Here is a 143,842-nt window from a genome sequence, read left to right on the forward strand (position 1 = left end):
AGACTATCAATCAACGGGGTCTGCTCGCTATTCATAAAGACCGCTATTTATAAAAGACCACTATTCATTTAGTCACGCATTATGAACAGTGGTCCTTATGAACAGTGGTCCTTATGAACAGTGGTCCTTATGAATAGGGGTCCTTATGAATAGAGAGCTTGACCCTAATCAACAAAAAAGGATCCATCTTCTATAAGAAGCGATCTCCTCGTTAAAATGACAACAAATTCATGTCTCATAATCGGCTAGTGTAAATATATCTGCATTCCATTCATCAAGACCTACAGGTAGGTTGTAAATAATTTCAAACATTCTTCGTTGATATACAAAAATATCTTGACAATCTGTACAGGAATCTAGACTGCGATATTAAAAACAACTTTACACCTACAGGCATCTACAGGACATTTTAAAATTCTGGCTAAAAATGCAAGTGAATGCAGAATATATCTTATTGACTGAGACAATAGCAACAGTGTTTTCTTTGTACAATAAAATGAGTACAGATATGTCTTTTTTTAAATATGAAAAGGCAACAGTTTGCAAATATTTTGTATTTGTAGAGATACATGAACATCGAAACATCAGACAATATTACTGTTTGCTCAAGATCAAAAACGTAATAAGAAAAGAAAAAATTACATCACATCATGCATTATTTTATTTCATTAAAGCTATCTCTTCATTTCATATATACCTTACAATTTCATTCTTCCTTTTTCAATGCTAAACATAATATTCAGAACCCCAGAGTTACATAATCAATACATTAACTCATCAACATGTTTGTTCATTTACATGAAATAAAATCACTGCTTGTCTTCTGGTTCGGTTCAGAGATCGCAGAAAAATCTCTTAATTGCTTAACAATCATTTTAAAATATAAATACTGTAGTTATAAGTAGATTTGACCACAGAAAAAGCTCTTAAAATAAATGTTATGTGACCAATTTGAATGATATGGAGTGACTCCTCGTCTTTTAGTGCACTTTTGACTCGGAGTGAATACTTTTGGGGGGAAAATCACCCTGAAGAGACTCTTTTATACTGGCCTATTTACTAAAAAAAAATTGGTGGTGTTAATTTTATAAAGTAATCATTAAGAGAATGACGGCCTTGGATCTCAACACTGGTAGGCTACATTTAGTGAGAAATTCTATAATCAAACCATTCCAGACATTAACATAAATTCCACTAAATGAAGAAAATTCCAAAGACGATCAATTGGTCCCAATATTTCACCCTTTCTGATCTTCGGAATTTCATCACACAACCTGAGCTCTCTCCTTAACTAGATTTTTGTAATAAAAAAAAGAATAAATAATAAAAAAAAGCATCATTTTTGTATATAAGATTTTACACATAATATACATAAATCATCACTACTATTTGAATATCACTGTCATAATATCTCTTGATTTAAAAAAAAAGAAAAAAACAGAACAAAAAAACTCTTGGCAGTAATTTTGGTGAATATTGTGCTCATTTTTAGAATTATTTACAACAATTTCATGATATCTGTCCTCCAGTAGTCACACGACAGGCAGTTTCATTGACAAAAGTATGATTTCTGTGTATATATATTTTTTTCATAATCTTCCTTTTTCTGAGAGAATCCACATCTATCAAAATCATCCAGCAATTATCTTGCGCTCTCCGTCGAGAGGCCATCATTGTAAACCTTTGATATCAATACAAAATTCTTCGGGTTCATATGATAGCATTTTCAATCAAATCTAGTCTTTAAAAAGTTGGTTAAAATCTTTAAAAAGTTAAAATTATCAATCCAAGAAAAAAGAGGATTAAAATCGCATGTTGATAAAATCAGAACACCTTTGTAATTATGGGCGAACACACATGTTGGTTTCTGTCTTGTCCAAGTGTCTTCTAACGTCACTGCATTACTTATCACACAGAGGTTTATCTCCTTCGCTGTTGAGTTCTCAGTATCTCTGCTAAGTTACGGCGAAGCAAGACGGGCATGAGCCAATCACCGGGACTGTTTCCGACATTCATAGCTCAATGGCTTCGTTTCGACCAATCACAAAGCTTGTAAGGTATTGATGGCTTCATGGTGACGAGTTTCAACCTCTGGCAATCTCCATTAAAAAATCAAGGTCCCGTTAAAATCAGTGTCCATTTCACGGCGGGCGAGACGTCAAGGCATCACAGTAAACCTTGCATGAACTTCTCTCTAATCTGTTTCAAATCAAAATGGGGTAAAAACATGAAATTATGAGTACATGTAATTAGACTACCACATCTAAGGGTTGCAAAATGGCAGAGAGTATCGCAGCCTCTTAGATTTATAAAATAATATAACAATTAAACAGAAAACTTCAAAGCTCACGAGTCACAACAATATTGAACGTGCAGCACAAAAGAAGACAAACAGCAAATACAGACTGCACAAAATGCTACATTTGGCTTTCCATTGCAAAACTTTCTTGTGCAAATAATAGCCTTAATTGTGCAAATTAAATCTGAAGAAATTAAGAAGAAATATTACAAAATATCATCTCTTTTTAAAATATAAAAAGACTAAACAAAGTTTTCAAAATGCACATGAAAGATTTATTGCATTAACATTATTTCCTAATGAAGTATTTCATTTTGCCTGTATGAGAGGCTAATTTGTACGGTGAAAAAAGACTTTTGGTAAATATACGTCAATACATTACGGTACTATATTTGTTACTTTACTTAGAATACAAAGTGTCTGTAAAAAAACCATGGCATTGATTTATTCCAGGCCAAAACGAGTTTAATCTTTGCATGCAAGGTGGGAATATTCTAGCACTGGGAATTCCTTTGCCTACAAATCTACAAAATCTACAGCTTTCTTTTCATAACTAGTTTGGGTTCATTGTATAATCAAATTTTCAGGTTAATTTCCTGTAAGATGACAAAATTCTTTTCACTTTCATCCCATTTTTCAAAAAAAACATTTTTCTCGTCATTGAAACAGCCCAGAGGACTTGGTTTTCAACGGAAATATAAAAAATCATAAAACATTGAAAAGAAAAGAGGAAACATATTTCCATTTCCTTTTTGAAAAAACGATCACACATAAAACTTAACAAAAAATAACACCATGCAAGAAATGGAGACAGATCTGAAAAGAAAAATCTGAACAATTTTTGTGTCCAGATCGTGCAAAATGACACGGGTGTATCAAAACATGCATCATCGGCATCCATTAGAATTTATACCGGACCAGCTCCCAAGAGTGACGGGACTTGGTTGTTAAACGACAGATGCAAGCAAAATGCAGGACTTCTTTGTTCCAATTTGGATTGGCAAATCAGAGGGGTACTGGGGAGTTAGTAAACAAAAAGCTAAAAAAGAGGGGTAAAAAATGTGAGTGGGGTTGCCGGGTGGGCGGGCGGGCGGGGTGGCCTGGATCAAATCCACGTCATGGTTTCTACGTACACACAGCTGTACCTTCGTCGCCCTCATCCATAAACTGGATCTCGTCAAGGCTATTGAGACCATCGGATGATATCTGTGATTGAGGGAGGGAGGGTGGTAGGAGAAGACTTTAAGGTCGGAGGTCAATTGGTTATTGACTAGAGCAAATAAAAAGCTCCAGCGAGGTGTTAGTGGTAGTGATATTGATGGCAGTGGTGTAGTTAATGCTGATGGTGGTGACTTGTGGTTAGTGAAGAAACTTTTGAATGATAATCATAATTTTACATCCTGTTCTAGTCTGAATGAAATCATGGTCAGTTGGTTTGTTAATACTAAGATAGACTCAGAGGTAGAGATAGAAGAAATGATAGTGTATACGGGGAAGTATTGTTAGTGGTGGCTTCGCTGTTGGGAGAAAGCTTTGGTCTTAGATTTCCAGTACTTGAATTTGATGGTCTGTGAGGAAATCTACTTTAGAGGTCAAAGAACTTTTTCCATGAAAGTAGCTACTGGTATATGTACTGTACATACATGTATATGTAGTCTGCTTTGAGTGCTTAAGGGGAACAATTTTAGCTTTACTCAGCCTTTGCTTGCTCTAAAACTCATCATGATCAAAAGCATTGTTCGTTTTTATTTTCCAGGAGGGAGCAGGTCATGATGAGAATTTAGTTCCCAGTGTTTTTTTCGTTTTTTTTGATTTTTTTTTTCCATGATGGGTGCAAAACATGGACATAAGGTGACAAGGGAAAAGTAAATTTAGCAAATTCAAATAGGCAGTTCAAAATGAAAAGATAAAAAAAGACAGAAGTTTATCGAGTCCGGCAGAAAGGTAGATGAAAATCATAAATTTGCAAATTCTTTCAAAGAATTTAGCAAGCCTTGGCTACATCGAGCATGCTTAATATAAGAATGTAGAAATAATTTAAAAGCTTTGAAAGAAATGAGGCTACATTTAGAATTGAAGTTATGTGACAGTGGAAAGTTTTACATCAAATAAAAAGAAGTAAAAGTGAGCATGCAAAATGAAAGAGATGTAAACATTTATTTCAAAGGTGAACCAACAGTGCTTGAATAATGATGACATAAAGTCAGATTCTTGCCATCTACGAGTGGTTGTTATTATAATGTTAAATAATACCTCAAGTAGTCATAACTCCAACATACATAGATGAATACATGCAAGTACATCTTCATACTATGTGTAGGTCCATGAAAGTGGATTTTTTTTTTTTTTTTTTTTTTTTGCCAAAAAGCAGAAGTAACAGATAAGAACAGGGTATTTTTAATTTTGGAATTTGTAAAAGAAAGAATCTTCAAATTTTCAAACACTGTTGGGCTGCATTAATATTCGTTGAAATATTAGCTATAAGAAAAAGGCAGCAATAGTTGGCACATAACATATTATACAAGATACAATAATACAAAATATACAACATTTGTGAGTGGCAGTAATATTCCTGGAAATCCTAGAATAACAGCAATTTTCGACACAAAATAAAATCACAACAAAGTTTTGAATGTTTTACTACTAGGTAATCACGTTTTTAAAAAAGACTGACTGACAAATTTCAAGATTACAACAAATAACTTCTCAAACAAACAAAAAACAATAAAAATATTATTAAATGAAAGTCTCTGTTCACTCTGACTTATTAAATAATCCCTTAATTTATAATGCTATCTTTGAATTCTGCTCAGCTCACATGGTATCATTGGTATTTATAGACAAGATTTCTTATATCTTATTCAATGAAGACAACATTTTATCAACAGTGCATTTTTCATACCGTTAACCCTGACTTGTTTTCACCATTTTCCTTGGGTTTTGATTCTGCAAGATGAAGAGAGAGATAGGAGACAAAGTTAATTACTTCATAATGCAAAATATGAGAGAGAAAGAGAGAGATAAACCCTCATTCGCGCGCACAATGGGGTAAAATGTCTATTAAAAAAACTGAGTAAAATATAGCCAATTTGAATACGGTATAGCAAGTTTGAATATACTGTAGATGCACAACAAAAATTCAGGATTGTGGGGTGGGGTAAATATAGGGGCAACCATTTTCCCCTATAAATTCTCACTGATCTATCTATGAAATATAATATACAAATATGTGACTTGCACTACATAACTGTATCTCATTTACTCATTTTGTTTTTCTTCTTTCTTTAACTGCTTTGTGTAAATGAAGATTAAAGATGAATAGGTCTCTATATTTGGTCACCAAATTATTCGTATTTACCACACCTATTGGCATAAAATTGTAAATGACAAACCTGTTTCTGGTGATTTTAGTTTGTTGATTTCTTGTGTTTTATGGATCGCCCTTTCAGCTTGTAATGCATCGTCTTCTAGAGATTGCATCCTGAAAGAAGAAAAAACATCAACCACAATGATATACAGTGATATCTGTAGATAAAGACTGCTCGAGGGAGACAGAAAAAGTGGTCTTTATAGGCAGGTGGTCTTTATGTACAGGTTCTGTAAATTTAGGTTTCAATGAGAAACCATTTTCAAGGGAAATTTTTAAAAAAGTGGTCTTTATAGACAGGTGGTCTCTCCATGCAGGTAGTCGCTATGGCAGGTTTAACTGTATTTGGTATATGATATAAGATAAGGTGAAATTAAGAAACATGCAGCATTCCTTGAGAGGTCAATTTCATATAATCAGGTCTCAGATAGTACATTGTGGCAACTAAATAGTAACAATTTGATAACTCAGTCACACTGAAGAACTGTTTCAAAACTAAACACCACTCTACAAATTCATTGCCATTCAGGGTAATGTAATTATTCATTTGGTCTATCTTTGGTCTGGTGTGGGTCTTGTTCGTGTGATCGGGTGCTGAGTATGTGTATTACTACGAGGAATAGACAGATGAATAAAGAAGAAAAATGATGTGGGAAATGGAAAAAACAGGACCAAATAATTTGGAAAAGAAGAGGAAGGAGAGTATAAGTATTTGGAAGACTTCATGGGAGAAAGAGAGAGGGAGAGAAAAAAGTAAAACGAGATTCAAAGATGATGTAAATCTTATACTAACCTTGCAGCTCTTAAAATGGCTTTCTCATCAGCTTCTCTTGACCTGAGCTCTGATGCTGATAACTCGGAGTGGTTGGAACCATCTTTCTTTGCACCAATGGGACTAATTGATATACTGTAAAGGAAAAATATACCAAATGATTCATCTCGTTATTACCACCACCACTACCCTTTATCTTTATTGTCATTGTAATCATTAACATCATCATTATCACCTTCATCATCATCATCATAACTCTCCTCCTCCTTCTACACCCGTGGGTTCCCTCAAGGCGGATTGACTCTTCTTGATACGTCTGTTCATCATCTCTTTAATAACTGTATCCTCGAGACCAATTGTTGGCCTTCAGTCTTGTATAAACACATGTTATCGTAAGCACCAACTAAATCTCTCCTAATTGAAAATCTTGATAGACTGCATATGTATTTTTTGAACAAATGACGTCTAGACAAAATGGGTCGAGGCAACTTCTTTTTGGATAGTAGAGAAACTAGGCATTGACATGAGATTAGAAAAGCAACATAAGAGACCTATTGGACTTACATAAAACGGCCACAGGAAACACCACATGACACAACACAGGACACACCACAGGATACACCACATGACAAAACAGAGGACACACCCATGGGCACACCACAGGACACACCACAGGACACACCCATGGACACACCACAAGACACACCACAGGACACACCACAGGACACACCACAGGAAACACCACATGACACAACAGAGGACACAACCATGGACACACCACAGGACACACCACAGGACACACCACAGGACACACCACAGGAAACACCACATGACACAACAGAGGACACACCCATGGACACACCACAGGACACACCACAGGACACACCACAGGACACACCACAGGAAACACCACATGACACAACAGAGGACACACCCATGGGCACACCACAGGACACACCACAGGACACACCCCAGGACACACCCATGGAAACAATCATGGACACACCAGAAGACACACAACAGAGGACACACCACAGGACACAATCATGGACACACCCATGGACACAATCATGAACACACTCATGGATACACCAGAAGACACACAACAGAGGACACACCCATGGACACACCACAGGACACACCCCAGGACACACTTATGGAAACAATCATGGACACACCAGAAGACATACAACAGAGGACACACCACAGGACACAATCACGGACACACCCATGGACACAATAATGGACACACTCATGGATACACCAGAAGACACACAACAGAGTACACACGACAGGACACAATAGAGGACACACCCCATGACCACACCCCAGGACACAATCATGGACACACCTGAAGATACACAACAAGACACAACAGAGGACACACCCACCTGGCATTGAATGTATTATTTGCATCAAGCCCGCCCTGTGAGTAGTTGAGAAGGTCATCTGGGGTCATCACTGATACCTTCTTATCTTCATCCTCTTTGATCTTCTGAAGGTCTTGATCGCTGACCAGAGATACTTTCTTGGTATCTGGATAAGAGATACAAACAATTTTTCAGGTCACAGAAGGCAACAGAATTAATTAACAAAATAATTATTTATTCTAAGCTTTCTTATTCATGACTAATAACAGATTTAAAAAGGTCATAGGGGACAGAAGAGCTATGGAAGTCAGATGAGAAAATGGCACATATGCTCTCATTGAAGCATACCAGGATTTATAATTAGAACACCAAAATCTACATTTTTTTTTGTCGAAACAGTTCATTGGTAAAAGCAGTGAGTTTAAAATCAGAAGGTACAGAGTTAAACCTTTGTCGACTTCCAGGACATGAGTTTCATGTCCAAACAGGTTCATCCCTAGTAATAACTTGAGCCTTGTCCATTGACAGCCAGAGGGTCTCTAATTCCATACATGTACAACAGGACAGAGCCATCTATACACAGAGATCGGCCAACCCGGTTCAAGCTAGACACAATATGGCAACTACTGCTTTGTTGGGCAAGCACAAAACAACAGAATATATGCCATGTTGTGACCCAGGGAGATCAAGTTGGCCAAACTCTGTATATAGATGGCTCTTCACAGGATATAGGTAACTGTCCTCATGGCCTTGAAAGTACAATATATATTTGCATACCCTCTGAGCAACCTTGGTACGGAATTGCTGATCTACCAAAGGCTGGAGGACGTGTTTCTTGACTTACTTGTTTTAGGTGTAGAATGTGCCTGCTCGTCGATCTGTTGTTCAAAGCGTTTCCACTTGTCTTTGAAGGCTAGCTTGGAGGGTTCCGAACCATCCGTGGCAGGCTTTAGAGAGAAAATGATCCATGAAACGTGTTACAAAGCGTGATTAACAACATGCATTACGCACAGTAGGAACATGGTTTGTATCCTATTTTGGTGAATTTAGCATGCATGGGTCCCACCTCTCAATAGCTAACATCACTTGTAATGTACCAGCCAATGGAAGTTTGAAAGCCAGTGTTGTTAACAATAATTGTCTAGAAACTTAAAATGGAAAATCCAAATACACATGAAAATACTCATAAATGTACTCATAAATACTCAAAAACAAGTTTTTATGCACAGTGCCTTTCCATTACAAAACCACAAGCTTACATGTGTTTGTGTTTTTGTAATGCTTATTTGTGATTTTCCTTCATAACTACCAAGTAAAACTTAGCTAGATGGGTCTCTGTAGCTCCCTTTACTCTGTCATTTTCATCAAAAATACAAAATAACAAATTTATGCAAAACCATGGCATGTGATGCAATAAAGCTGCTGCTGCTCTGCATATGCAGGCCATACACGTGTAAAAAAGCATTTTTATAGCACTTGTAATAATGCACTATTCATATGTGAACGGAATCATTGTGAAGATTGCGTTGGCAAGCACTTCATGGTGCAAGTGTCAAGTGGTACATATAAATATATATATATAGGTGATGACATTTTGCTGCTTTGTGAGACATTCTGAATTCTTGATGCACTTAGTGGTGAAAATCTTATTCAAATTAACAAAATGGTAGCAGCATATAACATTGAACAATGTTTTATTTCAAATAAATGGACACACCATGTTCACATAGATCATGAAAAGCTAAAAATACAGGTACTCAAATATGTCACACAGATAATAGATTTTCAAAAAGTATCAATTCATCAGGCTTCCGACAGTAGGGATCTAAAAACTGACCCCCCCCCCCCCTCCCCCATTCCCTTCTTCAAAACTCTGGATACATATTCCAATGGTCGAGGTTTTTGGCTTCACAATACCCCTTTCCCTCATACATGTTATAATGACCGGAGAATATTTGTTTACTATCTACTTGGTAATAGTACCTTTGGATCTTCAGGAGATGTAGGCTTGGAAATCAAATTTTCGACAAAGAAAGACAACTTCATTTTACATGAATATAAAGAAAAGAATACACATGCTATGAAGTAGCATAAACATGTATCAATGATGTGAATATTGCACACACACACACTAAAAAAAAGAATCATAATGCTAAAAATAAAGATGAACTAATACATACAATCAAATTTCATAAAGATATCAATTTAATCTATTAACTCATGTGTTACACTAGGCTTCTGACAGTAGGGATCTCAAAATGGAATCCCCCCCCCCCCCCCCCCTCATACCCTAAGGACTACAAAGCTCTAGAACCATATTCCAATCTCTGAGGTTTTTGGCATCACAACACCCCTTTCCCACATACATTTAATAAAAAATACTTCAGGATATTTTTTTTTACTATCTACTTGGCAATAGTACCTTTGGATCTTCGGGAGGTGTAGGCTTGAAATCAAATTTTTGGACAAAGAAAGACAAGATCATTTCACATTACAACAAAATACACATGCTATGAAGTAGCATACCGGTATACATGTACCAATGATGTAAATATCGAAAAATAATTATAATGCTAAAATCAAAGTTGAACTATAACACACAGTCAAAGTCATTTACAAACTTAAAATTAAAGACGTTTAAGCAACAATTAAATTAATATTCTTAACTTTATGAAAAGATGAAACTAAACATTTTGAGTAGAACAAAATTATAATGTTACACTAAAATCATTTAATCAATTTCAAGAGAGAAGAAAGATTTCTACATATTTACAGTGCGTAAATGTCGCAATATACAATGATACACAAGATATCATGCTTTGAAATATATCATAAAATTTTCATTTACTAAATGAATGCAAGTGAAGGGCACAGTAACTCAGAAAAATGAACTTGAAAGTAGAGAATTTTAATACAAATACTTAAGGATAATCAAAGTGTCTAAAAAAAATTAAAGACATTACAACTTGCTATAAATGATCACAATAGTTAATAATTAAAGAAAAGGCTTTGAAAAGTAAAATACAAAACTAAGTTATAGAAAAAGTTTGAAAGTAGGGAATAGGCCAAGTTTGCACAAAAGAGTAATAATTGAATGCCACAGTTAAATGCAATCAACTGCATCTTACAATCAACTGAAGCTATGATTTGATTGCAACCTGCAACCATATACACTGTAACAGACAATCTATTGCAAATTTCTGTTATCCAATTGGGATGTAAATTTTGGCTGTATCAAAAGTGACCCAATAAATCAAGCCCATTCTCTTTGATAAATTCTGGCTCTTTGTGCAAACGGGCCCTATTTCGAAACAAAATTAAATAAATAGCATAAAGAGGAAGAAATCTAGAATACTGATTCATCACAAATTCACTAGGTATACTTAATGAGTGAATGAAATGTCCCATCAATGATGGTAGAACACAATGACATATGTCTGGGAGGCATTGGCTCTGATGACAATTACTCCAGGCTTTATTTCATCACAGACTTAGGGTTAGAGGTTGGGTTATGATAGGGTTTAAGGTTATGTTTTAAGGACAGGGTTGGGGTTGGGTGTTATCATGCATTCTGGATTAAAAAGTTAGGAATCTTGTTTAATGGTAGATATCAACTGTGGAGCGATTGTCAGCAGAGCACAAGTTGTACGATCCCTGATAGTACATGTTACTGTAGTGGTGCAGTACCTTAAGGGGAATTCTGTGAAATGTGTCCTGTACAACATGTATCTTTATTCATTAATTTCATCCCAAAATGAAAAACAAATTAATGACAAAAGCACTGGATAAGGGTGGTGGTACCACAAAGAACCATTGGTCAATGGTCATATGGTCATACCTTGAGATTTTTTATTTTCGGATCAAATACATGGATAAAGACCGATGTCTTACAGCTCATGTTTCATAGAATTGCCCCTCAGCAACAAACAGATGTCATACAGCAAGGAAGGGATGTAAAGGTAATGATGGATGATGATGATGGGTGACAATGATAGAGGATTATGATGATACACTGAATGATGACAAGGGTTATCATGATCAAATGGAAAAGTATGTAAAAAATGATCTAATGAAATGAAGATAACTATGATAATAAACTAAAAAGAGAGATATCAGGCTAAAACTTGATTTGCTGAAAGCTTGGCATCTCTGATAATCAGTAACTACACGCACAGATATAGAACAATTCTGGCAACCTATTAGTGGTTTTGAGTTGATGTGTCACCAAGGGTAGAAGAATGACAACTCGATTCTGAAATTGTCATTGGGTTACAGAGGATACCACACAAATCATTAGAAATTATACACTCAAAATGCAAGGTTAAAAGAAATCTGTATCGATGAAGCCTTTAAATAGCGAGGTTTCTTTGGCTTCCTCTCACTTCTGATAAAATGATGGGGAATTTCATTACAAAATATCAGATTGAGAAAATAAAAGTATGAAATATTCTGTTAGAACAGGTAGGGAGGTAATCATATAAAAGGGGGTGTAGACAGGTATGGGAGATAACTAAAGGTCAATGCAAAAGAAAAGGTATCCCAGATACAGCCAAATACACCACAGGCTTCTTGGATTGACTATGAAAAGGCTCCATGGGGGTGTTTCACAAAGATCCTAAGTAGAACTTAACACTAAGTTGGACTTAAAAGTTATGGACAGCCATTGGAGCCTTAAAACGAAATATATTCAAAAGCAGAAATTCAAGTATTTTAGACTTTTTATAAATTCCACATCCAGAACATGAACTCTCCTTGATGATAGAAAATATGAATGATTTGAATCAACATTTTATGCCTTTCAAAATAACTTTTACAAAATATTTTCAAAGATGCTAATGGCTTTCCATAATTTTTAAGTCCAACTTAGAGATAAGTTCAACTTAGAATCTTTGTGAAACACCCCCCATGTCTGGTACATTAAAATAAATACATCGAGTGCAAGCTATTGTAATACAGAAAGATGTCAAATCAAAGACAGTGTGCCGATATTATTTAGAAGGATACTACATATGGGAGGTGAAGGGGTAGAACTACAGGAAAGAGTGTGCTCCAAGTACAGATATAACATAATGTGCCATCAAATAATAGGCTTAATACTGATATTCACTCAAGATAATGTCATCTGTTTGGAGCCAGAAGGGCATCTAGTCGTATCATTTTAGACAGCGTTAATGCCCTCCTGGCTCCACAAAGACGATATTACAGATAATTGTAGAATCATATCCAAATGAAAATGAAAAAAGAAAGTGTTTTCGTGGAACCAATGGCCAAAGGCAGAATTCAGAATAGAAAATACAAAGTGATTTGTGCCAAGGAAAGTTTGTGTAATTTCATAATATTTGTAATTATCTTTGTAAAATCACATTCAGTGTAAGTAATATTGATGTTTCCCCTTATTTTAAGATTTTACATTCAGGCAAGCTGGTTATCCACGAGAACAGAAAATAGAAATAATTGAGCATACTCAGAAAGGAGTAGGTGTTGTTCACAAGGTAAAAAAATCAAATCAATTACATTTACACATCACTGCTAGGTAGAAGGAAAAGAAATCATATGATTCTTGAACAAACTATGTGGTTCTACAGAAAGATGAAATCAAATGACATCTGTGTACGGGTGAACTGAAGATGTGGTAGACCTGAAATACTGGTTGGACTTGTGGCTACAGCACGACAGCTACAACACTCTGGATGATCATATTAAGGCAAGCAAATACGGAGGATGATAATATAAGAGTCTGAATGAAGGGTTGCACAGAGAGGACAGGCATGATGCTGGTGAGACAAGAGAAAGAGACACTGACGATGCCAATACTGTTCTTTGGACTAAAATAGGATACCTCAGGCTCTGGTGAGAGGGGAGACTTTACAGGGCTGAAGGAAGGCGGTGAGCTCGAGACAGGTGGTGGAGGCGACACAACTTTCTGTACAGACTTGGCCTTTGATACAACCTTCTGAGAAGACAGCAGCTGGGTCAGGGTTTTTGTCTTCACTTCAGGTGCAGCCGGCTTTTGTTGCTGCTGTTGTTGTTGAAAGAATGGATTGGACTGGAAGCGGCTTGTGTCGCGACCCTTAATCCTGTTAAATTTTAGGACTTCCGATCGAGCTTCTAAAAGTGCTTTAGCTCTTGCTATTTCTTCATCATCTGAAGAAGAAGGGTCTTCACTAGGGGATTTTGGTGAAAGTGGTTGGAACTTTGGTGAAAGTGGTTGGCTCTTAGGAGGAATGTCTGGGTAGTGTTTCGGCTTTGGAGGAGTAACTGGACTTTTAATTGGTGAAATAATAACTTTGTGTTTAGGCCTTATGTCTGTATAAGTGACAGGACTTGTAGTTTCCTTGAAAGGATTAGGCTTTGCAGCAGGATTTCGGAATGGGTTGGGCTTGTCAGAGGGCTCTGGGGATGTCACACGATGAGGACTTGAAGGATTGTCTGATGGAGAAGGATTTGGTTGAATACCCTGTGAGTGAGGATTGGAACTTGCTTGTGCCCCCTCTTCCTTTGGATGGGGTTCTATGGGATTCCCAGGATTGTGGTCTTTAGGGTTTCCCGGATTGTGGTCTTTAGGGTTTCCCGGATTGTGGTCTTTTGGGCTTCCAGGATTGCTGACTTTGGGGTTCCCAGGATTGTGGCCACTGGGATTTCCAGGATTGTGGCCACTGGGATTCCCAGGATTGTGGCCAATTGGATTGTCAATGTTGTGATCTTTGGGATTTCCAGGATTGTGGCCACTGGGATTTCCGAGATTGTGGCCACTGGGATTCCCAGGATTGTGGCCAATTGGATTTCCGGGATTGTGGCCCCCGGGATTTCCAGGATTGTGACCACTGAGATTACCAGGATTGTGGCCACTGGGATTTCCAGGATTGTGGCCACTTGGATCTCCAGGATTGTGGCCCCCGGGATTTCCAGGATTGTGGCCGCTTGGATTTCCAGGATTATGGCCACTGGGATTGTGGCCACTGGGATTGTGGCCACTGGGATTACCAGGATTGTGGCCAGCGGGATTGTGGCCACTGGGATTTCCGGGATTGTGGCCCCCGGGATTTCCAGGATTGTGGCCACTTGGATTTCCAGGATTGTGGCCACTGGGATTTCCGGGATTGCATTCTTCAGGACTAACCGGATTATGTTGCTCATGGGACAAAGGGTTCTGTTGCGGATGAGGATTTTCTCTTCCTGTAAAAGAACATGCCCCTTGCAGGGGATATCCCGGATTGTGCCCACCTGGATTATGCGGATTATGCTCTACGGTTTCAGGGCAGTGCTCAGGGGTACCAGGGTTGTGTCCACTGGGATTACGATGTCTAGGATTTTCATGAGAAGGCCCAGGATTGTGATAGGAAGGGTGTGGGTTTCCTCCTATCTCTAGAGGGGTAACGCTTTCCTCCTTCTTCCCCTCTTGATGCAACTTTTCCCCAAATGGATCTGGAGCAAAAATTTCTACAGATGAAGGGTCGTCAGTACGTTCTGTTACGTGAGGACTACAGCTTACACCCTCTGTTAGTGATTGGGAAATTCGAAAGCCACTTGTTGCATAAGTACTGGGCTCCATCTATAGTTTTACCATAGTTGCAGAGAGTACCGTATAAACGCCACACCAATATTGATGAACAATGGAGATTTGTTCATGATACATCCCATAGGATATATGTTTTTATAAGTAGTTGTTTACATTTTAGGGCGAAGAGTTAGATGTTGACCAGGGAAAATGGAAGAAAAAACAAAGCCATAGAGGAATGAAGAAAGGGAAGGAATGGGAGAGAGCAATTAGTCCATGAAATGTATTAGTGATAGTCAATAAAAAGGAGAACATGGGAACTGGTGACTCTAATATGGATACTGTATTAAAAGGTATGACAATATTATTTGAAAATCTTAAGTTAAAAGTACTGAGATACAAATGGTTTATAGAAATTTCAATTCAGTATCAGACAATTTCAAAATACAACACCCAACATTTCGCTCTGAAGCTGTCCATGTTTAGAGATATCAAAAATGGAAAGACAGATTCTCATCAACCTGCTTTAATATCACTTAGGACTTTTCACATGAGTTCTTCAAAGTACTAAAAGTATATTTGCCCCTAAGTTCTCAATATCTAGGGCTAAACACTTTGATGACAAATACATGTACTTTGCTATTACACTTTATTACCTGTGATATGTGTATTTCTATCTTTGGTATTTAATATGAATGACTTTCATTGTAAGAAAAAGGTGGAAAATTACACAAAAATTACACTTGCAAAAACATAAACCATCACTGATGGACAAATACACATTGCATGAGTGCATAAAAGGTACGATGCATAATAAGGCACTTTACAGCTGAAGTTCAATTTCATAAATAATTTCGTAAGTGTGTTATGTTAATCATAAATCGTCTGCAGAAAGGTACAAGGGCTTAAATCATTCAATACCCTTCTAACTCTTAGAAGACAATCCAGTGATCATAACGGTGTAGATCCCTTCAAATGCAGTTTGTTCAAACATTTTCTTACAGATAGGCATATTGCTGATCATTCAAGGTGATATCAACAGCCTCAAACCAGTTTAAAGTATGTGTGTGCAGAACACCCTCACAAAAAATAAATAATAAAAATAATAATAATATATATATATATTTTTTTAAATCAATTAATGAGACTGGAAAAGTCTCATTGATTATAAAGAACAAAAGTACAGATCATTCCTGCAAATTCTAAGTCATGTCTTTTTAATTTTTTTTTTACTGTAACAGATATAGGAAACAAGCTATAACAAGAGCCTGGTGGCAAAAAATACTCCTTTAACACATCAAATACTGCTTATTCTCTGATGGGCATTGTTTTCCAATATTATCTCTTTTCAAGATAGCCATGGCAATGATGCAATGAGGCACTGAATGAATGTGTATGGATGGATACCTACAATCTACCTCAAGATCAAATGTGCAATTATGCAAACCCATGGAATGAATGATTTAAAGAGAATATATGTCACCAGATTGAACATGGGTTCAGATTTCAGAAAAGATAATGCTGTTCTTTCTTTGTTCATTATAACAGAAATAACTCATATTAATATTATTCTGTAACTAGGCATCCAATTCCAACACAGAGGGTATACATGTAGGTTGGGCTTGTTGGCAAAACTGTTAGGGAAACACACAACTTTCCCTGGTCATTTTCACAATTCTGAGTGGAAATTCCCCCATCCTAAATTTCTGAAAGGGTAAGGATCTGGATATTATTAGGACCTACATGTATTGAACAGAGCTCTTCTAACCTGTATTGGGAGGCTACGCAAAAGCCCCCCCCCCCCCCCACTCGGTGTTATTTAGGGTACGCATATGCATGTTCCAAGCAACCCCCCACCCCACCCCCCTTTCAGCAAAAGTCCGGTGTGTAAAGTCAATACGGGTAGACCTTTTTCTTTTGTTACGAGCCGGAGGTTTTGGGAACATGCATGGTATCCCTCCGTTAGATGGAGTAGGGGGCCCGGGCGCTAAAGTACCCAAGGCTGTTATTAGAATGTAAAAGCAATATTGAAAAACAGCTGTCTATTTAAAGGGAGTGATAGATTAAGGAACATCGATTATCATCTAACTGGGTATGAGCTTAGAGAAAAGGATAAATGTATTTCACTCTGTAACTGAACAAACTTCAGAATGAGAATGAAAAAGGTGAATCATTACACCATGAAATAAATGACAGCTGGCATACAAATGTGGCAAGCCCTCCTTAAGAATAACTGAGAATAACGTAATAATGTATAGCAGAGTATGCAGGAAGAAATAAAGCCTCTAAATCATCAAGCATTTTCATGAAAGTCATAGGCAAAGTACATCATAGTGATGCCCAGTGTACATGTGTGTATGTAAACATGCAAATCCCTTTCTCAAACTTATAACCATCTACAAACCAAGTAATTATGGAGTGTGAGTGATGTGAAAATAAATATAGAGAATATATATGTTTTCTTGCAACATTCCAAAATGCAGCATGCAACTTCACAAGTGTGTCCTATTCTTTGGCTTGACCAATCCCGGTATTAAACTGAAACTGCACAAATGCTGTGAAAATATGTTACCCTGTCATTACAAAGGATTTTACTTCATTTATTAAATGGGAAGCATTTAATCCATGGTTTTTCTAATCTGAATTATGTGCCTGTTTGCAAAGACCAAACCAAAAACTGTGAGTATAATCATGAATAACCTGCTGTTTCAACATGTAGTATATTACTGCATCATTAGCATCATATTGTTTCTGAAATCATTTTAAAAAAATGTAATTTCAATTCTGATTTTTTTAAATATTTTTATAGCTATCGCTGTTACTGGAACTATGGGTGAAATAATCAACATTAGACTTTCATTTGTATTTTGAAATCATTGTAATTTCCTTTGTTGAAAAAATGAATAATTATTATAGACTTCATAAACTATAAGTCAGTCATTATTGTTAGATAAATCCTGATTTAAAACTACTAGGAACATCAAACATATCAGTTAAAATTGTAACTTTACTATTGAAAGACAGAGTTTAATATCTATTATTAGCACTACTACAAATGTTAAACATATCTTTTAAAACTAGACCTTACAATATTAAAACAGAGTTTATATGTTTATCTTTAGAGTTGCTAGAAACATCAAACATTTCTGTTGAAATAAAACTAAACAGTTCTAAAAGTTATTTAGAATTAATTTAATAATTAGACCTTTTAGGGGATCACATATTTGTTAAGACAAAAAATTATTATTTAAAATACATTTTAGGATTAATCTTGTATCATCAAAACTGCTAAGAACGTCAAACTATCAGATGAAAGCAACACTAAATACTTCTTAACAGGGTCAATGTTTGCAAGTACATAGTCATCACTCGGAAGGTTAAATGCTAAAACAAGTGCAAGCACATGCAACAGACAGTCCACGTTGAATTAATGATACAAGCCTTTTTAAATACACCACACAAAACAAAATACATGGGACCATGCCATTCAAACGGTGGTGGTAGGGAGGGTGAACTCAAGCTGCAATTTTAGAGGAGGGTGTGGGGGGTACTCTACCTCTGGAGACCCGGGTGGGGTCGAAACGCTTGAGGAACGGGAGGTCGTGCTGCTCGTACTCAAGTTTCGTAGGCCACGGGGCCGGGGGGCCACCGGGGGCGGTGCCTTTTTCCTTGGCTGCTTTGGAAATTTGTGGCAATTAAGTGAGGAGGTCGTTAGGGAGGTACAATTCAGCAGTTGGACAAGGGGTAATCGGACGATCTATTTGACTATTTTCTACGCATGACTACATTTTTGTTCTTATTTCATGGAAATATCATAAGTCAAGTTTATGTACAATACGATATCAAAGGATTCATTTATATATTCATTTAGAATTATACTCAGTAATTATGCAGGATGGCCTTATCAATGGTGCAAAGGGGGATTTTTTCAATTTCTTCAAAAGTTACATCATACATGATTGCTTTTGGTCATGAGTCATGACATTGGTTTTGCATTGGACTCTTTTTAATTTGACTTTCATTTTGCTTCAAAGATTAATTTCATTACTTTGTACTCATCAGTTTCAGGGTTCCGTTTTTCTTATTTTCTTTTTTCTGTTCTGTTTTCCAGAATGGTGACTTTTGTGTTTACCATTTTGATTAAAAGTATATTTCCTCCTTTCAAAGGCTATCTACAGCACAGAGCTTGAGAGCTGTCTTGTTGGGAACAGTTAACATTTGCCTCATGCAAATACAGCTGGTTTAGAAAAAAGAAACATTTGTTTATAATTAAACAATATCCATGCAAATAATAGTAGAATACAGCAAGTATGTGTAAGTGTAAGATTATATCATAATGTCTCGCAGTTACTTAACAGCACAGCAAAAAGTAAAGAGATGGGAGCAAAATAATGGCTAATGGCTAATTTTCATTCAAACAGCTGCTCATGCATAAAATAATACTGAACATGCAAAAATACTATGAAAATATGAAAAATTTCACTATGCAAAATACTACTTTTTGCCCAAATTTGCTATTTGCTACCCTAAACCCAACCCCAAATTCAAGTCAGTTCATTATAATACACCTTTCACCAACATTTGGTTCAATTAATCAAATTGATTTCAAAGGATGAAGAAAAGAACAAATGTGCTATCTCTAACAAAGAAATATCTTGATCTGCAGAAAAACAAACGATGTAAAATTCTACACTGGAAAAAATATGGCAGCCATAAAGAAAAGTAGCTTAAAATTTGCTATTTGAAATGTGCTTGAAATAAAAGGCAAAGTATTTGCAAAGGTCATGGGAGACAGATTTTTAGGAAGGAACACTCTTTCTGTTATTCCACAATTTTGAACCTCACTTTGATGTAAGTTCAATTCCCATAATTGTTATAATCACTGGGTGTTTGTTTTTCTTTTCCTTATTCTTACTTATAAAATAAAGATGGAACTAATGTTGTGATATGCTAAATGATAATTCAGCTAAAATGAGTTCAGTGGAATATCTAAATGATTTGAAAGACTGCCAGAGCGCAAACTCTATGAACAGCTTAACATTTTCAGTCCAAATAAAACGGCTGAAGTAGTTAATTTATTGGAAAAAATTTGTACCATATTGTACATGTTTCAAACTGTCTCAATTACATAATACTTAAAGGACACCATACACTGGTGGTTGTATATTCAATTACATCATCATCAATGTCCATTAGATAAAGTATACATCCATGTTCATATAAGTAGTTATGTGTACCTACACCTAGGCACACATACATATACATTTTATGAATTATATATGCATCAGTTACATATTACATCTTACTTTTACACATCAGGAATAGTTGAAGAAAAAACCTCAATTTTCCTCTCAATTGTTATACATGTTCTATTATATTTCTTTCTTTTGGCGTTGAGGGGGGTAAAACTGGACGGAAAATCTCACCTTTGCTTGTGGAAGGGGTAGATCATCATCATCATCATCTGCCGTTCCATTCTCTGTTGTTACAGCCTGCTGTTTGGACTATAATAATAATGCATTGCAAATATAAACAAGACAAATGAATGCAAGAAAAAAACGTGCAGAGAGATCAGTAGAAACATCAATATCAGACGTAGATTGGAAGTAATAGTAGGGAGAAGAAGATATCACAGGTTAACATTGGTTCACGTAGCTAAGGGAGAATATAAATAAAAGTTAATCATAAATTCAAGAAATTTTGTCATTTCTTGTGTCATACACATGCTTTTCCACGAATTGTCGTATTATGAATATAGACTTACACTTTGGAAGTATCATATCACCTGATATTTAGTTTGATCCAAGCTTTTGTACGAGTAAAATAATCGGATATACTCAATTTCAAAATGGCTAGTAACCTATGGGTCAAGATAGATTGGACTTTCCAAGATATGTATGTTTATATTTGAAGAGAATGCAAATATAATACACAGTGGATTACTTTTCCCCTGTTAATACAAAAACATGTACCAACAATTAAAATAAATTGTAATACACAAAGTTGTTATAATTCAAAATTCTAGGCTAGCGTGTTAATAGCAAAACTATTCAAATCAAACAAATGACGAGCTAAAAAGAAAAATACAACACAACATCTGACTATAGTTTAGCTTGAAAATGTGTTAAAGATGTGAGTGAGTGTCAGTCCACATGCCTTCTATCATCTAGATTCTACAAGACCATTCCACTATATGAAAATGAGTTTGTTAGAGAGGGAGTAATAGTTGTTAGTCATATAACATGTGTGGGTATGTAAAAGAATATTAGTTGCGATAATACACCAGGGAAAGATTTAAATTCTTATATTTCACCCTTGTTATGACCATACCCCTCCACCTAATAAATACTATGATATACCCCTTAAGAGCTTGATATAAGCTCTACTGCAGTATTCAAAATGCATTGGAAACTTCCCTGCCACCAAAATTAATTTTCATGGTTAGCAACAAAAAGATACAAATCAATTAAAGATTCATGTCAAATAGCATTGAGGAACTGTTTTCCCACTTCAAAAACCTCAAAGTTTGTTAAAGTTTCAAAGTCAATCTGTTAAAGGAAAAATAGCCCGTACCAAAAGCATCATTGGAAAACAAGGGGGTTAAAAAGGAGAAAGGGCACTGCACAGCAAACTGATGGTGTCTTCAATGGAACAGACTGTTTTTCCTCCTCTTTTTTTTTTTTTTTTTTTGCTATCTTTTTTTTCAAACTCACATTGATTTCAATCTCTGTGTCAACCCTCAGTGGGATCAACTCTTCTTCCATCTGAAAATCTTCATTTATCAAATCTTCTTCAGACGGACTCCTGAGGCGGGGCAACGGGGCATCCAGCTCGTCATCATCGGTCTCAACCTCCTGCTCCTGGGCGTGCATCATTTCTTGCCTAACCAGGGGAGGGGAGCGGCTACTAACGTTTCTCGTTATGATTTTTTGGAAGTTTTCCTGATCGCCGCGGGGGAAGGGAGGGGAGGGAGAGAGATGAAAGGAAGATCTAGAGAGAGCAGGCGACATGCAATGTGATTGCTAGTGTGATTTATGCTATCTGCTTTTTTAACTCCCTCATTTGATTTTTTATCTGTCCATTTTTCTCAAAGTTAAATTCAAGGTATTGACCAGCTTTTTAATTGCTTGCACATTCTATGAATGCCTTCGAAAAAGTATCATTAAACGAATGAAGGTCTTGTATACTGTACATTAGTCACACAGCCAAACAGACTCTTAACTGACCGACTCAAAACTGACCGATCCTTGACCTTTGGATGGAATCTAATATTTGTCCAGTCTGCTGTTGGTCTGGTGTTAGTTTCATCGGTCTGAAAGGGGAACCTTAGGAGGTGTCAATTGATAGTATCAAACTGACCGACTTTTGGATTGTTTTCAATAATCAAAAGCAGATTGCATGGTGTATCACACTGGCATGGTGATCATAATTGTGCATGACTTCCACAAAGACCAGGACCCGATTCACACTTGAGTAATCACAACTGTCATTCCAGTGTGATGGTTACTGTACCTTCAAACTTTCCCTCCACACTTTGCTGCGTTCAAACTTTGCTGCAAATCATTTCACTTCAAACCGAACTTCAAATTGAAATACAAAATGTACTTTATCTCGCTGTGGCAAAGTTAAAGCATCAAAGAGCATTATCACAGTGTTGATTTGGTATTGAGCTAAATTTTTGTGTTCTGGAAATAAATTGTGCCTGTTTGAAACAAAGGCCTAGTTTCTCTTGAGATGCAGTTCCGTCATCACAACTCAAGATGGGCTTTCTGCTGCTATTCCGCAAGACTACCTACTAGAGGTGGACCAGCAGAAGGCACCCTGACGCGGTAGTGTTTCCTTACTTTATAGAGAGATTGCTCTCATGAGGGACAATCAAGATACAAGTGCTCTCATTTGGCAAGTGTGAATTGGGTCTGTGTCAAATTACTCTTATACATTCCAAGATAAACCCATTAAACCCAAACTTATACATTTAATTAATAAATCCATTAAAACGATATGCATCATATAAATAATTCTCTTAATCATCATTAAAATTAAGTGATAGTCCAACCCAATTTATTCATGAATAATTTCTCAAACTGTCATTTTTTTTCTCAATTATATCGAGGGATTCAAAAGGAGATATACATGTATGCGGTTCAATTGGGTTATAGACATGGGTGTATTACATATGAAATATGGATGATGGCATATCAAAAATTCATTCTTCAATGAAATATAATATATGATGTTAGTTACTCCCCTATAGAATTCCATATAAATGCACCAAAAAAAAATTGAGTTGTCATGAAATAAATAACAAAACATCAGCATTGCATTCAATCCCCTTTTTTATATGAATAAATAAAACTTCATTTAAAACCCACTTCTCAACAATGAAAATATGATAGATGGCATGTATATGCTACTGTGCATAAACAATGAGCTCCACTGGAATACACATGCTCAGTAGTGTGTTAGTACACAGGCTATGAATACAGGCACATACATGTAACATGAAAACATACAGCAATTTGTACGTTTTCCATAAATATCTTTTAATGTAATGCAATGTAAATGTTCGAGAACTTTTAATTATATAATAGCTATATGACTTATATTTTTAAGGTCTTCCGCCAGTCTTCTTCTTACCAAGTAATTCTGCAATGGATAGCAAAAACATTTTAATCGGTACTACCGTATTTATCACTACACTTGCTTTGAAAAGATTTGCTGACGACTGATTTCTTACCTCGTTTTCCTCTGTTAATCTTCTTGTTTCTTCCTCTCGTTGTCTCCTCATCTCTTCCTAATAATATCAATTTCAATACAGAAGAAGAAAAATATAAGGGGGATCGGGGAAAGGGCAAAAATAGAAGAAACAAACAAGAAAGAGATAATTAAAATAAGGTCGTAGAAATATGGATATTGGTAGGTCACTTGGTTAGACAGAAAACAACAAATATACTAAAGTGTATCAACATTCAACACACACGTGGAGAAAACAAAGTAGCACAATGATATTATTACAATACACACAACAACTTTTTCTCATATATATTCTTAACTCTCTTCCTTCCATTTCTTTCTTTCATTTCTAATTTAATTTATCAATTGATCCATTCTTCCCCTCTTTCTTTATTCTGATCTCCATGGATTTATTTCTCATCTTCACCATGGGCCATTTCTTTTCCATTTACCTATATTCATCATTATGAAAACTTCCCACTTTCACAAGATATGAAAAATTACCATTATCTAAATATCAACCATTAGTCACCTGACATAGTGTATTAATTGTACTTACAGTATACTCAATAACCATAATACCATACAACTGTTAAAATAGTGAACAATTTGTTTTCCTTTTTTTCTTTGTGTCAACAAAGATGAAATGTGACAGTAAAAATATAATTATACACAGTGAGTGCTCCAAAAAATAGTGAAATATATAGGTTGTGATTGGAAATACTGGTAGTTGTTTGGAAAGAGTAGTGAGAAAAAAATAATGAAGCATGAGAAGAGAGTGAATAACAATAAGGAATGGGTGTGGTCAAATAATAAACCAATCACAAAACAACGTCAAAGTGAAATCATAACAAACCAACAAAATAAATAAATAAATAAACAAATAAAAAGTTATGGATATTCATTAGAGGCTGTTTTCATACTATCAGTTTGTAGAATGAATATATGCAAGAGTACATGTACATGTATGTATGTTTGATGGTGCATGTAGATGGAAGGAAATCAAATTGGAACTTGTGTATACAAATATGAATATGCATGAGAATTATGTAAATTATATCAGGTGCAGGTGGCATCATGAATATGCATGACAGTTACGAGGATCAACTTGAGAGATTTTGACTTTGGAAATTGATATTATCATGAATATCACACAGAGTGTGAAATGGGTGTCCTTATTAACTTCAGAAATTAATTTAATGCACACAATGAACTTTCACTTACCATTGTTTTGTAATAAATATGATTGCAAATGATTTGCTGGCAAATTTATAAAGTGAAAAATAGAATATACAGTTGATTAATGTACATTTGGCATAACCTCACGATATCAATCGATTTTCAGAGTTTGCAGAATATATGACAATTTTGACTTGGTTATGCAATGCAGGAATAGCACTGGTATTAAATCACAATGATAGTTCCTTACGAGGGTTACCCCTTTTTTTCTCTCTCTTTTTATCCCTCCCAGTATATTTTCACCAAGAATTAGAGACTCCCAAATGAGCGATGAAATGTGTTTTCATCTGAAATGCTATTTCATACTGTAGGGTCAGAAAAAGTGTTTTGATTATTTTGTCATTTGAGCCAGTAAGAAGTTCATCCTGCGTAAAATGATGTGAGCTGCATGTAATGCCCTTCATGCTCTCAACAGACGATTAATGTTAATGGAATGATTGTAACACAGAATACTAATTGTTCTGAATTAAATAATCAATATTTATCCTTACTGGCCTACAGATGTGCAATGTGCCATTTCTACAAGAGTAAGAAACTTCAAAAATATTTCTACTTGTGTACTCTTATGACTAAACAAAAAGATCGGTGAGAAGACAGTATATGTTCTGTTTTTTTAGTGATATTTTTCAAAGATATTACTTGCACAGAATATTGCACTATTGTACACGTGAAGAACATTTGGTGTATGATCCATATGTTTATCATGGTTTCAGCAGAAAACATAATTCAACTACCCAGTAGTTTAAAATGACATCACAATAATGATCTAAGCTGATCTACGTGTGTGTGCTTTTTGGTGCCACTTCTACAAACATAAGCTTTGCATGTATTTCAATTATATTTTATACTCTTACAAACAAGCTCTTACCCCCCCCCCCCCAAAAAAAAAAAGTTTTAAACTTGGCTGAGCATTTACTTAATATCTTTTAACTAATATTTTATCACGGTTTATATTTGTTCACGTAAATATATAAAAATCATATCTTTAAATTTGCATAATTCGCATGATTCTGACGCATGTATTATGAATACATTTACGTAATCAATATATATATGTATTTGATAATGAAAATATACTGTTAAAATAAGGGAGTTTAAGTGTTAAAACTTTGATGTACACTGTATGAGCAATGAATAGAATGGTTTTAGTAAAACAAAATAATTAACCAGTGAATAACATGACAATGTAAATCCAAGCTAATCTATGTGCTTTGATCGTGTATTACCTCTCTCCCGTCCTACAGTGGTGAGGGATGTAAAATGAAAATAAAACGGACATCAAGATATAAATAAAATGAATATAAATGAATGCTAACACACTAAGATGCTATGGGGAGGAGGAAAGGAAGGGTTACACACAACATGGAGGAGGGGGAGGGGAGAATGGGAATGCATTGTTGGCTGACTTTGCGGAAATGCTACAGACAATGATTTTTTTTTCTTTCTGAAACTCTATTGGTTTTTCTTTAACAAAACTTCTTGCACCTTGTTAAATTTATACCTGCAATAATCTGATCAATACCCTATCAAATTCAAATCTTATAAAATACTTTAGATAGAATAGATGACCATTTTTAATTTTTGTCGGTGTGCGTGGATGAAATGAATTCATGGTTGGCCATACTTTCCACAGACAAAAATGAAAGGGATACTAATATGAGTCATCTTCTAGTGAACAATTAAAATTAATTAATAATGTTTTGGTTTAAGCAAATATGGAATCTGTCAGACCCTCCAAGCACAAAGTGAAAAAGTCTCAGATCCTTGAATAATGTTTCTTCTGAGTTACTGTCTTTAAAAAAATAGCCAATCAAATTGAACTCTATTGCCCAAAAGGAAATGCACATTTATACAAATACAATATACACAGGCATACATAAACTTCTGCCTGTACCGGTAATTGTATATGTACACGTTAAAGCCATCCTATGAAGGAAAATTGACATGAAAAGCTGCACACATTATGCCTCATGTTGGAATGGAACATATGAAATGTAGGGAACATGTGACAGCCCACACATCATCTAGTGTTGGAATGGAACATACAGCTAACGAATGAATTATTCATACGCCTTGTTAATTTGATGTTTTTGTGTTTTGGGTAACTCAAGAACGAAAAGTGGAGTGGTTTAGTCAGTCCCTTTGTTGAATAGATTTCAGATTTAATATGTCATATTCTCAAGAAACATCAATTGGAACAACTCATTTTTTAACACACTTAAAAAATATTTAAAATTTGGCAAGGGTATGTATGAATAATTTAGTCGTTAACTGTATGAAGTGTAGGGAACACCATGGAACTGTACATAAAGCAGTCAGTTTTCTCTGTACAGGGTGCACAAATGCTCATGCTCCAAATGCTGCTCAAAAGACAGAATGCATCAAATGTCATTTTATCTCTCACTTTTTTGTCAAAGACATGCAATAATTCATGCGTACAATTACTCAAGAAAGAGATGCATAAACACTTTCAAGAATTGCAGGATAAAATAGTACATCTGTGTGAAACATTGTGGGTATATAACATCCATGCACTCACTAAATTCAACATGGTATGATAAACAGTACAATGTGACTTACTATACAAGAACATAAGATCTATTTTGCAGCCTATTAAACAAAATATCACATAAAAGTGACTTCAGAAAGTAAGAGATATCATATTTCTCTCTCTTCATCTCATTTGATATCCTAATCTTAAATGTCATCATTGTCTTTTTCTTCTTTCCTTTTTTTTTCTCTTTTTGGCCAAGTACCCTACCACGTCCCATCTTCCAAACGGTTGCTACTCACTCATATAGACTGATACTTGAAATCAATCACAACTTTGTACTACAGTAAAATAGTCTATAAGTTTACGATTGATTTGGGGACTTGCGACCAATCTGGATCAACCAATCACAAATCTTTATAACGCAGCCCACAGACTTTACACTAAAACAACACCCATACTATGCTGAGATGCATAATGATCGGATGAATGGGCACTGCAACTCTACAAGCCAGAAACATGATCTCTTTTTTTTTTAAAGACACACTGTACATGTGTAGCAAAGCCTTCTATGTTATGCATTTTATCACGTTGAGGAAAGACAATTTGTATTCTTTTTTTCTAACAATATGCCACAAATATACAAGTAGACAAACACACCAGTTGACAATGTATCAGGGATTTTCTAGTAGTAGCGTGTGGATAGATATTATACAGGGTGCTCAAAAAAAGTACCCCAGCTTCAAAGATTTAGTGTGGAAATACTATACTTTTTCACATTAAAAGGATATCATCTGAAAGCATAAAATGAATTGTATCTATGATATCACATTTTAATTACTAGGGTCATGCATCTATAAGTTTGATTGTCTTGAAAATGGTTCAAAAATGGCAGTAAGTTCATCTTTGATGTGGGATACATTTCTTTCTTGACACACCCTGTACCGGGTGAAGGTTATATTGGAATGGCATAGGGCTCACCAGTTTAGCTAATTCTTCTTCTTCAAATTCCTGGGCTTCTAACTGAAATTCAGCGTCCTAGACCCCCAGTGGAGGAAGAAGATAGAACGCAGACGGGAGGAGAGGAGAGGAGAGGAAGGGAAAGAAAAAGGGTGAAAACATGCCAGGAGAAAAGAAAAAGAGGTGTTAATCTTGTTATCGCTCTAGAGGGAAAAGATTTCTGGCACTGCCTGCACCTCGCATTCACAAGAAGTCTTAAACGTGTCAGAGAGAATTGAGCAGAGACAAGTATCATCTGGACATTGCTTTAAAACCCTTTAGCAACTAAACCGCCCAAAACCACCCCTCCTTTTACTCACTCAACCGCCCGTCCGTTTTCGGCCGTTATCAACGTGCTGTAGCATCCTTCTATGGGGCAGATCAATACTTTGACAATGTCACTTGCAAACATTTTTGTTACATTTTCTTTCAACCTTCAAGTCTTTCTATAGTTTTTTTTAATTATAATTTAAATAAACATAAGACTTGCTTCTGTCGTCCCAAGTGTACCAAATACATGTATACTACTGTGAACTTTATTTCCAAAACATTCATTCTCTATTATTTAGTATTTGAATATTTAGCACTATAAACTAAACTCATTCAAATAATTTACAACTAATTTAGATCATGGTTAGCTCTTTGAAAATCTAGTCAAAAATACATGTTATTTGTAAATAAGAGTGCCTAATATTTTTCTTTCCGTCTGTTCTTTTTAAAAGACGGTTCAAGCAAACAGTACAAAAGAAAACATAAAAGGGTGCCTCTACAAACTCAAACAATTTTCCTTAACCTACACATTTTTCCACAAACAATCTTGTCCTCTTTTCACTATAACTAGTGTTCATGCAACTCTATTAATTTATTTATTTTTCATTTCATTGGTTTTTAGGCAACTGATTACTTAACATCTTCCTTAGATGAAGGCAAAGAAGAACTGTAATTTTACGCCTTAGAAGCATTTCCTTCATTGACAATGAATGCTAATTGATAGAAAACATGTTAAACATGAAGTGTTATCAGTGCATCTTCAAATAAAAGACAATGTGCTCCATACATGTAGGTTCGGTTAAAATTCCCACACTATTCCTCAAACTACACATCACAATCAAAATATATAATCATCATCATTATTATCCGTTAAAATTGATTTCAAAGACTTTCAACAAATCAACCTCAGGCAATTTTTCAAAAACCTTGAGCCATCATCTTATGAATTTTGCAAACGATACAATGGCATCCACTACAAGTACATAATCCTGACATGATTTATGTAGGCAACACAATCGGTATTGAAACTACCTAAGACGTGATTTCTTGAAAGCCTTTGCGATTATGGAATTATCACATGAGTGATGATCAATGGACAAACCAACAAAACATATCGAGGGGTCAGTCACGCAAAGACGTAACTCCATTTTGGCCATTTTGAGGAAAAGTGGTTTATGTGTCACTAGCCATTGACTTCAATGGGGTGGTTGGGTGGAGTTAAGTCTTTGTGTTTTCTGGAAAGCCCACATTTTTCTGAACATTATGATATCAAATACTCATTTTGGCAAAATATGGAGTTACGTCTTTGTGTCACTGAACCCTCGATATCTACAATCCTTAGATGAGGGCGTGCACGATGAGGCTCTTACCTGGTTTAATCGATTGAGTTCCTCGGTGGTCATGTCCCTGTCGATGGAGGAGATGCTCTCCTGGCTGTTCCTCTTGCTGAGGTCCACCTGAGAGAGGGGGTTGCCAGCGCATCCCGGCCTGGACTGCCAGTAATCTACCTCACTGGGGTCAAAGCCATCACATACAAGGATGCCGAGCATGTCTCCGCATCCCCGGAGGGCCATGACAGCCTCTCGGTGCCGGGAACCTAACATGCTCTGGCTGTTCACCTGGTGGTAGTGGTGTGGTGGTGGTAGTGGTGGTGGTAGAGGTGGTGGTGATGGTGGTAAAGGTGGTGGTGGTGGTGGTGGTGGTGGTACAGAAGACAGAATCATAGATGTTGCAGGAAGGATGGAAATGGAGATGGAGGTGGAGGGGGGACAAACAAAGAGAAGAGGAGGTTTGAAAAGCAGATTGAATATTTAGGGTGGGGCGGGAGGAATGCAAATTGATGAAAGCAAAGCAGAACAGTGATAGAGGAAGGAACAGAGGATGAGAGGAGAGGTTTCAAGAGTAGATTTAGAGAGGTCAGGTTGTGGTTGGGTGGGGTAAGAGATGGATGTAGGAGAAGCAAAATTTTGAAAAGGGAACAGTGAAAATCAAGGAAGAAGTTGAGAGATGTAAGGAGAAGCCGAGTGGTGTAAAGAGTGTGCAGATAAAGAGAGATAAAAGGCAAATATCATTGGTTTATGAAGGGGAAGAGACGGAATGTTAGGATCAGAAAAAGTTCAAATATAGAAGGGTATTATTGTGAGAGGGACACAATATAAGAGGTTCATAATGGTGAGTGATATGAAAAATTATAAGGACATAAACGAGAAGTTGAGAGAAGTAAAAGGAAGGAATAAGTGTGATGTATCAGAATATTTGAAATTATTATAGGGAAAAGAGGATAGGAAAGAGGAAATAAGTCAGTATAATAAACAAATACATTCAAACAAAGACAAAAAGAAACAGGAAGGATAAGAAAAGACCACAACAAAACAAATAAACAAAGAAGAGGAGAAAATCAAAAAGAGAACAAAAAATAAGATTGATAAATAAAATATGAAATAGATGAAGAAACAAATTAAATTTAAGCTGTTTATTTCAATTTGGGTTGTGTTGACAAAGTATTGATAGTTTTTTTTCACATTTCAGACAAATAATAGATCATCTAAATTCAGGAAACCAAAGCTCGTTCAGATTTCAAACAAGACAACTTGGACAATTTGAATTTTCCAAATATGATTTTAGTCAACACAAACCACTTGAAAATACCATGTGAAGAGAAGGAAGTCGATAAAAATCATGAATACAATCTTTAACAGTGTTTAACATGCAAGAAGAAGCCAGTAAAATGTCTGCCTTGTCATGCTCTAATTGCTTCAAATCCTAGTTTCTCTCCTTATAAGCGATTCAAATTTCCTGCAAGATATCTCAGCCATTTCTAATCAGGCAATAGTTGGAAATTAAATTCAATTTAATTTAAGCACAAAAAACAGGAGAGGAAAAAAATTGTTTCTTTCGAAGCATCAAGTGCAACAAGCACATAATATCCAAGATGCCCATTCACTAAAGGTACTGAAATGGTTGGGTTGAAATGTATCGTCATGACAATGAAGTAGGGTCATGGACATCAATGGCCTTTGGATGATTAATCAATGAATATGAAGGATTCTGAAGGTCAAAGGTCATACCCTGATCAATGAATTCTAGTGATGCTACTCTAAGTTTTGGATAATGTACGAATGAGAAGTGTTTGATGTAATGATAATGAAGAAACTTAACCAAAATGACATTTACTCTTTTGAATCATATCATTACAAATCTGTAAAGTAAATAAACATACTGTTATCAAGTAGACGTTTGATTACTATAAACAATGATATAGAAAGAGAATATCAATGGTCGGCAAGTCATGGTTGAAAAAAGATGAGGACTTTTCTCACATATTTCCCAGATATCTACTGACGTAAGACCGATTACTAAAGAAAAATTAAGCCAAACCAATACAATTCATCCTAGGATTCTTTGTGTTACTTCTTCATCTACAAAAAAAATTCCATTATACACAGAAAGGCAATAATATCTAATAAGTGTTTATGATAAAGTGACAGTGTCCATAATTGTATTCATCTTCCAACATTGGGCTTGATTATGCTAAATAGATATTGGGACGGAATGAAAGATGTCTTCTTTCTTACCTCCAGGATTCTCTGGCCTACTCTTAACCTCCCATCACGGGCTGCAGCACCAACCTCATTGACCTGTGCAAGGAAGAGAGAAGGGGGATGAGGGTTGAAACAATTGGATAATGCTAAGAAATGTGGAATCTCTACAAAATCACACTCTTGTACCCTTCAGTTCTTTGCCACAATAATATAACTATCACTAATAAAACATCATTGACCTTTTATCCATTCACGTCCACAATCATAACCATCATTATATCATTACTATTGTTATCATCATCTTCATCATCATCACCCTCATTACTATGAATACCATCAATGTTATCAATATTACCATCACCATCATCACCGCTATAATTATCATCCTCATCATCACATAATCATCATCATCATCATCACCATCATCATTACTATAAACACCATCATCATCACTTTTACCATTAACATCATCACATAATCATCATCATCATCACCATCATTACTATAAACACCATCATCATCACTGTTCCCATTAACATCATCACCGCTATCATCATCATTCACATTATCATATAATCATCATCATCCTCACCATCTTTTCATCATGATCATCATCAAATCACCAACATTTTCATCATCATCATCACCATCATCATAAATCATTACTATCATCAACCCCATCATCACAAGCATCATAATCATTATCATCATCATCAACATCAATAACAACATCATCATAAGATGCAAGTAATATTTACCTTTGAGATGAATATTCCCTCATCACCTCGATCCAGGGGATTCCCCGGGTGACCTTTGTTCCCGCCCCTAATGCTGATACCTAACTTTTCGCCAGGAGCCTTGGGTACTTTGATTTCCTGAAGGGGATTAAAACAAAACTTAAGTTAGTACATTTCGTCAGTATTCAACCAGTACAATACCCCCTCTGGCAAACTGCTACAGATCTTTCACAAGACGATACCAAACTCAAATCAGGAGGAAATATAATTTGAACATGGTAATCACATCATCATTGCTGCATTGTGGGCCACAATTAGTGTCATAGATGATTCGCCCAAACAGTGACGACTCATTTTTGTTATTGCCTCGATTCTACACAAACTTGTTTTAGAAATACCTGAATACATACGACTTCAAACCATACATATGAAAGGTGAACAGAAGTGGATGGTAAATGGTGTAAATACTGGAGAAAGAAATTAAAGAAGGGTACACTGTACATACAGGAAGGGTTGACAACTACAGGCACATGTAGTCAAGTGGTTTAAGCACTTGACTTTTAATTTGAAGGTCGTGGTTCGATGTCCGGCAGGGCACTAATGTCTTTTGGCAAGGTAATTAATCTACATTTGCCACACTTGACCCTGGTGAGGGAAATGGGTACCTGGCAGGAATTAACTCCTTCAAATGCTAGAGTGTTGTAATTGCAGCTACGCTAAAGCTGGGGCAATAATTAACAAGTGCGCCTCGGAATAGAATTGTCTAGATAGATAGCGCTATATATATATAAATACCAATTATTATTATTATTAAGCAATGATGCAAGAAGTACTTACAATGAGTCCCTTAGGTGGAGGGTCATGCCTGACGACTAGCTGTATGTGTTCTGAGTTGGATAGGAGTGTGTTGACGGCAAACTGGTGGGTAGCACCCTTCATCTCCTTGTTGTTCACCACGAGAAGACGATCACCTACCCTCAGGTTGGTGCTGGCCGCTGAACCGTTGGGGACAATCTGCAAGACAGCGGGTTGGGTGTACGTGTTTTAAGATGGGTGTTTAGCATTTATGTTTTCAAAGGTCCCATGACACTAAACACTGTAGTTCATTATGAGTTAGTACATCAACAAATCATCAACTACACACACACACTCAAGAAAGAAAGATTACCGACAGTCCTTTTCAGGACTCCCCAATCCTCCCCCCTCTCACATGGTGCAACTGTAAGCCTACTGTAAATCATCAACTGTTTAATCTAAATAGGTATAATGACATATTTAAAAAATTCCCCCTATTTGTATGCAACATGCTTTATTCTACCCCATAATAAACCTCCTTCAACCATACTGTGCCTCTTGTGATATTAAAGCCTGCTAAAATAAACATAACAATTCACAGTTTTATGCATTTTACCATACCTTGGAACACTCACAAATCATAGCAATCTAAAAACCTTTCAAAAGACAACAGCCATTGCTATGTCAGACATAATATACTTTTACCTATAAAGATAGATGGTTTGAAAATGTTATAACACCATATTTAGTAAGAATGTCTTCTTGAGCAATATAAGAAGATGACTTAAAGCCTGTCCGTACTAGTTTGGCCAGGGGGGATTAGACCACCTGCAAGGTCACTGACAGGTGGTTATCCCATCAAATCAGCTCTCAATTAACATAACAAAAAGGGATCATTGGGAACCAACAGGCATCGATTAGGCATTGTTTGCTATATAGAGGGCGCAAGTACATGTAGCTATAAGTAATGCAGTGGAGCTTTAAAGAAGACCATTCTGACAATTTTTTTTTTTTTGTGAAGTCAAAATTCCATCTCACCTTTGAGATGAAGATGCCCGGCTCGTCACCTCCAAACGGATGACTGGAGTGATCTATGCCTCCGACTATACTCAGACCTAATGGACCTCGCGTTCTCTTCAGGAAGACTTCCTCGATCTCAAGCTCCTCGGGTGGTCCATTAGAGTTTGGCCCGTTCATCCGATACCGGAATTCTGGTGGGTCGTGTTCTATGAAGAGATGGGTACAGAAATAACTTAAATGTTATGGGGGACATGGTTAAAGGTAAAGACCAGTTTTGAAAACGCCCCCCTCTCAAAAATGAAATGGAAGCTCTTATTACCAATCATGTGAAAGAATATGTTTTGACTAATACGTGATGATAAAAATTGTGCTGAGAAACCGCCTACTAATTGATATATTTGGTAAATTATTATATCTATTTGGACCTGATAGATATCGCGCATGTGTCGCGAAGTCCCATATACATCTTTCTGTGCACAGTGCTTGTAACTTTACCAAGACTGGGGCAAATTTCTTATTATTTTGATGATTCCAGAACCTTGCAGTACACACCAATACTTATATGCTAGATGATCAACTTTTTCAGTCGATTCCACGTTCCTTTCACAATGCAATCGCACGACCGGAACTCAGCTTTATCTTTAAGAATGTGACTCTCTTCCTTTAACTGCAGACTCATCATCAGGGCTCTTGAAATGAAAAGTGTGATTTTGACTTACTGACTAATGGTTCATGGTGTTCAATCTCCATGGTTTCCCTCATAATGACCAGATCAATCTCTTTGCTCTTTGTCAACAGCGCCACCGCTGTCTCGTGCCTTGCCTCTGCCATCTCCACATTGTTGATCTGTTGACAAAAACATAACATAGGAATGAGCACGATTCAGGTCTGTACAGGGGCAGGGTTTGTGATGATCTTTAGAATGAATGGAAATACATCTTGAAAAAGTTATTAGTTTTTTTTAATACTTTAATTTCAAGTATAGGTTTACTGCCGGTAATGAAATCATTTGACGACAGAAATTCATCTTCACATTTTGCAGTGATTTATACCAGGGCCCCGTCTTACATAGAGTCGCGATTGTTCCAAATTAATCCCAATTCCTCCAATCAATTGCAAGTTTGCTGTCTCCTATTACTTATACTGTATACTTAGTTGGAATTGATATCAACTATTTGTAAGACAGGGCCCTGATACACATCATTTAAAGCATTTTCAGTGATTTTCAGTTAATTATTACAGATTTACTTTTGTGGTTTTTTTCTTCAATGTATCAGTATCAACCTTTGTTGTATAGGTACATTTGCATAAGCATTTACCACAGTCACACAGGCACACACATGGCAGAAATTAATCAACAAACAGAGGCAATAATCTCCCCTTGATATACTAAATGATCATTTTTGGCTAAAAAACTTACTCCAGTTTTTCCTAACATTGATATAAGACTTTCAATCAATCGAGATGTTGTCTAATATATATCTGTAAAGCACTTTGAGACGGCCTGCGGTCCTGAAAAGGGCTATATAAAAAAGAACTATTATTTTAATTATTAGTACCTTCAAGACCTTGTCACCAACTGACAGGGCCCCTGTCCTGTCAGCAGCACCACCTTCTGATATCCTGGAGATGAATATCGACTGGATAGAGAAAGAGGAAGAGGGTAAAATATGTGTTAAACATTCACTCACTTCATTCTGGATGGTACTACGACAGCTCATCCGTACCAAGGCATCTTTTCTGGAAACCATCATAATCTTAAGTTTGCCAACATCTCATTGAAATGCATTCCTTTTAAATATGCCAATTTCAATGGGATGTCGGCGGACTTGTATTTACGTCAGTTTGGCGAAACGCTGCCAAGGTGATCTAGAGCTTCCAATCCTATCCGAGGGGCTAGGTAGCAGAGGGTGAATCCCTTACTACCTCACGTCAAGGAATTAAAAGCAATTATAGTTCCCTTCTGAACCTGGAGGCCCTTGGTGAGGAGACCACTGCTCACAAACAAACGTTTCAGTTTACTGTCTATCTCAATATGAATACAGGTAAGTTAGAGACAATTGATGAGAAGGTATAAATGCTTAGGGAAAGCTTGGGGAATTCTGTTCTCTTGATATATGATGTATGAGAAGAATATAATATATAGAGGAAAAGCTGAGGCAAACTTTACAATTTCTGAAATTTGTCGATAAATATTTGTATGGCCAAGGAGGAAAGACAGTACCCGACATGGTTTCCAGGAATAAGTTAAGCAACCTTTTTTTTCCAATATATGGATGAAAACAATGGCTGCAGATTAATCATAGACACAAGCATTGGACAATACAGGGGTATATGCAGATGAATATTGATGGATATACCAGCAATTCAATTGAACTTGTTGTAATACCTACAAGTACATTGAAAATGGTAGACTGTAATATATATATATATATATATATATATATATATATATATATATGCTGTGATAATATCTGTAAAAGAATGCAACCTGAACATGAAATAGTCTTTAAAATCTTTAAATCTTTAAAGTCTCAACCTACATGGATGAATGAATAAATGACCTCAATAGATATGAAGGGAATCTCCCTTGTTTGTAATCATGTTTAAAACAAAAAAAAGTATGATAACAATCCTCAAATTTCACGTTTTCTTTCTCCTCTTTCATCATTTTTTTAATCTTTCTTTCTTGTTTTATATTCATTTTGAAACATTTTCTACAACTTACATCGTCTGTTCCCTTGAATGGAGGCGATCCTTTACCCCCAGCGATGCTGAAACCAAGGCCATTGCTATCCTTGACTAACTTTAGGGTTATCTTCTGCAGATTAAATAATCACAATAATAATAATAAAGTTGTTATGGTTTGTACTTCTCATATTGTAGACACTGTACATAGCTTGCAACTCAGAGAGTGAACAGATGTGAGAAAATTATAATTACCGGTACAGAGAAAAATGATTGAGCAATCTTTGGAGAAACTTCTAAATTTATGAATTTAAATGAGTAATAGTTAACTTGAAGTTTTAGAATAAGATTAGCAGTATTTAAAGTTATCTCCATCAGAATTATGGTTGCTACATGAACCAAACGAGGGTTGTTGTTTGGTGGTTGTATCATAGGGCTGAGCCCTGCTTCATTATCTTTTCACTTTTAAATTGGCAACAATATTTGTCATTTTCAAAGAGTAGTCACCTATAGAAATGAAAGTACTGGAATAGGAGAAAAAATGGACTATTGTGAAGAAACACTAATCAGTGTGAATATCAACAATAGATAATTAAAAAAAAAAAAATTCCTGAATTCCAAGCATAGAAAATGGGCCAAGTTATGCAGAAATATTTGCCTTTTTCTGCTCATGCATCTAGTTACTTTGAAACTGCTTTGTTATTCTTTCTTTCTTTGATGGAACTATTGCTTCTTAGTTTAAGCATACATGTACAAGACGTGCAGTGCAATATGCCATGATGACCCAGAACAAATTACACCACTAACGACAAGCAAACAAAGAAACTAGTTATTGCAATTTAGCAGGCACTTATACCAGATGGGTGAAATGTGAAGAGTAATCGATAGACGATTAAGATCCCTGAAATGAGATCAATCAATCTGTATTTCTCCTTCCTCATTTAACACGATCTTGTGATTTAAAGTTCAAGCAAAATGCAATTAATGCTGTTCTTATTTCTTAATACAACTTCATGCCTCATTTTACATGATGGAATACAGTACACATGATAGAGAAGACTAAAACTGCATGCAACATCATTAGCAAAACATTTAGGCTTCTCACATGCACAACTGTCAACACATTTTGTTTTTCTTTAGGAACACCCCAGTTGCACAGACATGAACAATTTGTAACAAGGCACTTAACAAAAATTTGTGCATTAAATTTGATTATGTTGCGAAAATGGCCTGTTCAAGGTTATATCTCTATCACTCAAGAGAATGATATTCGGACCAGTATAGCAGGCAATCTGTATTCCAAGAGGATCTTCCTTCATCGTAACAACCCCATAATTACTTTCACATTGTGACCACATGATCATTGAAGTTTAAGGACGATCTACAGTAATGTTGGTGTGCAAATTAGCTGAGTAGGGCAAGCTGATCATGTACATGTATTCACACCATGCACAATACCAGGAACTCCAGGTATTTTGCCTGGTGAATTCATAACCAGCTGGCCCTGCACAGCCAAGGTGTGCCTGAACATTACTGTGGAACATCCTTAAGTTGTTTGTTGATGAACAGATGAATCAATAAGCAGATGAATAGTTAATTATGTTGTTACATGAAAATGAAGATTAGTCTCATGAAAGGCTTATGATACAGATTTTATGTAAATATTGTTTTTAAGGATTAGCCTAAGATTGGTTTCTTCAACACTGAAATTCACCATTGGTATACCAACAATGTATTATGGAATCATACTTAACAATCCTTTTACAGATAATTGTATGAGAAAACACATGAGAATTGTGTACGTCTTTATGACAAGAAGGGAAAAGCTTTTAAATGAAATGTCATACATATGAAATCCATCTTTGAACATTTTTGGATGACTTATGAAGTTGTTTTGTAGCAGGCTTGATTCAAAAGTAGGACCGATAATGAATTTTAATGAAGAGGCATAGAGACACTAATCTGAATTCAAATGATACAGGATATACAGGATCTACATGTATATATATGTACATACGGTATTACTTTCACATAATCGATTAAAGAACTACATTATAAAATCCAGTCTGTAACATCAATTTTATACTAGACAAACGGCACATGCAAAGATCTACTAGTAACACATACTTATTAAGTAGAATCTGTAGTTTTGTGGACTAAACGTGAGACACAAGAACAGAAAACCCTCTTTAAATACTTCTTTGAAGAAAATTTATAAGGAGATAGTGGAGAAAGTAAAACATAAAAAGAGAGCGAGGAAACACATGGGATAAGAATGACATAGATGAAAGAGAGAGGGAAGAGAAATGAAGAAAGATGAAAAGGAGAACAAATGGAACGAGAGACTGAATACAAAGAGAGTGACAAAGAAAACTAAACATGAAGAAGAAACAAAAAAGAGATACATGAAGGGAGGAAGAGAAGAGAAATAAGAAATGAGCAAACATTTGTTGAAATAGGGAGCAAAGAGAAAGAGACAGAGAGCAATAGAGAAGGAAATGCAAGACTAAGAGACACACAATACAAATTGGAGAACCTACTGTAAGTGAAAGGCTTCAAAAAAAATGAAAGAGATGTATGTTCTACAACAGAAGAGAGATTGAGAGAGGGAGAGAGAGAGAGAGAGAGAGAGCTGGGTGCATACATTGTATGGACACCAGTATGTGGTACAATACACTGTTCTTGAACGAACCACAACTACAGAAGTACAGAAAATTATAGCACAATTAGATCTGACTTTCTACTACTGACAACAAAGATGCACACAACATTAGACTAGACATACAACAAAATCACACACAACAGATTAAAAACAAGCAGTGCAGGAGCAGTGTAGATGCACAGTGCGTTCCTTTTTTTTCTTCACAAAAATACAACTAGGTGTACTGACAGCACAATTTTGCAGACTTGTGATTAAATTTCCTAGGGTGCCAAATGGATAATAAGATACTTGTAAAATACAGTCAAATCTGCTCTAATTGCATGTCCTTGAACTACCATTACCTTGTGGTGTAAGTCTACACATATTATTGTAGATAACTCAAATAATCAGATTCAGACTATTTCATGGGATAGAATACTGGAACTGCATATTGAAACCGAAATGCAATTTTCAAGACTTAACACTAACAAAATAAGGCCCAATTTTGTTAGCATTTGAACTCAACACAATTCACTTAATTTGGGGCTTTCTCTTTATATCAGAGTATTGTATCATTGGTAAACTATACCTACTTATGTTTAAAACTAAGTCGTTGCTGTAAGAATTGACTGTATTTTACATGTACCCGATGATCATGGAAGCAGAGGCGCAATGAAAGCACAGAGAAACAGAGATCAGGAGACACAAACATGATGGCAAAACACCGAAGAGACAAAGAGAGAGACGACAGAAATGAGAAGAAGAAGAATGTTGACTTGGCATCCAACGGCCAACTGACCTCTGTTAGGTGGTGGAATTTAGGTTCGGGGGCAAACTTGACGCCTGATCGCTCAGCAGTGGTGTCAGCGGTGGGATTGTCCTGGGTCAAGAGCGGCTGTGTTGATGTATTCAGCTGATGATGATGATGCAGGGGGAGAGGGCAATGGATAGATAGGAACCACTCATTATTAAAACCTCCTGACTTCCAGAGTTACCTTGCAGAATTTGTAGAATTTTATTGACACTTTGACCCCCCTCTCAGGGTATGATCTATTGGCTTATGATTGTATAGTCGACTCGTTCATAAGATAAAAGTAGATTTCCTGTTCAATACACATCACTGCAAGTTATGCCTATTGGTTATTTACTTTCTACAGTAAATACTGACTTCAAGAGTAACTGTTATTTGAATTATATGGACAATAGTTCATAACATTGATAAAACTATATTCATTGAAAAAATTACTGTACAGTTTTGTTTTGTAAGATCAAAGAGGATAAGAGTGAAAAGGTAAAGATAAAATTTCTTTACCAACAATGATTTCTACTAAAGTTATTTCATCATACATGATCCTAAAACATGGAAGTACATTAATCTTTGTTATTCATCAAATGAAAGGTTAATCCTGGCCTGGGTAAATACAGGAGTCACAAAGTTCAAATCTGCATACTTCTTAAATCCTGCCTGTCCACATAGTAGCAAAAACCCCAGTTTCTGCGCCCCAAATTTGTTTTGTTATTCAGCGATTAGGAAAACCAATCATTACATGATTATTAAATGCCATTATATCAGGTGATGGGATATATATATGGAATTAACAACATAAACTGGAACACACATGAATGATCTACATGAACAGTGTATATACTTGATGAGTATTAAACGTAGGTTAGAATGTACAATATACCATACTGTATGAAATGACGACTATGTAATGAATGATGAGATGTACATGAAATGAACTTTATCTATTATCTATATTTATAAAGTTCTAACTTATATTCACATTTAATTCACTAACAATTACATTTGTTTTTTAATTCAGAGAGAATCATATCATGATCAACCGAAAATCGATAGTTTCTTTTTCTTCCCCCCCCCCCCCCCCCCAACTGTACTGTAGGCCCCTATTGAAAAATTAATTTCTCTTCTTTTAAACAAGCATTCAAAGCAACTGTATTCTTGTTTTAATGACATCAGTGACACTTAGGTATCATTTTCTTGAGAGCACCTAGGGTGCTGAAAAGAGGAAAGGGAAACTAGTACGACACAGAGATGAACACACTAAACTTACACAGGAATTACACCACACACAACACAACGTGCTACATTTACAACATCAGCACTAAATTTGCATGTTTTCACTATAACAAGCCAGAGAGGTGTTTTATTTGCTCCCATGCAATGTGACCTGGCTAGAAAGACTGAGAAATTGTTTAAACCCCTTTTTGGAATGTAGATTAGCTTTCCACTTTTAAAAATATAATATAGCACCATAATTTTTTGTTTTCTCGATACTTTTATAAGGTTTTAAGGGGCGAAAACTAAGAAAGACCCAGAATGAAAGATAAATCCATTGTTCCTTTTTATATATGCACACGATTTCATAGCTTACTGCTATTCAAATTAGCTGGTGAATTTCAAGATAATAATAACCAATGGAAATACTCAATAGATATTCAGTCACATGGCACCAAACAGCCAATCAGAATCGTTGAATCAATTCAATTCAATTGATTCTTTCCTTGACAGAAGATCCCTTTGCAAGGAATGGCTGTTGGTGGATTTGACAGCCATTGTAGGGACCGTTGACCCGCAAGTTTTAAAGCAATAGGAGCTAGAAATTGATAATGCATCAAGTCAACGTGGAGCCCTAGAATCCATGCACATAGCAATTAGTTACAACACCAAAGCAGGCATTTGATCGAAGTAGCGTATACACAGTTTCTTGTTCTAAACATACAAGTAACATGGGGATACATGGTTATCCTATGATCTTTGCTCTTTTTTTTTTATATTCAATTTTTTTGTTCAAATTTATTGTCAAAACTCTGCCTTGCTGTTGCAAGAAACAGATAATGCTCTTCAATAAACCAGAATATAGTGTAAAATAAAGAATTGTTTACTGACAATTAAACTCAGGTATCAAACAGTTCTTCTCGAACCATCTTTGTTTATCTACAGAATTAACTAATCAAAACTAGACTGCACATACAGACCGTTCATCGTGCCAATGCAATAGAGACTTTTCCATGACTTTGAGTGAGAGCAAGCACTAATAATGTTGCACATGCAGAAAGAATATCCATTCAGAATTTTCACAATTGGCTATTCCCTTTTTGTAATAGCTCCTGAAAGAATTTCCATCATAGTTATTATTTTTCCCATCTATTCAATTTCCTGTTAACATCAAATCCTAGCTGAAAGGAATGGGTTATGCAGTGATTAATCTCTTTACCCAGCTTTGATATTTAAAAAAATAACAAGAATATGTGCTTTCAATCACCCCCCTTTTCAGCCAAATACACTACATTTCCTCTGGATCACGAAAAAAAAAAACCATTTCACTTACAAAAATTAATTAGATTGCCCGAGGGGATCAATATATTCCCGGCAGCAAGCAAGCATACTTGGTTCACCCCCTTTTTGCACAATGCACCATCCCATGCCCATACTCACCCCAGGTTCATCTGCGGACACTTCCACTTTCGGAGAGGGGGGTTCCTGAAACATGGTTTCGGAGGAGACTAATACCTCTCTGGTCACTACCATGTGAATGTTGTTGCCCGCGGCTTTCAATGCTTCCACGGCTTCTAAATGATCTGCGTTTTCCAAGTTGGCGCTATTTACCTGAAATTGAAAAGATATGTATCATCTGACATTAGTTTTAGAATTATTAAATTCATAGCCAACTGATATCTATCTTGAGAAGCAATGAAAAAGAATTGGGTGAATTTTTAAAGTTTCTTTATTTCCTTCAACAAAAAAATTAAACATCTTTTCTTTTCATGGTACAAGACATATGATGAAAAGCATATGTTAAAAGATACCTTCCATTCTTAAAGTAGACAAGAACATTCCTGTATGGGCAAAGGAAAAATGGCTTTAATAATTAAAGAGGAAAGTTTCTTACTGCTAGAATTTTGTCGCCTAGTGTGAGACCATTTTTAGCTGCTACTCCTCCTTCTACTACCCTTGAGATGAAGATTCCCTGCACAAAGAGAAAAAATTATAGCAATAATTTTTTTTTTAAATAACAGAATTACATCCATATTTACACACTGTTATTCATAATAATCATTTGCAGCTTGTGATCCAAATTGCAGATGTTTTACAAAGTATATCATAAAATTAATCATATATCAAAAGACAGATATGATTTCATAAAGAGATGAAGAATGTATATTAGATATATCAGAGGCAATCATGAATTCCGGTCGAGAGATACCAAGATCTTTATATACAGGTTTAGCATTCTATCCTTACCTCATCATTTCCCTTGTATGGGGTGGACCCCTTTCCACCAGCTATACTGATACCAAGACCACTGCCATCACGACTGAAGTTGATCACCATCTAAAATTAAGCAATTGAAATTGAATTCCAATTAAACACACATTTCATGCATTCTGCCTTCTTTTACAAGAAAGAAAACAATTTGGAAAATTCAACACTGCATACTTTGAATGCAAGCCTATGTCAAATCTCGAGAAAATCAATTAACATAATCTTGAGGCCGAAAGATACATGTATTCACTCTCTTCCTAAGCTACTTGAAGATAATAACAACCAAACCAATATTGGCATTTGTATGACACGTCAGTCACTCCACGATTTAATAACAATCTCAAAGCCTTTTTTTTTCCCTTCAAATGTGAAATATTATTTGAAGTTGCAAGGGAAAAGTGATATCTTTGGAAACCCTGTCTACTGAATATACCATAACATTACAATTTTGCAATGCTCATATAGCAGTGACTACAAAAGTATCGTCAAATCATACAGAACAAGATCCTTGATAAATATCTGTTCATCAAATACGAGAGGAGATAATATGTAAGAAAATGGTTCAATATAAACTATTGAATTATCTAGCCCTAAAGAAACAAACAGTCCCAAACATAATTTTAAAAAGCTATTTTACAAGAAGATAGAAGTACAAATGGATAAAGAGTGTAAATGCAGGAAATAAATTAAAACATTCAATTGAATTCATCTTATTACTGCAACTTCATCTTATTACTGCAACTTTAGAACAGATTCTTACCAGTATTTTGTTTAATTCTTCTGCTACAAAGTAATTTCAAAATACACTAATGAAAGAAAAAATTAATGATTTAATAAACATTTAGTTTATACAAATCTACACACTTTATATAGCGTAAAAGCTTATATATTATCAATAGTCCATTAGGTGTTTTTTTTATGCACAAACATAAAATCAGCAGTTATTTTAGTGTGTGCATTTTCTTCAGAATTATAAGGTGCTTTTTACTCCATGCAATCCACATTTCTAATACCATTCATAACAATTGATCACTTGTGCGAAATGCCCTACATAAAAATCCAGTCCTGGAATATTATTCCTTTCAGATTTATTAAATGTCAAGATACTATAATAGTGATACAGAGAGTAGATGTAAAGAAAATCTGAGCCACAAATAGCCATGCAATCATTTTGAGTGTCCAATGTACGTGTACGTGCGTGCCTAGTAAAATTCATAAAGTTGATGAACAGAGCACTTTATGGTGCAAATATTTGAGGAATTACAATGCCTTAAAAGCAAGACTTTTTTTTGCATTATTGCTTTGGTAGGGAGTCAAAGCTATTGGTTTTGTCAATAAAAATAAAAGCATGCTTGGAAGTAGCTTGGATAACATTGTTGTGGTCATGCATGCAATAATAAACCCATCAAGTTCTAATATTCCTCATAAGAATGTGAAACTTCTTCCATGACTGTGTCAAAATGTTAATGTTAATGATTAAAAATTCTACTTGAAATTTTTTACGGTCCCACCACAAGTTTGCTTGTTTTCTTTCCAAAATTGATTTAAGAACTGTGAGCATGCTTGTGAGTTTTTAACAATCAACAAAACAAAAAAGGAAATACAACGGTTCAAAACCTTCAGGGCATGACATAGTTTTACAGAAGTATAGCAATTCCAAAACCCTTTCAAAACTTGAAGTCTATGTCTCTGGTTCATTCAAACACACCCATAATGTCAAAGTTGAAATTAAAACTAAATTTGAGGTATTTTCTTTTTCCACATAGGGAGCTCAATACAATTCAGTTTCCTCAAAGATATGGAATTGTTATAGTTATGTAAAGCCCTTAAAATTTAGCGCCCTCTGGGTGCTGAACCTTGAACATAAATCTACCTCTTTCATGCTACCAAACTTTAATCTGGTTCTGTTGGAACTGTGAGCGGCTATGTATCTTTTGGAATGTTTTAAAATAGAGATTGGCTAGGGTAGGGGACATATAGAAAGAAAAAGCAAACAAAAATCATAAAGCACACATAGTCAGCAAGCACTGAAATAATAACAGTGAAATGCTTAACATACATACATACATACATGTACATGGGAAAGCAAACTGAAATAAGCATATAAAGCAGACACTGTTGAATAGAGATGCATGCATAAATTATATCACATTGTTAGTAACGTTTTTACTCAGAAACTATATATGTATAATCAAGGCTCCACATACTCTTCCTGAGGTCCAAAGCGTAATTAGGCCACTGATTCAATTTTGACATTTTAGTCATCTAAAAATACTGATAGTAACAGTTTGTTCTTATTTGGACCTTTTAGGACCAAAGGCCCTCTGAATGAAAATTTCAACTTATATGCAACTGGAAGCATTTGGTTTATCAAAGAGGAAGTTTTTTTAATTTAAGAAAAAAAAAATCTTCCTCTCCCTTTTCTCATCTTCCATTCGATCCATCCTTTCTTTCATCTTCAATTTCATCTCTCCTTTCTCTCAATTATCTTCATTCCATCTTTTCATCGTCCTCCTATCTTCTCACCTTTTCTTCCTTGGTATCCATGCCCACTAAGCTGACTGAATTCTCATCTATCACCTTCTAAAGCACTACCATTTTCTCTCTATCTCTTTCTCTCATTTTCCACTCTATCTTTCCATCATCCTCCCCCTATCTTCTCACCTTTTCTTCCTTGGTATCCATGCCCACTGAGCTGACTGAATTCTCATCTATCACCTTCTAAAGCACTACCCTTTTCTCTCTATCTCTTTCTCTCATTTTCCATTCTATCTTTCCATCCTCCTCCTATCTTTCCATCCTCCTCCTATCTTCTCACCTTTTCTTCCTTGGTGTCCATGCCCACTGAGCTGACTGAACTCTTAGCTATCACCTTCTAAAGCACTACCCTTTTCTCTCTATCTCTTTCTCTCATTTTCCATTCTATCTTTCCATCCTCCTCCTATCTTCTCACCTTTTCTTCCTTGGTGTCCATGCCCACTGAGCTGACTGAACTCTTAGCTATCACCTTCTAAAGCACTACCCTTTTCTCTCTATCTCGTTCTCTCATTTTCCATCCCATCTTTCCATCCTCCTATCTTCCTATCTTTCCATCCTCCTCCTATCTTTCCATCCTCCTCCTATCTTCTCACCTTTTCTTCCTTGGTGTCCATGCCCACTGAGCTGACTGAACTCTTAGCTATCACCTTCTAAAGCACTACCCTTTTCTCTCTATCTCTTTCTCTCATTTTCCATTCTATCTTTCCATCCTCCTCCTATCTTTCCATCCTCCTCCTATCTTTCCATCCTCCTCCTATCTTCTCACCTTTTCTTCCTTGGTGTCCATTCCTACTGAGCTGACTGAATTCCTAGCTATTACCTTCTCCAGCAGGGCGGCTGTCTCAGGGTCCGGCTCCCCGATCATGTCGACCCGTTTGTTCTTGAGATAGTGAGGCGTGTCTCTCCTGTGTAACCTGATGTCTTCCGACGTCAGCACGTCCTCTACGTCACTGGCGAACCCAACATGCCTGTCTATGTCGTTCTATATACAAGATGGAGAAAATTTCAATAATGTCTTGACACTTGGAACTCTACCTAACCCAAGATCTACATGTTCATCATAAGATTATCAAGTACTAATCAATGTCTGTATGAAATTTCATGAAATTCTTCCTTTCAAGTACCGATATATACATTCAAGAGGGACAAATGCAGATAAAATACCTTTGATTTGAACCCTCAACATCTTGACAGAAAGTCAGGTAACAATACCACAATAGCAATGAGCTCTCAAATTTTGAATTAAATCTGAGCCTTGGTGAATAAGACTTTAAAGCAATCAAATAACATTGTGTTGCATCAATTTCATTTGACCTATGAATTGATCTAAAGCTGTTTTTAGAAATAAAGACAATCTATATGAACATAATGTTTTTGAAGTGGTATAACATACAATTCTGTTGAGATAACTACAAGTAGTGTATTTGTAATAGTCCATGGACCCGTTTCACAAAGCCTTTTTCAATGAAAAATGACAAAAATCAGTGACAAATCTGCTGATAACCAATCAGAAGCAAGGATTTCAGTAGCTTATAACAAAAACTGTCATTTGTCACTGATTACAAGTTTGGTGAAACAGGGCCCAGAATGATGGATTTTTAACTTTTGAGTCTGGCATGACACGATTACTTACATCCGAGTCTTCTGGCGTGAGTCCTCCTGTCCTACCATCAACAGACAGCTTATCCTCCAATCCATCCACCAGATCAGTCCTTCCCACCGCCTCACCATCAGGGGCGGAGCATGTCGTCACGGCGATGGTGGGTGCAACGTTGGTCTCAAAGGACACTCCCCTGCCCTCACCAACGGGCGAGACGAACTGCTGCTGGACCTCTCCGTGGGGGCTCACCGTGTGCCCATTTTCAACAACTAGTCCACCGTTCTGTCCCAATGAATTTAGGAAGAAAGCACAGATGCATTAAGTAAATCTGACAGTGCATTACTGAATTGTTGTGGACCAAAGGCGATCTTGCATAAACCCTCACAAGAGTTGATACAATTTTGTGATTTCATTTTATGAAATGAGTAGTATCATACACTCTGGTTGTATAACATTTACTCTGGTTGTATAACATTTACTCTGGTTGTATAACATTTACTCTGGTTGTATAACATTTACTCTGGTTGTATAACATTTACTCTGGTTGTATAACATTTACTCTGGCAACAGTTTTGCTCAGCGGTCAAATCTTCTTATTAATTGAATTGCTGAGATCAACCCTTGACCCCACATCTAACCCGACCACAACTGTTAATCCTAAATAAAACCCAATCCCAACCCCCAACTCTAACCCTTTATCTCTAATAGAGCCTAAAGCAAATGTTGCCAGAGCAAAATGGATGCACAGTTAAGAACTGAACTGTTCATACCCCTTGTAAATTTCATGTTTTTTTGTGTTTTCGTAACTCAAGAATGAAAGTTGGACTGGTTGAATAAGGGCCTTTGATGGATACTTTCAGATGTAAGCTCTACCATGCCACATTCTAAAGAAACTAAACTAAATTTCTTATATTTAGTCATTTTCAATTGAAACTTTCATCAGAAACTTTCATCAGTTTGCTTCTGTTATTTTTCTGCTTTCTTTTTAGAGTAGTTGTCTATTTGGGTTGGATTTCCCTTTAATGAACGGTCACCATACCTCCATCTCTGCTTCATCTTCCGATTTGCCGCCCTCTTTGGCCTTTAAGTACTTGGGATGTCTGGACTTGAGATCCTTGGGGTGGGGTGTGTCTTGTCTCGAGAACGGCGTCTGAAGGGGAGGGAAAATGAAATGAATGTCACTGATTACATTACAACAGTAATGACCACAAAAAATCTGATCCATCTATAAAATAACATTCTTGCGGTTCCTTTAATAGTCTCATAAAACGTATACTACATTTGTTTATTGTTTTAATGAAATTAGAATGTTAGTTGCTATAATGACTTTTAAGTTATATTTTCATTGCATTATTCATACATGTACCACATAATTTCTATCACCGGGGTAACAAAGTATTAGGCGCGTTATAAATGTGATTTATTATTATTAATCAAAAAGATTTGACGATGTAATAACAATTCATTTTACAGTATTACTCTAACCACTGTTGGTTGCGAGACAATACAAAACAAATGGTATTAATTATTTTTCATTCCATACTTGTTCATACCCATGTTGTTTGCTTAGGCAAATGTATGCAATTTGTTCCTTTTTTTTTTCAACTGCAAAAATCATATGTGTTAGGTATGCAGAAAGTTTAAATAATTTGCAAAGTGGCCTGTTAAGAAACATCCTTTTATTCTATATTACAGGACTGATGTCTTTATTTGTTTTATAAAATTTATTCTGGTTTAACATAGTAATATTGGTACAACTAGGAATATAATAGACATATCTATAAACTACATGTATATATATATGTACATAAACAAAGATAAAAATAATTACATCTATGACATCACCACTAAAAATACAACAATATTTATTCACTTTACATCAGCAGATTTACTAAACCTGTTTGCACAAGCAAGACAGAGTAAATAATGACTTTCTTTGGCGTAAGATCTCTGCGAGGGTTTACCGTTTCCTCTCTGTCAAACAACAACTTGTTGCTTGGAAGTTTTACGAGGCATGTGGCGGACATCGTCAATCAACATCCTATGAGTCACATGTGATCGTCATGTGCGTACAGGAACGATTCGTCTGTCTGCTGATCAATTTCTCTCTCTCTCTCTCTCTCTCTCTCCCTCTCTTTCCCCTCGTCCTCAGCTGTACTCCCTACATGCAAACAGGATTGCTATAATGCTCTCTCTCTCTCTCTCTCTCACACACACTCTCACTCACACACACACTCTCACCCACATACTCTCACCCACATACTCTCTCACTCACACTCTCACTCACTCCCTCTCTCTCTTTCTCTTTCTCTCCCTTTCTTACCTTTCCCTATCATAACACTCTCTTTCTCTCTCTCTCTTTCTCTCTATCTCTCTCTCTCCCTGTTTTACCTTTCCCTATCATACCCCCCCCCCCTTTTCCCCTCTCTCTCTCTCTCTCTCTCTCTCTCTCTCTCTCTCTCTCTCTCTCTCTCTCCTGTTTGTTCTGTTCACTCTCCTTTCAATCTTTCTTTCGTCATGACTCATCACAGTCAAGGGTGTGCGTCTGTGTATGCGCTCCTACACTTGATACCGCAACAAAACATGGCATCTAAATATAGATTCTCATGCCGGTATCCGGATGAACCTGCTTGAGGACTTTGCCAAGACCCATCTTACTGTACAGAATCATTTCAATATTCTTTATCTTTATAGTCTAGGTGTTGCAAATCAGAGACACAGATGTAAAAAAAAAAAAAAAAAAAAAAGCAAAGCTGTGCATATAAAATATCATTTTTTTAAAGCCATTTGTAGACAGGCTGGGCATTTTGGAACCGTCTGGTAAAGGACTGATGAACAAGAAAACCTGCACAGATCAAATTGCATACAAAGAATACCCTGTTCGTGGACCTTGTACTGGGGGGGGGGTCCAAAATTCTCTCCCCCCCCCCCCCCCCCCCCTAATTCCTTAAAAAAAGAATTCATAATGCACAAGGAAAGAATTTCATACATTTCATATATTTCAAACATCAATGTTAATTACTGGGTTAATGAATCCATCACAAAGAAAAAATGGTGGTACTACTCTTTCTGTATTTTCAATGTTGACATTAACTCACAGATTTGCCTTCGTTGTCGACGACTCCATCAGCAAACATGGCCCTCGCCCTGCCCTCGAAGTTAACTGCATCTGTATCCAGGGCACCAATGTTCAGATTGTCTTGGAAGTTGTCATAGTCTGAGAGAATATCAACAGTTATAGATAAATGTTAAGTGACTAGGCATGAGGATGCAATATGATGCTTGGAAATCACTTACAATCTCACTCTACTATTCAAGTCTTTACTCAGCGCCACAAATATGTGTGGGTTCCTTATGAAAGTGGGACACCAAAAATGTCACAAAGTAGGTCCCTAATTTATGGAATTACCCAAATCACAATGCGTATGAACACCCCTGGGTAAAGAGAGACAAGTGCAGATAAATGCTTATCCGTTCCTTCTTATGGTCCCATTCCTTCTGATGGTCCCTCCTGTGGTATTAGGAAGTATTTTAAGACTTTAATTCCCTACCAAATGCTAATCAAGGTTAAAAAAACACCCCCTGGGTTAATAGAGGCAAATGCAGATAAAATGCTTACCTATTCCTTCTGATGGTCCCTTCTGCGGTAGTAGGAAGCATGTTAAGACCTTCAGTCTCTGTGGTCCTATCTCTTCAGTCTGGAAATTCAGCATGGGTTGTGACTGAAATTGAAAAAGGGGTGGGGGTGATAAAGAAAATCAATGTTCATTAAAACAATCAGAATCCATTTCTACACACTGGATAAAAGGTAAAATCAGGTTTTATTCAATCAAGTGAAAGAAATTTTGGAGAGGTTGAGTATGTGATACATATGAGCAATTGTGTATTGTAAGAGTTTTGTATCATAAAAATAATTTATTTTTAAAATTGACTATATGGGACTACACAAACACTTGCCATCAAAAGTGAATCCAGAAATTTTAACTATTTCTGATCAATTATAGAATAAGAACATATCCTTTTCATGTGACATTAGAAAATAGTAAAGGAATGGAAAAGAAGGGGCAAAAAGGAAGAGAGGTTAAAAAAGAAGAAAGTGATAAACAAACAATCGACAACATGGCAACAAGGAATTTATAGAAATACATTTTAAAAAGGTACAAATCAAAACAGAAAACACACTAAATAGAAACAGAGTAAAAACAGGAAGAACAGACAAAGTGTCAACAAAGGTTGGCCGAAGGCTTGCATTGCCACAACAGCCATTATATGCCGTCATCGTAGACTAATAATGATGGCAATTAATCTTGGGTCATTCGACAGTGGCACCACAGGAAATGAAAGTTAATTAAAAGGATTTACATTTCACAGCATGTAATGGTAGTGGCATTACAATACCTTGCCCACACGCAGTCAGGCAGGCAGGTACAATGTACATGTTGTGTTTATCTTGAGGTCACGCGAATGCACTTTACATGACCCTGTGAGCAATTAGCGTAGCTAGTGCAGCAATGAACTAATGTATGTCACACATACATAAACATATGTACATGTACAGTTTAACAACTAAGTTATTCATACCCCTTGTAAATTTGATGGGGTTTTTTGTTTGTTTGTTTTTCGTAATTCACAGTGGACTGGTTGAATTAGGGCCTTTGTTGAATACTTTTAGACGTAAGCCCTAATACGTAACATCCTCAAGAAACATAATTTTGGAAAAATCAATTTTCACAAAACTTGGTTTGTGTATGAATAATTGATTTGTTTACTGTAATTGCTTGCTGTGTCTTCAAAACTGTATTTCATTTGAACGGATTACTGGAAGTCCACCCGGCAATTCCAAAGATTTACCCTTTGCAAACTAGAATACTTCCATATACAGAACCATATTCAGAATAACAGATTGGTCAGCATATTACTGTTGTTTATGGCTTTTGAAAATGATTAACAGATTAGTACATTAATGCCATATGCACATATACACATGTAAACACTTACAGTAATGTTGAGTACACAGTTTATACCAAGTTATACAGTATGTATAGCACTAGAATGTTACTGTGTATATGAAATCTTGTGAAACTGTATGACCATGCAATATCACTTATAGGAACAATTTGCCAAGCAGTGTTTAGTTCGGATAACTTGCAAGAGCGTAGCAGCTCTTTGCTAATTATGGGATCATGAAGGACAATTGTGAGTTTAGGGTCATAATTACATCTTGAGAAACCTTTTTGACTATATATTTGCTCCAATGTCTTGGGACAATGAAATTATGAGCCTAGTATAATGATTTGTAGGTACAATTAACTGTTAAACCTTATACTTAGTTACAATTACATGTACATATCTTGTGAAACTACATGAGGATTCAGTGACACAAAGACGTGACTCCATATTTTGACAAAATGAGTACTTGATATCAAAATGTTCAGGAAAATGTGGGCTTTCCAGGAAACACAAAGACTTATCTACACCCAAGTCAATGGCTAGTGAAACATAGACTTAACTCCTGAAAGCCCAAGTGCTCCGTGACACATAAACCACTTTTTCTCAAAATGGCCAAAATGGAGTTACGTCTTTGTGTCACTGACCCCTCAACATTACGAAGCATGGATGATTGATTGCTCGAGGGATGATCAATTGGTTGATGCTGTGCACAAGAAGAGATAACAAATGACATCAAGGGACATACCTGGTTTTCTGAGAGCCACAGAGCTTTGAGGTTGCAGTTAGCCAGCTGGATGGGCAACCAGTCCAGCCGATTACCGCAGACATCCAGAACATGAAGCTCTCGCAGCTGACCGAGCTCTGGCGGGAGACGGAGAAGTCTGTTATCACGGAGGGAGAGGACACCAAGACGTGTGCATTTGCCGATCTGGGGATATCAAAGATATAGAATTAGTAGATATTGTTTATTTATTATTTCTCTTTATTCATTATATACTTTACTACATCTATTCATCTTTTAAAATTCAAATTAATATTCATTTTCTTCCATTCAATTTGACAACATATTTGACATCTTTAAATCTATATGTATTACTCATTCATTTATGGTTCTATCCATTTATTTATTCATTTATCAACCCATCAATTTATCCAAACACATAGGCCTTAGCCATCCATTCATACTTCTGCTTATCCATCCATCCACTTCACTATAAATCCATCCGTCCTTAGAAAATCTTCCTTTTCTTTCATTAACAAAGCAAGACTTACTGCGAATTGGATCGTGACGCGAATCGCGAGGATTAGTGAAATTTTAAAATCTTTTTTCTGTAGGTGTGAACGCTCCTAAAGTTTATACCACATCCTTGCAACACTCGCAGCATTGTTTATGGAATGAAAGTGGGGTTATCTGTCATAGGGATCCAATTCTAATCTAAAAATTGGATATTGCATTGTAAGTCCCAAATGAGATCCATTTGTATGAAATTTCCTCTCTGGAAGTCACTTTGGGTCATTCCTTCCTCTTGTGTAGGTGGCAGCACGTCACAATCGAAGGAAGCTACTTCTAAAAGTCAATTACAGCAACTTAAAGGGAATCTTAAGTTGAAGTAAGCCCAAATTATTGCGTTTTGATGAAAAATTGTTCAAATAAAGGTCATTCTGATTTGGCAACCTTGCATTCAATATTTTGGGGGGTTGTTATTAGCAAAAAAATAAAGAAGAAGACTATCTGAAAATCATATATGGACATATGGGATTACATATTCTGTTGATCAACCCTGATTTCCACATTTTTACGTTGTTACCACTTATCACTTAAAGGTAAAGACCAGTATTGGAAATGCCCCAATTTCAAAAAATGAAATGGAAGCTCTTATTACCAATCATGTGAAAGAATATGTTTTGACTAATACATGATGATAAAAATTTTGTAGGGAAACCGCCTACTAATTGATATATTTGGTAAATTAGTTTATCTATTGGTGTGTGAGAGATAAACGCACGTGTCGCGCACGTGTGCGTAGTCCCATATACATCTTTCTGTGTACAGTGCTTGTAACGAAAACTGGGCCAAATTTCTTATCATTTTGATGATTCCAGAACCTTGCAGTACACACCAATACATATACTAGATGATCAACCTTTTCTGATCGATTCCACACAGTTTCTTTCAACTGTATCTTTAACCCCCTTCTGAACTCATGAAGACAACCTTTAAGTACTACTAACCTGAGCTGGGAGCTGGGTTAATCTGTTTCGGTCCACGTTGAAGTTGTTGAGGTGCCTCAAGGAGCCTATTGTTGGTGGTATTTCCTGCGGACGGAATTCACACAAGGTCAGAGAAAGACAAATGAAATGACAGGACCTGACAATCATTTAAAGGGACAAAACAACAGTCTTTTGGATATAAATATTACAATATCTATTTAATCCTTGGATTCTGTTTCAGATTCAAAAGTTAATATTCAATATTTCTCTTCGGTTTATAGATTGCACACACAAGAAAAAACTGAAAAAACTGAAGCTCAAAGCATGAGAGCAGAGATCATGAACAATTTCCTGCTTCAAAATATATTATTATTATTCCAAAGATTTTTTTGTCTAGGTAGGCTAGGTGGCTTGAATGGAATTTACATTCAAATAAACATTTTTTAAAGTTTTGTATGAACACAGTAAAGTGATGAAGGAGGTCAGCCCGTCCCAAGACAATGCAAAGGTAGATTTTAAGGTGTGTATGAACACAGCCAGGTGATGATGGAATGTTACCCCCACCCAAGACAATGCAGAGGTAAATTTCGCTCTGAATGAAGAAGATTTACGGCACAGACAAGACGTGAAGGATCTCATAAAACTGCAATAAAGTTCAATTCCAGACAGTGAGAAATAAATGAGACTTTCAAATGCCATAGTTTAAGGCAGGACCCCTGAAGGCAATGTTCAGCCTTGAAATCTTTCATCAATGTTTTAACGATGAAAGAGATGGTTTATAAACCAATTCGGATCAACACTTTGATTGCCTCTTCCAGAAGTGGTTTGCTGGCGATTGATTTCTAGATTCACCCTCATGTTTGTACGTGAACATAGTATGCAGTTACAATCATCCTGATAAGAATGTCACCACCCTCGCCTTCATCCCACATTATCTTTTTTTTAATACAATATATTTAATTGGTGAAATTATGAAGCAAAACAATTCTTCCCTCTATTATTATCATCATCATCATTTGAAAAATATGACTTTTATGACAAATCCCAAACAACAAACAAAGAAAATTTCCATCCAACATGTATTGAATATTAATTTCCCAGGTCATCTGCTTTATATAATTTCTAAAAAATCAGTTTATTGGTGTCATATTTGACATACAATACAGATAACAACAAACATAAAAGACATATTGTTTCATAATTAAAACAAAATGACTATATAGTAATTGACAGAGTAACAGATTACAAAGTTACATATCATCAAATTTGTTCGACAACTATTATCATGTTAAAGGAAACCCTGACAAGAAAAGCACAAAACTGTGAAATGTCTCTCTCTCTCTCTCTCTCTCTCTCTCTCTCTCTCTCTCTCTCTCTCTCTCTTTCCCTTTCCCTCCCTCCTTCATTTTTGATATGAGCCATCTAACCACTAGTTCTCATTCCTGTACTGGTAATTGTGATGATGATAGCAATCGTATGGCTTTCTGATTGTCCTATCGGCCTAGACACTCTTTCCTGTGTTGAGCAAAGTATCGCAGAAGACACAAAAGTCGCTGCAAAAGCAGAAACAGCTGCTCTTTGTTTTTGGCCTCCTGATGCAAAATGTCACGACCCTCAATACAGACTTTGGACCCTCTTAAAAAACTTCAATTCAAGTCTGTATGGTCATATTGGGAGTACTTATGGTTAATAGATTGACATTCTATTGCAATACCTGGTAAAGCCTAGGTATTAAACCCCATTCTGTTATGAATATGATGCCTGCCATAAATTTACATTGACATGTACCTGTGAGAGAACACAGCTCTATAAGTATCAGCTTTTGTTTCAAATTGAGTTTTATGACAGCAATGTCTTGTGATGCTACATGCCTATCACAATGCTACCTCACAATAGTGTCTAACAATACAGCAACACAACAATATCAGGAAACTTTTTGTTGCAACTCCGTTTTACAACCATTGTCGTACAACTTTGTGATTTTCCAATGTCTGCCTTGCAACAATGATCATCTAAGATTTGTTTAATACAAAAATCGTCTGTCATCAACTGTCTTTATAACAACAAAGTCTTGCCACACTGTGTCAAGCCATTATTAAAGGAAGTTATATCATCAAATCAACTCACCTGTAACAAGTTTTCTGTCAGAATGAGTTCTTGCATGTTCTCACAACTGAAAAGGAAAACAAAAAAGAATACTTAATTATGTTTCAACTGATCATTACATTAACAGGGGACGGATCAAATTCCATTTAACAACATTATTAGTAAGGCTAGTTTTAGAACACAGTGCAAACAATGAAGGGAATCAGCATATATTATACATCTTCCAATATTATTTCAAATCATTTACAAGGCAATAGTAGAGCAACCATACCCTATTTTTCTATTTGCAGTAAAATATGCTGCAAATTGAAAGTTATTGCAAGGATTTCAAAAAACAAGTCACGTTGGAAAAGATTACAAAGAAGATTACATTCTACAATAGCTGATTGCGTCTATTAAACAAAAAATAAATGACTGAATGAATAAACACACAAACAAAATAAAATAAGTTTTAGAATTAAATTTTCTTAAATGCAACATTTAATCCTAAATAGAAATATTTTTGAAAAGATCAATGATCATCTTTTTTTCTTTTCTTGCAACATTCATGCACAATACTGTTTTACATATAATATGAGACTTACCTCCCAATAGCAGGCGTGAGGGTAATTAGTCTGTTCTGATCGATCTTAAGGATACTCAGATCTTTCAGTTTACCTGGAAATATAACAAAAATAATGTTAAAAGAGAGATATGAAATAACAGGTCAATGTACTATCCCCATGTCAAAATATTGTACATTTAAGCCATTCCAAATGTGGTTTATCAATAAAATGAAATATATATGTGTACATGTTGATACAGAAAGAGCCATATCAAATTTGACAAATTGATTAAATGAAGAAAATTGTATATACCTCCCCCCCCCCCCCAAAAAAAAAGAACATCATTAAAAAATGAAGAAATAACATTTAATTGACTATACAATAAGCAAAAGAGGAAGGGTGACCTAGTCATTAGAAAACAGTTCACTTGAGATAATAAGATCATATCAACTCAACAAGTAAATGAATTTACAACCATGCTAATATTGTGTACAGTCAATGACCTGTAAATATTTCTTTTCTTTTCTCACAAATTAGCACAGCAATATGGTATGAGAGTGAATTTCGATTGAAATATAACCATTTAAATTACATTTATTCAATTCAGTGTCGTGTTCATTAATACATCTATTGTACTCAATCTAGAGCTTGAAACATGTACAAGGCTGTGATTAGAAGCGAGCATTAATTGTTTATTCACACATTATTGTAGGGCGTTAAAATGGGTTAATGAGATAAATTACTTTTTCCTGTATCATTTTTCTGACACAGGTACATGTAGGTTATGTAGCTCCCTTAAAACTGCTTCCGTATTTTCTTCTGTTTTTGTGATCACATTAGTGTATATTTGTCATTGTACAATTCTTTATTATGTATAATTCTGATGTGACATGATCTTTGTTATTGTTAAAGCCAATGGAAAAAGAATTTCTTTTGTATGACAAATGAGTCAATAAACTCAATTCAATTAAATTCAATTCAAGTCAATATAATATCTTCAAATGTGTTTTTAAAATGAACAATTCATTGGACATTAATTACATGCCAGGCCTGTTACATGCACATGTATGTAAACTACAATCATTTCGATTAAAACATCATCATTGAGAACTCGAGATAAAATTTCATTGAGCCAAAGGCAAATTCTATAAACACAATTTAACCAGCTGAATACGAAGCAAAGGGACTTCCGGAGAAATTATTATTGGAGTTCAAAACAGGGACATGCCTATTTCTTCCGGTATAGAAATAAAGAAAGAAAAACGAAAACTAATCACAACACAATCCACCCTTCCAGCCTTTCCCCATCGCCCAAAGCTCAACTTGTTTACGATTATTCCTCGAAAGTAAAATTTATGTCTACTAGTCACTGTTCTTCTTCTTTTTTTAAATCCCCAGTATCTTCATCTCAGCGATGCGCAGGTATAATTCATCGCAGGATTCTGCCCGGTCTTTGACGAGCATGTCCCAATTTCACACTTTATTTCTTCCTGATACTCCGCTGATCCCTTTCTGTGAGTGAAATGCCAAATACGGCCTGCGGTGTTTTCGACACAAACAACCCGGCCCAACTGAATGGATTTAGAAGGTAGAGGCATTGATTTCTGTGATACTGTCTTAGAAATATCTTCCCTCTATCAAGAAGATATTGAAATAGAGGCCAAACTGGCATAGCAACTACCTCTATATGAAAGAAGATGTTGCTTTGTTTTTTATTTTGTTTCGCTTGAGTTGTTTAGTTACATGTACAGTCAGACCTGAATCAACGAAGCATAAATTCAAAACACTTCTCCATGAAAATATTACTTATTCATTTTGTTTCCCTTACATATTGAATATAAAATCCCGAAATTTATCTGTTTCTTTGAGCAGATATTTTGTTTTGTTTTAAGTATATTTTTTTCAAATACCTTTTTCAACTATTATGATGCTTGTAAATAACGGTGTTTTTGTTTTTTATAATTGATGTGAATGTCTTGATAACCAAATATCACCTTAATATCACTTTTTAACAAATACACCCTCCCCCATGTTCATACCTAATATTCGTTATGGTACATTGCTTTTAATTAAGACAGGTAGACTAGACACCTGTGATGTTTCAAGATGACATTAAAGATGAAGTTGAGTTCTGGTCATGCCACTGAATTGTGAAAGAAACGGTTTGGAATCGATCAGAAAAGGTTTGATCATCTAGTATATAAGTATTTGTGTGTTGCAAGGTTCTGGAATCACCAAAATGATAAGAAATTTGGCCAAATCTTGGTAAAGTTACAAGCACTGTACACAGAAAGATGTATATATGACTACACAAACATGTGGCGTAAAAATCCATCCCGTTTTTTTACGATGTTACATGCCATTTTTAGAATATGAAGGCATTTGAAGAGCCATGCTTTTCAGGAAACATGTTTTATTTGACATTCTTCCACACTTGCATAATAAAAATGATAACCCTCACAAATTATTTTTCACCTCTTCCCAGAACTCAACCTTCTCTTTAACACTACAGGTCCATAATCAAACACCATGATTGTCCATATCGTAAGAGGCTACTCCCACCCATACCCGACCCATACTAGACATTGTTTGTTGCTCATAACATATCAGAACAAGCAGACTATGTATGTGGTTCCAATCAGACAGTAACACTAAGAAACCATAATCATGAGCTACAATTTTCCAAATAACAACACACTACCCCCACCGCTGGTAACAAACATTGTTGATTTGCTTTTAGAACATTCAGACTGTGTATTGTTTCAAGCTGACATCAACACTAAAGGCTTGTTCAAATACTGTATGATGCAGCAAAATCGTGCCGTTTATTTTTGTTATGATGACGTAAAGTATATTATAATTCACATTTCTGAATATCAGTGAAATAATATATGTAAGTCTTTTATTGGAACGCAGTTGCTATTTATTTTATACATTTAAAAAAAGGAGAGGCATTTTGTTTTTTGTTTTCAGATTTTTTTTGCAGTGGTTTACTGCACCGTATATTTAAGTGAACAAGCCTTATTAGCTGATAATCACGAGCAAGGATTTGACATGAGTTCTCCGGTGATTTTAGGCAAGAAGGAAAGCCTATTAGGAGCATCGGCATAGCATGTTATCAATGGGATCCCAAGGACACCTGTCTCTCTCATTAAGAACCCAGACAAACAACAACTAAATGATAATACAGGACATGCATAATTAATATGGCAATGGTCATAAGACCTTTCCTCAAGCATGTCTGCAAAGTACGGTTCTACAGCTACTAAAAACAAGTATATGGAAAGCAAGAAGTTCTTTGAACAACATTTTTGACCTAACAGGGCAAAAGAGAACCATATTCATTTCTACCGTAAATCTCTGTGTATAAGGCGCACTTTTTTTGCCGCCGAAAAAAAATTGAAAGTCGGGGGTGCGTCTTATACACAAGTACAGAAAATGGCGCTATGCCTGGCAATGTCTCCCAGCTCAGTAATCAGTGTGTTGACTCGCCACTCAGAAACTACAACAACACTCAATTTTGTCTGTCATCTTGGTTTGAATTTAATCTTTCTAATAGATCTCAATATGTTGTTTATAATAATAATTCCTCAATTTTTTTTTTTCTATAGAAAATGGTGTACCACAAGTTTCTATCCTAGGACCCAGGTACTCTATTGTTTTTAATTTACATTAATGATCTTACACATTCTTCTAAAAACGACATTGTTATTATTATTTGTGACAAGTTCACAAGCACAAATCAGCACCTTCAACTGCACCTTGATGTTAAATGAAGATCCTTCCCCGCGTGGGTTTTCGGCAACCAAACAACAACAACAAAACGATTCCCCCCCCCCAAAAAAAAAAAAAAAAAAAATAGGGGTGCCTTATACACAGGTGCACCTTATACACGGAGATTTACGGTATCATCAAATTAAATCATCAGAAATTCATATCATTGTGAAAATACAATCTTTCATGTTTATTAAAGTAACTTGTTTTTGCAAGATTTCATACATGGAACTTCAGGACATTGGTGTAACTTAAAGTGAAAGATAATTGATATTAGGTTCTGTATTAGGCGCTTGAGTATACAGAGACTGATCTCTCCAATATATACACTTTACATGTTTTCATTATCACCTGTTCAAGAAGACTTCTCATAACAATGTGACTAACTTCACACAGGTATTTTTCACAGTGCATTTTCTTACTGTGCAACCATATATACTACCCTACAAAGACAATTCAATCATTTTGTCCTCATCATCAATTCAATATCATAGACAGACATTGAAAATTAATAAGAATCCTTCACATTTTCCTCTTTGTTTTCAGCTCTTCCTTATATTTTTTTGCTCATCAAAACATCATTGGTTTTCTTGTTTTAAAAAGGTGGTCAATTTTGCAATACATAACTAGAGCTCTAATTTGTATAATCAGGGACCCGTTTCACAAAGCCTTTTTTCAATGACAAATGACAAATGACAAATGACAAAAATCAGTGACAAATCTGCTGATAACCAATCAGAAGCAAGGATTTCAGTAGCTTATAACAAAAACTGTCATTTGTCACTGATGACAAGTTTTGTGAAATGCCCCCCTGAAGAACTTGCGTCTTTGCCTACCATTTGGTTAGGAGAAACACTGACGGACACAGGTCGTTTAGCAGAGCTCTGTGTGTTGTTGAAGGAAACGAGAGTGTTGTCTATCGACCGGGCAGTCTATATATGGATGCTTTCGATTACGTACAGAAAGCTACTTCCACTATCTATCTTTGCATCTCTTTGAAGTCTAGGAGTTTTCAAAACTTACTGCTGCCTTCTCAGGAGAGCAGTATCAATACAGGGGGTGTTTCACAAAGATCCTAAGTCAAACTTAACTCTAAGTTGGACTTAACAATCATGGAAAGCCGTTAGCATCTTTGAAAAATATTTTGTGAAAGTTATTTTAAAAGGCATAAAAATGTTGATTCAAATCATTCATATTTTCTATTATCAACGAGATTTCATGTTCTTGATGTGGAATTTATGAAAAGTCTAATATACTTCAATTTTTTATTTTAAATATATTTTTTTTAAGGCTACAAATGGCTATCCATAACGTTTAAGTCTAAATTAGAGTTAAGTTCAACTTAGTATCTTTGTGAAACACCCCCCTGATATGACTACCCTGGGTAGAATAGAACCAAATCATCACCAATATGATCTTGACTATCAGTGTGACTTACCGATTCCTTCAGGTAACTTCTCCAGGCAGTTCTGTGACAATGTGAGATCTGTGAGACTCTGCAGACCTCCGATTTCATCGGGTAAACACTGCAGGTTGTTCTCTGACACATCTAAACAGGTTAGGTTTCCTAGGTTTCCAATCTCCTGCAAAACAAACCAACACACCAACTATGTTTAATACAGAACACAGGTTTAACTGGAAGAAGTATTTGTTACAAAAAATTGATATTACTGAATGTCTTTCTTCATCTTGACTGCCATGGAAAGTGTGACTGTTTCAAGTTTCTAACCAATTGACCTACAATGTACATATTGAAGGAAATGCCCTCAGATAATCTTTTTAAAAGTTTTACAAAGTAAAAACCAACATTGATAATTTATTGACCATTTGTTGCATCATGTAATAGAGGGCTGTAGAATTAGTTTTCATAATAGAAGCTCCACCAACAATTACTCCACGGTCAATTGTCTGCACTGACCCAATTCCTACCTTCAACTCCGGACCAAACACAATACCTAACCTCAAGTCTCTAACCATTAAGCTGTGTGAAACCCAAACTGCAACCATAACCCTAGTCCCGACCCTATATCTCTGACAAAATAAAACCCAGAGCAAATGTCATTCAAGCATGTACCAGTGCCACACTAACCCAGTTCCTGACTTCAATCCTAGACTTACACCTGTACATGCAACACTATGCCTAACTCTTACCTTAACCCATAAACTCATTACAGCCCTAAACATAACCCAAAATCCAATTAGCCAGTTCGTAAACAGTTTTGGTATGCATGAATCCCCAACATTCACAGATCTTTTACACGATGGATACGTCCCACTTGTGCATTTTCGAATAATCACTGCCAAAGTGATGGAGGTGCTTCATGAATACCTTGAGAAGAATACTTCCATCTGTGTATCAGATAAATGTACTGTTGGTGCATAAATGAATACTGATTACATAACTTTCATGAGCACGATACCAGTATTCGTCTGAGAACAAATGACCTTTACCTGCCCAGGCACGGATAGTTTTTCAAATTGGAACCCTAACCCTAACCCTGTATCTCTGCCAAAATAATGCCTGGAGTAAATATCGCCAGAGCAAATGTCGGGTGACTAGGAACGTCTTCATCAGCTTGATACTCGACCTCCAAACTTGAAACTGGAGCTCGAGATATTTTGCTCAGCGTTCGCGCATAGTGCGAGTCTACATTGGTGAAGACGCACCGGACAAATAGCAGGATATTTTGCAAAATAGCCCAAGATATCTTTGGATGATTATCTTGACCAAATATCCCGCTAATTTCAACTGCGGGCTGATGAAGTCGCAACTTAGCTGGATAATTTGCGATCAGGATATATCAAATGGCGGGTTATTTGGCGGGTTATCTTAAGCTGGTGAAGACAGGCCTACTGATGCACTCACCGGAGGGAGGATGGTGAGTTGATTACAGTCCAGCCAGAGTTCTGAGAGGTTGGGTAGCGCTCCCAAGGTCTCCGGGAGCTCCTCCAGCTCATTGCTCCCTAGATCCAGGGTCTCCAGCTTGACCAGGAAGGAGAGGGAGTCTGGCAGCACCTTCAGCAGGTTCTCTCGTAGCTCCATGGCTATCAGGTTGGACATACTGAAAAGAGAAGGTCAAAATGTGATTTAGACAAGAGCAGGTATTTAAAGGAAAATTGAACCTTGTCTCTTGAAAGGATGAAGGAATGGATTGATATGATTACAATATAGTGTAATAATTTTAATTGAAACATAAAGAATGAATGAATGCAACTAGCTCAGTAGCATTCAATTTTATGTTAAATTTAACCCTTTTATTTTACTAGCTGGCCATGTCAAATGTTTCTTTCATCTTATATTGCTCCTATTATTATTACTTTTTTTATATCAAGAATAATAATAATAATAATAATAATAATAATAATAATAATAATAATAATAATAATACTCAGTTCTTTTATAGCGCATAACACATTACAGGATAGCATGTCCCTATGCACTTCAAATAGAAAGGAAAGAATTACAAGAACAAGTCATACACATTAGAAAATCCACTTAGAAGCAAAGAAGTACATGTAGTGTTGGACGCGGAGTTCATGAGTGTACGATTTTAACATTGAATGAATACGTTTTAAGAGAAACCTTAAACTTGTATAAGGCACTGGTTTTTTTAACTATGACCAAATACCTAAATGGCCCTTTGAGAGCCTGAAACTTTCCAAAGATAAAGAATTAGAAATCAGTAACAACTTTTTCTTGTAGCATGGACCTAGGTTAACCTCCCATAGCTTAACGAAAAATTTTCATCGTTGCTTTATGCTCATGAGGTATCCCTGAACAGCAAATTGTTTACGGAATTTTGTAACAAAATTGACATGCCATTTTTGTCGGAGCTGTAAAAAATATATAGCCACAAACAATATGTTTTTTTTTCTATTGATGATTAATGAGCATGAGTGGATCTTAAAGAAACTTAAAAGTAATCTGAATCAACTCCCCTATTTTAATGGAAAAGTACAATTGAAAATGGCGTTTCGGACGTTACATTGTCCGTAAACAATGTAGACCCTCATTTAACCCACTAGAACAACAAATTAATGAGATTGTATATGGTTTGAGTGAGTTTATTAGTTGCCCCAAGTGATTATATTAAAAGAAAATATAATTTAACTATAGTAGCGCTTATATTAGAAATATGCTCAAAATTTGAAAAAGGCGTCTCATTTTCCGTAAACAGTTTTGTAACGTCCGAAACAATTTTCAATTTGAAGTAGCAGAAAATATATGAACAGCAGGATATATCTATCATAACATTTTGTTAACATCTCATGGCAGCTACCCACCAAAACAAAGAAACTTGCAATACATTACTACAATACTATTTTATAGTTAAAACCAATTTTCCGTTAACAGTTGTAACGTCCGAAACAAATGTAACGTCCGAAACAAAAAATACCAATAAAATGATAATAATCCATATTTTAAGGTATCTAGAGTGAATAAATCATAATGAAATAAGTTATTATAAGTCCTAACACAAGTCAAAATACAAATCAGGTCTTTCAAATCCATTAATTTTTTGTAATCACAAGAATGGTGTTTCGGACGTTACACAATTTTATTGTTAACACAAAGTCGACAAATTTCACCTAATTTTCGATCATATCTGCAAGTTACCATTTCACAATGGACACTCCTGTTAAAAACACTATTTTGATGATTTTATTCAGATTTAAATATAAAAATGTGTAGAAATATGATGCCAAAAATCAAATAATCCGTAAAATATCTAAATTTTCTGCAAAATTGACTTATAAAACATAAAAAATTGAAGCCACACTTTGTGATGCAAGGCATAGCTGGTTGCTTCAGTATATCCTTAATTGTAATTTATCAGAAAAAATCTCAACAAAAGTGACTCATGACAAATATTCAGCCACTTTAACAGCACTTTCTGGTATGCTGCTAGCACGTTTCGGACGTTACATTAAACTGTTAACAGACATTTTCATACTTTAACTAGTTCAAATGAGGGGCAATGATAGATGTGAGAATAGCAAATTTCATTTGTTTAACCTCTCCTTTTGCTATTTACATTGGTGTGTGTTTGCAAATCATGAGGTTTTCATTTTTATAGAGGTTGTTCCAAATGATGTCATATAACCAAAGATTGTATGGTCAATTTACACTATCTGGTAGGTTACAAAAATCAAAATCACCCACTTAAGCAATACCCAGTGTGCATGGTCATGACATGGATATGATACAGGTATATGAAGTTGATAAAATCAAGCAAATTAAAATGTATTTCTAAAAAATTATGAGAAATATGTATTTTCAGCTGAAAATACATTTTAAAAAGGGCACTCAGTACATGTATTTAATCTATGTAGAAAGGATTTCTACTGCCATTATCCAAAACTGGAATTGGCATTTACGCTTAATAATGATAACAATTTATCAAGCAATTTTATGAAATTGGCTTGCACACTACATGACACACTCATCGGTTGCATACATGTACAATTGATGAGCACAAAGGCTTCCATTATAAAACAATAATCAGTAATCAGTATCCGATACCTATTATAGAAACTTGTACAACATAATGTTGACATAGCTGTATATCTGCCAAATTTCCAAATGACAAGAAAATGGATTACCAATTTGTGGGGGTAATTTAAGCATGAACATGAAAATAAGGTGTAGCCTCTTCAAAATTAATTAATTCATAATTTTTTCCTTTCATTGGATGAATTACCCTCAAATGTACTAGCCTTATGTACAAATAATTTTCAAATGCCTGACCCTCATAACAAAATGTACATGTTAATGATCATTTCATGATCCTAAAGATACAGTAACTTCCTCAAATTTATGCAAAAATATCGGGATGTACAATGAATTAGGATTCCCATATTTCTTATTACTTAAATGGCTGGGGTTACTTTTGTATACTTTTATTTGTTAAAAGTATTTTTGTAATGTTTTGCTTACACTGTACACACTGTACATGTATGTGATAATGATATTATTGAATGACACACTACATGAATCTAGTTTAAGGCAAAGTACAAAGCAAGCCGATTAAACATCTATGTTGTAAAGTTTGAAGAAATTGATGATCTGATTGAAATGTTCACATCTTGTAACATCCGAAACAAACTATAGCATATATTGTACACTGTTGTTCATAACCTGCAAAAGAGAGTATGTTTGTAAGTGAATTTTCTAGGAGTTGTGATGACTACAATTGCTATTAGCTCCATATTTCACTTTGTTAGATCACATAAGCATTTTTAACTACACGTTCCTGAAATGAACAGTATACCTTACATAAATTGAGTATTCGATGAAGACAAACTAGGTATATGTGAAAAACTAATCAAAACTGCACAAGTTTTTCAATAAATGTTAAAGAAATATTTTTCTGCAAACAATTAATGTAACTTAGGTCAATAATACCTAAAGAAAAGCAATTAACTTGAATAAAGTTATGATGTTAACAGTGTGTAACGTCCGAAACACCAGTGGTGTGACATATGGAAATTATTCGGCAATGCACTGGTTCCCCAATTTTTTTGGCTGTATTTAACTTGTATCATCAGTTGTTATAATAAAATAAGTTTGACCTAAGAAAAAAGCATTTTACCTATTGAAATAAAAACTTTTTATTGTCAAAACCCTAATTTGGAGCTATTTTTCACTTTCAAGGGACACAAAATCTGTATTTTTCAAGATAGAAACTCAAAAATTTGCATAAATAATCTCTGAAAAATATTCTTAAAGACCAACATATTTGTTGGTGAAGTTAATAGCAAATGAGTTTTATATCACAGTTATTAGATATGCTATAGTTCACAATAAAATTGTAAAAACTCAAAGTATTCATATCTAGTGAATAAATAAGGAGATAGATTAAGGTCCAAAATTTGCATTTCTCAAAAATATGAATAGTCCTGATCCTAAAAATACATGTTTGAAGTGAGTAAACATGATTTCATTTCAGACCCTATTGTGGACACATTTGGTATATGTTAAAAAAACCAGTGCCATAAGTTATTGTGATTTCTCATGGAATCTGGAAGTGAATTCCATAAAACTGAGGAGGCGTGCATAAAAGAACGTTCACCGTATGTTTTTGTTGAGGTGGGAGGAACAATAAATAATGATTTTGAGCTTGATCTTAAAGTTCGAGTAGGCCGATATAATGATAAAAGTTCACATAAATAAGAAGGGGCAATGTCATGAAAGCATTCGTATGCAAAAACTAATAGAATAATGGTGGTTTTTGACAATATTTATCATCAGGAGAAAAGGATCACATTCTGAGGTACTTTACTCTTATCACTTTCTTTGTCTCACCTATCTCTCTTCCACCTATCACCCATCTCTCTCTTTTTTTTCTCTCTCTCTTTCTCTATTTTACTCTCCTCTCCTCCATCTTTCTACCAGTATCTCTACATTTTTTATCTCCATCTCTTCCTCTCGTCTACGTATTCCTCCCACCTTCTCAGTCACATCCAACATGAGAGACTAGAGTGATTTCACGAGTATAATCGTGCCCTGTCTTTCTCAGGCTTCACTATATGCTCTTTCTATCTTGCTCGGTCTTTCTCCTCCATTCCACTCTTCACATCAGTAGATGTCTTATACAGGTACCCTCTTCAGACAAAGCCCCGTAATCAATGTGACATTCAACGCAAGGATTACAATGTCACTGCCTTCATTTTTGACAAATTAGTGATTTCACATCACCGAGAAGTTCCTAATCCCCCACACACGCGTTAAGCCTCGTTTAAGCATGGACACGGTAGAAACTGCCTCAAACTACTGCCATGGAAATATGAAACACATTTCACGGGATGTACAATGTAAATGAATATCACATGGCAATTTACACAAAATTGGCTGTATACACACAAAAGCAACTTCTTAAATTATTGTTGATATATTTGAATTTCATAAAGTAGCCTACGTATGTCCTTGCTCAATACGACTTTCGTCTCAGAAATTTAATTCAAGGATTGAATTTTCTAGTTACTAGGCTGGTGAGGGAATTTCCCACATCTATAGATCTTCAAGAAAACAAATTTCCAGAAGGCACGTCATAAGCAGTGGTGCTTAACGGCAGATGGATCATATATCTGCATAGAGTGAAAAACAATACTAATGGACACTCATGAATACATCTCCCAGGGGTCAGTCCCTGCTACACTATCAAGGGATTTTTCATTATAGAGATGATTGCTGTGTACATATATATATATATATATAACCAAACTTCAAAGCCAAAGAGAGAATTTTTCATTCTTAACAGATTTCTTCTTCTTCTTTTTCTTTGAGACCAAATGCTACTGACAGTAAAACCTGTCTTGGTGACCACCTCTCTATGAAGGCCACCTGTCTACAGTGGTCACCAAGACCTTTCTTGACCTTTCAACTGTATCCCCCCACCCCCCCCCCCCCCACTCAGTGTTATTTAGGGTACGCGTATGCATGTTCCCTCCATTAGAAAACACCCCTAAGTCCGGTGTGTAAAGTCAATACAGGCCGGATTTTTGTGTACTATGAGCCAGACTTTGGTGCGTGAAAAGTACCCCTTTTACCAGGTATTTTTGAGAACACGGATGCGGGACTGGATCCCAGTATGAGGAAATGAGGAAACCTGTCTAGAAAGACCATCTACATGTATATCCAGGCCTCTGTTTCTGTTTCCCTTGAGTAGCCTTTGTAGATTCCGGTTTTGCCGTCATATATTTGAGTACAATCAAAGTGCAAAATGATATCTTTCATAAGATTCTTAATATAAATATTGTCTTGTGAGAACTGAGATACAGAAAGGCATATTTTTGTACATAGAGTTAATGCCCTTTTGGCTCACAACATACAACGATATGCCATAAAGTTTACATGTACATGTAGGCCTACATTTCTGTGCACAACCATACAGAATTCCCTCCATATTATGTGGAAAAGAGAGTTTTAGTAGTGAGGGTCCATGACCTGCCATATACACAGCCAGGTGTAGTCCCACACATCAACTTTTATGTCATCATGAAGCGTGACTGGAATGCTGTAAAGCTGTATGATGAGTTAATGGGGGAAATGACCCACAAATATCCAAGCCAGCCAGATGCTGTTAGACTCGATGCCAGACCCTACAGTGCAAGCCATCCTATATCTGGAGTGGGTCCTCAATATGAGATTCAAATCTCATTAATCTTGCATTTCTACACAGACTCTAAAGCCATGGATATGTGTGTAGGTAAACCCCATATTCCTGGAGTGTGCAGTTTTCTTTTGACCATATGTGAATAAACCTATTTCAAAAGAAGCATCTATCAATGTACTGTATCCATGACATGTATGATCCATGGATAAACATCATTAACCTGGAAATGCTAATGTATCAGGCAGATGTTGTGGGGGTATTGCCTTCAATCATAACCAATCTATTGGCTCATGCAGACTTCACATAATATCCATGCGGTGATAAAACATTGGGCCAAACAAAAACAGTCTGGTCACTGGTCCAAAAGTGCATTGACCCCAGCAGGGTTCAAAGTACTATAATCAGATATGGCAACAACAACAAGATGGTAGCTACAAGTTCATTATAAAGCCATTCAGCTAGCTAGCTGCAACGGCCCGATAACTTGACAGGCTTCTAATTAGGTTAGCACTTCCGTGACCTCTCGACCTCTGGGAGTTCAAAAGCGGATTTCAGGCCCGTTGACACAGAGCCATGTCGGAAGTGGATAGGGATAATTCTACCAGTGCCGCGTCAAATCGTATTACCATATTGACATGTCTGCGGATTTCCAAGAGCTCTTCAATTATGCATTGTCATTATTAAGGCATTACTAAAATAAAGTTTAATATGACTTGGGAGTGTCAATAGCTCAGATTTTGGATTTTTTCCATAATTTTGAAAGGAGTTCAAAGTCAATAATTTTTTGACCTTGTGTCTTTCACATGCTCAAACTTGTGACTTTCACGTGCTCAATCTCGCCAATGTTGTTTCTCTTTTTTTTTCCGCATTTGAACACATTTAATAACCTTATTGCGTGTTTTCTTGTATTTTGCTATAAATATGACAACATTAGTCTCCAGACTTTTCTTTTGCCATGTACTTTTTTTAATAAAAAACCAAAACAAAATAAATTGAAAAATAAATTGAAGTGAGTCAGGTGTGAAGGTGTAATCTATATCTTATTGATTTGGAATGTGGGTTGGGGAGGCATGATGTTCATTTCATGAAGGGATGTTTATCACATTCTTCTCCAGTCATGACTTGTCCATGAAAGGGGCTTCAAAAAGTAGTTCATCGTTAATGAAGGTCAAATTGACAATTTCATGAGAGACATTCAACATGAAAGACATGATGCTAGAGGGAGTTTCCTGCCATTTAAGGATACCAATTCAAATCAAAAGAATGAATGAACAGACAAAATATATATAAAGACCTAAATAACCTTGAATAATCAAGCGGAAGTGACGTGTAAAGATTATGACTGCACATGCACAAAACAAGGTTCAAACTTTGTGAAACATGAAACCTCAGTAAACAAATGAATAATGATATGCATCCAGCCATTTAACCTATCATTTGAGCATAAAATCCATTCCTAATGCCTGATTGCATTTCAGTTTTGTCCTTATTATTTTCTTGGAACTGGACTACAATGGCCTTTATGGCCAACTTGATGCCTGCGTTTATGTGGAATTACATTCTATAACAATTACTTTCCTTCTGATGTAAATAAGACTATCAATTTCATAAAGGAAACAATAACAATCGTAACTTTCAATGAGGAAGTTCTAGTCACCTGAACCAAATGGCCTACAGGTGAGCCTACATAGGTACTGTGTGACTTGTGCAGCGTCATTTCACGAGCAATCCTACACGACAAGTACAGTGTGTATATCTATTCTTTAATCAGGGCAGTAAGTTTTAAGTAAGAGTATAAATAAGATCAGATATTGAACATTAATTCAACTTTTGAAATATGAATTCGGATATCATCATTGGCAAAATAGATCTACATTATGAAAGAATCTTGGGTAACTTCCCCATTCCTTTTATACATTAAAATGACTCAAAATATTGCTTTTTACATTTTATGACTAAAATTTATTTGTTTGCTAAAAAGTCAGTTTAGATTAGATAACAAATACTTTGGGCACGGCCCCTTCGAGAAAAGTAACCCTTCATACATGTGTAAATCAAAATTATGACAAGAAATCCAAATCATTTGGCGTGAATAGTTTTCCTCTTTCTCTAAGGCAACAGTAAAACACCACTTGCAGTCATTCTAGAACAGCGCTGAAGGTTCAATTTGACAAAATCACTTTCACTCCCGACTGGAATTTGAGTAGATGGGACATTGTTACAGGGCAGACAGACAAACCCAGGAGCTCAAACAAACTCTCCCTAATTGGACGCCCGTGGAAGCTCTTTACAAGTGGCTGAAGGGAGTGGAGGAGGAGGAGGAGGAGAAGAGGGAGGGAAAGGGAGATGTCTTTTTATCGTCGGATGAGTGTCAACACTCTCGGGATGATTGCTGTCCTCTGGTGCTTTGTTACATTCAGGTGCTATTTTAAAATGATAAACCATGGACCTACTACGAATAAAGTTAATAAACCATGTTTCTAAATGAAAAGTATTGTATTCCTACAGGTAGCCCATGCTTTATATGATGATGACATGATTTTCATTACAGTGTCTATTGGAGCCAGAAGGGCAGTAACTCATATACTTTAACACAGGGTTAACGCCCTTCTGGCTCTGAACGGGTGACCATATTTTCTAATAAATATGAATCTGGTACTTCTAAATTTCATCTGATCAGTTATATACATTTTATTTGCTGATTTGTTTCATTGTTTATTTCTCTGCTTGTATCCTTGTTTATTTTCACCAAGATCAATGATTCCTTGAGAATAAGACTTGTATGAGAGATGAATATTTCACATCAATTACAATACTACCTCAGAGTTTTGAAAGATAGATCTCTCTATACAAAATTTTGTCCACAAAATAAATTTTTAAGACACTTCTATGCAATATAAATTTCTTGAAAATGTACACTTGTCAATAGATTTATTGCAATATGTAAATTACAGATGCCTGCAATCTGACAATGTACAAGTGCATTAATAAAAGCAAAACTGCATAAACATTAACATGGTACTTTTCATTTAGACTTACACTGTACCGATAATCAATCACATTTTCAAGCAGTGCGTCCTGGATTTCATTCACTTCTGGCTAAATTTAGAAATTCCTGCATACTGTTATGAGGATGACCTTTTCGACAAAATCCAGTTTTTTGTTACAAACAGCTCAGCATTAACCTCACAAAACCTCTGCAGTTATTATTCAATCCTCCTCTTCTCATGTTTCTATCTGATCTTCTCTCTTCTCCCCCCCCCCCCCCTTTACACTCCCCTATTTGTATGTTCATTTTCCCACTAGTAGTATCGCAAGAACACTGTTAATACTAGGTTCAATAATTATGGGTGCATGGTTTGCAAACTATTGCACCATTTTTTAACCTGTTTAGTCTTCATGCTCTAGCCTTGCAAAACATTTGACGGTAAACAACAATTCTTCAAAATGTTACTTTTTATTACATTGCGTATTGTACAACAATTTCTTTACTCATAGTTGTTCTTCTGAGATTATGACTTTCATATCTATTTATTTATTTATTTTTTAGGAGGGTATTTTTGTCTTTTTTACCAAAGATCCTAGCTGTTTGTTTGGGCTCCTTAAAATTTTCCAGAACTATTTGTGTATATCTCTGGTTACTCCTACGTACTTGTTTATGTTTTGTTAATGTCATACAACGATATTGTTGTTCTCCCCTCAACAACTTTTCCTTCATCTCTTCTCTCTTTTGCTGTTGCGATGCAAGGATTCGGAGGTTATTTGCATCAATATTGTTTGGTTGGCACACATCAAGTTTGACTTTTGTGACCTAGGGGGTTGGCTGTCGTGTCACATCTACTGAGCTTGATGGAGTCGTATTACTGGTGTCATCTCCCTGGTATTATTTTAGGGATGCGCTAATGTGATTTCTGCCTGTATTAAATCTGATGGTACAAGTTTTGAGACATTCCTGAAAATTCTAGGAGTGAAACTCAAGAGATGTGAGGGGGGTCGATGCAGATAGAGGTATCCCCTGACCATTTTGAAATGAGGGGGTTGGGGGTTTTGGATCCAAAACTTATTCAAAAGAATTCGAACAAAGGCCCCACTACCCTAAAATGTATGTACAATTTCAAACTTGCCAATGGGGTAACAAAAAAAAATGAAAAAATACAAGTCCTCCCCCCCCCCCTCTCTCTCTCTCTCTCTTTCTCTCTCTATCTATCTCTCTCTCTTCTCTCTCTCTCTCTCTCTCTTTCTCTCTATCCTGCCGTCTCTCCTCCATCTCTAAAGACATCCTCCATCTAAACACCATCCTCCCATTCCACAGATCAGGATGATGCCTCCAAGTCCAATGTGGCATTATATATCCTCCCATGCATACATGTATAAATCACACCACCAATGATGCACTCCGAGGGATACGATACCGGTATCATACATTGGTCCTCCATCACAGCACAATCTCACACACATACACATGTACAAGTAGGTTTGTATGACCCAGTAACTCAATAGAGGACACCAATAGGACCTTCGTTGTGCGATATTTCTTGCCGAACCCAAGTGTTGCATTGCTTGCCTACGGTTTCAAAGCGAAAGGAATTCGTTCAAGGGATGTGACTCTGACGTCCCACCCCCTCTCACCCCCCTCCCACCCCCTCTCACCCCCCCCCCCCCCACCACCACCAATACCTTTCTGTCTTTTGACCTAAGTACATGTTTTTATGGCACCAATTTCATTTCAATCTGAAATATAGAGTTATGTGTTTTTATTAAATGTATTAATTCTATTTCAGAATACAAACATGATTTATGTATATCTCACTTTCTAATTAGAAAAGAAATTCTCTACAGTATATGTAAGTAAATAAATAAGCCAAAATTATCTTTCTGGTGCAATACATATGTTTACATAAAAGAAAGTCAATTGCCCATTGAAACCTTCCTTTTTTTAATCAAATCAAACCCTGTTTTTGTTTTTGTTTCAAACATCAAAGATCAGAAACACCCGTAATCAATTTGTGACAAACATACGGGCCTGCCTGTACTTTTTCACAATGGTCATGACTAAATTGCGTTATATATCTACTGTGGTGGTAAGATAGTAAGTAGTAACGGCATTAAAGGCAGAATAATCAATTCACAATCGGCACCTCTGTACTCGTTATGATAACATCTAAGACTGATATTTGTTTTTCTGATGGGCGAAACAAAAAATAAAGAGTGCCTTCTCGATCTAGCTGAACTAAGATGCCGCAGAACGATTGGAAGCTTTCAAATGTGAAAGACCCCCGGGCTGTTTGTGATATGCAGCCAGTCATGAATTTTGATGGGGCAGTAAAAATAACGCCAGTTCAGGAAGCACAAGCCCTTCTCCCACTAAAACGTCCCTGGTCTGAAATTTAAACGTATCGCTTCCAATACTGCAGATGATACTATAGAGACTAACTGGGAAAGAAGTTGTCTACTAATATGCATTAGAATTGATTACTCTTCAGTTTTAAATGAGGTACTCAATAGATTTGTCCACTGCTTAAACAGTGACAAGAGAGTTTATTCGCCTTGTCTGAATAAAGCTTTTTTATTACATCATTAATATTCTTTGCTTTCTCAGATAAGCCTTCAGCAATCTTCTAAGGTACATGCCGTCTAAGAAATTTTTATTGACAGCAATCGTTAAATGGATGCTCAAAAAAATTGATACCCGAGGATTGGCCAATACACATCAGATGCGTTCCCACTAGCTTTCTTCAAGTGTGAAATTATGCGAGTGTGAATGAGGCTAATACAGCCATCAGGAGCAATAGGAATTATGCATGGGGTAATCAATTCCCCCCTGAGACTCCACAGGGGGTGGAAAGAAAGGTGTGTATAGGACTGTAGATAGTGGGTCAATAATACATGAGGGGTACATCTAGAGACACCAAGCAGACTTGAATATCTGCTAGAGACAAATGCAAGGTTACAAATGATTTCAACTCAATTATTTACAGGTATGCATGCCTCAATAGGTATGTCCTCATCAGCTCGAGATTGCAAAATAGCCCGCTATTTCTGATTTGGGAAATAATCCAGAAGTTACAAATCGCGTCCTCATCAGCTCGAGACTCGACCTCAAAAATTGAAACCCGAGCTCGGGAAATTAGCTTGAGATGTTTCGCTCAGCGTTCGCGCTAGTGCGAGTCTTCGGGCTGGTGAAGATGCACCGGACAAATAGCGGGATATTTTGCAAACTAGCCCAAGATATCTTGGGATTATTATCTTGACCAAATATCCCGCTAATTGCAATCTCGGGCTGATGAAGACAGGCCTATTGCAAATTCAATATTGTATAATGGAAACTTTTTTATAAAAGATAATATACTGACTAAAAGGTTAGTTTTAGGACTGAATGAGCAAACTAACAACAACATTAAATATTTCTTCCAAAATATACAAAATTTGTGGACTGTGGGAAGTTTTCTTTTGTATCAATGCAAAGGAATATATGAGGAACATGCTGGTAAGATGGCTCATTCAATTAGCTTTCAATAATGATGATAGAGGATGGGGATGGAATCCTTACACAATATACTTAGTCAGACAAAGCATTTTATCTTCAGTCGCCTCTCTGAACCCAGGTGAAGTGAACCTCTCTTATTATCATATTTACTGTTTTATCTGAATAGGGCTACCTCTTTTTTTAAACAAACTGTTATCACTGAGAGCTCGATGTATATGTAAGAGTGGTGACTGAATGAGTCGATCACAAATTCTCCACTCATTGGATTTTGTATTAACTAGCCATTGACCGGGACTTCAATTTTGATTTGATCAATTTTGACGCTTTATAAAGGTACATGTAGGGGCCCAAGTAGGATTTATTCCTTGAAATGCACTGCACACTCGTAATGGATTTCAGAGCTAGAATGCAGGGTAATAACATTGAATGCACTGCGGAAGTGCAAAGAGATGTAGCATAATGTGCTTTATACACAGAAATTGAATATCATTATTTCTGTGGTCAATCATAATATCCCACGCTTCATTCCAAAACTCAATAGCAATACCATTTATGTAAAGTAACAATTCTATTCGAGTAGGAATGTACCGTAAATCTCCAGGTATAAGGCGCACTTTTTTGCCGCCGAAAAAAATGGAAAGTCGGGGGTGCGTCATATACACGGGTACAGAATTTTTTAGTTTTTTTTTTAGTTTTTTTTTTAGTTTCGATTTATGGTGCTATGCCTGGCAATGTCTCCAAGCTCAGTAATCAGTGTGTTGACTCACCACTCGGTAACTACGACAACACTCAAATTTGTCTGTCATTTTGGTTTGAAAGTAATCTTTCTAATAGATCTCAATATGTAGTTTAAAATAATAATTTCTCTAATTTTTTTTCTATAACAAATAGTGTACCACAAGGTTCTATCCTAGGACCTAGGTACTCTATTGTTTTTAATTTACATTAATGATCTTACACATTCATCTAAAAACGACATTGTTACTATTATTTGTGACAAGTTCACAAGACAAATCAGCGCCTTCAACTACACCTCGATGTTAAATGAAGGTTCTTCCCCCCGTGGGTTTTCGGCAACAAAACAACAGCAAACAACGGGGTGCGCCTTATACACAGGTGCGCCTTATACACTGAGATTTACGGTAGTATTTTAAAGCGTTGTTTAGCGAGACAGAGGCTTGGGCATCAATTTGAATGACATAATCTCACACAGAAGCAGAGTTGACTTGTCTAGCATCGTTTAGCACAAGAATTGTACACAACCATGCACTCTTCTCCACTCCTAAACAATTTTGTAGTGTCCCTGACGTCTTATTAACATGATATGAATCTTGTGTAAACACCTCTAACACGAAATGCTGGGTTCGACACTAACAGGCACCAAAGACACACAGGGCCCTAATGTCTAACTCTGGAACCTATCAATTTTCGTATTTGATCAAGAGGCTGATGCATGAAGACCCTAAAGTGTCCACATGGATATGCCCTACAAAATGGAAGAGTTCATGGAACACTCCTCCCGGTTTTGGCATACCGTATGGCGTATGTGTCTTTGTGTTAAGGATTTTTTTCTTTTCTTTCTAGAAATGAAAGTCCTCTCAAATGAAAATGGCTGTGCAATGGATAAACTCCTGAGAGATGGTGATTGGACAGATCGATGCTCTGGCACCAATTGATCTGAGTTTTATTTTTATTTTTTAAATGTAAGATTAGAGCATGGGCTGCATTCAGGTTTTATATTGGGTTTATGGTTAGGGTTAGGGTTAAGGTTAAAATTAAGGTTGGGTTAGGTTTACGGTTGAGATAGAGGTGGGGATTATGGCTACAGTTGGCTATAAATTCAAGACAGTCAAAGGTAAGATCAGTTTTGTTTTGTTTAAACCTTGGAGCAATCATCGTTTTAGATAGGGTTAGGTTCAAAGTAGAAACAGTGTAAGCATTAGAAATTGACTGCAGAGCAATTCGCTTGAGCAACTGTCGCCGGAGTATGTTTCGTAGAATTGCGGATGCGTCTAGTTTTGTGTCTTACCTGCCAATATCCTGCGGTAGACTCTCAAGGGAGACATCATTCAGGGTCAGATGTCTCAGATCATGGAGCTGTGTGAAGCCTGGTGGTAATCTAAGAGTACACAAGGGGGAAAATATAAAAGATTTATTAACTAGTGAATAAAAAATTCAAATGAACAGAGAAAGATTCAGCTCCAAAAAGCACCAAAAAATCTCTTGTAAGAATTTTAAAAATAAATAATACATACCGGTATGCAATTACTGTGAGGAACTGTCACATTTAACAATGTAAATTAACAAAAGTAGCTCCTGTTATTAAAGAAAATAAGGAAATGTTTACACTGTCATTAACCAAAAAATGTGTGCAGAGTTCTTAGATGATATAAAAGATGTAATTTCAAAAAATATAAACATTAGCAAATGAACAACAGAGAAATAAAAAAGGATGATCAGCAATGTGTACTTTACTTCTTGGTATGACAGACATTTATTTTGAGAAGAACTGTGTACTTTTGATATACAAGTAAGTCTGATGTCTCAAACTGGTATATTTTTGCTGTTTATTTGTGATACAAACGAAAAATATGGTGCTCAGTATCCTTTTTGATAGGTAGGCTTTATTACACCCTTCACTAATGTCTCCTTGTCAAATACCATTATTTTTTGCCTTCATCTGTATCTGAACTGATAGAATACTGCTGTTCTACGTCATGTCCAAATGTACACAAAACATTTTATCAATGCCATATGTACTCAGTATAGGGCACATATCCTCTGAAGGGAATGATGTAGAGATAAGGAGAGAGCAGTAGAGGAGAGGAAGAGTGAGAGAGTGAGAGAGGAGATGAAGAGAGAGAGAGAGATACAGAGAGAGATAGAGAGAGAGAGCGATAGAGAGATAGAGAGATAGAGAGAGGGATCTCACTTTGATCAATATCTTTGAGGGGAAATTAGAGTTTGCGTCAGTACAGGTTTTTCGGATATGCATGCACGCACTACCCATGCACCTCTAATACACGTTACATGTATGTCGTCCCATAGTCCCCGTGCAGAAATTGATATTTTGCTCAGATCCATATGCTTGATCGGCGCAGTAAGCTACTACCATACTCACTAATACGTGACTGTATACACTAATGAATGGCCTGCCTTTTCCAATTTAGGTTTGATTTAAAAGCAGGGATGGAATGGGGACATTATCTCTAAATGAAGCTAGCGTTAAGGTAGTTGCAATATGTTTGACTTACAGATACATGTAAATGTATGATTCGAAGAGCAACTATAGAGAATTCATGGAAAGGGTGATGTGTGCATACATGTAGTTCTCCAAATATACTGTCAATACCTTTTCACAATAAAAAAGGAAAATAAACAATAGAGATATACCTAAGGATCATCTCACTATAATTTTTGCCCATACTAACTTGTATTTCATTATTGTAGTGATTTTGTGCACTTTTCACCTTTGTTATGTTGAAGTGTTGGGGTGCGGGGGAGAGAGAGAGAGAGAGAGAGAATCTAATATATTTTCTTTCCTGTGTGCAATGATCATGTGAGTATCATCACATGTTGAAAAATGAATAACAAATTTGTAATAGATTTTTTTATATATACATGAATTATACAAAAACAAAAGTCAGAAATGTCTCTGTATGAATTGTTTGAAGGTACAACCCCTGTGTATATTCAGGCTAACTGCATTTAAGAAGTTTGTCATCTTTGTCAGTAATCAAATGACAAATACCATCAATAGTTCAAAATATTTAGGACATATACATAGGCCCATTTACATAGCCCCAAAAAGTATTTTGAAAAATCATTGGGTGTGTTTTTATAACGGAAAAACCCATGAAAAAAACATTGGTGTTTGCTTATTCTGTTTTAGGGGTTTCGGGTGAGTTTTAACTCCCAAACTTTTGGTGGCTTTAACTTCCAAACAATATAACCAAATCTATTTAAAATAAATACAACTTATCATTTAACTCAGGCTCTTCAATACATGTGACTTTATGTTCATAATCTACCAACCTTAGCTCTCATTTACATGACTAATGCTACAGGTACATGCACATATTCATGAGAATCCCACTAACAGTTGCTATTAACTTCATCAAACACAACTCAAGAATGTACTCATTTTGCATGACTAACGGTAAAGGCATAGGAAGGGGTATCTCACTCTGAGAGAGATACAGGAACCAGTCTATTAGTCAGTTTCCTCTATTACCGCCTCAAAAAATCCCCCTCCCACATAATTTTGTGCTATGGTCTAGATAAGACGCAGTGCAGGTTTTGCAGGGAATAGATAGAATAAAAATATTACCCCCCTCGCACATTTGTGCCATGGTCTAGTTGAGACGCGATGTAGGTTAGGGAAAAGATCACATAAAATAGTGTGCAAAAAAAAAAAAAAAAAAAAAACTCCCACATTTGTGGTATGGTCTAGTTAAAGCCCCTCTAAAAGTGTTGGGAGCCTCAAAAATTTAGGTTTTCTGCGTACAACAGAAAACCCACATTATGTATTCTTAATTTCTTATATCAAAATTTGTCTTCAAACACTTTTGTTTGGTTTTTTTTTTAGGGGGGAGAATCTTTGCAAAAGATTGTCTTAAATGACATCCTCTTTCACGTATTTGTGGCTCCTAATGCTTTAGAGGGGCAAGAAGATGCAACACGGATTGGGAGGGGGGAATAAAAGCCTGTACGCACCTCCAATGTATAAAGAACAAATTAATTCCTTCAGGTGAACTTTCCTCACTACTATCCCTTTTTTTCTATAGGATGGCTGGCCCAAGGGTCAGTAGAAAATTGAATTTGTTGTCTTCCCCTGCATACAAAATTTGATTATTTCTTGCAAATTATCAAGCATGACCAAGAGCAAAGTGGGTCAATACACATCTGGAAGATTATATTCCCAAATCCACAAAGCAATCAGTTTTTTCTGATCGTGTACATACTGTCAACATGTCCACTTCTCTTACAAAACAGTTACTCAGCTATGCTCAGTGCAACTACATTTATTTATTTATTTATTTATTTATTCCGTTTTATTTAAACAGGGTCGCCCCGTCAGTAATCACAGTACTGTTTTCCAGGGGGCCCTACATGATAATAATGCATTAATTTAGTCTAGGTATTTAAATTCTTCTTTTTATTATCATATTGCACACTATATTGGCAGTTGTATTTTTAAAGTTTATGCTTGTGATAAAGATTTTGTGAAAGATTACTTCCCCCCCCCCCCTCTCTCTCTCTCTCTCTCTAAGAAAAAAACATTGAAATCACATTCTTGACAGACACCCACAACAACATACTTCTTAGATCACTTTCTACATGTTTCTTTACAACTTCAGCACTTCAGAAACAACTTCCCACTCTATTCTTCTACTTTCTGACTGTTGAACTTCAAAATGTTGCGTAAATAAGAAAGAAAAATGTCAACAAGACTAGACTTCGCTAAAATAATATGTAAATTTATATATTGTACTTATCTCCCATTTCAAACTAAGATTTTGTGTCATCTCACTCGTAACTTTTTACCTACAGGCTTTGATCGCACTACAAAGATATGAACCATACGATTCCTTTTGTTTCTGACTTTTGCAAATAAGGTAGTTTTTGTCTGCTTGGTGTTTTATATCACTCATTTAAATTCATGCCAAGGGATCCATTTCTCTTGACTTCTAGATAAACAAACATGTTTCACGTCACACTATCTATTTTATCTAATCAAGCAAAAATATCAAATTCAGCACACAACATTAGCTGCATTTACACTGCACGCAAAAATCATTGATTTTTCAAACATTTGGGGGGCGTTTCACAAAACGTGTCATCAGTGACAAACGACAGTTTTTGTTATAAGCTACTGAAATTCTTGCTTCTGATTGGTTATCTGTATATTTGTCACTGATTTTTTTTGTCATTGAAAATTTTGTCGGTAGTTACATAACTAACAGCAAACATGACAGAAAAAACGAAATAGAAAAATTCACCTCTGGATTGTGTTTTTTTTAAACGCCTGCCGAAATTTCACACACTTTTGCAGTGTAAATGCCTGCTCTCGAAATTTTGGTAAGATTCCATTTTTTAGTCACATGACCCTCCTTGCTCCTGTGCGATCGCATGCAGAGCAGCGACAAGCCGCGCAGGCGCGCTACTCACCACAAAAATGAAATGAGGAAACACAGATGTTTTTTAAGGGTTTTTTCAGTAGTGTAAATGTAGTCAAACAAATTAATTTTTTTTCGAAATGGGCTGTGTAAATGGGCCTTCTCTAATCAAATGGCGTCGCCTCAAAATAACGCACAAGTCCCTAGGGCTTAAACAATATTTAATAAAGTCAATTTCTGTAATTGTATACACATCCCCTCTAAACATAGAATCACTTCCACACGCGTTACCTTTGTATTGTGCACACAAAAAAAGGTGTATCTTAAGTATAAAGAGATACCCATCAAGTTAAATAACTGGCATTGTCATAAAGTGATGGTATTATCATTCATATAGTCATTAGATATGGCTTGTGTCTATGGCTTATTATGTATGACTGTGAAATCAATGAAAATTGATTTTCTATTTTTAAGAGGTATGGTCGCAGGCTAATGCGATCCTGCTGACGGCCTCAACGCAATCAATAATCATCATCATGTTTCAGTTTAGGTAGAAGAGGATCATTTTGGGCTGGAGTATTAATGACATCTAAAAGCTTTGCTTTGGTGTATATTACTGGCCAGTATAGATAACACCACCGTTCGATGAGTATTTTATACATTTGTCCACAAAATACAGTCATATACAAGATATTCGTTGTGCAGATTGCTTATCTACTGCTTTGTCTAATACAAGTTTACTTTTCTTCAAAAGGCAGGTGGACATTATTATCCTTGGCAAATATGAATTACTTGCATGAATATCAACAAGAAATACTGTCAAAGTGCATAGGCATCCAGTACTTTTACTTGCCCATAATCATAGTTTTAGTTGCCCTGGTATTATATCAGTAAAGTGTAGCATTTCAGGTTATAAGTCATCTGTGGATTGCCATAACTGTATTAACTCAATATAGACTACTACTAGTTAACACCAGAGACCCACAAGTTTTTAAAAAAAAACTTTCACAGGGAGCTAATTTTTAGTTACCCTAAAAATTCAGTCCAGACTGACATGAAAGGGTTTGTGTACAGCCTAGAATTCCACCTACTGAAGATGGTCATCATACTCTACATGTGGCATAAATCTTGTAAAGAACACAGTACCCTTAAACTCAATTCATCTGTTTGTATCCAAAAGGGCATTAACTCTGTGTAAAATGGTATGAGCTAAAGCCCTTCTGGCTCCAAACAGACATCATGTAACCAGTAGATGACCTCACACTACGTCAAACTAACAACAAATAGTCCCTCTCACCTCTCCTACACATTACACATATTTACTACGATATAAAAAAAGCTTTCACAGTCTTACGTCCGTTCGGCTAAAATACATCTTGATCTGCGTTTCAATCTACTTTGAAACGCTTTGTATCTGGGGCAGACTCCAGATAAACCCCCTTGATATACTTTGCCAGAAAATGGGCTGTTGATAGCGACACATGCTCAGCATACACTCTAAAATGGGCATGGAAATAGGAACCACTCAGGATGCCTTCCATTTAGTTTTTTCTTTTTCTTTTTTTTTCTCCTTCTTAGCTGTTAGTGGGACAATCCCCATTAGCCTTGATTCCAAACAGGTTCAAACCAACCAACCTTCCGACTGAATAAAATACGTCTTTCAATTTGGATGAAAAGATGGACATGGGGGAAATCTTTCTTTTTTTTCCTGGAAATCCAGACTCCGCAAGTTCAAATTGGTCTGGCTCTTGCCTTCTATAAAACCGAAAACATTTAATCTGTTTAAGGGGCCAGAAAAAAGCCATGAATGCTCTTCTACATGTCGTAGTTCTCGGCATACAATTAATTTTTCACCTTCCCATCTTTGATTCGACTTGAAATTTCAATTTGACTCCAGCGAAGTGTTATTCTAACCTTTCAATTAATTCAAATTGTTATTTCAATGTGATTAGAAGTGTGGAATGTAAACTTAGCTGAAATTCAAGCTAATTTGTATTTGTTTATTTAATGATTTTCCACTTAAAACATTTGATTGTTGCGGCAAGTACAATTGCAATATTTTTGTTAGGAAATTGAACAAATAAGATTATTATCACTAGTTAGAGCAAAGCATGAATTGCTTTTACCCATAACCCATATATAGAATAAAATGGGACTATACCAGCTAACATTTTCTGACTAATGTTAGAAAAAGCGGCTTTTTATATAAGTTCAAGTACATCTATGTTTTTTTAATAAAAGCAATGTTTATCTGGATAATTTCTTTTCACAAAAATCAAAAAGTCTACGTCATTAACATTCCAAAATTTCCAAGGCAAAGAGCAAACATTATTATAAAATACCTTATTTTTAATTTTCATTTTTTTCTTTCCTTTGGTGATAAACTTTAAGAACAACGTATTAAGCCAGTAGTTACGATCAATTTCAATGTCAAGGAGTAATCCAAATAATTCAATTCAACTTCTTTCTTGAAAAAAATATATCTTCTGTTTTGGAACCAGCCAGAAGGGCATTAACTGATGTACTTTTAACAAAAGTTAACGCCCTTCTGGCTCCATAAGATGACAAATATAAAACCTTGTCCAGTTATCAGTTCTGGCACAAAGTTTTTTTCTAATTTGGTCCCAAATGGATCATTACACTTTTTTATTGGGAAATCCCAGCATTAAAAATTCTTCTGCAAAACTATCATTGCAACATTCCACACATTTCACCTAATTTGTTGTTCTTGAAAGTGAAATCCCCACAAAGGGAGTGAAATCCCCACAAAGGGAGTTAATTCCTATTTACAGGCCCTTAACCCACACATAGACATCCTTCATAAAATTCCACTGTTAGTCTATACTCAACCTCGTTTTGTCTAAATTTGTAATATTTAGAGCAAATACGCAGGTCACTGTAAAAAAACTATACTCTGAACTGTAAATTCCTTCACCAGCAAATAAATACAGCTAGAATTGTAAAAACTTCCAAAAAAACAAAATCACTTGACTGGCCTTTAAACATGTTTATAATCAAATTAAAGTCAATGAAGTTTCAAAATTAGCCTTTTGAAAGGTGGAGAGTGTGTCAATACAAATATCATTGTAAACCACAACCAAACATCAGAGGTTATCAATACCTCATCTTTTCAAAGTCACAAGGGCACTGTTTACTCAGAGTCAACAATGCTTTCATTACTAGAATGACCTAATGAAAGGTCATAAAGTCAACAAAAGACTTGTTCATTAGGCCTGTTTTCATCAGCTCGAGATTGTCGAATATGCTATTTTCAGACTCAGGATATTATCCGATGCTCGAAATCGCGTCTTCACCAGATCGATACACTCATCACAAACTCGCTCAAAAAATAATCTTGAGATTAACACATGCACACTCCAGAGACCGACTGTACGACCAGCGTTCGGATTTAAGATTTTACCCGCGCTGTAATACGTAAACAAGTACCGGCTGTGAGCTGTGCATGCATGCAGCGCAGGTTAGAGCACGTGCTACAAGCTAGTCTATTTACACACAGGAAAACCGGAATTCGTTGTGCATGATGGGATCGGGATATTTGACTTCGTACTTCGGTCTGATGAGGACAGGCCTATTGGCCTTCTGGTGTTTGTAATATCTACCCATCCATGTTGACAGAGGTAAACCAAAATCCTAAATGTTACAATGATTTCTCACCTTGACAGTGGGTTTCCACTGAAATCCACAATCGTTAGAGCCTTGCAGAATTTGATGTTATCGGGTATTTCCATGATATCTGAAATGAGAAAAAGAGGAAAGGAAATGGAGATTACTAATCTAAGTTTTACATGTTTTTTTTATATTTTGTTATTGTCTTGATCTGATCAACTGTGGTAAAAGTGAATTTTGGGAAAGTTCATACATTAAAAAGCATATTAATAGATCAAACATCTTTTATCAAATAATACTCCTGAACGTGTAGTTGAAACAAGTACCAAAGAATGTAATGTACAATGTAAATATAGGCCTACAATATAGCCATAATATGAAATCAATAGTACAGTCATTCTCTATTCATGAATTATCATCATTACTTAGGTTAATACGCTCATGTACATGTAACAGGTGAAGGGGACTTCCCCAATGGGTGATAATCAATTTCAAATCTTCATCAATGTAAAGTTAAAGGTAATACAAAGTTTTGGTATGGGGTCATGAATTTGGTTTAAATGAACATATTGGAAGCATATGCGATCTTACAATATGCAGTGATCGTTGTCGCAGTTGAAATCGAGTCTAAAGTTATGAAATTGTAAATAATAAACTCTTTATGTTGTATAGCTCCCTCTCAAGGTCAAGACATTAATTAAGCTATAATTAAGGAAAGTCGCTCGTGGGCTTGATTTCCGAAGCCCACGCCAAAGCTATACACGAAATTGACTGGCGCAAATAATCTTTGAGATTGAAGAGCGCCATCTAAACGAAGAACCAACCAACCTATAAAACAATGTTTCTTGACTAAAATCGACCGGTTAGCTATTCCAGTTTGGAAATTATATATCACAACTACATATTCTGAGATTTTCATGGTCGCAGCTACCATCGTACGGCCGTAGACGCTACTTGAAATGTATATCAAAATTTACCGGGAGCACCGGTAAATTTTTATATTCAATTTTTCTCGAGAGCAGAAGTGTTTTAGGGGTTAAATTTTCTTGTGCTTATATTACATCCACAGGGGTATCCAAATACATCAAAGTTGTAAAGAATCACAATCCACCCATTTTCAAAATTTCCCAAAACTTTGTATCACCTTTAACAAAGTAAATTAAAATCCCCCTACAATGGTAATACTGATTCAAGTACAGTTTAGAACTGAGACTACGACCCCAGTGTATATGGCATTCCTAAGGTGTGAGGTCATCTGTGTTTACCCACAGCCTTCTACACATGTCAACACATCATTGCTCAAACCTTGGCCAGACATTGACATCCAACATAAACCAAAATATACATTTACTACATGCATGTAACCACCCTTGTTGTAACACAAGGAGACAAGCAAGAGCATTTGAAGGATCTTACTACCAATATACATGACTGTATGGAGTATTTGACAGTCACAGCTTATCTGTTGTACATTCTGTAGACAGTGTACATGTCCCACACATACATTTTTATGTCAGTATCATGTAAGAATGCTTGTTTAATACAGCTCGTATCACAACACATCAAAGCCTCTCTAAAGTTTTGACAATGGAAGTTTCATGGCAATTATCATGGACCAATATGTAAAACTTTACTCCATGTTTATTACATGTAGGTTAGAGAAAGCAACTGCCCCACATACATGTACATTGCATGAATACAAACATTTGTGTTATTTCCATGTACTGTAGGTACACTGTAGGTCTGTTTTTTACACAATAACTTTTGCTTTTGCAGCCTAATTCCCAGTCTGCCAATGAGACCGACACTATTAAACCAACTATAGACTGACCAAACAATAACAGTATCCTGAAGAATGCCTTGATAACGTCACTTTAGAATCCATTTGGAGGTGTGAGTGTTGTATAAGTACTAGTGTATAATGTAATATTTGTCATCCATATATTCTTCAAAAACACTTTAGTCAAATGCTCCAAAGTTCTGAAGTATCATTAGTCATAAGTAACCTTACATGTGTTGGTTCTTTGACAACTGCACACTGAGGCCACAGGTATGTGTACACCTGCACATGACTGACTTTGTACACAATACCAATGAGACAAAACAGCTCCAGATTAAAGTACATGTACATACTGTAGGTGTAAAGAGGTAATCATCAGTACCCCTGAGGTGGAAAAAAGACATGATATGAAAAGACGAGATATGAAAAGAAAGAAACCCACTGCTGATAACCTTAGGAGTACACCTGACCCCCTGGTCAAAAGTGCAATTTCATTGACATACAGCTCTGTCAACTTTGCCTCTGGCTTCCTTGTACATGGACAAGAGAGGTCAATTGACAACTCCATGTACTTCTGTGCCAGCGCTTTGTTGACAACCTACATGTACATGCATGCAGCCTAGACTTCAGAAATTCAGGTTGAGTCAGTTTGTATTCCCTGAAAGTCTGGAGGGTATAGATTTTCCCATATTTCTTATCAAGAATTCTGTAATGAAACTGCATTTTTATTATTTTTAAAAGGGTGTTAATATATTAAAACCATTCTGCATTGTTCATCATGCCAGGTGATAGCTCATTTTAAAAATAAAGTGTGGGTAAACATGAGAAAGAATTGCTGAGAAATACATGTTGAAAATGAACAACACACATAGGACAACATAGCCTACATATAGGCCTATCCTATACATGTACCAAATCAACTACATACTGTATGCTTCAAGTGAAGAACAAAAATATTAGAAACCACGTAAGTGGGGATATTTTTGTAATTTCACTGCTAATTAATTGGCAAGTTGGCATTTAGACCTACATATTTTGTATCAAATTTGGTCAATACATAATATTCTTTGTTTGTAGTCTTACCATCATGCAAATGAAAATTTGTTGATTTCTGAGAGAAATCTATTATTTTATAATGGCAAGAGCTGGATAAAATACCATTAAACATTGAAAGAGACTGGGTACAGCACACACATCTACAGGCATTTGGGACACAGTTCGATCAACATGTCTTCATATTCAAGCCATTGGGTGATTGTAAGCCCAAAGTTTAAGTGAGGGACATATAGCCACCCACATCTCATTGAAATTTACTGAAAATGATAGAGAAACCTACAGCAATGACATCATTCTACATGTTCGTTTATCATCTAGGGGGTTTTTCCCCCCGACCACCCATAAAATTTATGTACAGGTGTATGTAGTCTGTGTAGATTCTAGGTATAATCATTGCTTGATACCTGAAGTAGTTTAATTTTATTCAACAGCCGCACTGGGACTAGTATACTAGTTTCTGTTTCATATCATGTATGAATAATTTCCATGCAGCTAAAATTAGAAGGTCATGAAAGGATGTTTCATGATAATGGGGAATTATTGATCCTGTTCATGTCTTGTAACACAAAATCGAGAAGGCCATTAATTTGCAATCCACCAATAGCAAATATTTGTAAGAAAGTGCGAATCACATTATTATGGCAACAACAGCTAAATCATAAAATAAGCAGGTGTTATGAATTCCTAACCCATATTTTGTGTTGTTACATTAGTTAAGAAAAAAGAGTTTTCCAGCTGTTTGGAATCTTTGATGCGTAATCTATCTCTTTAAAAAATCAAACTGTATTTGAAGAAAAAAATCCTGCTGTATAAGGCTTTATAAATATCAGTACTGAGCAAGGACTTTAAATAATTCAGCATGGTTTACTGACAGATTTTCTCAAACTAAAATGTCAATATCACTGAATGATTCTATTTTGGGGGATTTAAATCAATAAATTTGAATTGAACTGAATTGAATTGAATCGTTCAAGATAAGTTAGAGCAAGCATACCCCCCCCCCCTCCCCATTTTTTGCCAGAGTAATTATAATTCTAAAAAACTCCTGGATATGCCATGAGTAAGTAATGGACATACTGTACATGTAGCATCTTACAAGACTCAATAGGATACTTACATGTGTCAGTCACTGCTCCTTCCCTCGCCAATCCTTGCCAATGCCCCCCCCCCCCCCCCCCACCGAAAATTAGAATAAGGGCCAGTGGGAAATGAATTTTCATTGTGCATGGGAAGATTACTGTATGTTGAGTGATGCTCGCTCTACATTCCCCCTGAACACGGACACGGACACCAGGGCAGGCCTGGATGAAATTGATCTCAGTCTTCAATTTACTTGAGGCAGAAGATTCTTCAATAGAGAAGAGCGAATATATGAGGAAAGTTCATTCTTCAGTCAACCTATCTATGGCTCGTCTAGAAGTGGGTATCAATTCTATCACATTCATTGCGAGTCGTTTGATGAATTGGATACAGTCGCAAGTGGAAAATAGCTCAAATGATAATTTTAACGTGTAGTGAATATCTGAAGGAGAAGGATGAAGGTTGAAGATTCTTTGGGGGAAAACAAAATAGTATATAGCAGGAGTAATTCTTCAGTCAACCTATATGGCTTGTCTTGAAATGGGGATCAATTCTATCACATTCATTGTATGGCCTTTGATGAATTGGATGCAGTTGCAAGTGGAAAATTCCTCCAATGAAAATTTTAGAGGTAAAGTGAATAATAAAGTTAGAGATGAACGGAGGAGGGAGAAGATGTAAATAGTATTAAAGGTAGCCATTCTTTGGTCAAATTATATGGCTTGTCAAGAAATAGGGATCAATTCCATTTCACTCATTGTGTAGTCGTTTTAATAAATTTGATCTAGTCAGATACACTCACAAGTAGAAAATATCTCCAATAATAATGTAAAGGTACAGTGAAGGTAAAGGTTCATACAGAGGCCATCAGCTTTGCTTTTCATTTCTTGATACTTCAGATTATGAGTGAAGGGAAGCCCTCAAGATCTTTCCAAAATGCCTATAGGAATCCAATCCTTATCCTTATTCATATTCAATGTAGCACTTTTTCCTAGAAATTTGAAGCACTGCACACATTGCCCAATACATTAACCATTTAAAAAACAATATACTTTTTATTAAACATTTCAAAACTTCAAAAGTGATTATTTCCAAAATACAGAAATACCCCCCCCCCCCCCCCCAGGGATAGTGGAGATAAACAGGGATATGAAAGAAAGAAAAAAAAGAACTCTGAAACTAGTAGTTCTTGTTTTCATTCCCTACACAAGAAAGGGCCATAAACTCCAAAGAGAGAGTATGTTGGTCTATCTGAATAAAATGATTGCTTGCTCAATGAAGGGTGACCAAATTAATGAAGTAGATTGACTGCAAATACACCCCACAGACACCGCTGCCCATTCCTGATATAAGCCCTACTATAAAGACAGTGCGCTGATATAATCTGAACCGACGATTACGACACGCATCCACGACTCAGAAAAACAACAGGCAATCAAGGGTGAAAGCGCGCAGTTGGCGCCCGCGACATTTCTTCCGAGCTACCACGTCAGTCCCCCTGGTAATTCGGCCAAATCAACAAACTGGGGCGATATTGCGTGGAGTAAGTACAGGAGTGAATTCAATCTTTTACCTGGGAATGTTGTGTGTGAGGGAGGAGCTTTGCATAATGCAAGTACCTTGTAATGCTTGGCTGTAGAGTCAGGCAGACTTTGGGGGCATCACACAAATCATTCCTTTTGCCAAGATTTTACCAATAATCCTAATCCTTCACCAATCCTAAAACCTGGGTGGAAGTGTGGGACCCTAACCCTAAACCTATATCTCTGACAAAATGAAGCCGAGATTAAATGTCACTGAAGCAGATTTGGGGTCATCCATTAAATCATACCACTATATATAGAACAGGATCTGCCTTATGCATGCCAACTTGAGATACAAAGTCAATTCTAACATTCCTGACAATATCCTGTGTGCCCCTGCTTCCCGAAAAGAAAATCTAGACTGCAGCACTATTTCGGCTTGCCTGGACTGATTTTCTGTGCTACATTCTAAAATATTGAGAGTAGCATACAAACCCTTTCAAACCCCAAACCATAGTACATGTAATTACAATTTTCATCATATTAGTTCCACATTTCATCACAGAACAAAGTGAAAATGATAAACACAAGTTAAATCATGAATTTACATAAATGCAAACTTAGTGCACCAAACTATATTATCTGATTAACAACAAATAAGGTATTTCAGTTAGTGACGATCTCTAGCAGTGAACTGTCAAAAATGCAACAATCTGACTGAAACATTCATCTCCATTACTATCTCTTTAACCAGCTGTCGAATATTGCATCAAGCAGCATAATCTGTCAATATTTGAAGAGCACTTCAGCTACTCTATAAGGTCAATTTGATTTTGAGATTGTGGCAATAAGAAAGATATTGAATATCTGTTGCATGGGATGAAAAAGCAAGGATAGCATGGCGATCAAAAGAAAAGGAAAAGGGAAACCACCTCTATAGATATTTTCATTAACTAGATGATTCTAAGGATATCTGGAAAGTGCACCGGGGTGATTCCATGAAATGTCTTTCATATGACATGTCTATTTTCCATTTATTTCATCCAAGACTTTAACAAAATGACTGGATATGGCCAATTAATTATATCACCTATCCCAGAGGGAACCATTAGTCAATGGCCATATCAAATTATTTTTATTTTTTTGATGAAATGAAAGGATAAATGTTATATCACGTCATATGTGACACATGGTCCATATGGAATTGACCTCTGGCTCTCTAGCACAGAGGTGTCACTGTGATTTTGAGATCATACATGTAGTGATACCCTGTTCACATTAACCAGACCAACAACAGACAGACATAAAACTTCCATTACCCCCCCCCCCATAAGTGGCCAATCATCGGTCAGTTTCATGTTGATTTTGACTTTTTATTGACTTTTTAGGAGTAAAATTGGCAGTGTGACCTACATGTATGTTCAAAGAAAAGACTTTAAGAAGCTATTGGTTGTATTGAAAGAAAAATAAAACATGAATTTCACTATCCTCTATAAAATCTCCCCACAGCTATCTAGAGAAGATGTGGAATAACTCTACCAATACCTGGGCCCCCGTTTCACAAAACTTGTCATCAGTGACAAATGACAGTTTTTCTTAGAAGCTACTGAAATCCTTGCTTCTGATTGGTTATCAGCAGATTTGTCACTGATATTTGTCACTTGTCATTGAACAAAGGCTTTGTGAAACACCCTCCAGGTGACCTCTGAATCCCATTTACCCGTCAAGGTATTGTTACCTGTGAGCGTGAGAGTTTGATTTAATACGATTATCAATGTATTAAGGGTCAGATATACGGCAACAGGAATTGAAATCATGTAGTCCCATGTATCGAGGCTGTCCATGCAGTTGCTTTATAATTAAGACGAGATAAACACGTTTCAATGACTTCACGCCCATTCAAAGTCATGCATGCTAATCGATCCATAAGTGGCTCAAACACGGCTTTGCATAGTAACTTGAAGACTTCCATCACTTCTCCAACTCTATGCCAGTAACTGTTAAAGAAATTCTGTATTTTGCATGTGGCGCTATTTATGTGCAAAATAGGAGTTTTTACCAGAACGCAAGAACAAGCTTGTTTGTGCCAAAAGTAAAAAAGTCCTAGCTCATTAATGAGTAGGTGAATAAAACCATAACTCATCTTTACAGTATTCAATTTTTCTATTTTTTCTCCTGGCATTTAATAGCATTATGCAATATTTACTGAACAGTAGACCTACCTACAAGTATTCAAGTTTTTGCAAACCTACTGTAAATGAATGTACCCGGTCTCTGAATGCACTAAGGTGGAATAAAGATGTAAACATTTGCTATTTGAGGATGAAACTTCACTCATAAATCCCAATTTTACAGTAGATGTTTTTTTTTCTCAGGATGGGCTGAGCAAGACGAAAGCTGGCTTCTTCTCTGAGACTGAGACTAGAGGCGGAGAGCAATTTATTCTACCTGTGTCCACTGGAGTTATTTCCCTTGGGGCGTTCAGCTGTGAACAGGTAATCTCTCGGTAGCATGTTGAGTAACAAACTGGGGCATCACCTGGGTTCATATTCCATGCCAGAATGGCGTACAATATGTAGAGATCTGTATAGATCTATCATCCCATACACAGACAAGGTGTTTTGTGCAATAACTGGTTGGCTTCCGTACATGATAAAGCAGGGTTTAACACTAACAGATGCCCAGTTAATATAGGGGGCCTACAATGTGCGTGTATGTGTTTCCATACATGTTTATTACGGTCCTTTTATTGATATGTCTCTTGTGTGAAATTTGGGTATGCTTACAAGGAACTCCATTCTTTTCGTTGAATGAGGGCTCCCCTTTTGGATCATGGATACAGTATTCACATCGAAAATCAATATATTATGGTTACTAATACTACATGTACGTAATTCACAAATTTAGGTCATGGTAAACTTCTTCATATTAATATGTTACAATGTTGTACTGGAAAGAATCAGTGTGGGAGAGAGGGGTGGGTGGGGGACTTTAATCAAGTGAGAGGCAATGACATGAACAAAACATAGAGGAGAAAAGGATAGAAGTGTGTGGGAGGGGTGTGTGGGGTGTGTGGGGGTATTATGGTAAACTAAGAGGCAATTGTACAAAGATCAAAGACGAAACTAAACTAAGATACATTTAAGTAGGGCTCATCAAGTAATTAGGAATTAAAAGCATGTGAATGTGTAAAGCACGGGGGAAGTTGTCCCAAGTGTATTGAGCGAGTACTTTGAAAGAAATCTAAAATTAGGTTGCTCTCCTAAAATGTCATTTGACTCATTTCTTCATCAACCACCCACATTTATTAAGATGGGTAGTGCATTGATGTGCAAAACATGTTTCAACAAGACAAAACATCACCTCTGTTGGAATTATATACACAGGATACACAAGTTAGGAATTCGGTTTGTGTAAGGAATTATCACTGAGAAATTTTTCGCAGGACCAAGTGTAATACAGCCCTTTTCAAGAAAAGCAAACGCACAGTCTGAGCAGGTAGACTAATGTCCGCTAGGGTGATAGAATGAGATGCAGCGACTGGGTGAAATCAATCCAGCTTTACGGGTAACATAATTATGTTGCCACTGTCCTCCAGATCTAGGTGAATTGTACAACAGGGATGCATTCTGAGGTCATCGTTTCTAAGGCATTTCTACGGTTCTACTGAATACATTTAATACAAGGAAAGTAGAGCATAGTTCATAGAAAGTGGGTAAAACTAAGTGCTGTTTTTACCTTTTCACACATATTTCTATTTATAATAAATATTGAGCTAAATAGATATGCTGTATTCACGTATTCAGACTTGATTATATAAGATAGATATACAGTGATTGGTTTGTTCGGGAATCCATTCGCAGGCACTGCTAGCATAACCAGCTAGCCTCAATCTGATGATATCTTAAGAGCTGATTGTTCATTTAAAGAATATATTTTTACCATGCCCAAAAATATCTTGCTTCATTTTCAAAGTCATACAAATGTATCACTAAAAGATACAAATGTTGCATCAAATTCAAATTGACTTTTCAAATTGACTTTTCAGCCTGTGGATACTTGGTACTTGGTTGTTGTTCCTCCAAAAGATTCCTAGTGGAATTTAAACTGGAGGTCGTGGTGGATGCTTTCAACTTTCTCGGAAACTTCAATCAAACCTAACCTTGAGGCAGATAACTGCAGGCACTACATGTACCTTGCAATACTAAACAAGACACAGAGAGTGGTTCTTTATGATCCATGTCAGTTTCGATCCATGAAAACGGCTTACATGCAATAACAAAGCCACTGCAGACTGACTGTAAGACCCTTTTTTGCAATACATGTCGAGGATGTCCATATTATGATGAACAGCAGGCTTCCACGTACAAAGATAAAGTAGAGTTCTGGTCGTGCAATTGCAACGCGAAAGAAACTGTCGGCAAGTGACAGGCAAGAGTTGATTATGTAGCACAATATTGTGAGGTTTTGGAATCATAAAAATGATAAGCAATTAACTATCTCGCTGAAACTCACATGCACACAGAAATGTGCATGTGGGACTACACAAACCTGTTGCATTCATTTCAGTCCACAAACTGTAGCTACTTGTTGCTATATTTTAGACATAAGAGGGAATTTAAAGATCTATCCTTTTTCCAGAAGGCATTTTTTTTCTAATGGGGTATTCTTCTACTTTAACAAATAAAAATATTGAAAAAGCCCACAAAAATAATTGTTCACCTTTCTTAGAACTCGAGAGTTGTATTCAAGTTATATTCTTCTGCTGCGAGTGTGAGGTCATATAATCTCCACATGTAGGAGAGTGATACAAGGCGTTTACATCCACAGTATTATGAATCATTCATTAAGGATTATTAGCCTGCTTTGGAATGCATACAAACAGTATCACTTCGTACATAATGTACGATGTAGGCTGGCATATCTTTACACGTCGTGTATGGACTGCATACAAAGTGTGAAAATACTGTATACTGAAACTGAAAGTTATCTGTACCTACTGAACAACTACAGAACATTTTATACATGTTGTTCTCTTCCTTTTTAAAGGTAATACAAAGTTTTGGTATGGGGTCATGAATTTGGTTCAAATGAACATATTGGAAGCATATACGATCCTACAATATACATTGATCGTTGTCGCGGTCGAAATCGACTCTAAAGTTATGAAATTGTAAATAATAAACACTTTATGTTGAATAGCTCCCTCTCAAGGTCAGGATATTAATTGAGCTATAAAACAATGTTTATTGGCTAAAATCGACCGATTAGCTATTCTCGTTAGGAAATTATATACCAGAAATACATACTCTGAGATATTCATGGTCGCAGCTACCATTGTACAGCCGTAGGAGCTATTTGAAATTTATCAAAATTTACCGGGAGCACCGGAAAATCTATATATTCAATTTTTCTCGAAAGCAGAAGTGTTTAAAGGGCTAAAATTTCTGGCATTTTTAATACATCCACAGGGGCATCCAAATATATCAAAATTGTAAAGAATCACTATCCACCCATTTTTCAAATTTTCCCAAAACTTTGTAATACCTTTAAAGCCAATATGACAAAAAGGCTTTAATTCTTAATTTGATGCAATGCATGCAATTTTTAAACTCAAATTCTTTAAATTGACTTAAAAATGAAAAGAAATTACATCTGTGGTACCCAATAAATACAGTGTAGATATATGGTCAAAATATAAGACATGTGTTATTATCACAATATATAGTGTACCTGTTTTAGAGTGGAGATGGTGCACACAAGGTGCAGGAAAGCAACTGAATCCAATGACCTGGTTCATAATAATTATATCATCTATTGAGTTACAAATGTAACTACAATTGTATAATCATCATCATTTCAGGCTTGTGCCAATACAGTTGACATCATTAAATGGCAACTTTAATAGTGATGACCACTTTGTGAAATTTCCAGTCTTAACTTGAGACTACATGTTTTAATCCAGTATACACACGAACAGGCAGGTCTTCGTGTAATCTACCCCCATTGGATCATGGGTAATTAAACATGATGGATCTATTATTACAAGTGCAATGTTAATACAGCTGTAATGCTGCCAAGTCCACTGGCAGACCATCTTCTCTATTACATGCACACTGTATATATATATGCAGAATATAACTGTTCAGAATGACCACAAATGAAATTCAGATTCTTACGTGGGCTGACATTGTGAGTGACAAAGGTAATTGTATGACAAAAAGTATGAGTTCATGAATTAGTGGTTATTTGTCATTTTGATGATTTATTATTGTACAGTGCTTTGATATTTCCTCGGAAGGTGACATGCAATATAGAAGGTTATATACCTCACTTAAGAAATCCAGCCATCTGATTGGTCGAATTGCATTCATAAACTTCAACTGTTCCTGTAAAATTCCCGGTAACCATGCTTAAAACATTTCAATATTTTTAATAACCATGGTTATTAAAAAAATAGGTCAGCCTCCATGGTTACCCCATAGGTTTACATGTTAAAAAATGGTTTGAGCGATGGAGGATACCGTATGTGTGCGAAGGATTGGTCGGTAATTTCAATACAATTGAATCTCGATCGATCTTATACCGACAATTTTATCTTGCATTGTTGACATGAAGACGAAAATAAACTTCCAAAAACAAAAAAACAACATCTGCCGATAGATCTTGATCTAAGTTCGTGCCAATATGCATTGCAAAAGTAAAAGAAGAGTCCGTATATGGAGCTTTTGCGAAGCATTCATCACACGCGAAGCCGGTTTCAATCCATTTTAATGTATATAATGTACAAAACCACCAAGCATGTGAATAGCGCGCGATGGCCGAGAGGTCTGAGGCGCTTACTTTAGATACATCACCTTTTGTACGCATGAGTTCGAATCCCGTCTTCGACAAAATTGTTAATTATTTTTTATTTTTTATTTTTTAGTCTATTTTTTTTCGGCATATAAAAGTATTAATGACTGCTTTAATATTCGAGAAATAGTTGTTTTCATACGCTCTCGGGAAGGTTACAATTGGGCTATTCCCCTCGGCAAGCCTCGGGGAATAGCACAATTCTAACCTTCCCTTGAGCGTAATAAAACAACTATTTCTGTCAAAGCAGTCATTAATACTATATTATTAAGGTAGGAAGGTTATTAAGGTAGGAAGGTTATTATTATTGAATAATTCAAAATCATATATTTGGATTCAAAGGTTAAACTAAGTATTTTGCTTTTCAGAGAAAAAAAAAATGCTCTTGAAAATGAGGCTTACATGTATAACTTGAAAGAAAACAGCCACGATAAAAACGGAAACTGTGCTTATGATAAAAACGGAAACTGTGCTTCTGATAAAGTGATCTGGATGGGAATAACATGATATACACGTATATGTTGAATTATTATTTGGCACAATAGACGAAACAAAACCAGATTTCATGTATACTACAAGTACTCCCTTCTTTTTTTCTTCTTGTAAGCATGGACATATAATTAAAGAGCGTTTTACACGAGTCTGTTTTGTAGAAACTTTGAAGCTGGGTTAACGACTGTCTAATTGGTTTTCTTCATTTCTGCCACGTCAAAGACTCTAAAAGTGTAGTTATCTTCCCAAAATAGATCTCATTACTGATCATGCGGGTGTGCGTTTCTCCCTTTCTCACTCCCTCCCTACCTCTCAAAATCTGTCTAATGGGGAGCATTCACAAACTGGCACTGGTTTCATAGCCATAGAAAATAGTATTTTTAAAGAAGTTTATTTGGAATGTTGTCTTCTTATTAAACTCACCCATAAATTGAAGTTCAGGGCCCACATTCATAACACCTTTCTAAGCTACAGTGGTTATCAAAGAAGCCTGAAGCACATAGTTACTTGACAACTAGGCTTCATAAAGTTTTATGAATGAGCCCAGTGCTTGTTCTAAACAGCTGTCTTAAAACAGGTGATTATTAAAGTACCAGTACATGTAGTTCTATGGCACTTCATTTGAAAAACACAGATTGACCATTTTTTCAAACTAGTCCTGTATTTACAATACATGTATAAAGAATTGTAATTTTCCAAAATTATGTTTAAAACATGTTAAAGTCCCATCTGTTCGAATTGTGTGTGAGTAAGTTTTTTCTATCATGGAAAAAAGGCTTATAAAATGCATCTTCGGCTGTGCAGTTGTTATTTGAATGTAGTTGAAACATAGTACAATCATAAACTTATCATGTACATAGCTCCAGTGAAAAAAAAAGTAGAAAAAAAATTCCACTCTTGGGGTAGGTGAGGAATAAATTTGTAGCATGAATTTCCACTTGACCTCTAACCTTTCCCAATCACAAGAATGTCATGAACGTGACAGTTCACAATGGAATGCTCAAAATTATTTTTCCATTATTCCACCTTCAAATAAAGGCGGCATTCATTGCAGCAGCATGGAAAGAACTTCACAGTAACAAAGCTTTGTTTCTTTTTTCCTTCAAAAAATGCTAATAAAATAATCATGAAACCTACCGTACATCCTAGGAGTAGGACAAAGGAGAAATTGTTGAAGACTAAATAATATTGTAGATTTATTGCACTATTTTCTGAGCAATAAACTAAACAAATTAAGCAATATTTACATTCCGTTCAATTTAGCACATATGTATCATTTTGCAGTCAGATTGTTTCAACAACAATTAGACATTTAACATCTTCACTTAATTGCTTATTATGATGCCCACACCTATTCTATGAAATGTATTCAAGGACTTCATAATTGAAAAGAGACTGCTATCAGGGCTATGATAACAACAATTACAAATATCCACTAATGCCATTATTTTTGTATTAAATGTACTTCTATGACATAACCAAGTTACCTACTATAGAGATAGCTCAGCAGTAAAAAATAGTAACTTCAATATAATAGATAACGCCTTTAGGAAGCATCCTCTTATTCAATATTGCACAGAAAAAATATCATAACCGCCTCTCTAGGAGAGCAAGAAAGCAGGATGCAAATCGCAAGCGACGCAATGGGAGCACAAGCATAGATACTATGAAATCCAAAGCTTTCATCTTTATTACACTGCTAATGCAATTTAGGAATTCAATTACGGGTTTTCCCTTCCTAACGAAGACCGCGATGTCAACATCCCCAAGAGAGTCCGTGCACAGCTATCATTGCGTTAACAACATAGCAATATTTATGCTCACTCAGTCCCGCATGTGCATGTTCATGTATGGACTTTTCAAATTATTCCACTTTGCTTTTATACAGGGGAGAGAGAATCACTGCATGTACTTTGGTGTAATGGAATGCAATGTTTGAGGAAGCTTTCACGTCAAATATATCGACCAGGGTAGACAGACGCAGAGTTCCTTGGGAATACAATTCCTGTCCTACCGATTATTTATTCCTTTTTAGAGTCATCCTTTCTCTCTTTCAGTTCTTTTACTGTCTAGTAAGGTACCTGTACAAAACAGTCTGAATTAATTCTGCACAATGCTTCAACATCCTTCTTCAATGTACAGGTAAAAAGAAAACAAAAGCCCTTATACATGTACATTAAAATCTTTTATATTTTCTGTTATCAAGGAGATTTCAAAATTTATAAAAAGTCTAAAATACTTGATTTTTTTGCTTTTGAATATATTTTATTTTAAGGCTACAAATTGCTCTCCATAATTTTAAGTTTAACTTAGAGTTAAGTTCGACTTAGGATCTTTGTGAAACACCCCCAGAAGTTCTAGCATACTAAATCGAAAGATCAAACTTGTGGGGAATATTATAATGCAGTAGCTAATGGGTTTTATAGTAACAATGCATAAATACATACACATCTGCATGAACTCAATCAAGGCTTCATCCCTACAGGGGGTTGAAAGAAAATATGAAAAAGAAAAACACCCTGACACATGCTGTATCACTTGTCTCTGGTGAAAGAATCCTAGAGCTCCCTCATCAAGAAAGATGAAAGAGAAAAGCTGGTTAGAGGATCATAACAATTAAAGATTGATGCCCTGGGTGTACATGTTCATCACAATGAAAGCAGGGCAATTGAAAGAGAGAGTGCATGCCTAATCTTAATCTTTTGTCGGTTGTATGTGCAAGAGGCCTTTAAAAAAAAAATTTTTTAAAAGCAGACCGTAGATTTCAAGATTTTGGGGTAGGTCGCAAAGGGCAATACAACATTTTTATTTTTTTTTGGCGTAACAGAATGTTTGAACTAAAAGACTATGTGTACAACAACTAAATGGCTTACTGCATCCTATAAGCTCTGTATACTGACACAGCTAGCTAGAGACTGACGGAAAGCGTCAAATTAGAGTCTGCTCGTACAGACTACAGTGTGGGTGGGCGCGATGCTACAGTGCCAAGAAAACCTGTGGGCCTGAACTTTTTACTGATGTTTCTGCTCTTATACAATCGATCAACTGCGCAGGCACAATCAAATAAACAAGATGCGGTTTCTATCTATGTGAACAATTCAATATTAAACAGATTTGGAAGAATACAAATGAATATGTTAAATTAGATAGATTCATGGAAAATACAATAGGCATGCAAGTTATTAAAGGTAAAGACCAGTATTGGAAACGCCCCAATTTCAAAAAATGAAATGGAAGCTCTCATTACCAATCATGTGAAAGAATATGTTTTGACTAATACATGATGATACAAAATTTGCCGGGAAACCGCCTACTAATTCATATATTTGGTAAATTTGTTTCTCTCATGGTCTGTGAGAGATATAGGGTAGTCCCATATACATCTTTCTGTGTATAGTGCTTGTATTAAACTTTACGAAGAATGTGCCAAATTTCTTATCATTTTGATGATTCCAGAACCTTGCAGATGCTAGATGCTAGATGATCAACCTTTTCTGATCGATTCCACAACGTTTCTTTCACAATGCAATCGCATGACCATAACTGGTCTTTACCTTCAACTGAATAGTTGATCGAATGTTGAAATATAGCACTGTTGTTTGTCTCATGCTCAGTTACATCTCTCCCAGGTGATCTTAAATGGTAAGATGATATTAAACCTCAAAATAAAAGCTTGTTGACAACTTTTTGGTGAACATTTGGATCAATGAATGTGACTCAGGTGACTGGTTACACATACATGTAGGTCAGTCTGAATTATGTTCTTCAAAAATCTCAAAATGTCAAAATGGCTCTAGGGAAGAATTCTATGAGACTTCTCCATGGAAGATCCCACTTTTGCAAGAAAATCTATTTTTCAAAAGAGCTCCAGTGAACACAATGTAAAACTCGTTTGTATGAAAGGTAGCGCTTGATAGATTTTCAGTAAACGAGTCATAATAACTCATATATCCACCGACATCCATAGGTCACACAAGGTATTAGAAGGCTGAATGAATTATCAATTCGCAGTATTCAGCCTAGATTAGTCACTGGATTATTGTGCAATGTACAATGGTTTGGGTTTAGGAAGGTTCCAAAGTAATCCCGGGTGACAGGACGGAAATAGCACAAAGTATATATATCATTGTAGTGCTGCTTTCAGTTTCAGGTCAAACTGTGATCATAAATAGCAACTACAGTGTAAGCCCATTTAATCATTTGTAGAACATTTCGCTATTCGTTGCACTGGATAATCTTACTGCGAACTACAATGTACATGTACATTATACCTGATGCATCTACATGTAGTCAAGCTCATTGAACAGAAACAGAGCTACGATCTGGAAGTTTATTTTGCTTTTTAATTTTCAGTGAATGTACAGTCAAACTTGTCTACTAAGACTTTCCAAGGTAAACCGAAAAATGGAGCTTTTCAGACAGATAAGACATTTCTTTTTAAAGGGAAACATACAAGTATGTACATTACATGCAGGAGACCACTACTATTGAACTAATGAGAAATAGAGAGGTGACAACTTAGATAGGTTTGACTGTACTCATCACTCTGTGTAAATTCTAAAGGATTCTGCACAAAAACAATTCATCATTATTTGATTTTTAATTTGTTATACTTAAAATCCTCTTCCCCAACACAAAAAAAGAGAAGAAACAGAAACTTGTAGTTCAATCACGTAAATGTCAAGAGCCTTTTGCGTCCAGACAATGGCCCCAGTTCGGTTGAAGACCCCTTGACCCCTCCCTCCCTAGGCCTGTCCTCATCAGCTCGAGATTACCAAATAGCCCGCTATTTATGATTTGGGAAATAATCCCAAAGTTACAAATCGCGTCTTCATCAGCTCGAGATTTGGCCTTGAAACTCGAGCTCAAGATATTTTGCTCAGCGTTAGTGCGAGTCTTCGGGCTGGTGAAGCTCTTCGGACAAAAAGCGTGATATTTTGCAAACTATCGCAAGATATCTTGGGATGATTATCTCGACCAAATATCCCGCTAATTGCAACCTCGGGCTGATGAAGACGCAAATTAACTGGATAATTTGCGATTGGGATAGTTCAAATAGCGGGATAATTTGGCAAACTCGAACTGATGAGGACAGGCCTCCTGTGTGCAGATCCGGAAATTCAATGTTTATGCATAACGAATGTGGCTTTTTAGGGAGGAAGCAGATAGCCTTGTTTACACTCGCAGTCTCTGACAGGTAGGAGGCGAGAACCCTGTTTACACACACGCCAGGATCGATTCTGGAGATAACTGGTAAACCTCATCCTGCACCCACGCTTCCTCCTGCCTTCCCCTGAAAGGTGCATCCCAGAGTGCCCAAACATCACTTTAAGTTATGCTCGACTGTCACTTTCAGTGAAACCACTGTCAAAGCTCTGTTAAAGGGACACCCGAGCATTATGGACGTAGAACTGTATGCACCGTGCCTCATCGATTATGATTGTGGTCCATGCATTCTAGCCTGAATCCTGAATAAATCAAATTCTTAAATCCTCTCGCAATGTATTCAAAGAATAAATATATTAATTGAACTTCAACAGTTTATGGACAATTTCATGATCAGGAGCACTTTTCAATGTAATCTGTGAAAACTGAATTTGGTAAACAAAATAATGAGGGGAAGTTTGGTATCTGCAAATAGGCAAAATAGAAAAGTAAATCTCTTGGCCTACAGGTAATTTAATGTACATTAGTCCTTGTCATACTGACTAAAAGAATATGGATGTGCATGTACATGTAGCCTACTACACAGTGGCTACATTATTGCGTTTTCTGATGTGGATAATGAATGCTTTGCTGTATCAAATTACTACTACATGTATTCATGTATGATGTAGGCCAACATATCCATGTATACATGTAGGGCCTGCAAAATTAAACATTAAGGCCCGAATTCACAAAGGAGGTTTGTCGACAAACCTTGGTTTTCGTACGTCATATGACGCGTTTTATGCGTTTTTTACAAACCTGGTTTGTAAAGAACAAAAGGAGGTTTGGCGAAACAAAAGGAGGTTTGAGCTCAAACCTTGCTTTGTGAATTCGGGCCTAAGGGTTTTCACAAATGTAATTACACTCAATTTGATTGAGAAAGAAGAAAAAACCTAATTTGGTCTAGAAGCCAAGCTTATCCCTTGAACTTGAAGCCAGTGGGCCTTTCATTTCCATGAATAAGTTGACACGTCTTAAAGACATTGTCTGCTATCTTTACCCACACAGTATTAAACGATTGGCAGGAGTTATAACTTCTGAAATGCATTTAAATTATTAAAGATAAGCTTTGTTTCGACAACTTAGCTTCTTCTGGACTAGCTTGGTGACAGATACTTCAATCAGCCTTTCCAAATAATTGAATTTCTGTCATTAATCAAGATTTTACATTTATTGAGTGTTGCTGGGTCAGGTATACCTTAGACAAGCTTCTGAGGCTATGAGGAGTAACATTTATCAAGAAAGCATGCTTCTCATTGAAGAGAAATATGTATTTATTTTGAGCTACCGGTAATGTGAATTGCAAATAAAACTTTTTTTTTTAAAAGAAATATACAATATGTACAGTAAAGCAAGCTTAAACATAATGAAAATAGGCTAACAAAGAAAAAAAAAACAATTCCACAGTAGTACACTTTACATGTAGGAAGTAAATCAATGTGTAGCCTAATTCAGCTCTCACAGCACAGAAAAAGAAATCCTGACATTTCTACCAATTGTGACTTTTACAAAGCTACTATCATGAACAATCATCGCTTCCAGATTTAGGTTTTCAAATTAAATTGCCTATGAAGTTCACACATCTATCAAAATTGTGATTCTGAATCACAAGATATTGCTCCTAAATTGGTGTCCTTACCGCGGTAGCTCTCCATATATAGGGTGAAGGATCTTTAAATAACAACAAAGTAAAAAACAAATAACAGGAAGTTATTTTACTCATTTCTGGTCATGATTATCAGAATTTCCTGATAGATATCGAATTTCCTGTGCTATATTGGTGAATTTTTGTCATAACTATCAGAAGAATATTTTGAAGTTGTTTTTCTCTGAAATGAAAGACAACAAAAATTCTAAGACTAGTAAAATAAAAATTAAGAGCCAAATTTATTTCAGAAATTGATAATAGAAAATTCTGACATTACTCTCCTCGTTCAGTTGCTTGTGGTTTATATACAGTCTATATACATGAAGCCTAGTTAAAAAATATTGAATGGGGGGGGCAGACTTAAGAGATGGGGCACCCATGTGTCCTACATGTAGGTGCCTGTTAGTGTCAGGCCCTGACACATCTCAAACAAACAGTACTGCTGTAAACTATTTCCAATTGAAGAAAAAAAAACGTGTTAATATTTTTGACATTAGCATCAAGAAGAAGGCTATCGCTATCAGATTAGGGTGAAGTGCAAATTATCCAAGAATACCTCCATAATTCTTGCATTCAGTTCGGGTCAGCGAGACACTAGGTCGAGTCAGCCTACAATAAATATTGACATAGCAATATCATAACCATGTCTAGAGTAAGTAAACATATTTTTGTCATCTTGTTCATTTACTTTGCACTTTGTACATCCTGTTCTTGGCAATTTTCTGGGCTGACGAATGATTTTATAATGACATTTTCAGTCTGTCATAACACTTCCAGGAACTTGTGTCTGCGGATTTGCACTTACATGTACACGTAACCTCTTTAATACATTTTGCCATGTTTCCCTGACTCATATGTTTAATGAGAAACGCGCATTCCAATTTCATTCTAGAGAAAAATGCCACATATTTTTCTCGCTACTCTGCCATGAAAAAAAAAACATTTATCAATTTGTTTGACTGATATCATTCCTTTGCACTGTTAAAATGTTCAAAGTCTACTTGGTAAATTTTTGTGAGGAGCTCATTTTTCGTTATTACCAGAAACTCAAACTCGCTTTTTCACATACATGCCCCCTCTTTGGACTTGTAGCCTGGAAGGTGTATGGGGTTCGACATCCAAAAAGATGCCCAAATCTTTTTAATCTCCATTATTACTGTACAAGGACAGTTTTTTGACAACCTAGTTTTCAATTAGGACACTGCATTTAGATAGCCCTTGCTATGAGCCTGTCCCTATCCCCCCCCCCCCCCTTCACCACTCAATTATTTGTTTCAAAGCTTACCATTGCGGCTGACATCCAGCTCCAAGAGATTCATGAAATTGCCAATCTCCGCTGGCAGTCTCTCAAGTTCATTGTCGCTGAGTCCAAGGATGCGAAGATTGGTCAAGCGGAAAAAATGCTGCAAGATAAACACAAAGAGAGAATCTAATTGAATTGACTTGACTAGGTTATTTTGCATTTTAATAGCATAATAAAAAATTCTTGAATTGAGACACTTTTGCCATCACATGAATTTATAAGTAAAGATACACCAAATAAAGGACCAAATACTTGCCAATTCTAGGTATGCCTATGGTACATTGAAGAATGAATGTGCGAAAACAAGGAGAGAAATCTTGTCATCATCATCTAATTTCTAATATTACTTGGCCGTTATTAAACCCGTTATCATTCTTAGGTAGTATTTTTCTCTTTAATGATAATGTCTTCAGTCATTCACATCAAGACGCATGATCATCAGAAATACGAGCCCCATGCTCACCACCTGGCGCCCTCCTGGTAAATCTCATCACTGCCGAGCCACTTCACTTATCAACCATATCAACTCTCACGCCTCAACGGGCCGCAATACCCTTCCATCTTTCTCTCTTTCATAATCGCCCAAATTTAATATCAACCGTATTCCGATCTCCCCTGAAATTGCGCCTTTGCGAAATGCAGAAGCGTAAAGTAGCCTGTAGAACCATCACATGGGATTCTTAACTTTCCCATGTAGTATGTTGATGCAGTGCAGGTTTTGACGCTTCTGAAGTTTGGGTAATGAACCTACTTTTTCAAGAGAACTGGCTCTAAAGTAATTTGGGTGTACAATGATAAGGAATTTGGAAACAATCTCACTGAAAAAAGACTTGCTAGAAATTAGATTCCCAGAAGAAAAAAACATACTTGTACAGTATACGAGGCTGTCTATCAGTATTAGGGCTTGACAAGTTGGCACCGACGGGGCACATAACATGTACATTGTATCTCTACATGTACTGAGAGCCCTCAATTATAATTCTGGACCCTACAACAACAACAAAAAATTGAACCAAGGGCCATACTCACATACATGTACAAGTCTACAGGGCATAAAAACAACGAAATTATGTGCATTGTATACCCCTTTGAAGGGGTTTTAGTGTTTTCATATCTCAAGAACGAAAAGTGGACTGGTTGAATTAGGGCTTTTGTTGAATGCTTTTCGATGTAATCTTCAATATGTCAGTCTCAAGAAACATAAATTGGGCAAATCAACTTTTCACAAATATTGTATACTTATAAAATTACAAAACTTGGTAAGGGTATGAATAACTTAATTGTTGACTGTGCATGTACAAAAAATAAAAATTGCAGTCCATCCTCATGAAAAAGGAGTTTAATAATAATTAGTATCGAGTCTTATGCACTAATGCACACAAACATGTATGAGACCATACTATTAGAATGCTTGACAAGCAGTTGAGACACCAAGTTACAAATGCATTACATGATTACATACACGTACATGTTTATGTTTTACCTTGGGAATTTCCTGTATTTGTTTGCTGAATATAGAATATATACATGTAAAATGTAATCTTTAAAAGATGTACCGGTAGATAGATTCCAAGGGAAACAAAAAAAATGTGTTCTTTGTAAATTGTAGACAGGTGGTCACTATAGCAGGTTTGATTACCTTCAGGCTTCATGCTAATTTGTAAGTACTAGGCGCGTCGTCATCAGCTCGAGATTGCCAAATAGCCCGCTATTTGTGTTTCGGGAAATAATCCAGAAGTTACAAATCGCGTCTTCATCAGCTCGAGATTCGACCTCGAAACTTGAAACTCGACCTTGAGAAATTCAAATTAGCTTGAGATATTTTGCTCAGCGTTAGCGCATAGTGCGAGTCTTCAGTCTGGTGAAGACGCACCGGACAAATAGCTGGATATTTTGCCAAATAATGGGATATTTTGCAAACTATCCCTAGATATCTTGGGATGACAATCCCGACCAAATATCCCGCTAATTGCTACTTTGGTCTGATGAAGACGCAAATTAGCTGGATAGTTTGCGATTAGGATAGTTCAAATAGGTGGATATTTGGCAATCTCGAGATAGTGATGACAGGTCTACTGCACTTGAAATAAAGTGGTGACCTTGATGCCATGCAAAATGTAATTATTTAGAAAGCCTGAAGCCTGAATTTCAGACATTCATTTACAATTTCACATACAGCCTGCATTTTTGTATATTTATAAAGTTGAAGGCGGACATCTCTTTTCAAAATTTCCATATTGCAACAGATTGTCCATCCTTTGCAGTTTCATTGCATTTGAAAATTTCCTTTCAATTTATCATATGACTATGATAATATGCATGGATACATACATGTACCAACTCAATGATTTACTAACACATCCAAATTAAATGCATACATATGTACATGTACACTGTACAAGTACATTTCAAACAAAAGTGATTTCCCAAGCATTTCCAACATAGCAGCATGTATGCAGACAAGAGTCTAAGTACCATAGTTCATTCATTAATAACGGTTAACTGGTCATTTACATGTAGTTCCCCAGGAAAGGAACATCCATAAATTTGGATGTATTAGAAAACCAGTCTTTTTGATCTAATGCATTCTGTACATGAACATGTAAATAAAAATTACAAATATCTGGGTTTTTTAAGTTGTTACAGCTTATGGTACAGCTTGAATTTCTATGCATGGACACTACTATAGGATTTATTACTCTGATCGCGATTTTCTACCGACGTACGTACAGGAATAGCAATTAGCATTGTAAACACCCAAGTTGAGTTCAGAAATGACATTTCTAAATTCCTTCCCCATTCCTGAGTATTGTTTGGGGTCGCCAACATGGAACAGTGCACATCAATGATTCAAAAGAAAGGAAATAGCATAGACATAACCGGTGTCAAGGGTCATTAGCTCATCAAAGCAATTGCAACATTTGTAAGTTAGTCTTTAAATACAGCTTTTATTCCTGATTTCATCCTGATGTACATGTGTACCGGTATGTTTAAAAAGTGCCTTCAGTAATGCTACATATACATTATCTTAAATTTTCACATGATTGGATAGCAGAGGCTTCTTTTTGTGGTCTGGTTCCAACCACAAATTCTCATTGGTCTTGTGCTGATAGTACAAGCAGTCCAACAAACGACAAGCCTACAATGTATGCTTTCTAGGCCTCAAGTGGAGCCTACATGTAAATGTAGTACATGCGTACAATCATCAGCCTGAAAGTTTAACTTGTGCCGTTACAATGACTGTAGACTATTTTTTCAATTTTCCTTTATACAGTATGCAATTCCACAATTTCCCACAAGTATGTAGTGATGTTTTACTCTTTATTGCTTCAAGTACATTTCTTATACCTTCTATTCGCTCATTTTCAGATTTTTGATATTCATAAAATTCAAATTGCGATCCTGATGTATTACGTGAAGCATAATTTAGCACCTCTTAATATAATAAATTTATTTCAGTATAATAATGATACTATCAATATAATACATGTTCCCAATCTAAATTCCATTTTCCATTAGCACTAAATCAATCAACTCTTATTGCATTTAAATCTGCTGGTCCTCGAATATATGGAATTCCCTCCCTTCTGATATAATCTCCAGCACTATGTTACTTCATATAAAACCAAACTCAAACGTTCAAAAATAACTACCTATGCCAAATAAACATGTAATTTCATCTCTCCTCCCTACGTTTTCTTATTTCACCTTTTCCTATTTCCCATTAACTTTATGTGTTTCGATGGGTTTTTTTTTAACTAAGTTTGTTTTGCATCTCATGTTTATTCTATATATTTCTTTATGTATTGGGGGCCCCATTTTAAATCAAGCCTTGGCTTTAAGAGGCACCCTGACTATTTACGCTGTATCAGTAATGTTCACACACGCATGATTTGTATACCGTTTTTTATTTTAAATGGTTTAATAAAACGAATTGAATTGAATCAAATGTACAGGGTGTACATGTACATGTAATTTTATACCATACATTTGTAAACAACCCCTCATAGGCTCATACCAATAAGGGAAATCCTACTCATCAGATAGAAGATCAGGACACACGACACAGATTTCAGCTGTAGCTCCACCATCGATACACCATCGCCAGACAATTTTTAATTGAATGTACACCTACATTTGTACATGTATTTCGACATCCAGGCCCGTGCCTCCCGAGAGAGAAAACAGGTTGCTTTTATCGAAGAAGTGGGGTACCAGGTAGCGCTGCAATTGCAGTTTTGATTTTAAATGGTTTAATAAAACAAATTGAATTGAATCAAATGTACAGGACTACATGGTGTACATGTACATGTAATTTTATACCATATATTTGTAGACAACCCCTCATACCAATGAGGGAAATCCTTCTCATCGGATAGAAGATGAGGACACACGACACAGATTTCAGCGGTAGACCCACCATCGATACACCATCGCCAGACAAATTTTAATTGAATGTACACCTACATTTGTACATGTATTTCGACATCCAGGCCCGTGCCTCCCGAGAGAGAAAACAGGTTGCTTTTTCTCGAAACAGTGGGGTACCAGGTTGCGCTGCAATTGCAACGACAGCCGAAAGGCAAGTGTACAAACTGATGAGGACAAGCTATGATTTCCCTTGGATCGCAACCAATAGGGATGGGGTGTCAGGCAAACCTGAAACTCCAATCAAATAATGTTCCGAGGGTACGTTGCGAACCATGGGGATCATGCATGCATACATGTTCTTCAGCTTGAACGCCTACAGGCTTTTGGGGAACAAATTCTTCCATTTCAAATCGTTGGCTGAAGGCCCGACTTGGTGGCACGGTGATAAAATGTGGGGGTGAAGAAAGGGCATCGATCTGAACTGGCGTGTACGGCTGTACGCTCACACTTGTGGCAAGAAATGCATGGTTGAAAATAATGCATTTTAGTTGGCCTCATTGGCAGGCCCATGCAATTAGTCAATCATGAGTGCATATACTTGTACATGTACGTGACGTACGCCTATACAATTCTAAGGAGTGGTAAAATCCAACAACATGTTAGCCAAATAATACATATGAAAATTTAATGTAGATATTATGCAGAATCAGAAACCAAGGAAAAAGTATGATAAATCGACATGTATTCTTAGCACTACATATATTTCTTATCTTTTTCTATGATTATATGAGGCTTCAATGCTAAATACATACCGGTACTAAATTAAATGTATGCTATTAATAAGAACTACATGTACAGGTACTTTAATATGCTTTAAATTGACAGAGATGAAGAGAAACAAATGAAACTCAAGTAGAATTGACCAACAGGATTCAAGAGGGCGGTAACAACACTTCAAAAACAGAATTTCCACGGGGGGTATTTTAAGAACCGATAGACGAGTTCAATATGACTCACAAAAAGTCCAATGTCTACATTGTGTAATGTATGTACATGTATTGTACATTAGTTTTACGTAATACAAGTGAGACTAGCAATACATGTATATATAGAAAGAATATTATGGCGACAGTTTTATGATATATTGGTCATGTTCAGTCGATACAGCATGATATAATTAGTCATTCTTTGTTTGCTATTATTACATGCAGCTAATAATCATTTATTGAAGCCTACAAGTTTCAGTTCTACTTTGCTTCTTCGTAATAACCCAATTTTACCAGAAGGCGTACGTGAGAAGTACACGTACATGTACATGTACATGTACTGTAAGCACATATTTTTTTATACAACAGTTGTGATACAATGTACATGTACTGTACACATGTATTTTGACAAAATCTTAAATTTGAGGAAAAACACACTCTAGCAGGGGAGGTGCATGGACCATATTGTTCTGAAATGATGAATATTTGGCAATCTCATATACGACGGATTGTCTTGCATTTCCTTTAAAAGTACATTTGTATTTTGCACTTTATATTACACATGCATGTACATTATAGCACGGTAAACAAGTACTTTCACTTTACATGTAAAAAATCTCCCTTCTCACACCACGCAAATATCAATTTTTACAGAGTGATTGATTAGTGAGTCACAAACGGTCAATTCATCATCTCCAGTATACACCCACAGACACTATATCCTGATTACAAATACATTCACATATTTCTTTGATTATGAAAACAAATGTCCATATGTTTAAGCCATTCTGCTTTTACTGAGCACATAGCAATTCAAATATACCGTCCTTGTTTTCACGAAGTGACGGTAGTGAGGAAAATCGTAACGCAAAGTGAATGCAATTTTTTTTCACTACCGTCACTTCGTGAAAACAGCGACGATACATGTACCGTGACTCTAATACCCCATTCACAGTGGTTTTGAAATTTGTAGCGGCGTTGTAGCGGAGCGGCGACACCGCCATAACACCGCTACAAATGCATTCACAGTAGAAAAGTTATCCCGCTGCAGCAGCGGGATAAATATCATGTACCCATTCACGCTGCAGCGGGTGATTTTTATTACCTCCGTAACAAACACGTGTATGCATGGCTCATGACCCGCGAGTGACCCCGATATGACCGGAAATACTTCAGCGCGGGGTTTTCGATTGCTTGAAATTGCGCGCGCTAGCTGTACTTTTTAAAAAAACTAGCATTTTTATTGCTTCCAGTCAGAATATTTTAATTTTTTGAAGTGTGAAATATTTTTATTTGGATAATTATAATATCTACATAATAATAAAATCATTTTGAATCCACTGGTTACTTTATTTCTATTTCACTTTATGTTCCCCATTGCTGGAGAAAAGAGGTCAGTGATAGGTAAGTAAACAAATCACACGTGTTTGTCGCGGTGTTATAGCGGAGAGCCTTCACACTGAGTAAACACCGCGACAGCAGCGGGACTGTCCCGCTGCTGTAGCTAGGCGAACCTAGCGATAGTTTGTCGCGGCGTTATCGCGAGGCGGTGTTATCCCGCGATAGTTTATAACGGGTCCGAGCCTTCACACTGAAGACAACACCGCGACAGCAGCGGGACAGTCCCGCTGCTGTCGCGGTGTTTTAGGCCACTGTGAATGGGGTATAAGGGGAAAAACAATAAAACAGGAAAAAATGTACTGGATATTAAAGGTACATGTAGTTGGAAAACTTTGGTTTGCTTGTTGCAGTACCGGTATGATAATGAGGTGACTGTTGTCTTTAATGGGGAAAATAGTTCAATGTAGCAAAAAATTTGAGAAAAAAGAAAAAATGCAGAGTAACCCTGAGTCATTTCCTGACTATGAAGCTGTGTATGATTGAGAAAATAATGTTTTCAATACCATCACATTAGATTTGCATGTGCAACCAGACTGGCAGGTCTTTATCAGCTAAAGACAGCTTCGTGTACAATATGCGTAATATTAAAGTCTGCACTGCCAATATTTGTTTCTCGATTCAATGTAGGCATAATGCATTATGTGCATCATATATGCTGAGCACATACATGTAAGAAGCCGTAAGCCGGAAGGAGGAGGCCCTTATTTTTTTTTCTTTCAAAATGGCCACTCAGTACTTTTCCCCTGACAGTCGGGCTGTTTTTTAAGATGGCCACCAGCATTTGTTTGTTTGTTTTTAATCAGAAATAGATTATTTTTGCAGTAAGTTTTTCATGTTTTTTTTTCTTTAAAAAAATAATTATAAAAAAAAAAACATTTGAAAAAAGGAGGCGGCCCCCCAAAAGGAACCGGGCGGGAACGCTGAACATGATTTTTTTTTTTAGATGGCCTATGTACATGATTACATTTACATGTATAAAATCTACAATTTTTTAATCATCTGCTGACAGCCATGAGGGATGCATACAGTACATGTACTTTCAAACTGAGTCAAACACCCTTCTTCTGACTCTGAAATGCATTTCCATCATGGAACTGGATTCCATAACGAAGCATCTGGGTGGTTGTGTCATACTTGTGTGTGCAAACGGCAATTTTGTCCCAAGTGTAATAAATGCACACAGAACAAATTGAACTCAAATAGGCTACAAATCAGCACACACTGTTCATCATCTCATATTTTTGACATGTTATGGAATGCCTGGGGGATGTGTACACATTTTAACTGTCTGTCTGCATTGTAGCATCCATCTACAAGGACATGTACATATACATGTACATGACAATTGGCCTCTTCACACACAGCTAAAATTCTATAAACATGATTAGTATAAACGTGTTTGAAACGTGTTTAAACTAATCACGAGTCTTTCACACACAGAAATTTCGTTGCGATCGTTCATAGTTTCGTGATTAACTACTGCTCGTAAAATGCGCAGTAGTGCCATTGTGCATTGAAGGTCATGTCATATCAATCAAAGCGCACGCTCCATCCAGTTTAAACACGTTTAAACACGAATTTCCTTTCACACACAAAATGTCAAGCTCTCTAGATACGAACTTCGTATCTGCAGCCTGCTTTGAGGGGCGTATGCATCGCGACTTCGTATCTATCCCAACATCGTATAAACAATGTTCACACTGGGAAATTTTGTCTATAAACATGTTTAAAACTGTTGAGTGATTCTAATCATCTCTAGATACGATGAATTTTAGCTGTGTGTGAAAAGGCTGAATGTCCTTTTACTGGTATGTACATGTACATTAGGTACATACATACATGTACAGTGTGCACATCATGAAATCATTCCGTTTTCACATCAAGGCCGGCTACATGTATTAATGTATGCGCAAAGAATATGATTGGGGGAGGGGCCCCATCTACATGTGTATCTCAGTGTTGTGATCAATTCAAATCGATGGCCAAATCTCATCTTCAGTTTTATATCCAAGACTGAATTTATCACCTATGATTTGGGGTTGTTTATTGACCTTATAAAGTTATTTACAAGCAATTATGCTGAGATTGATCTGTCCAGCATGTAGGCCTACATATTTTACTACATCTTGTACAGTACTACATGTACATGTAGCTCAGCTGGACACAAATTTGTCTTCAAATGTATACTGTACACCTACACACTCACTTGACAGCTGGTGTTAACACACAAATCAATTTCATGTCTTACATACATGTATATACATGTATGTACATCCCCATACTTCAACTTGCACTAGAACTTGATGGGACTAAAAACATTCAAATACATGTACATACAACATGTAACATATTATTGACCTAAAGATTATAATCTTCATTTTTAAACGATTTTACAATAGATGGGGAGACTCTCTATTTACAGTGATTTCTTCCTCTTTCTACAGGTGCAATGAACATGTACACTATGTACACCCATGCACCTGTTGTGTGAGTATTATGATGTGAAGTTGGTTTCAGTTCTGAGGCAATAATGGTCAAAATGGCTGGCAGAACTCTTTTAGTATCATCTGGATAAACTTGCAAATGTTCAATTTATGGCTTACAAGTATGTGGAGCAGCCAACAGCTTTCTGTTTTGATAAGTTAACACGATTACGGCCTAGGTACATAGTATGTACAGTTCAGTAATGTATGACTACCTGTACTGTGTACAGTATGTACATTGTAAGACCAGCAGTACAAGTATCACCACTATAGGAAGTACTGCTGATTTTCACAGCTTTGGCACTATACAAGGTCAGCAAAGGTCACCAGTCACAGAGCAGAGAAAATTACCCTCAATATGACGCACTTGTAAGGAATCCAAGATCATATGGGAAGGTTGAATTCGCACAATTTCACATTTTCAAGGAATTGAGAAGTCGAGATACACATGTAAACAAATGAACCCATTGCCAATGGGGGCTGGGTGGTCCATGTATTAAAGCTAAAGACCAGTTTTGGAAACGCCCCCCTCTCAAAAAATGAGATGGAAGCTCTTATTACCAATCATGTGAAAGAATATGTTTTGACTAATACATGATAGAAAAATTGCCGGGAAACCGCCTACTAATTGGTATATTTGGTAAATTAGTTTATCTATTGGGATCAAATAGATAATACGCACGTGTCACGCACGTGTCACGCACGTGTGCATAGTCCCATATACATCTTTCTGTGTACAGTGCTTGTAACTTTACGAAGACTGGGCTAAATTTCTTATCATTTTGATGAACTTACAGTATATGCTAGATGATCAACCTTTTCTGATCGATTCCACAATGTTTCTTTCACAATGCAATCGCATGACCAGAACTGGTCTTTATCTTTAAGCCTACAGTATGTAAGTAAGAGAATTCAGTAGCCACTAGCCAATGGGTTAACTTTGAGAGCTGTCACATTTTATGAATTCATCTATAATCTACAGGTTACTCCTCTGTTTTCAGCTTGAATTTAGAGTGTGGTTTGAGCATAGAACCAGCATGGAACCCCACATACATGTACAATACAGAAGAAACAGAACACAAAAACAGTTAGTGGTCGGGCCCCCGCATCTCCCCACAGACAAATGGGGAGACGTATCGAACCTGACAGGACATTTGTACAAGGTGCATGCACTCGCATGGATAGTACACATTCATGTATCCATTGGAATTCATGTGACTGCGAGACAGACTTGATTCCACACACACTTGTATCCTCTCCTATGATACGGGACAGGAACTGAAGGCTAATTCAATTATTACACACATCAAAGGGCAAGTCGCTGTGACTATTTGCTTGCTTGCTTGCAGACACATACAAACCTGTATGTACTATGTACCCTTCCAATCAATCACACTACAGTACATGTACATCACGTACAATGTACACAGAATCTGAAGTTTGTAATAACATTTATGGTTAGACTAAAAGCATGAAAAGCATGTCAGGCTGACGTTACCTGAAGATTTGTTTGAACCCATTGACTATGGAAACCAGATACACTGTACTAGATAGTCAACAGGATAAGAATCCTGTGCTTGAAGACTAGAACATTACTTTCCCTTGCATATGTACAGTAGATACAGTACCATTTCTCATCATTCGTGTACGTCATTCGTGTACGTCATTCGTAAGAGAAAAATCTCCTATGATTAGATTGAATAATACAGTGCTGAATTCCAGATTTGTACATAAATGGGGATGCCAGGATTGACAAAGAGCAATGCTATTTCAATTAATTTGTTTTAATCACTACTTCAATCTGTTTAAAAGATACGATTCCAAACAATGATTTTATTATCTTTTAATGGAAAACTTTAGGAAGGCCCAAAAAGGTGAATTGCCCTTAAATTTCAAGAGTGGGTATATTGCTGAAAAATAAGGTTTAAATGTAAATAACCCTCTCACAATCCTCCCTACCTCCCTTCCCCCCCCCCCCCCCTTTGTCAGCCACATGTACATGGCTGACGAAGGGGGGGGGGGACAGCTTTTGGCTGTAAATTAAATGCCTTAGAAGTCTATCTCTCTTCAAAGAACCTCCATTTTTAGGATTCATTTGCACACTTATTTGTGCTTTTTGTTGTCTTTCTATTTCTTAGAAAATTAGACAACCTGTTTTGGATACAGATGGTTGGGGTTTTTCCAATGGTTATAACCTTGTGGATTACTGAATACTGAAGCAATGCAATCAACAATTTCATAAATCATTTACCAATTAATAAGACATTCTTGATAAAGTAAAGTCATTTCTCATTTTCTCACAACCAAATTATCAGATTCACGATGGTAAATGTTCCACTCTATGACACAAAAATATTTTCATCATGAATGAAACCCTTCTTTGCCAGCTGCTTTGGCCTTTGCAGTTCCCAATAACCACACATTCAATACAGGCAATAGGCAAATAGACACTGGGCACGTTGTACGCAGCTTTAAATTAGTCTACAAAATAATCTTACCAAGACAAATTCATGCCAAAATTTGCATCTTGTAATATTTTTGTATGCAAAAGTGAACACAATAACTACCGTATTCAAGAAAATCCAAACGCAAACCACTTAACCACTCACAGTCACAATCACTAGATCTATGTCGACCGACACGAATAAAAAATAACGAGTGCATGTTTTCGATCTTGTGCGAGAGCCGAGGCTCAAATAAAATTAAAAACATAACTGCCAGCTAATGGAAAATTATAATAAAAATCTTGAATTAGTCACTGATTAATGTATATTGGTATTGACCAAATCGAAAGGTTTTTTCATTGACGACTTGAGCTGAGAATTTCAGTCTTGATAAAAAAAAAAAAATCTTTTTTTTTTTTTTAATGAACAAATGAGTTTGAAAATTCAATGAAATCGGACATTATAACTTATTCAAAGAATAAACTTTGTCATCAGCACCTAGAATTGCTTGAAATCCAATATTTGAATTATTTCCGACGATAATTATGGACAGGTTCTTACTCTGGGTAAATCTCTGATTTGATTAGCGTCCAATCGCAGCTCCTCCAGAGTACGTGCATAGCGGTACACATCGTCCGGTACTCCCGGCAGGTTGCAATGTCTCTTGTCGATGTATTCGACGTGCCTGTTGCAGGCCCGAAATAGCGGGATACACTTGAACATGGCGATCTAAAATCCTCCTCCGTCCGATTGTATATCCACAGACGAAGTCAGCATGTGGATTATATCCGAAAATGAGGAAAATCCACGGCTGCAAAGGGCAAATACAACTGTGTGTTTCGCCCAGTTTCCGTAGTTTTTTCCGCGATATGTGAAGATCCAGTAAAAGCTAATTCGCTCTTGCAAAGATGTCCGCCCAAGTGACGTCACAGGCAGCCGCCCATCGAACTGTTAACATGGAAGGATCAGTGCAGCGAAAGCACATCGACTCTGTCGGGAGCATACAACGCCATCTTGTTGCTCCCATAAGTCAAGGAATCCTGCCCATTTATATGGGGTTTTTTAATCATAATGTTTGCCAGTTGCCACCCATTTGAAAAATGTTTCATTATTCAACAAGCTCAGTTCAAGCTAGCACTTGTATGTTATGTTTCAGAATTTCTTCTAGCCATATAAATTCAAATTTTATTTGATCAATTAAGGCATATGGTTTCTCAACAGAACCTGTACATAGAGACCACCTTGCTATAAAGACCACTTTTCTTCTGACCCTTGGCCTTTAGCGGTCTTCATATACAGGTTTCGATGTACAATTATCCCAGGGGGGATACTCAGATTTGGTTTGGACGGGGTGTGCCACTCAAACCTCGAAACCCATACCCATTATTAGAGGTCATTATGTGTCATTTTTCTCTAAAAAAAGACCCATTTTTAAAAAAAAATCAGATTTTTTTCAGGTTTTGGCAAACACCCGAAAATTTTGCAAATTTTCAAAAAACGGACCTATTTTTAATATTTTAATTAAAAGTGGGACCCATGTTTAGGGACTTTTTGTGAAAAAATTACCCATTAGAGCGGCACACCCCTGTGTGTCTTATATGCGAGTACCCCCATTTTTTATCATCATGTATTATTCAAAACATATTCTTTTACATGATTGGTAATAAGAGCTTCCATTTCATTATTTGAAATTGGGGTGTTTCCAATACTGGTCTTTACCTTTAATTATTTTCATCTTCATCTTCTTCTTTTTAATGTTCATAATGATTTGACAACATGGTGAGGGGTGTGCCCTAACACAATCAATACAAGAGGAAATTGTCTATTCTATGCATCACTCATACCATGAGAATAAGAGGTGCATATTCTAAATTTCTTTGCAATTTGTCCTATTATAAAAGTATAAGGGGCAGACAATGACAATGATTTACTGATCCCAATTATATGGGCGTTTCTCAATCTATATCTTAAGACATTTTGTTCATTATTAGCTTGCCCCCTCCCCCACCCCATCCTCTTTATTCTCAATAGAGGGGCCCAGAGCCATTAGCACCCCCCTCCCACATGCCGTATGGCCAACCCACTTCATAATGTTTTTAGATTTGATTTCATTTCAGTCACAAGATGAGGGCACATCCGATAAACTAATATGGCGGTTCGTCAGATTGTCTATTCTGTGACGCAATCCATCCAGGGATGTTTAACTCAATGGTGCCAATGACCAATCTGATCCGATTCCTAACACATGAGGGAGGCATACAAATTGAAGAGAGAGATCTTAGAGGAATATTATTGAATGGGAATACATTAGGCAAAAATGTTTTTTACAAACAGCAAAGACAAGGACTGGCCCCATTAACGGGCCCCATCCCCGCCCACCCCCTCCCCCACTCAGTGTTATTTAAGGTACGCATATGCTTGTTCCCTCTCTTTGAAAGCACCCCCTATCTGAGGACTGCCAAAATTTCTGGACCCCCCCCCCCTTTTGCGGGCTAGGCGCGGGCATTTTCTGCCTTGGAGACCCCCCTAAATCTGAAACACTGCTCAATGAACCCCCTATCTCAGAACATGCAGACCAACCCCCTACCCCCCCCCCCCCCCTATCTCAGATAAGCTGTCATTACTGGTTGGCTCACACACCCAGGAAATACCCCCAAAGAACTCAGGCTGCATTACGTATAGAATGAAATACATACAAATTTTTTGTGCTCGTGTGTCCATTTATACCTTGTAATTTGTAAGAATAAACAAAGTCTGCAAATTAGTTCTATGCTCATTTATCTGCATAATACACCGAATAGTTACTTTAGTGCCTGATATTGAGACTTAGTTAGAAATAAACCTTCCATCAATCTTGACTGACATCACCTGTGCCTGCATGATTATTATTATTATTATTATTAGGCATTTAGCTACGCTATTCATAGTACACTATATCACAGCGCTTACAATAATAACCACAAATCATAACATAACATAACATTGAACAAAAAAAAAATAGCGAATCAAATAGGAAATAAATAGGTTTTAAGGAGTTTCTTAAAAACATCCACTGATGCAGCAGCTTTGATACTGGAGGGAAGTTTATTCCACTCCTTAGCTGCTGCAACAGTGAATGTGCGATCTCCTGCCTTACTACGAGCCACATGAAATGTCAGTCGAAATGGGTCTGCATTGGAGCGAAGGTTTGTACGTACAGGTTGATACAACTCAAGACAGTCACTAAAATACTCTGGTGCCTGATCATGAAAAAATTTGTATACAAATAAAAGAATCTTAAAAACAATCCTCTGTTTGATTGGCAACCAATGAAGGGATGTTAGTAGAGGCATGGCATCGTGACGACGGTCTAAACGAAAAATAATACGAGCCGCCCAGTTCTGTAAACTTTGAAGTCTTCTTATATATGTTTGAGGGACTTCTGTAAGCAACCCGTTACAATAATCCAACCGGGAAAGAACATGGCTGCGAATCACATGATGACATGCATCTTCAGATACATACTTCCTAATCTGTGATACATTCTTCAACTGATATCGTACAGATTTACAAAGCTGGTCTATTTGGTTAGACATGGACATATTGCAATCAAAAATGACACCAAGGTTCTTGACCGATGTAGATGGTGCAATCTGGGTGGTTCCGAATGTAAGATTAACATCATTAATGTTTCCCAAGTTGTGTTTGGAGCCGATTACCAAAAACTCTGTCTTTTCCTCATTTAGTTTAAGCTTATTCCTTCCCATCCACATACTTATATCTGTGACACAATCTGAAAGAGTTTTTAATGCAGTATTTAAGCCATTAGGTTGCTTAGGGTTAAATGTAACATACAACTGTGTATCATCAGCGTAAGTGTGATATGAAACGTTATAATGTCTAGCGATGTCTGGGACAGGCAAAGTATATATAGTATATCCTATGGGTCCAAATACAGATCCTTGAGGGAGACCTACTTTGTTAGAAGCTATACTACTGACTGTTTCCCCCTAATTTCAACACATGTGGACCAGTCTTCCAAATATGACCTAAACCATCTCAGAGCTGCACCCTCGATTCCTAGCCTTGTTGATAACCGACATATTAAAATATCACGGTCAATAGTATCGAAGGCTGCTGATAGATCTAATGACAACAATAAAACTACTCGACCTTTATCCATAGCAGACAGAATATCATTTTTTACTTTGATAAGTGCGCTTTCAGTACTATGATAGGGTCTATATGCAGATTGGTTAGGATCCCACAATCTATTTTCATTCATGTGATCCGTGAGTCTACGACAAGCAACTTTCTCAATGAGCTTTTCCAAGAAACTTAAATTTGACACAGGTCTATAATTTGACAAGCAGTCTTTATCAAGATTTTGCTTCTTGATAAGAGGTCTAATTATGGCTGACCTAGCTGCAGAAGGGAATGTACCTGTTTGTAATGATGAATTAACAATATTTGTCAATACAGGAAGAAGACAATGTACATGTTCTTTTAAAAACCAAGTTGGAATGGGATCCAAACTACATGACTTACTAGGAGAAGCCAGAATAATTTTCATGATTTTCATGATGTGTCCTTTCACATACTCAGGCGAGTACGCAGGGGCGGGGGGGGGGGGGGGGTTAACCCCCCCTTGAATTTGTTATTATGTGTATGTATTTTGAGAAAACCCACCCCCCCCCCCCCCCCTTTGAGGATTTTTTTTTATATTTTTTTTTAAATATTTTTAATAATAATTTTTTTTTTAAATAATTTTTTTTTTTAAATCCTAATGGATGACCAAAAAAAGATGACCTTACCCCCCCCCCCCCCAACGGAACGGGAGGACGATCGGCTGGATTTCCAAATTTCGGGACCAAAAAAAAAAATGGATGTCCTCTTACACCCTCTTTTTAAAGAAATCTCTGGGTGAAAAGACAAATACACCCCCTCTTTTTTTAGAATTCTCGGGCTTTGTCGCACGAAAAGTATCCCTTTACCGGACATTTTGGTAACAGGCATGGTATCCCTCCGTTCTCGGAGTGGGGGGGGGGGGGCGGGGCCCCATTTATATTCTTTCATTTCTTTCATGTTTTTTTTAATGTAAAACTCATTTCACTGTGTTATTTTTAAATCATATCCTCAAACAAATGTTGGTGAGCTAACTTTTCAAAGAACCCATACATTTTTTTTAAAACAAACAATACAAAATAAAACATTAAATACAAAAAATGATAATAATAATAAATATTGATTTTTAAAAAGATCAATGAAGAATTATTATTACTACCTTAAACAATGTCAATCATATTCTTCAGACAAATTGGTATACATTATTGTTCTCAAATATTGTTGTTTAATTTAAATTCGATTTAAAGCCGGTTTATACTGGTAAACATTAAGTCATCAAATATTTGAGAGATCGCAATTACGATTATACGCGTTTAATGGGAGAATGTTACGATTTTGTATATCGCTCTGACGGTTAGAAATGAAAATTAAATGAAAGTGAAATTACATAGAACGAAAAACAATATAATAAAGATGAAAATACTTATATTCCATTGCATGCCACGTTTTTAGCTGAATTTGTTCTGTGTTTCTTTCCTGTTATGTAATTTGAATACATATTTTAAATGAAATATAGTTGTCTATTAGTTCATATCCACGTCGAAAAACATTGTCATGTTCAAGCTCGATTTTGTGTGTTCCTTCATAATTGTGACTCGTAAATTGGTTTCATCTCAATAAATTCAGTTCAAACAAAAAATCAAAATGAAAAAGAGCTCGGGACAAAAAACTGCGGCGGTTTTTAATCTGAGACTTGCCTGGTATAAACGAAAATAAATACAAAAAAAAATAAATAAATAACTGATCAATCCGACAAAAAAAAATCATAAAACGCGTTTGACAGATTAGGAAAAAGAAGAAGAAGTAGAAGGGAAAGGGAGAAGGCGAGCTGGAAAAAAAATAGAGGAGCAGGAAGAGGAGGAGGAAGAGGAGGAGAAGAAGAAGAAGAAGAAGAAGAAGAAGAAGAAGAAGAAGAAGAAGAAGAAGAAGAAGGAAAAGAAGAAGAAGAAGAAGAAAAAAAAAGGAAAAAAGAAGAAGAAGAAGAAGAAGAAGAAGAAGAAGAAGAAGAAAGAGAGAGAGTGAGATTATGATCCCATTTCCATATACAAAATTTGATTCGGATTATAAAAATATATCTTTATAAGTTATTGTGAATTACAAAGAAAAATATATGGTTACGAGTTTCGACTTACGATCAGGCGCTGGGGGGGGGGGGGGGGGGGGGGGGGGGGGGGGGGGGGGGGGGGTGTTTTTGGGGTTAACCCCCCCCTAATTTTTTTTTTGAAAGAAAAATGAATACTTTCAACATTCGATCGGTTTTGCAATTAAGACTATACAGGCGCGCACGCAGGGCGGGGGTTAAACCCCCCTCAATTAAAAAAAAAAAAAAAATTGTGCTGAAGGAGGCAAAAAGAAAATGTTCCTCCCCCCCCCCCAAACCACTGAACGAAAAATCCGACGACGTAATTTTCGGCCCCCCCCCCAAACAAAAACAAAATGTGCTCTTCTCCCTCCCCCCCCCCCCCCCCGCTTATTCAGCGGCTGGCTGAGTCGTTGCGAAATTTTCCCTCAAAAAATGGACCCCCCCAAAAAAAAATTTAAAAAAATAAAAAAATACTCCTCCCCCCCCCCCCCACCCCCGTATTGTAAAACAATCCCCTTGAAAAATTCCTGCATATGCCACTGAGACTAAACTACGACTTCACAAATTGTAAGAAAAATGTGAGTTGACTGTATACACTTGATAGAACCAATGGTACGTGTCTTTCTTCCATTATCTTAAAAGAATAAAATGGCATATTGGTCAGAGCAACGTAAAAATTGGAGGCTCCCCACCCCCCCCCCCCCTTTTTATTTTTATTTCATTTTTTTTCTTTTTCCCTTTTTAATTCCCTCTCCTTTTTTTGGCATATATATGGGGGGAATAGAACTTCAAAGTTTGTTTATGTTTTGAGGGGCACCAGCCCCTAAGCCCCGGCCCCTCCCCCACCCCCACAACTCCCACACGCACACATTTACTAGTACGCCTGTGTTGACAAAGCAGTTAATCACATGATCGACTTACACAGCTGTTGACACGACTGAAATTGGCGACCAATGTTTTGGAAATCGAGAAAACGGTCACCTGACTTCGAACGCAACCGTATTCATTTTACGTGCAAATGCAATTCGATTGTATGCTCAAAAGGACTAATGGAAATTTAATATTTATTCGTTGCCATCGACACATTTCCCATCTACGGGGAAACAGGTGATTGAAGAAAATATACAGACCCTATTTATAGAATTGATGGAATGCACCTTATCTTCCTTCACTAGTCGCCGTTATCTTTATTTTCATTTCATAATTTGGATAAGAATCGCCATAATTTGTTATGTCAAGGATACCGTAGATAGTCGCCAAATTTGTGGCCGGTAAATTCATTAAAACTCTGAACAAAAAATGAGATCAGCTGAGTCTAAATCAGTCTCGGACTAATTCAGAACCTCTCAGCCTCTCAAGATGTCTGGGAATATTTGTGAAAATGATGACGGTTTACACGATTCTATGGAGCATCGTCCTCTCATAAGAAGTACAGATGGATCAGAAGAAGTGAAAAATAAAGAGGAGTTCCTGGTCGCTCCAAAAGGTAACAAAAGTTTGTTTATAATTTTCATTAAATGCAATTTATGCACATTCATATTCATGTTATTCAATCAAGAATCAGGAGATAATAAGAGGAAGAGGGAGGAGAGAGAGAGCAGAAGATGATGAAGAAGAGAGGAAGAAGATCTATAAGGGGAAGTCGATTTCAAAATAGATTAGAAGAGAGGAAGATGAATGGGTGAAGAGAGGTTTCTGAAAGTGAAAAGAAGAGGAAGAAGAGTCATCAATGCATGACCGGTACCGGAACACACTTCCTGAACGGTGAATACATTTTAAGCCAGACTTGATCGAGTATGGACAGACAAGGGTTTCTGCTCCCCATATGAGTAGAATACCCAACACGGAACTGAGCCAAAGAAAGTAGAAACTTACCAAGATGGAGACACCCCACTACGAGAAGGAAGAAAATGAAATTGAATTGGAAGCCCGACCGCTGAGAACACACGATTCTTCTAGAATCTCAGGTAAAGTTAAAGGTAAAGGTAATAAAACAAGAAGCAGTAGGCTAGAGAGCTCGAGAGGAAGGGAATGAAAAGGGAAAAAAAAAGAACTTTAGAAAAAGGAGTAGGAAAAATGCAAAAAGTAGGGGAAAATGAATGAAAGGAAGGAATGAAAACAAAGAAATAAAATTTTGAGAAGAAGATTAGTACAAGTAGGCATAGGATGTGGATATACTTTTTCTTACTTTTTGTTTCATGATGTGGGGCTTGTTTATCTGGTTCAATAGTTAATTTGTTTTAAGAAAATAAACACCGAAATATATGTGAGAGCTATGTTTTCTCACATTAATTAGTCTACATTACATGTACATGGAGATGTTTATATTGTAGCGGCTCTTACATTCGCCCTACTTACATTCGCCCTACTTTCACCGTACATTCATGTCACCAGTATTTTTCCATCACGGTACTTATTTATATTCATTATTCGTACCACGTGTGTTCATTCCTCCAATCGAGCATCGTGGTTCCGCGCATCGTTCACCCGCGTATTTTCATCACCACGAGGTTTTCTCCACTCCCGCTTACACCTCGGTCGAGTCAACAACTCCTGCTAATACGTCTCAGTTGAGTCAACACGTTTCTGCATGATTTCCTCTCCGGGCTTGATTCTACTGTGCCTATCACTTCTATCGGCACATCTTCACTTTCTCTGCCGTGTTCATCGGGCTGCAGTCTTCCAGTGGAACAGTTAAATCTAGTTCCGACATATATGGTGCTTGGTTATCCGCTGGGAGCTGCCAGTTTCTTCACCGGTAGTCTTTCACTCACATGAGCTCGACTCACCGCAGCTCATCTAAACATTCATCATCAAAGTTCGGCTCATCAAAGCACCACTACCGGCTTTGATGTCTGCATTTTCTTCTTTGGCCTCCGACATCAAGCGACTCACTGCTTTCGTCATCGAGCGTCGCACATCTCTTCTCTTCTCTTCTATTCTCGCCCGAGAGCTCAATCTACATTCATCATCATCACGAGCGTCGGCGATGACATCGCGTTCTTCACGGTTCTTCAACCACGTCAACGAAGTCGCGTTTCCGCCATCAAGCCTCCGCACATTTCATCGCGTGAGCCCCTTCCTTCGTTCTCAACTCTCTTCATCTTCATTGGACTTTCGACTTCATTTCTATTATTGTCGTAAGCTCTATTTATGTACATCGCATTGATTCATGTTCATTATCATCATTGATCATTATGTAATCTCCGTGCAATATTCACATTTACCATTTATGCATTTTCATTCCGATTCTTCGGCTTGTGCTTGGCTACACTTTGCAAGTGTACGGCCAGCCTCATCAGTACCCAATAAACTAACGAAAAGGGAATACTTTCTTTCATGTATTTTATTGTCAGTGCAACCTTGTTTCCTCGTAGCTAAAATAAAAATAAGAGTTATGTTGTGTGACGAGTGAACACGCTTTCAAATATCCATTCACAATACCTCACACTCATATCTCTACAATATATCCCAACAGAGACTAGCCAGTAATACTTTGCAAAACTTGGGTTTTCACTTTTCAAGATGAAATTTGAGTATTTTTAATTCTGAACTTCTGCCATATCATGTTCTATGTAGTTACCTGTGCTGCAAATTCACTTCATCTATTGTATAATAGATACATTACATGATGTACATGTAGCTCCATGGGCAAATGTGACCTACAGGTGTATGCTGTATTTTGTACAAGGTTATTAAATTAACATTGTGAATGTGTGTATGATTTAGCCAAGCAGTGGCTATTTAGATTAGCAGTACTTTCTGTCTGATAATTGACTAGTTGGTCTCCAAAGACATCTCATTGATTGCTCTATGACCTTTGGCAGCTAGGACACTAATCTACATTTGCCGCACTCAACCCAGGTGAGGTGAATGGGTTAGGATTATTCCTTGATACGCACAGTGCGCTGATAATGGTAGCCATAGTTAAAGCCAAGTAATAATTTCCCAAACTCTTCCGAAGTGCATTTATAGAGATGTTATGACATAGAGTGATATGCGCTATACAGAAAACAGATTAATTATTTTATTTGTTTTTTATTTGTTATTTATTGAAACAGGGTAACTCTCTCAGTAATAAATGTGTTTTCCTATTAAGCCCTGTACAAATTATAGGACTTACAAATACAGAGGAAACAAAGTTTGAATACATACAAAATAAATCTTATCATGGATTATTTGTTTCTGTTTTGTTTTTATACATCATGATATTGTTATCATTATTATTATCATTATTGTTATTTTCATTATTTGTACTTTTATTATTATTATCATTATTATCATCATTATTATTATTATTAATATCATTATTATTGTTATTTTTTAAATATATTATTAAACCTCAATTCATCATGGCTCCAACAGCTCAAGTTGCTAAGAAAGGCTCCAAGAAGGCAGTCAAGGCCCCTCGGCCCAGCGGTGGCAAGAAGAGGAATATCATTATCACCGTCATCATCCTCATTCATCATCATCATCGTCATTAATTTATCCCAATATTTTAATCCTAGTTCCCGGACTCATATCTGCTCGTCATGCCCTTGCGTTCCTGGCGTTCTTGGGGTTTGTCAATGTCTATGCCATGAGGGTGAACCTTAGCGTGGCCTTAGCTGACATGGTGAACAGTACAACCACAGTCAACAGTACCCAGATTAGCTGCCCAGTCAATGTATCACAGTCAAACACCACACAGAAGGTAGGATTTAGAATTCTCTGAAACAAAATTAAAATGAAAATAGAATTACAAAAAAGAAAAGAATGAATGATGGTTTTAACAGAAAAAACAAAAATTGCAATTGATCACTTAAACATATAATGATAGAGATTGATCACATAAATCATGATGATCACGGTAAATAGCAATTGTGGAAAAAATGGTCACAGATTTAAAAGATGTAGATCTATGTTTGAAAGACTTTTTCTTTATATTCTTAAAGACCATGCTTTAAGATGTCTACTCAACAAGACATTTAAAAATTCACTGGGACTATATTTCAAACCACAATATATCTCTTTGACGAAAAATATTTGAAGCTCATAGTTTGACTACAGTATAGCAACATGGAACCTCTTACATCAAGAACAAACATGTTTTTGGTGATTGGTACACTTTAAACCCTTACTTTGTGCTTTCTTCTTCTTTTTCTCCTCCTACTCCTCCTGGTCCTTCTTTCTTTTTTCCCCTTCTCCTGTTTCTTTTTCTCCTCCTCCTTTTCTTCTTTTCCTCCTCCTCCTCCTCCTCTTCCTCCTCCTCCTCCTCCTCCTCCTCCTCCTCTACCTTCTTCTCCTCCTCATTTGTCCTTGTTTTCCTTTTCTCCTCCTCCTCAACTTTCTCCTACAAAACAGGAAGGGGAGTTTAATTGGGATTCAAACACCAAGGAGCAGATCCTCGCTTCTTTCTTCTATGGCTACATCCTGACCCAGATACCCGGGGGTTTCCTAGGGGACATAATGGGGGCTAAGTGGCTCTTTGGGTCGGGGGTGCTCTGTACGGCCATCTTTACCCTCCTGACCCCCGTCGCTGCCAGGACAGGCCTTCCTTGGCTCATTGTAGTCAGGGTCATTGCAGGCATAGGAGAGGTAAGGCAAAAGCTTGGATTATGAATAGGAATTATTACATTTTATAAAGGATTACCACATCTTCAAGCTTAGCTTACATGTATGTGGCAATCCTTCTTCATGTAAATTTAATGTTGGTATTACAATGTAAGTATATTATGTGGATGATGTATTAATCATGTAATTTGTTTATTATCATGATATTTATAATTAGTTTGTAACTTTTCAAAAAGAACATGAAGAAGAAAAAAAAGTTTAAATGTACCTGCTTGTCAGCACATAGTAGCAGGGAGCTAAAGAAAGGTTGGTGGCCACTTAACTTAAACATAAACTTGCTAACTAGATTGTAAATGGTGGGTTTAAATAAGGTCAGCTTGGATTCACAAACACTGTTGTAGTCTTTGTCTTTTCATAAGCATCAACTTTGATTTACAAACATTGCGTTGGTCCTTATATTTGTTAATATTGAAAATGTTTTGTTTGTAAATTCATAATCAGTTTGCCCTATCAGATAGGTGGCAAATTCAGTTGCCCATCTGATAATTTAATTTGCCCCAGGATATGTGACATTGGGTTTGTAGCACCTCTAATATTAGTTCTTAAAGGTAAAGACCAGTATTGGAAACGCCCCAATTTCAAAAAATGAAATGGAAGCTCTCATTACCAATCATGTGAAAGCATATGTTTTGACTAATACATGATGATAAAAAATTTGCCGGGAAACCGCCTACTAATTCATATATTTGATAAATTTGTTTCTCTCATGGTCTGTGAGAGATATAGGGTAGTCCCATATACATCTTTCTGTGTATAGTGCTTGTAACTTTATGAAGAATGGGCCAAATTTCTTATCATTTTGATGATTCCAGAACCTTGCAGATGCTAGATGCTAGATGATCAACCTTTTCTGATCGTTTCTTTCACAAAGCAATCGCATGACCATAACTGGTCTTTACCTTTAATTCTATACATTTAGCTGAGCTAATATGTCAGAATTAATGTGCTTGTTAAATGTCATTCTTGTTTATATTTTGTCGTTCTGATTATGTGCCCTTAATTTACGAGTCAATTAGCTTCTCAGTAAACTTGGGCTTAGCGCTGAACTAGTTTCACGTAACTTAAAGGCCCTGACCAATACTCACCATTACCATAACAAAATCCTTCCCCCTTTTTTCAGGGTGTTACTTTCCCTGCTATGAATGCTATGTGGGCCAACTGGGCGCCACCCGTTGAAAGGAGCCGTCTACTTACATTCACATATGCAGGTGAGATTTGAAGTCAGTCTCCAGAGAAATTCGAACAGAAAGTTGAACACAGTGCAATAGTTAAAAGAGGTGCAGCAGTAAGAAGAACAATGGTCTTAGAATGTGTATCTTATCTTCAAGTCTTCATATCTTCTTCTATGTAATCTGAAATTTTTGGAAGCACCAAACGATCTAAAAGTGGTATTTTGGCAGTGTTTTGTAGACCTATGTTTGCCTGGGAAATACAAAAAGTGGTCTTTGTAGACAGATTCCTTTAGTACATGTGTCAACGAGAAACCATTTTCAAGGGAGACAACAAATGTGGTCTTTGTAGACAGGTGGTCACTAAAACAAGTTTGACTGTATTAGTTTTATTTCTCTACAACTGTAGCTCATGGTCTCATTTTGATATCCCATAACTTGAAAATTGATTTAGCTGTCGTATCAAACTGTTACAACATAGAGCAGGAGGTACTTAATTGATGTGACAAGTTTTATAACAATTTATAAATCCATTCATAGAAATTTGTGTAGAGTTCTAAACCTCCTTTTGTCACTGTGCACTACGTGGGTAAAAAAAATTGAAAAAAGGCCCTAATTCTCTTTTATTTAACTTAACCATTTTGTAATTACGATGTGTAAGAATTTGAATCGTTTGTCTCGTTTTCTTTTGTAGGTTCCCATTTTGGTACAGTGTTGGCATTGCCCATCTCAGGTGTGCTCTGTAATTCTGATTTCCTTGGTGGCTGGCCGTCAGTCTTCTATGTCTTTGGTAAGAATGAAGAAATGATGAGTGGGTGGAAGGGGGGGGGGGGAGGATGAGGGGGGCTAGGGGTGAAGTTTTGAGAGACTTTCAAGGAGACTGGCCACCTGTCTTCTCCGTCTTTGGTAAGATTGAAGAAATGATGAGAGGGTTAAAGATGGGGTGGGGTGGGGTACTAGGTGTGGCCAGATTTTCTTGGAGGAGGTTGATCATATGTCTCTGATGTCTGCAGTTTATCAACCAGGAGAAAAAGGAAGAAAAAGAAGCTGTGGGGGATGGGGGGGGGGGGGGGGCTGCAGATGATTGAGGTTGGAAGGTGGGCCAGGCTTTCTTGATGCCAAACCAAAGTTTGTCTATGGTTTGAAAGAGTAGAACCAAGAGTAGATGGGGTTGTGGTAATTGAGAGAAAACTGTGGGTTAGGCATTTGTGTAAATTTGACATGGGTAATATCCTTCTCTGATGAGAATGTAGGACCTAATATTAGAGGGTTCGAGGGGAAAAGCCAGCATGAATTGTACAGGATATGTCTATTTTGGACTGATATGGTATGATAATATATGTAAATATGTTTTATTTATTAAAAAAAAAACTAAATCATATTAATTAGAAAGCATAATAGCATCTATACTTCAACCATGACAACTTCTAACTTCAAATAATTCTTTTGAATCATCAGGGTAAACTTAAGTTATGCCCTTCTGTTTACACTTGTGCTATTCTTCTTTATCTTGTTTGCAGGTGTTTGTGGAGTGGTATGGTTTATTTTATGGATTGCATTGGTGCATGATAAACCAGAGAAACACCCAAGGATTTCACCTGAAGAACTCCAGTTTCTTCAGAAAGCAATCAAGCCCAGAGATAAGGTATGCTTTTATTCCAGGTATATAATGTTCATAATAGTAATGATGATAATGATGATGATGATGATGATGATGATGATGATGATGATGATGATGATGATGATGATGATGATGATGATGATAATGATAACAATGATGATGATGATGATGATTATGAACATTAGCAACATTACTACATGATGTACTACTACTACTACTACTACTATAATTACTGCTACCACATGTTTTACTAATAGTAGTAATAATTATGATAATACTACTAAGAATAATAAACATAATAATAAACATAATAATAACAATAATGATAATGATAATGGTGATAATGATCACAATGATCATGATAATGATCACGATAATGATGATAATAATAATTATTACAATAATGATTGTGATAATAATAATGATAAATATAATGATAATAATAATAATGATGATAATGATGATGATGATGATGATGACAATGATGATGACGATGACGATGATGATGTATGATGTATGATGTATCTCCACTAATCTGTTATTTTTTATATTTATAACCAGAGTCTGAAAGTTCCATGGTTCAAGATGTTGACATCAGTGAGACTATTAGCTATTAGCCTCTCTCATTTTTCAAACAATTTTGGTTTCTACACGTTGCTCACCAATCTGCCTTCTTATTTGAAATTTGGACTGGGCTTCGATATATCACAAGTAAGTTTTCAAAGCTAATTCTTTGTTTAAAGCTACATACAGTAGTAATCAGTGTCCATGTGTATTGCATCGTAAGACCCCAGATTTGATTGAATTAATGTGTGCACAGGTCTCTCAGGTGGGGAACCAGTAGGCCTGTCATCATTATAGCTTGAGATTGCCAAATAACCCGCTATCCTGATTGCAAATTATCCAGCTAATTTGCGTCTTCATCAGCCCGCAGTTGCAATCAGCGGGACATTCGGTCGAGATAATCATCCCAAGATATCTTGGGCTAGTTTGCAAAATATTCTGCTATTTTTCTGGTTTGCTTCACCAGTCCGAAGACTCGCACTATGCGCAAACGCCAATTAAAATATCTCGAGCTAATTTTTCAAGCTCTAATTTTGAGTTTCGAGCTGATGAAGACGCGATTTGTAACTTTGGGCTTATTTCCCAAATAAGAAATAGCGGGCTATTAGGCAATCTAAAGCTGATGAAGACATACCTAGTGAGTTGTCCCACCAGAAGATACTCCAGCTTGCCTTCATATCTCAAGGGTGAGGGGAGTTTTCTTATGATGAGAATTACTTCTGGCGCAGTGCACATGGCACAGTGCATTGCACAAGACCTGTGGGCGTAAAAGTGAAGTCCACTCTCGTGGTAATTGACAACACCTGTTATTGGGTTATACACCTGAATGGTGTGGAATTCCCCATGAGAACCCACTACTATGAGGCTTTAAAGGGGTTTAAGGGGGGTAATGCTGATATTACTATATAACATAATACAATGTAATTATTTTTCAATTATCTTGTAACTTATATTAAAACCAACTTCATATCAGGATTGACTTCCCCTTTAACGTCATTATCATTAATTTTGTGAAGCCCGTAAGCTGAATTTTCCTTTCCACCTTTCCACCATCATACCATAATTTTTTTTAATCAACTTGCACTTTAATCATGGAGAAAGAAAGGGGGCGAAAATCCTTTCTCGGTTTTGCAAGGCATGCTTCTGTAATTTCACTGCCTTACCCTTTGCCTATTAAAATACATATTCATTCTTGTTTTGTTTATGCACCAAATTTCATGAGATACTGAAACAATATAGCAGTGCCAACTGGAAGCTTTTTATAAACCAAAAGATATTGAATTATAATTATGCAGTCATGTGTGTAATTTTGCTCAAAGCACAATATGGTATGTGCTAATTTTTCTGGTTGACTCAAAATCCTACTCGTGAATAATAATTAAATGCAGAGATTTTGTTTTATATTTCATTTTCAGTTGATTCTCATTGGTCTAGTTTTATACCATTTTCTTTTCAAATTGCATTTTGTTTTGCTTTACAGAGTGGATTTTTGTCAGCAGTGCCTTATCTAGTAATGTGGATCACGATCAATGCCGGAGGTCAGGTAGCTGACTTCCTTAGAGGGCGCTATATACTTTCAACGACCAATACAAGGAAATTATTCAATACTTTAGGTAAGATGGGTATTGGATATGCTTTATGGTTAATAGCAGATCATGATATTATGTAGAGGATTAGTGTTACAGTTGGGTTGTACATATTGGTTGAGTTTATAGTTCAGTCTAATGTTTATTGCACCTCTCCCTCTCTCTTTCTCTCCCTCTCTCTCTCCCTTTCTCTCCTTCTCTCCCTCTCTCCCTCTCTCCCTCTCTCACTCTCTCCCTCTCTCTCTTTCTTGCCCCTTCTCCCTTTCTTTCTCTTTTTTCTCTCTCTCTAGCTCCTTCTCTTTCTCTCTCTCTCTCTCTTGCTCTTTCTTTCTTTCTCTCTCCCTCTCCCTTTCTCTCCTTCTATTTATCTCTCTCTCTCTTTCTTGCCCCCTCTCCCTTTCTCTCCCTTATTTTTTCTCTCCCTTTTTTTTCTTTCTCTCTCTCCCTCTCTTTCTCTCCCTCTCTCGCTCTTTCTCTTCCACATTCTAACCCTGATATGTGCAATCAATCACTTTCCCCTCTGTTCAGTCAAGATGTTCTTCTTTTTGCAGGTCTTGTTTTACATGTCTTGTTTTACATGCTCTATTCCTAGTATTAACTTAACTGGGTACATCATAAGGAACCACACTATGGCTGTAGTTTTTCTGGCTATGGGAGCAGGGTGTGCTTCCCTTGCTCACCTTTGTTTCCTACATTTTATGTGTTGCTAGTGTAGGGCAGCCTATGCATAGCTCTACACTAGGCCCGTCTTTAAATGGTAACGTTCTTTATTTCTTGTTGTAGGTCTTTTTTTAGGGGCCTGCAGGTGTAACCATTTTTGGGCTGTGGCATTCATAAATCTGGCCATTGGATCAAGGGGTCTCTCCATGTCTGACTCTATTTCTCACATTTTATCAGTAAATATTTGACCCATCTGAAAACAGCAATATTCTTAACTTCTTTTCGCAGGGCTTGTATTACCAGCTGCATTCCTAGTGATAACCGGGTACATCGGATGCAACCATGTTTTGGCCGTGGCAATGCTAACTCTGGCCGTGGGTACAGGAGGGTTTGCCATGTCTGGCTTCAACGTCAATCATCTGGACATTGCACCGGCGTACGGAGGGCTTCTCATGGGCATCACCAATACCATCGGAACCATCCCAGGAATCCTGGGCCCCTCAATGGTGGGGCTCTACGTCACAAACCAGGTAACCAGCGCTTTGCATGCATTAAACTTCTTATGCTTGGTTGCAATATGTTCCTGAAAAGTAGTGCGTTGTGGGATTTGGGCAATTTTTTCTCTTTATTCAAGTTTGTTAGGTCTTGCCAAATTTTTTAGTACGTACTGTCACGTTTTGTTGCGTTCACCCCGTTTTACTTCGGCCCACAAGGTTTTGTGACTGCCGTGGCAAGTTTTTTGACAGTTTAAAAATCTGGCCGGCATCCACGTTTTGTCTACGGTGGCCTGAAACGTGATTGCTGTGGCCGCCATGAACATAGCATTACTGTACTCAAAATGTACCAAGACCTAAAAAAGTAATTTGTATACTGCTAGTTTTATAATATTAACCATTAGAAATTTAGTTGGCATTCTAAGGGATTCTAAGGGTTAACAGTTAAGGGGTAATTAGTTGAAAATAGAAAATAACGTAAATCCTACACACAGAAGCCATGTCGGACTTGGGTTCCATTTTTGTTATATACTAGCATTTATGGAAGCTCATACATAAGAGAAGGGAAGAATCACAAATGAAAGTAAAAAAGAAATTTTAAATGTTTCACTCTAGTAATTCTTTAAAAATCTTTTTACAAGAAAAATGTAAGACTTTGGTTTCCACAAAAAACCTGGAAATGTTTGAAAAGCAACAGTTGTGTAGAAATGTACATCTATCACTTTGACATTCATATTAAAATGATTGAGGAGACTTAAAGAAAATGATTGCTGTATTTTTATATTATGTATAAAGTGTGTTTTCTTGACTTGTGATGAATCTGATGACAAACAATGATAATTTGCATATAAAAACTATAAGAGAAAAAGATGTTGCCTTCATTTTACCCCCTAATTCTTTCTCCCCCCCCCCCTCCATCCACCACCCTAGTACGACATCTCACAGTGGCAGATTGCATTCTGGGTATGTTGTGGTGTTTACATGTTCGGAGCCGTCACCTACCTGTTAATGGGGACCGGGGAGCTTCAACCCTGGGCCGATCCAGAGCTCCAGGCCAAGCCCTGTCAACGTCCCGGCGACAAGAAGGACACAGAGGGCCTCCCATACTGCCAGTACGACACCAGTAATAGTGTAAACGGCGGTTTATCGAACACTGGGCAGAGTGGTGTTGTAATGTCATAATCATATTAAAGTTAGTGCTTAGAATACATTAATACTTTAAACACACACACACACACACTCATGAATTCACTCGAGTACACGTTGATTGTGTAAATTGAAGACTCATATTACACATTATATTACACATCAGTATATTGTTATGTAATCAAGGACTCACATTGTTGTCGAAATATACATACCAAGGACGATCTGGAAATTTATTGCATTACCAAGGACATACCATACTTTTTCCATGCAAATCAACAGTTTACTATTTTGCTCAAATTTGTTGATGTGTCACCTCATGTCTTTCTCAACTTGGATTCCTCAAATGTTTGTGAAATTTCTCTTGATCTCTTCATCTATGATGCATATGCACTTTAGTGTTGGGCTAACTTGATGCAAGGGCAAACTCGGTATTGCATGATGCTTTGGTTTCAAGAGTTGAAGAACAAGTTACTAACAAGACCACTAAACAGCCACAATTTCCATTTTGTTTGAATTTCATCTCTTGAAAGTTTTCGCACTACCTCTTCAGTACGGTACACTATTTTTTACACATTTCTACCAAAATTTTAAAAAATGGATGTTTCAGAGGACATGATGTAATATCAGAAAATTTAGCAACTTTCATGATTCGGTCAGATTTGCGAAAGTTTTGCGAGTCACAATCAACAAACCACCAGGCTTTTTTGCAATTCACAAAAGTTTCTTGCAGTGAGAATTGATGTCCTTAACAATGAAAGTGTCATGTCGTGAATGTTTCTGGTTTTGCAGTACTCTAATTTTCAAATTCAGCCAAGTATTATAGATTGTTTTAAAATTCTTCTGGCTGGCTCTGATTGTTTCTCAGCTGAGCCTAAATTGAGACATCAGCTCAGGTCCATGCACTGCCAAATTATCACCCCAAAAAAGAAGCAAGAGACAGGTTGCCTCAAACAATTTTCGAAATATTAGAAAAAAACTATTTTGAATGTCTCTCAACCTTCCTTAAAAATGCCTATCAATGCACATTACTCATATAGTCTGGAACTTCCTGTTTTATGCATTTATCTTGTAGATTTTAAAGTATTCCAAGTAATGCTGAATTCTCTTTGACAAAGTGTAGTAATATATTATTTAAATTATATTATATTTTTATATGACAAATGAAATCAAATGAAATGAAATATAGCCCATTTACCACATAATTTTTAATTGAGCTTGACAATTATGGTAACAGAAGAGGTGTTACTTGTTTTATGCATGATCCTTGGTCAAACAAAAAATTGATTGGATTGCTATCCTCTTATGAAATTAGAGATTAAGATATATTTGCACTTTTATCAAAGGAAAAACAATTTTACCCTTACTCTTAAAATATCAGTGTAATGTTTTTAGGATGTACTTAGGATATTATGTTTGTTCTTGCGGGTCCAAACTGCATGTACTTATGCCAAAATGTATTTTGCGATCTACTGCCAATATATATATGCATACTGATGTGTGGATATTCAAAATCAAATTTATGTTATTAAAGATTATTCAGTTATTCATTATAACTTGAACTGTATATCCTAAGCATCCATCATTTTCTTTGAAAATTAATCATAGTGGGTCCTTGTACGGCATTAATGCCTGTCAGACTCAACATTCCTAATGTTCCAGTTTCATTACCCTGCTTCAACATGGCTGCTATTAATGCGCTCAAGGATTTGAAATTTTGTACCATTCTCTACTGCATGACATCATTTCCAGAACCTGAAGTTTACCCAGGGAAATTTATATTATCAACTGTCACAATATTCAGATAAATATGCAATTTCAATGAGCTTTCATGCTCTTTTGGTCTTTCTCGTTTAGACATTTTAAACTTTGTGTTGTTTTGATCATGAAAAATTGTCACATGTCAATTTATACAAAAAATTACTGGTACTAATTATTCATTTATTTTATTTTACAAAATGCAATGAATTCACAGGTACATACTGTATTTGCACTATATGAAGGCAGGCATAATCTTTGATGTATGATATACAAATTTAAAAGTTGCAATTTGGGATTTGGTCGTGCCTTGTGGTTAACAGTTTCGGAATAATCAGCTGCTCGATACACAAGCCAGAGGGGCGTTAGTTTATGTACATTAGCACAGACTGAACACACTTATAGCTCTGCACAAATGAGATATGCTCTCTTAATAAATCTTTTTTATGCTCATCATGTCAACATAGACATAAAATTGAACGACTGTGACAGTCAAGAGACAAATTATGTATCAAGCTGATTTTCCAAGTACCACATTTCTGTAGGAATTTGAAAGATTGGGATAGTTGTCTCATTCAGATCATGTTTTTTATGACTATTAGGTACTCTGGTCGATTGTGGTAATAGAGGGCCTATTTTTATGTGCAAGTTCTTGATATTTTGATGAAATTGTAGGATCATTGAAAAAAATCTGTGTGATGATAATATGAGCATTTGCAATATACACGTTTTATAAGACTTGATTCAAAGATCTCTATTAAATTATATTCATAGAAACACTGCGATTGTGATAATATTAATGTATGTCAACGTACCAAGTGTGTAAGTGAGAGGAAAGAGGGCTGTTGGATATTACAATATACATGGTTAACTGTCAGCATTGGCTACTTTTGATTACATCACCTTTATTTTGCTATTTAAGTGGCACAAAATATTCTGATATTTATATCCTTCCCCTCTCTTTCTTTTTCTGTCTCTTTGTCATTCTCTCTCGTTTTCTCTCTCTCTCTCTCTCTCATATCCATTTATCTATATATATCTCTCTCTCTTTCTTTTTCTGTCTTTGTCATTCTCTCTCGTTTTCTCTCTCTCTCTCTCATATCCATTTATCTATATATATCTCTCTCTTTCTTTTTCTGTCTCTTTGTCATTCTCTCTCGTTTTCTCTCTCTCTCTCTCATATCCATTTATCTATATATCTCTCTCTCTCTCTCTTTACTTTCCTTTCTGTTTTCAATGTCTCTCACTCTCCCTCTCTCTCGTATCTCTTATCTGTGTTTGAAACCTCTCGATCGAGATCGGACAATAAGCGGGAGCTGGTTCGCATTTCCAACGCCGTCTTCAAGAAAATCAAGCTTGAGAGGGGTGTGCACTGTGGACTGGTCTCAATTAAAAAAAGGTTCTTCCCTAACAATGAACATGAGCCATGTGCCTGGGTTCTATGACAAATTGCCCAGTGACGATTGCTCCTTTGGTAAATTTTCTATGCCAGCTATTAAAATTCCTAACTTCAAACACTGGTGCATATAAAGGAGGGGCAGAGAGGGAGAGGGAGATGTATGAGGGATAGAGAGAGAAGAGGCAAAGTGCTGAATGGCATTTTACACAGTTTTATAGAAATAGACAAACAGACAAGAACAAAAATGAGATAAACATAAAACAAGGTAGGAAAATTGAAATTCAATCCACTCTCTCGAGTTATTCTAAAAATGAAATCTAGCAAAGCTTTCTTTGGCCATCATGACCCTCTAATATGCAAATGCAAATCTCTTCAAAGAACTGAATCACAGTTCTTTTTTCACTTTCTTCCCAATGTTATCTACCTGAGAAATACAATGTTTGTCAATTCATTCAATTTTCACATCGTCAAATTTTCGCATCATTCACAATCTAAGAATTGTAAAAAAAAATACCTCCGAGTCTCAAATATTAAACATAACACAGTGAATCACAAATGAAAACAAGTACGCTTTTTCTTGAGTTTTCATAGTTTTTATTTTTTATAAGAAAAGCCAATAGAACTCTGTGTTTGCAAGACATTGATGATAAAGCTGATCACATGAAAGGCATTTTAAATGATTTTATCACATGGTTTATTTATCTGTCATATATTGAATAAAATGCAATGAAATAAAATTGAAATCCAATAAAAAGAGGGAAAAAACAAATGTTCCCTTTTCTTTTTCAAGCTTGAACTCTGAAGCTTTATTCCTGTTAACATAGAAAAATCTTTACTCACATAATTAAATGTAACTTTAATATACTGATTGTCCTATGCACATGCACCACACGGGGTACAAAACAAGGTGAGCTTTGCAGTGCACATGCAAATGTATAAGATTTCCAAGGATTTTTTGTTTATATCCTGCTTGTTGAAGAAACAAAAGCTTGTGCACGATCGATTAAGTGTTTCTTGAAAAGCAATTTGATTACCAGACTTAAGCTTGGCTTGTGGAGTTGTGGCTACAAATCATTCTCTTCAACATACTTAATTTCCAACATTTGGCATTTCAAGATAATTTTTCAGGTAAAACAAGGGCAGTACTGGCATTACAAAATACTTCTTGGTGTACTACTTAACAAAATGTCATA

At 36.4% G+C, this 143,842-nt stretch overlaps 2 protein-coding genes across 19 annotated transcripts; one reads left to right on the top strand and one right to left on the bottom strand.

Annotated features, from left to right (window-relative positions):
• Nucleotides 1-330: 330 nt before the first annotated feature.
• Nucleotides 331-121,386, bottom strand: LOC574871 (protein scribble homolog). Of its 18 annotated transcripts, none has more exons than XM_030974591.1 (41): nt 121,014-121,386; nt 108,750-108,867; nt 87,871-87,949; nt 80,106-80,195; nt 65,340-65,535; nt 63,912-64,056; nt 58,739-58,811; nt 58,176-58,221; nt 56,070-56,153; nt 54,583-54,765; nt 52,507-52,609; nt 51,986-52,104; nt 49,927-50,037; nt 48,921-49,169; nt 48,108-48,269; nt 44,729-44,818; nt 44,376-44,453; nt 43,922-44,092; nt 41,261-41,374; nt 37,861-37,953; nt 36,692-36,772; nt 35,852-35,978; nt 35,151-35,338; nt 34,155-34,331; nt 33,339-33,455; nt 32,614-32,676; nt 30,409-30,657; nt 28,751-28,807; nt 26,505-26,516; nt 24,044-24,100; nt 22,020-22,247; nt 20,733-20,810; nt 13,648-15,360; nt 10,231-10,254; nt 8,653-8,755; nt 7,830-7,974; nt 6,460-6,573; nt 5,692-5,780; nt 5,202-5,245; nt 3,433-3,505; nt 331-2,199 (listed from the first exon to the last, which is right to left on the bottom strand). In XM_030974591.1, exons 1-41 carry the CDS (start codon nt 121,173-121,175, stop codon nt 2,195-2,197), a joined length of 6,210 nt encoding a protein of 2,069 aa, XP_030830451.1. In that variant the 5' UTR covers nt 121,176-121,386; the 3' UTR covers nt 331-2,194. The 18 variants fall into 18 exon arrangements, with proteins under 18 accessions (XP_030830451.1, XP_030830447.1, XP_030830446.1 ...); XM_030974587.1 differs by having other exon boundaries at nt 3,445-3,505; nt 48,054-48,269; XM_030974586.1 differs by having other exon boundaries at nt 48,054-48,269.
• A 6,523-nt stretch (nt 121,387-127,909) lies between these two features.
• On the top strand, nt 127,910-142,027 carry LOC574944 (sialin). Its single transcript, XM_775352.5, has 10 exons — nt 127,910-128,125; nt 131,148-131,332; nt 131,983-132,216; nt 133,373-133,460; nt 134,116-134,211; nt 134,942-135,066; nt 135,604-135,753; nt 137,087-137,219; nt 138,141-138,382; nt 139,277-142,027. The coding sequence occupies exons 1-10, from the start codon at nt 127,999-128,001 to the stop codon at nt 139,526-139,528; spliced, it is 1,632 nt and encodes a 543-aa protein (XP_780445.3). The 5' UTR covers nt 127,910-127,998; the 3' UTR covers nt 139,529-142,027.
• The last annotated feature ends 1,815 nt before the right edge of the window (nt 142,028-143,842 follow it).

This window comes from Strongylocentrotus purpuratus, unplaced genomic scaffold (assembly GCF_000002235.5).
Source record: "Strongylocentrotus purpuratus isolate Spur 01 unplaced genomic scaffold, Spur_5.0 spur5_scaffold_7, whole genome shotgun sequence".
NCBI lineage: Eukaryota > Metazoa > Echinodermata > Echinoidea > Camarodonta > Strongylocentrotidae > Strongylocentrotus > Strongylocentrotus purpuratus.

Bases quoted from the DNA above. Each gene is read 5' to 3' on its own strand.
- LOC574871 (XM_030974586.1), bottom strand. From the start codon at position 121,175: ATGTTCAAGTGTATCCCGCTATTTCGGGCCTGCAACAGGCACGTCGAA. The intron at 35,979-36,691 runs GTACTAATAATT...TTTTGTCAACAG, and splicing joins TTGGTGACAAGGTCTTGAAG to ATCAACAATGTGGAGATGGC. The intron at 28,808-30,408 runs GTAAGAGCCTCA...CTGGGGGTCTAG, and splicing joins AACTCAATCGATTAAACCAG to GACGCTGAATTTCAGTTAGA.
- LOC574944 (XM_775352.5), top strand. From the start codon at position 127,999: ATGTCTGGGAATATTTGTGAAAATGATGACGGTTTACACGATTCTATG. The intron at 132,217-133,372 runs GTAAGGCAAAAG...CCCTTTTTTCAG, and splicing joins TCATTGCAGGCATAGGAGAG to GGTGTTACTTTCCCTGCTAT. The intron at 133,461-134,115 runs GTGAGATTTGAA...TTTCTTTTGTAG, and splicing joins ACTTACATTCACATATGCAG to GTTCCCATTTTGGTACAGTG.